Source organism: Cajanus cajan, chromosome 6 (genome assembly GCF_000230855.2).
Source record: "Cajanus cajan strain Asha chromosome 6, NIPB_CcT2T_4, whole genome shotgun sequence".
NCBI classification, from domain to species: Eukaryota; Viridiplantae; Streptophyta; class Magnoliopsida; order Fabales; family Fabaceae; genus Cajanus; species Cajanus cajan.
This window is the reverse complement of record NC_138522.1, coordinates 51,725,014-51,829,571: the sequence shown is the minus strand read 5'-3', so window position 1 is coordinate 51,829,571 and position 104,558 is coordinate 51,725,014. Positions and strand designations below refer to the sequence as shown.

Sequence of the window (104,558 nt, the reverse complement as noted above, 5' to 3'; positions counted from 1 at the left end):
ACTATATGGTATATCTACATGAGTTAGAAAATGACTCAAGTATTAATGAGAATGATCTAGTTTCGTTTTCACAAGCTGTAAGTTGTGATAATTCTGAAAAGTGGTTAAATGCCATGAAAGAAGAATTAAAATCCATGGAACAAAATGATGTTTGGGACCTTGTAGAATTGCCAGAAGGTTGCAAGAGAGTTGGTTGTAAGTGGGTCTTTAAGACTAAACGTGACTCTGATGGAAACCTTGAAAGGTACAAGGCTAGACTTGTTGCTAAGGGTTTTACTCAAAAAGATGGCATTGATTACAAAGAGACTTTTTCACCCGTCTCACGAAAAGATTCTTTTAGAATTATCATGGAATTAGTAGCTCATTATGACTTGGAGCTACATCAAATGGATCTGAAAACTGCCTTTCTAAATGGAAATTTAGAGAAGAATGTTTACATGGACCAACCAATGGGGTTCTCGGTTGAAGGAAAGGAACACATGGTGTGCAAATTAAAGAAATCAATATATGGACTTAAGCAAGCTTCCCGCCAATGGTATTTAAAGTTTAATGATACTATTATTTCCTTTGGATTTATAGAAAACATTGTTGATCGATAAATATATATGAAGGTCAGTGGGAGTAAAGTTATATTTTTAATTCTATATGTTGATAACATCTTGCTTGCAACTAATGATCTTGGTCTTCTTCATGAGACTAAGAAGTTTCCCTCTAGTAACTTTGAAATGAAATATATGGGGAGGCAAGCTATGTGATAGGAATACAAATATTCCGAGATAGATCGCAAGGACTGTTAGGCTTGTCTCAGAAAGCATATATCAATAAAGTACTAGAGAGATTCAGGATGGAAAAGTGCTCAGCATCGCCCGTTCCAATTCAGAAAGGAGACAAGTTTAGTCTTACTCAATGTCCTAAAAATGACTTGGAATGAAAACAAATGGGAGCAATTCTGTATGCATCAGTTGTTAGGAGTATCATGTATGCTCAGATTTGTACTCGACCAGATATAAGTTTTGCAGCTGAAATGTTAGGAAGATACCAAAGTAATCCGGGAATGAAACGTTAGAAAGCTGCAAAGAAAGTTTTGATATACTTATAGGGAACAAAGTGTTACATGCTTACATATAGGAGGTCTAATCACCTTAAGGTGATTGGATATTCAAATTTTGATTTTGCTGGATGTGTGGATTCAAAAAAATCCACTATTGGCTATGTATTTCTTTTAGCTGGAGGAGTAATATCATGGAAAAGTGTAAAACAAACAATTTTTGCTTCATCGATTATGGAAGTTGATTTTGTAGCATATTTTGAGGCTACAATTCAGACTAATTGGTTGCAGAACTTTATTTCAGGGCTTGGAATTGTCGACAGTATTGCCAAGCCGCTGAAAATGTAATTTGATAATTCTGCAGCAGTATTTTTTAAGAATGACAAGTACTCTAAGGGTGCTAAGCATATGAAATTAAAGTACTTTGTCGTGAAGGAAAAAGTTCAGAAACAAAGAATGTCAATAGAACATATTAGCACAAATCTTATGATAGTTGACCCTTTAACAAAGGGATTACTGCCCAAAACATTTATTGAGCATGTTAAAAATATGGGCATTATTGTTACTAATGATTGTTGAGTATTATGATTATTTGATATTAAGTGATTGACATTTTGAGCTCATTAATGATATATTTCTGAGTACCTGTTTTCTATGGTTTTATGCATATTTGTGTTAGAGTAATGTAAACAGGTGTTATCTTGAATAAAGATATAAAGTTGGACCAAGTATGTGCTCCTTATTAATGATCATATTAAGAAGAAGACTTGTTTGTAGTACATGGAAGGGACTATGTCGATTAAACTGATGTACAGCCGCCATGACTCAAATTAGTTCATAGTTTTAAATATGAAATTATGATGAACCCAATGTATAAAATGATTTAGTCATTTTAATGCGCATTATGTTAATTTAATTATTTATTTATTAGTCTGTTGTTAGAAATGTCACATGAGTCAAGTGGGAGAATGTAAGATAATTATGTCTCATGTGGAAAATATGTAATATATAAAGGGACTAATAAATAATTAAATAATTAAAGACTAAATCATAAATGGGTTTAATGGAGCATTTATGAGAATAATTGTTATTTGATGGAAATAACAATCTTTAGGGATTATAAATATTCACTAATGTGAGACAAGGTCCACACCCCTGACAGAAAGTATTCTCTCAAACCCTAGCCATCACGAAAGATAGAGAGAGTAGAAAAGAAAAGTCAAAGGGAGTGAAATCTTGGTTCTCTTCTCGAAGAAGATCAAAGCACTCTAAGGATCAAAGGAGTTTTCTACTATGGAGAAAGATCAAAACACTCTAAGGATCAAATGAGTTTTCTACTATGGAGAAAGGTACACACTTTCTTATTATTATGTGAGCATCATGAATTTCAAAGATCCTTTAATTTTCTATAAAATAATGATGTACTAGAAAATTTATAAAACTTACAGATTCCTCTTAAGTTTAAGGATATACCTCACACCTTGCAATACCTTGCACATTGTTAGTTTTTTTTTTCTTTTGCCAAGAAGCACTACTCCACTTTTTTTGACTTCCAAAGTCCCAAAGAAATCTTTCACAAGACACATGTGGTAGGTACATCCAAAATTCATAGCCCAATTCCTTTGTGTTTTTGATATTGATGCCACCAGCACCTTTGCACTCTCATAATCATATGAAATAAAAGCAACATCCAAAGAATCCATAAAGCTTTTGGATTCTTTGTCTCCTTTCTCAAGACATTCTTTCCTATAATGACTAGTCCTACGATAGTTGTAACATTTAGACTTAAAATTGGTGTTGCTCTTTCATTTTTATGTAACTTCTTTCCGTTTGGTCCTTTCTTCTCACCCTCCCTCTTTGAGATGTTTAAGCCTTCACTATTATCCTTTGTCTTCAACTCTTGTTTCTTTTGAAGTTCCTTAGTCCAAATCAAGGTTTAAACCTTATCCAAGGTAATGACTTGATCTTTGTCATACAGAATAGCATCCTTGAAATGCTTAAAGGATCTCAGTAAAAAGTTGAGTAAAAGCAAAGATTTATCCTCATCTTCAAACATTACCTCAATGTTTTCCAAGTCATCAAGAATCTTGTTAAAATTTTCAAGATGTTCTTGAGTAGATCTTGCTTCTCTCATCTTGAAAGAGTAAAGTTGTTTCAAACATAATCGATTTGTCAAAGACTTTGTCATGTATAAAAATTCCAGTTTGATCCATATGGCAACAACTTTTTTTCTCTTGAAACCTCCCTGAAGGCTATATCACCAAGACACAAGATGATAATACTTAATGCCTTATCAATTATCTCGCTCTTCTCTTTCTATGATAATGATCTATACATTTTTGTCTCACTCTTCAAAGCTTCTGTAACTCCCTGTTGCACCAAGATAATTTCCATCTTTATCTTGCATATTCCAAAGTTATTGTTCCCCTAAAACTTCTCGATATAGTATTTGATTATTCCCATGATTCAACCTTTCTTTTTCTTTCTTTCTTTCTTCGCATAAACAATGTCACTTGTTAGTTTTAGAACAAGAAAGAAAGCAAACAAGAATATACCTCTATGCAAGAACAAATAAAAAATTATAGAAACGAGAATACCAACAAGAACACAAAACATAAACAAAAAAAATGCAATAACAAACAAAAAAGATTAAGTGAAGAGAACATAACAAATTTACGTGGTTCAATCAATTTGGCCTACATCCATAGAAGAGGGCAAATTTTACTATTTAAAAATAAAATCAAGTCTTTACAATAAAATGACCTCTTACTCTTCTTAAAAATCCCTTAATCTTTCTAACAAGTATTTTTTCCTCTTAAAGTATCTTCTTCATAACTTCTATACATACTTTCTCATTCTTTAGTATTTACACTTAGCACTTTACCCTCATGCTCTCTCACACTCACTTACAAAAGACTCAAACAAATATATATTAGGATTCAACACATTAAGATTAGGTCTTATAAAACAAAACATATTAAATTTATCATATTAATGACGATAAATTATATATAGCTTGAACTTATCAAACAAATGAAGCCACACCAAATATATAATATTGTACAAATAAAAAACCATACAAAATATACGAATAATATATTAAATTTTTGAGATATAATCAATATCAATAAATTCATTATATAAAATAAATTTTGATTAGATGAAAATATAGATCGATCGACATATTATTTTCCCTTTATAATTTTTGGAGAAAAAAAAGTTAGAGAAATTTCGTATTTATCATGTTTATAATTTTTTTAATGATAATTCTAACTTATAAATTACCGGTTCAAGTGTGAAATTTTTACGTAAATAATATTTTTTAAAAGAAAAATTACAAAAATGACGCCTATGCAACTTTATTTACAGGAATAGACCTGTTTACTGTTCATGCTCGGAATTCGGTTCCCTGGGAACCGAATTTTGAGCTTCAAACTTTTTTTTTTCTTCTCAGAATTCGGTTCCCGGAGAACCGAATTTCGAGTTATTTTAATTTTTTTTTCTTTTTTTTTTTTTTCGTGTTTCTAGCCCATTTTGGGCAAATGTTGGAAGTGGAACGGCCCGTTCTGAAAGCAGAACGAGCTGTTCTGCTTAAAGACCCAGAGTCTTTTTTTTAAAATTAAAACGGGCCAAGAACGGCCCGTTCCAAAATAGAAATTTTAACATTTTTTTGAATCTGGAACGGCCTTGGAATGGCCCGTTCCGGAAGACATTTTCAGGAAGTAGAACGTGGTTTGGAACGGCCCGTTCTGGGCAAACAGTAAAAATGCTACAATTTAATCCTATAATTACTCTTATTTCTTCCTTTTCAAAACTTTTAGTGTTTTAGTCTTTAATTTTTATTCCAAAGTAATTAATGTTTTATAAATTTCAAATCTCAATAATTTCAAGTCGCAAAATATAATATAAATATTAATTGAGATTATTTTAAACTATGCTTGACGGACGATAAATTTTCCTATCAGAGAGAACATTTGGACGGTGAAGTGTGATAATATGACCCTTAATTTTTTAAATTTAATTTATAACAAAATATATTATTTTAATAAAATTGATTGAATAGTTAAAATTTTATCCGATAATTATATTGTTGGAGAGAATATATTCCCTATAGTTCAGAGATAATTGTACGTTTTAAGCGTAAGATATTATCTTAAGTGGTTGTCTAAATATATTATTTATAACTGATATTAAATGTTTCTTAACTTCTAAGCATTAATATTAAATATTATTTCACTCATCTTAAACTTTTGGCCATTTTAACATTTTTTTATTTATAAAAAAATATCATTAGAATTTTACAGTCTAATTAATATCTTTTTACTCAATTATACTCCTATCTAATAAGCATTTTGTTCATCAACTATTCACGTTTTTTTTACAAAAAAAAGAAGATAATAAAGTTAAAATAATGAGATATTAAGCAATAAATTTTTAGTCCTCACTCACATTCATCGGATATTTCTTGATCCAAGTGAATTAACCTTAAAGGATTAAATTTGGGATGGAGTTATAGTTTTGAATTCTGATAGTAAATTTTAATTTTTAGTGTATTGTTAACATAAAAATTATAATAATATCAATTAATCAGGATTCGTGAAATATACAAGATAATTATTATGAATAGAATTTGTAAAAAAAAGGTAAAATACTTCTTTCACTGTTTGCTGAGAACGGGCCGTTCCAAAACCAGAACGGCCCGTTTCAAACACACGTTCTACTTCCTTAAACGTCTTCCGGAACGGCCGTTCTAAGGCCGTTCTAGATTCAAAAAGATGTCAAAATTTCTATTCTGGAACGGGCCGTTCTTGGCCCGTTTTAATTTTAAAAAAAAGACTTTGTGTCTTTAAGCAGAACGACCCGTTCTGCTTCCGGAACGGGTCGTTCCACTTCCAACATTTGCCCAAAATGGGCCAGAAACACGAAAAAAAGAAAAAAAATTAAAATAACTCGGAATTCGATTCCTCGAGAACCAAATTCTGAGAAGAAAAAAAAAAGTTTGAAGCTCAGAATTCGGTTCCCGGGCAATCGAATTCCGAACATGAACAGTAAACAGGTCTATTCCTGTAAATAAAGTTGTACAGGTGTCATTTTTGTAATTTTTCTTTTAAAAAATATTATTTACGTAAAAATTTCGTCAAGTGTTACTTTTTTTATTGTTTAATTTTTTTAATTATATATATATACAAATAATGATAAAATTATTATAACAAAAAAAAAACTTTATAAATGCTCTGCTCCAGTGTGTTCCCTTCATTTCGTTATCTTCTCCGTTTTGTTATAACCCTAGTTCGGAAGAACTCGCATCTTTCGCCCATTGTCTGAGTCTCACTCATTCTCTTCCTCTCTCACATTCATCCGTCGACACCTTCTCTCTTTTTTCTCCAAACCCTAATCTGGATTCCCCCATCCAGATTCTAATTTTCACGGTCTTCGCACACAGATCTCTAAGCGCTTTCGTTTTCATCGATTAAATATCAAAATTGGCTAATATTATTATTAACAACCTAAGGACAAGCAATCGTTTCCCCCGATTCTGGCGTTCGAGAGAAGTCGGTTTTTGAATTTTGTTTCGATTAAGTTACTTTTTATTCCTATTTTTATTTAAATCAATAAACGGCGAGGTTGAGCGTTAGAGTTGGAAATCATTAAAAAAATTACAGGTAATAGGGAAATCGCGTTGGTGATCTAAAATGGTGGGAGGTGGAAGCAGGAGGGATGAAGGTTCGTTGGTTTTGAACAACACGAACGTGTTTGCGGCGCTGGACACGCTCAAGAAGAAGAAGAAGTCCGATAAGGACCGCAAGACCAAGGGCTCCTCCACCAAATCCCAGGGCCAGTCCACCAAAACCGAGGCCCAAGTCTTTTGGGCCCCCGCCCCGTTGAACGCCAAATCTTGGGCCGACGTAGATGACGACGACGATTACTATGCCACCACGGCACCGCCCCAATCTGTGTGGAGCGTTCCCGAACCTCATCACAGTAAGGATGTCCAACATGGAAACTTTGAGGTTCGGGGATTATTATTATTATTATTATAATCGCTTTTTCACTGTATGGATAGATAACGTGATTCTTTTGAATTTGATTGCTTCCTATTACAGGATATACTGGTGTTTAGTTTGAACATTCTCTATTATTTTTGTGAGTTGATTCCATGTGAATCCCGTTTATACGTGTGTGTGGAATCCCGTTGAGAAGTAAGAAATCATGTATGTGATGTGGAAGTTATGACATTAGTAGTTTTTTTTTTGTTTTTTTTATTTTTTTATTTTTTAAGTAATAGTCTATTTGATACAAGTTTTGAAGTGTTTATTTACTAAAAAAATACTTTTTTATTTTGAGTAGAGAAATTGTACTTTGTATGTAACTCACTCTAAATGTGAAAAATAAAAATAAAAATCTGTAATGTGGAAGCAAACTTGTGGAAAAATCCCATTGAACATGCTTGTGTTTCTTCCATGTAAAGGTTTTGTTATAATTGTGTTTTCCTCGATAGAATACGTATACGAGGTAGGGTTTTGTCTTAGCATTTAGTTTGTCCCACACTCCTAGTGTTGTATATTGGCAAATTAGACATACTTTGAACTTTGGAATTTAATTGTAGCAAGGATTTTTATTTTTATTTTTTGATGTTAATGTCAGCAAGTAAGTATATAATATTCTGTGTATATATATGTTTGGATAGCATTGTTGTTGGTCAATGAGATGGCTAGAATGGTTTTGTGCTGTGGTTTGGTGCTTTGTAGTTGATGAGGTTTCTAATTACAGGATAGTGAGAGTGAGGAGGATATTTTGGATGAAGGGGATGATGAGGTGGAGGAAGAGCATGATCACGAACCAGAAGAATCTGTGAAATCTGAACCTGAGGTTAAGAAGGAAACTGATGTTTCTGTGCCGCCACCAAAGGAGGTAGAACGACAGCTCACCAAAAAAGAAAGGAAGAAGAAGGAACTTGCAGAGCTTGAGGCTCTTCTTGCTGATTTTGGTGTGGCACCGAAACAAAGTAACGATGGTCAAGAGGAGTCGCAAGGTAAATTCGTAGAACTGTGTGCCATGATATTCTAGATTATGGTTTTTCTCTTTTGTGAAGTTAGGTTCTTGTTAGGCCATGGCATGCTTTTCTTTTTCATTGATCTTTCTTGGGATGCAATATTTTCAGCTTTTGCTCGAAGATTTAAAGACTCGTTCCCTTCACTTTCTTCTTCTATGCATCAACAAGTTTTTCTATTTAAATGCAAAAGACAAATCATTTTATTCAAACCCCTTTTCTTTTTGTAATATATGTTTATGCGAGAAAATTTGAATTTTGTGTGCATGTCATGATGCAAGCAATCAAGGAAGGTTATTGTTGTTGAATCTTCTGCTCAAATAAGATATTGTGAAATTGCATTGCAGGTGCTCCTCAGGATAAGAAAGGTGTTGAGACTGATGGAGATGTTGAAAAGAAGGAAAATGCTAATGCAGAGTCCAAAACTTCCAAGAAGAAGAAGAAGAAGGATAAAGCTTCTAAGGAGGTGAAAGAATCTCAAGATCAACCCAACAGTTCAGAAACAAACAACGGGCCTGCTTTGGCCTCAGGCTCTGAAAATGTGGAGGTGGATAAATCTACTGTTGATGTAAAAGAGCGTCTTAAGAAAGTTGCTTCTACAAAGAAGAAGAAATCTAATAAAGAAATGGATGCTGCTGCAAGAGCTGCTGCTCAAGAGGCTGCTGCAAGAAGTGCAAGGCTTGCTGCTGCAAAGAAAAAAGAGAAGAACCATTATAACCAGCAACCTGTGCGGTAAAAGAACCCTGCTCCTTAACATCAATACAGGAATTTGTATTTCTTGTTCATATGATGATGCCGAATAAATAGTGGGCTTTAGGCTCTGGTGAGTGATGATGACTCTAGTCGTATTCCAGGTATGGACCTGGGCAATTTTCATCTAGCTTTTTTGGAAATTAGTGTTGTTCAATTGTTCTGGACTTGCTATATTGGCACAGAAAATTTAGCTTTTAAATATTACCCGAACTACACAGCTGAGTATTGTAGTTCTCATATGTTCGACCTTGTGGCTGATGATCAATTAGTTCTGACTGAGAGAAGTTTATGTTTATCTATAGAAAATGCTGTTCGCATTTAAGGTTATTTTAAACCTTGTGAAATTGATCCAATTTGTTTGACGTCTATTTTAGTATTATTAGAGAATGAGTGCTATATCTATTTTATCAGATGTTTTCTGGTGTTACCATCAATCTACATCTTAATTAAGAATTTGTTTGAATACAAATTTAAAAGGATAGAGTTTTTCTACTAATTTTTTTTTAATAGAGAAATTCTGTATTTATAACTTTATCTAATAATATTATAAATCACATTTGAGATGTCAAAATTAGAATGCAGATATGCAAAAATCAAAAAACGAGATTAGGTCACATTAGATTAGATGGTGAAAATTATATAGATGGGTGATGATGTGTGTAGTGAACTAAGCTTTGGTAGAGTGGATGGATTTTTATCATCTTATGAAACCTAGATACTTAATACAACATTGGTATATAAAATGACACGAATATATGTTTAAGGATAATTTTTTTTTAAAATTAAAGATACGAAGCATTATGGATATGTTTAAAAATAATATAGAAAATTTTATATAAATACGAAATATTAGTAAAAAAAGGAGAGGAAAATATTGATTATTTCACTAATTCATAATTCATAATTGATAATTATGATGATCGTAATTTATAAAAAAGAAATTTTTGATCATAACAAACAAAAATATAGTTTCTATTTGTATTTTAGATAGAACTCAACAAGTTATGGTTTTTATAAATAGTCTACAATTCAAAAGCATCATTGCTAGTTGTTAAATTTAAAGTACTCTCTAGATGTGTGATGATGTGTGTAGTAAACTAAGCTATGGTAGAGTGGATGGATTATTATCATCTTATGAAACCTAGATACTTAATACAACATTGGTATATAATATGACACGAATATATGTTTAAGGATATATTTTTTTTTAAATTAAGGATATGAAGCATTATGGATATGTTTAAAAATAATATAGAAAATTTTATATAAATACGAAATATTAGTAAAAAAAGGAGAGGAAAATATTGATTATTTCACTAATTCATAATTCATAGTTAATAATTATGATGATCGTAATTTATAAAAAAGATATTTTTGATCATAACAAACAAAAATATAGTTTCTATTTGTATTTTAGATAGAACTCAACAAGTTATGGTTTTTATAAATAGTCTACAATTCAAAAGCATCATTGCTAGTTGTTAAATTTAAAGTACTCTCTAGATGGGTGATGATGTGTGTAGTGAATTAAGCTTTGGTAGAGTGGATGGATTTTTATCATCTTATGAAACCTAGATACTTAATACAACATTGGTATATAATATGACACGAATATATGTTTAAAGATATATATTTTTTTAAATTAAGGATACGAAGCATTATGGATATGTTTAAAAATAATATAAAAAATTTTATATAAATACGAAATATTAGTAAAAAAAGGAGAGGAAAATATTGATTATTTCACTAATTCATAATTCATAGTTGATAATTATGATGATCGTAATTTATAAAAAAGATATTTTTGATCATAACAAACAAAAATATAGTTTCTATTTGTATTTTAGATAGAACTCAACAAGTTATGGTTTTTATAAATAATCTACAATTCAAAAGCATCATTGCTAGTTGTTAAATTTAAAGTACTCTCTAGATGGGTGATGATGTGTGTAGTGAACTAAGCTTTGGTAGAGTGGATGGATTATTATCATCTTATGAAACCTAGATACTTAATACATTGGTATATAATATGACACGAATATATGTTTAAGGATATATATTTTTTTTAAATTAAGGATACGAAGCATTATGGATATGTTTAAAAATAATATAGAAAATTTTATATAAATACGAAATATTATTAAAAAAAAGGAGAGGAAAATATTGATTATTTCACTAATTCATAATTCATAGTTAATAATTATGATGATCGTAATTTATAAAAAAGATATTTTTGATCATAACAAACAAAAATATAGTTTCTATTTGTATTTTAGATAGAACTCAACAAGTTATGTTTTTTATAAATAGTCTACAATTCAAAAGCATCATTGCTAGTTGTTAAATTTAAAGTACTCTCTAGATGGGTGATGATGTGTGTAGTGAACTAAGCTTTGGTAGAGTGGATGGATTTTTATCATCTTATGAAACCTAGATACTTAATACAACATTGGTATATAATATGACACAAATATATGTTTAAGGATATATTTTTTTAAAATTAAGGATACGAAGCATTATGGATATGTTTAAAAATAATATAGAAAATTTTATATAAATACGAAATATTAGTAAAAAAAGGAGAGGAAAATATTGATTATTTCACTAATTCATAATTCATAGTTGATAATTATGATGATCGTAATTTATAAAAAAGATATTTTTGATCATAACAAACAAAAATATAGTTTCTATTTGTATTTTAGATAGAACTCAACAAGTTATGGTTTTTATAAATAGTCTACAATTCAAAAGCATCATTGCTAGTTGTTAAATTTAAAGTACTCTCTAGATGGGTGATGATGTGTGTAGTGAACTAAGCTTTGGTAGAGTGGATGAATTTTTATCATCTTATGAAACCTAGATACTTAATACAACATTGGTATATAATATGACACGAATATATGTTTAAGGATATATATATATTTTTTTTAAATTAAGGATACGAAGCATTATGGATATGTTTAAAAATAATATAGAAAATTTTATATAAATATGAAATATTAGTAAAAAAAAGGAAAGGAAAATATTGATTATTTCACTAATTCATAATTCATAGTTAATAATTATGATGATCGTAATTTATAAAAAAGATATTTTTGATCATAACATACAAAAATATAGTTTCTATTTGTATTTTAGATAGAACTCAACAAGTTATGGTTTTTATAAATAGTCTACAATTCAAAAGCATCATTGCTAGTTGTTAAATTTAAAGTACTCTCTAGATGAGTGATGATGTGTGTAGTGAACTAAGCTTTGGTAGAGTGGATGGATTTTTATCATCTTATGAAACCTAGATACTTAATACAACATTGGTATATAATATGACACAAATATATGTTTAAGGATATATTTTTTTTTTAAATTAAGGATACAAAACATTATGGATATGTTTAAAAATAATATAGAAAATTTTATATAAATACGAAATATTAGTAAAAAAAGGAGAGGAAAATATTGATTATTTCACTAATTCATAATTCATAGTTGATAATTATGATGATCGTAATTTATAAAAAAGATATTTTTGATCATAACAAACAAAAATATAGTTTCTATTTGTATTTTAGATAGAACTCAACAAGTTATGGTTTTTATAAATAGTCTACAATTCAAAAGCATCATTGCTAGTTGTTAAATTTAAAGTACTCTCTGGATGGGTGATGATGTGTGTAGTGAACTAAGCTTTGGTAGAGTGGATGAATTTTTATCATTTTATGAAACCTAGATACTTAATACAACATTGGTATATAAAATGACACGAATATATGTTTAAGGATATATATATTTTTTTAAATTAAGGATACGAAGCATTATGGATATGTTTAAAAATAATATAGAAAATTTTATATAAATACGAAATATTAGTAAAAAAAAGGAGAGGAAAATATTGATTATTTCACTAATTCATAATTCATAGTTAATAATTATGATGATCATAATTTATAAAAAAGATATTTTTGATCATAACAAACAAAAATATAGTTTCTATTTGTATTTTAGATAGAACTCAACAAGTTATGGTTTTTATAAATAGTCTAAAATTCAAAAGCATCATTGCTAGTTGTGAAATTTAAAGTACTCTCTAGATTGGTGATGATGTGTGTAGTGAACTAAGCTTTGGTAGAGTGGATGAATTTTTATCATCTTATGAAACCTAGATACTTAATACAACATTGGTATATAATATGACACGAATATATGTTTAAGGATATATTTTTTTTTTAAATTAAGGATACGAAGCATTATGGATATGTTTAAAAATAATATAGAAAATTTTATATAAATACAAAATATTAGTAAAAAAAAGAGAGGAAAATATTGATTATTTCACTAATTCATAATTCGTAGTTGATAATTATGATGATCGTAATTTATAAAAAAGATATTTTTGATCATAACAAACAAAAATATAGTTTCTATTTGTATTTTAGATAGAACTCAACAAGTTATGGTTTTTATAAATAGTCTACAATTCAAAAGCATCATTGCTAGTTGTTAAATTTAAAGTACTCTCTAATGCTAACATTATTAGTTTATTCTCCCCATTACTATCATCCAAAAAAAGCATAGCTTCTAAATTTGACTTATCAAGAGACAGATTTGCTCATTCAAGAATTCCAGCAGTATTATCATCAAGTGAATCATGAACATCCCTATACATATCCCATAGTCTTGTCTTATTTATTTATTTTGTATAAACTTCACTTTTCCTAGACAAAAGTCAAAGGTTTGAGTGCATATAAATCAAAATTTCAATCCTTTTGGATCCATTTTGTTTCTTTTCAAAGAATGAAAGAATGAGTATGTACTTTAATTCCTCTCACAATATGAAGAAAAACATGCTTGCGCAAAAAGTTTTAAGGCAAGCTTTTGGAGTAGAGGGATAAAAGTTCCACACATCACCCACCATGTTTTTGGATCTAATACTCACCTATCCTTAATTGAATCAAAAGAACCAAAGTCAGTCGACAAGAAGAGAATTTGGAGAATTCCTTATAAATGTTTTTTCTCTCCTCAACATGTGTAAAATCTCATTAGACATTTGTTTCTCTCTCTAGAAACTTGATCATCTTGATGTGGAGGAACCCTATTTGGAGTTTCACTAAGCCCACTTCACTATAATACCTAATAATAATAATAATAATAATAATAATAAGTTTAGTCATATTATGATTTTGTTGTCCAAAGAGAAGACAATCATTAATCATTGAATTTGAAAAATTACCTTGGATTTAGAGAATGAGCTAAGTAATGAAGAGGAGTACAACTTTTGCTCCATCTATAATTAAGGATATCATTGACTTGCTTTTCCTCGTGCTTATAAAGGGTTACCTTCACCTTTTCTATCATAGAATCCCACATTTCATACACCAAATGAAAAGTAGAAGCATCAATATCACATATTCTAACATGTTATATATGGGATCCGTAAAAGAAAGAATGTCATCTATTTTATCCCACCATATATCATTCAAAACGATTTCTTTAACATCTGCAGCTTTTCCAATATCATTTTCCCTATAACTATTCCATTGGTCACAAATGACTATGTTTTGCAAGCTACATTTAACAATTCTAATCTTTTTAGCATGACTATCATAGAGGCAAAACGAGTATCAACTATCAAAAGCAATTTTAGAGCAGAAAACTCATTAAAAATAGTTAATCTCATTAAATAATTCATGATAAAAGTCTTGATAAATATTGTATCATCAATTTCTTCAAAAATCCACCTACAATCATTGAAAACATCTTCATTTCTATCAATATTCTTTGTTGTGCATATATTTTTCACTGTAAGATTCAAAGTATGAACCATACAAAGGGTCCGAAATAGATGAGAGGATTCAACTTCAATTAACAATCTAACTGCCTTACAAACAAGAACAATATCAATTATAATTTGGACCACATTTTGTGGTCCTACCTCCTTGGTCACATCTTTTATTAAGTTAGTCATGTAATCCTTGTCCTTATACTCCTTGGACCCATCAATAGCTTTTAAAAATATAGACCTTCTTCACCTATAGCCATGGAATTTATCAGAGGTCTTCTTTTAGCATATGTCTAGCCATCATCAACCAATGTAACTCCTTTGAAAGTCCACAAAGATTTGATAGGTTGAAACAACCTCTCAATACGAGTTATCTTTTGTTGTAAAAAAGTAGTTAATGCATTATAACTAAGAGGAAGAAAGCCACTAAGATTGATGTTAGCAGAAAATGAATAAGAACTAACAAAATGTGGAGTTCTAGAAAGATGGAATGATAGGCCAATGGAATAAAACCTTCTTGCTATCTTTGCTTTAAGTTGATTCCTATCCTTAACACTAAAGGCATTTTCTATATTTCCTGTTTCTTTTCTTTTTTTGTGGTAATGTTAGTGGCATTAAAGTCCTTTTATCGATAGGCAATAAAGCATTTTTAGGCTTTAATCAATTTTTAGCATCTTCTCAAACTTTTTTCAAATTAACCAAATATGCAATATTAACTTAAGGACATAGAAATTCCAACACTTAAAGTTCTTAGCAAATATGCTTTCACCCTAGAGTATGAACTTTTAACTACTTTTTCACAAAAATTGCGACTTCTCAACCTATTTCCACACCCATTTCCTATCTTTTCCTTTATAGTAATAAATGCCCATAATGGAGCATGATCATCTTGAGGTTTTGAGGTAGCAAATCTACTAGTAATAGTAGACATTTTTTTCCGTCAAGAAATAGAGATAATAATTGAATGTTTAGATATTTAGAGTGCACAGACTCACAACTAGAACATAACAAGATTGAACTTACTACACGATTAGGAAGGAGATCCAAAATTCGCCAGAGGACAAACCACAACTATCGAGAGATTCAAAATCCATCAATGAAAAAAAACCCCAAAATCCAGAGCCAGTAAAAGACGACTTGGTACCATTAAAAGAGAAAAGAGACCTAATTGAAGAAAAACAAAACCACGTCAGAAGATGTGCAAAAATAGAGAAAGGTCGTTGCTTGAAGAGAGAGTCAAAAATATCATGCACCACTCGAGAGAAAGTCGTTGGGAAGAAACCCACCAATCCGAATTGTCATCGGAATGTGCAGAGCTGAGAAAAAGAGAGAACACGTATGGAATGAGAAATAGGTATATGGAGTTTTGCATAAAATGTGTCACTAACGTGTAAAGTACACATATTTACTTTTAAAAGGGTTTTTCCTTCTTTGTTTTTAGGGGAGTAAACTTAACTGATATCATTCAAAATAAGAGGTGCAATACATGTTGGGATGAAATAAAAAACGTGAGAGCTAGCATAGTATCTTGACGCCCTAGCTAAGGAGTGAGCGACATGATTTTCTTGTCTCCAGATGAACCTGACCAATAGGTTTGGATGAGAGTTGAGTAGAGAACAACATCTATGTAGAGTGTGACCGTATTCTAAATAATAGATGGAGTTTAGGATGTCCTCCACAACTTGTTTAGAATCTAATTCTAGTATGACATGGGTATAACCTTGATCACACACCCACCAGATGGATTCTAGGAGAGTCGTGGCTTCTGCTTCGTGGGACGGGGATACTCCATAGAACCAGCCTGACTTGGCCTTAATGAGGGACCCAGTTGCATCATGTAAACAGATTCCAAAGCCCACTTTGTTGTCTTCCTTAAATATGGCTGCATCAACATTTCCTTTGATGAAGCCTACTTGTGGGCATGTCCAGCTACCAGGAGATGATGACTGTGTGGGAGGAGGATGTTCCTTTGTTCGTGCATGCTGCCATTCCTCAAACTTCTGCATGGCTTGGGAGATAGCAAGATGAGGAGGAATAGTGGTGTTTGACCAGATCTTGTCATTGCGACGCCGCCAGATACACCATAGGCTGACCACCATTTTGACTATGTTTTCGTGGCTGAGGCTATTTAACAGATGGCTGAGCGTCTCCTTGAAACCATTGCCATTGTTTATAGCGTGAGATATGAGAGTCCAAATTCCAGAAGCATTCCAGATGGCTTGGGCTTCAGCGCAGTCAAAGAATAAGTACCATCCATTTTCCAGACCCGTGTTACAGTGGGCAGAAAGGATAATGCATGGCACACCTCGTTGTTGTAGCTGATAGCGAGAGGGTAAACAATCTCTTAGTATTCTCCAAAGGAAGATCTTCATTGTTTACGGTAGCTTAAGTTTCCATAGTTGCAGCCAGTTACCCGATTCCCTAAGGTGTGAGTTGGAGATAAGTGACTCCATGATATAGTAATACGCTGATTTGATGGTATAACTACCCTTTCTAGAGAGGTTCCAAGTGATGGAGTCCCTTTCATGAAGGTGAGTGAGAGGTATGACAGTTATGGCAGATACATCTTACTGGGAAAACAACAAAGAAAGAAGCTCATGGTTCCATGTACCTGAATCTGTGTTAATGAGATGGGATACCAGTAGGTTCTCATGACCTGGTGGACTAGGTGTGGTCACATATGGATTTGCAGAGATTCGCAACCAAGGATCCCTCCATACATGAATGTCTTGACCGTTACCTATACACCATCTCAAGCCGCCCTTAACCACCACATGTGAAGCGTGGATGCTACGCCAAACATAACTTGGGTTGTGGCCCAACTGAGCCCCCAAAAAGTCCCCTCTTGGGAAGTATTTTGCCTTGAAAATGCGAGTTAAGATAGCATCTTGGTTGGTTAGAAACTTCCAACCTTGCTTCCCTAGCATGGCTAAGTTGAAACTGTGGAGATGATGAAATCCCATTCCACCATGTTCTTTTCGCATAGATACCTTTTCCCAGTTTAACCAATGTATTCCATGACCAACATTTCTGTTTGAACCCCACCAAAAGGAGTTCATCATCCTTTGTATTTCATCACTGAACGTGGTTGGGAGGAGAAAAGTGCTCATGCAATACGAAGGGATTGCTTGAGCGACAAATTTCAAGAGTATTTCCCGCCCTGCTTTGGATAAGTGCTTGCCCGACCAGTGATTAATTTTCCTCCAAATCCTGTCCTTAATGTTGTTAAATATGGCCTTTTTCTTACGACCAATCATGGATGGTAGGATTAGGTATTTGCCCGTACCCATACATTCTGTGACACCCATAATGTTATTGATAGCCTCACCCATACATCCTTTTAAAATTTTAAAACTAAAAAAAATTAAAATATTAATACAACATACATTTGGGTAAAAAAATGTATCCAAGCCACATCACTTGTTATAAAGTCATATCCGACCATCATGAGTTGTGTTATAGTCGTATCCAATAATTTTAAAATAAATAAATAAAAATAATGAAAAGCTCCTTGGATACCTGGTAAATTTTTTTAAAAAAACTTCATAGACCAAAAACGTATTAAATCTTTAATAAAATAATAAAATGTTTTATCACATTAAAAAAAATAACAATGTTAACAAACCTAAAATAGATATACTATATTTTTTTATATTCAATTTAATTTTATACAACAAGTTATTATAAAGTATTATATAAATAACTTTAAGGACTAAAACAAATGCATCTCCAAATTAAAAGGACAAAAATAGGACAAAAAAAATGAGAAACTAGAAACAAACTTGAAATTTTGTAGAAAAATAAAAAATATAACTTACCTTTTTATAAATTTAATACATGAAAAAATTAATAATAAAGATAACAAGATATTATAATTGTATCACTTTATATCTTAAATATAAAAAGAAATATATAATTTTATTTTATTTTTAAAATAATATAAAAATTATAATACAATTGTATAGATTTAAAGAAAAAATGGGTCATTCTTGGTTATGGTCCTATGTGATTGCCCCTACAATCAAGGTTCATTGGTCTTGCTTATTTTACAAGTTAGTTTTAGTAGGCTTGTTTAATTTAATAAATTATGTTTTACATTAAATTTTAATAATTTAATCATTAAATTAAAAATTCTTATTATATAAATCAAATCTATAATTAAAAAAAAATTAAAATCATATGATACTTCATTATATAGATTTAAATCAATATATAAAATATTTTTATAATTAATTGTCAATTTGAATTAATGAAACAAAATATTAAATAGTTTTTAAATTATTTAAAAAAAATTATACTTAATCTATGTATTAGAAATTTTTAAATTAATGATTGAGTCATTAAAATTTGATGTATAACAAAAATTATAAATTAAAATAATTTTATTACTCTTAAAGTAAATTATTACTCACACCTTTTTTTAATTGGAGTACATTTATGATGTACACAAAAATTTTAAGACAAAAAAACACTCATTTTTTTCGCTTCAATTAATTTGTGACAAGGACATTTTAGTAATTTGAAATTAATTTATTAAAATAATTAAAAACTTTTTCTCTATTTTCAACTTTTTTTTTCTTCTATCATTTGCGATTGCGACTCATTCTCTTCATCCACAAAGAGACTTTTGGTCAAGTCTGATCTCAAGAGTGTCAAGTGGCGGTGCTAGCCCCTTGTCGTGGCAGACTCCGACGTGAATGCGCATTGTAGAGCTGTCAAAACGGGCTACCCGGTTCGGCCCACCACGGGTTGACTATTTGGTGGGCCAACCCAACCCGACTCATTTATCAGTGAGATAAAAAAAAATAGAACCCGGCCCGGCCCACCACGGGTTGGTGGGTTAAACGGGTTGGCTCACCTTTAAAAAAAAATTTCATTTTTTTTCTTAATATCAACTAAAGCCCAAAAATTTAAACCTATTTTAAAAATCTGAGATTCTTAATTAAGACATCCATAAATGAATCATTCATCCCAAACATTAAATGATAATTTTAAATACAATCAAGTCAAATCTAAATAATCTCAAATAGATAAATATAATTCAAAATCATCTTAAACTTTAAATATAATCCAAAATCATCTTAAACTTCAAATACAATCCAAAATCATAAAAATTACAAATCACAATCCAACATTAAATCATTATTGTCTCATGTTGGACTGCACTATGGCCCAATAATTGTTGTATTTTTTTTTTTTTTTAAAATTAATCACGGGTTGGTGGGCCAGCCCGGCTCACCACGGGTTCAACCCGGGTGAGCCAGGTTGTTAGTGAGTCGGGTTCAAATTTGACCCGTATTAAAATTTTCAAATTTTTTTTAATCCAACCCGGCTCGAACCCGTGGTGGGCCAGGTTGGCTCACCGGGCCAAACCCATTTTGACAACTCTAGCGCATTGTGAGTGTTTAATCTCTCTCCTATAAACCTATAAAAAAAATCTATAATAGATAATAAGTTAGACTTAGGATTTAATTTTACAGAACATGTTGAGTCTATATATTCAAAGCTTGACTTACCTTAACCTATTCTCATTCCTAATAATGTCTTTTGAATTTTTTTAATGTAATATAGTATTATTTTATTTTATCCATAATTTTTAAAAAAATATTATTAAACAGTGTATAATGACATAATATTTTCTCATCTATAATTTAAACTTAATTTTTCTTAATTGATATTATATATATTATTTGCAAACTATGATTAAAATAATTTTTTATTAATTATATGCAATATCCACATAATGTAATATGCAACTTTTAAAAATCTCTCCTCTAGTCTTAGGTTGGTTATCACAACTGAACAACACCATACCTAAATGCTTAAATCATTCTCAACATTCATCATCTCAACTTTCAACTAGCAACTCACAACGCAATCAACACATCCAACATCATCCATACAACTTATTCATCCTCATTTAGTCATCAAACAACTCAATCAACAAGTATTTAAGAATTCATGTTTTTCATTTAGCAATCAATGCTTGACGCCACACACTTAGTGTCTGACACCGTCTAGGTAGGGAACTCTCAACCTTGTCCACGCTTAACGTTACACAACCCACACCTGATGTGGCTAAGACAAAGGCCTCTAAGGCCTCGCGCTTGACATGTTAAGGTACCACATCTAACCCCATCTTGGGCAAGGAGTCTTTGCTTGACTCATGCCCGACATCACCATGCTGACATTTGACGTCATCCAAACATTGAGTCCTAACTTGGCCAAGCTGGGCGCCAATCAACTTTGGGTCTAATGTCACCAAGTTAGAAACCTCCCATTACTTTCACGTCCAATGCCATTCAAATCATGCTCGACGTCATCTCAATCTGCGATGAGTCTTTCTTCTCGTGTCCAATGCCACTGATCTTACACTAGACGTGATCGAAACAGATAATCTCATGTTGAAATGATGCTTGATGCTATGAAGGTGCACGTGACGTGATATCAAAATTTTACATGTGCAAAATCCAATTTTGACCTAAAACCTGAAATTCAACAAGGACCCAACACATGCAACACCAAACAGTATACACATCATAATCAACACATACATGCACTTAAAATCAAGACGCAACAACACTTCGTTTAAAACCATCACATTCTTGTTATGAATCTTAGACCCCAACCTTTACATGAAATTTCTCTATTTCAATCAACTCCACCATAGTATTTAAAATCCAAACAATATTCAACACCCAAATCATCCAACAAATCCAATAATATCGCATAAAAACCACTAATCCAACCTTTCTTACCCTAAAGCAGCATGAAACCAAGGTAAAAGAGAAGAAAATGAGGTTCTTTGCACTTCACATATTGGATTATGGATTTCCACAACTTGAATCACAACAAACAATCTAAAATCAACTAGGAAAGAGAATAAATTTAGAAACATAATAGATTCATGGGAAAAGAAGTCCATGAACTAGAATCAATCTCTTTAGAGTTTTCTTCCTCTAAAATTTAGAAAACTTGAGTTTATGAGACTCTATTCTAAATAAACATATTATATACTTTTCTTTTAGAGATTAAATTGACCTTTATCATTACTGAAATTTTTAAAGAATTTTTATATTTTATATTCTCTCATTGAAAAAAATAGACAATTAAAATTTATAATGATAAACAATTAGATTTAAAATAATTATAATAATCTAAAACTGATGTTAAAAAATAAACAATTGTAATATCAAAGGAATGAAAATTTTTATAGTGACTCCAATCAAAATATAAAATAACTCATTTTTTATAGAAAAAAAACATATTTAAACAATTTTTTTTCTATCTCTTCGTGTCTATAATTCTATTATTTTTATGCTTTATAAAACTTAAATAATAAATAATAAACATAAATTGAAAATAACAACTAATTTTTTAATTTTTTTTAAAAAAATAATAAAACAGCTCACCATTAATGATAAAATAAAAAATCTCATTAAATCTTGTTCTGGGCTTGTTCCGTTCATTTCATTATCTTCTCCATTTTGTTATATTATATAACCCTAGCTCCGGAGAACTCCCATCTTTCGTTCATTGTCTGTGTTTCACTCATTCCCCTCAACTCTCTTCCTCCAAACCCTAATTCAGATTTCAATCTTCACTCTCTTCGCCTACCACCAGATCTCTAAGCGCGCCTCTGTTTCCACTGATTAAGCATCAAAATTCACTAATTTTATTTTCAACATCCCAAGCACAATCAACCGTTCCTCTTCTCCCGATTCTAGCATTCGAGAGAAGCTACTTTGTTATTTCCGTTTCGATTAAGTTATTTTATCCTATTTATATCGATAAACAGCGAGGTTGGGCGTTAGAGTTGGAAATTATTAAGAGCGTGCGAGAAAAATTACAGGTAATAGGGAAATCGCGTTGGTGATCTAAAATGGTGGGAGGTGGAAGCAGGAGGGATGAAGGTTCGTTGGTTTTGAACAACACGAACGTGTTTGCGGCGCTGGACACGCTCAAGAAGAAGAAGAAGTCCGATAAGGACCGCAAGACCAAGGGCTCCTCCACCAAATCCCAGGGCCAGTCCACCAAAACCGAGGCCCAAGTCTTTTGGGCCCCCGCCCCGTTGAACGCCGTATCTTGGGCCGATGTTGATGACGATGACGATTACTATGCCACCACGGCACCGCCTCAATCTGTGTGGGGCGTTTCCGAACCTCAACACAGTCAGGAGGATAAACATGAAAATTTTGAGGTTCGGGGATTTGTTTTTATTGTTGTTTATTTATCTCTTTTTCACTGTATGGACAGATAAAATGATTCTCCTGAATTCAATTGCTTCCTTTTATAGGATATACTCGTGTTTAGTTTGAATATTCTTTGTTATTATTGTGTGAGTTGATTCCATGTGAATTTTGGTTTAAATAATTAGGTGTGTGTTTAGAATCCCGTTGAGAAGTAAGAAATCGTGGCTGAATTGTGGAAGCTATGACTACTATCTTCTTTGTCACGTTAAGACAGGAATCATGATGCAAAAGCAACTGATTGTTGTTTTCACTGATCCACATCTGGATAAAACTGATGTGAATCCAGACATGCTCTATCTTTCAATTTTTTAGTAAACGTGAAAAATCACATCTAGGATTTGGATCCAAACACACCATATGTAGGTTTGAACATAACTGTGTTTCATGTATGTAATGTTTTGTTATAGTTGTACTCTATCTTTGGAAATAATGCATATATGTTGATTGCTTTTGTTTTTCTGGAATTTAGTTTGTTCTAGATTCGTTGTTTGTATAGTGGCAATTGGCAAAGTAGAGGTTGATATCGGCATAAAAGTATTTAATGATTTTTTGTGTATGTTTGGCTGGTATTGTTTTTTTTTTTTTTTTTTTTTTGCTTAATCAGATGGCTAGAATAGTCCTATGCTGCTACAAATTTGGTGCTTTATAGTTGATAAGGTTTCTGATTACAGGATAGTGAGAGTGAGGAAGATATTTTGGATGAAGGGGACGATGAGGTGGAGGAAGAGCATGATCACGAACCAGAAGAATCTGTGAAACCTGAACATGAGGTTAAGAAGGAAGCTGATGTTTCCGTGCCACCCCAAAAGGAGCCAGAACGGCAGCTCTCTAAAAAAGAAAGGAAGAAGAAGGAACTTGCTGAGCTAGAAGCTCTTCTAGCTGATTTTGGAGTTGCACCGAAGCAAAGTAATGATGGTCAAGAGGAGTCACAAGGTAAATTTGTAGAACTGTGCCACATTATTTTCTAGATTATGGTTTATGTGTTTTGTGAATCTAGGTTACTGATTGGCCATGGCATGCTTGTCTTCTTCTTCATTGGCCTTATTTGGTTTGCAATTAAGGAAAGCTATTGTTGTTGAATCTTGCTCAAATAAGATGTTATGAAATTGCATTTGCAGGTGCTCCTCAGGATAAGAAAGGTGTTGAGACTGATGGTGATGGAGAAAAGAAGGAAAATGTCAATGCAGAGTCCAAAACTTCCAAGAAAAAGAAGAAGAAGGATAAAGCTTCCAAGGAGGTGAAAGAATCTCAGGATCAACCCAATAGTTCAGACACAAACAATGGGCCTGATTTGGCCTCAGGCTCTGAAAATGTGGATACATCTACTGTCGAAAATGTGGAGGAGGATACATCTGCTGTTGATGTGAAAGAGCGTCTTAAGAAAGTTGCTTCTATGAAGAAGAAGAAATCTAGTAAAGAAATGGATGCTGCTGCAAGAGCTGCTGCTCAAGAGGCTGCTGCAAGAAGTGCAAGGCTTGCTGCTGCTAAGAAAAAAGAGAAGAACCACTATAACCAGCAGCCTGTGCGGTAAAAGAACCTTGCTCGTTAACATCAATACAGGAATTTGTATTTCTTGTTCATATGATGATGCCGAATAAACAGTGGGCCTTTTGCTCTGGTGAGTGGTGATGACTCTAGTAGTATCCAGGTGTGGACCTGAGAAATTTTCATCTAGCTTTTTTTGGAAATTAGTGTTGTTCAATTGTTATGGATTTGCTATTTGGGCAAAGAAAAATTTAGCTTTAAATATTACCTGAACTGCATAGTTGTGTATTGATGTTCTTATATGTCTGTCCATGGCTGATCAGTTAGTTCCTACTGAGAGAAGTTTATGTTTATTCTATAGAAAATGTTATTCTATAGAAACTGCTGTGATGCTTTTAAAGTTATTATAAACCTTGCGATATTGATTCGATTTGTTTGTAGTTGAGGTTCATGTCGTTGGTGCAATCGGAATGGTTTTAGAGAATGCTCTAATTATGCTATCTTTAGCTTGGCTTGGGTAAAATTATACACTGATGTCAGTTGTTACAATCAATCTAAACGTATAATGCGCTAGGTGCACACCAATTGAATCACTTTTCATTCTATATGTAAAAAATAGAATGCAAATATGCAAAAAGCGAGAGGTTAGGTCTCATCAGATGGTGAAAACTACGTTGATAAGCGATGTGATTTGATTTTTCCATCTAGGGAGCACGTTTGGATAAGATATTCTTAAAGTAATTGTTTCCCCCCTCATCAAAACAGGCTATTTACAACCGTTCGTAGTAGTAAACCATGTTTTCAACTAATATTTTATAATCTAGTTTACACTTTAGAGTAAGGTCTATCGTAAGATTAAAATATATTATATACATGATGTATAGTTGTATAGACAATAAATTTAGCATTACTAGCAAATGGATTAGCAACTCATGTAATAAATTAAGTACTCATAATTGACTAGTGATAATAAATTCAGATTCCAAAGTTTGAATCATAGCTTTGATCTCATTCATAACATAGGGTTTTCTGATTCATTTTAACATTTTTTTTATTGAATGAAATTGAAGAGAATCTTATTAAATAAAAAATGATACATTTAGACTTTAAATATGATTTTTATGTGATTAAAAAAATGATTTTTTTTGATTTTTTTTTATACAATGTAAAATATTATATTTCATTATACTTTTATAAAAGTGCATTGAAATCATTAGGATGAATTTAGTGATCACGGTTAAAGTTGAATTCTAACATTCTTATTATAATTGTTATGGATTAAAAAAATATTCTCAATAATTTATAATATGACATTTTTCCTTCTCCTTTATGGCATTGGGTCGAGATAAATTTATGAGGAATTTACGCTCATTCTTTAGCATATGCTATTTATTTATTTATTTTTATAACATCTTCACTTATGTACTATTATTGAGTGAATTTTGTGTATTCTACTAAATGATGTGGCTCTCATATCTTATAGATAGATTAGTCTCATTATTATGCATCAGTATTAAATATTAAAAGAAATGATATTCCTCTTTAAAAACATAGTATGCACAGGGAGTGAATCCATGTTATTTAGTATAGAATAATTGCATATATCTTATAACTTTCTTTTCTATAGTCCTACTTATTTAATGGAGAAAGAGTATTAAATATTTTAAATTTTTATCATGCTTTTCTTATATGATATTAAGAGAATTAATAGAAAGATATTGCAATAAAACACATTATTGCTGTATAGTCTAACTCTTATAAGTTTTACTTGCTGTCTAAAAAACTAATAAACTAGTAACTAACCCACTATTCCAACTAACAACATCTCTAACAAAAATTAAAATAAAAATAACAACTAACACATTCATTTGATAGCAATCATGTGATATAGCGGGTCAATGGTGAACGTTGGGTTGTAGCAATTCAGGATCTTCTGGCTTTTATTGAAACATGTTCTAAAGAAAGAAAGAACTAAAATTTCCCCCCTTTTTATATATAAAAATATAGAGAGATGAAACACATCTATCTTCCATAACTTGTGAGAAAAAAACCTATTTTGTGACTCAAATTTATGTCTGTACTTGTCTAAGGGATACTCGTAATCTTCTGGTAACTGGAGGGCCGAACAAGAGCTCCGGGCGGTTGCTTCAGAGGGAGGAGGTACTTACAAAAGGCACTCCGACACTCAAGTCAAGACAGGCACGATTCTCGAAAGTAATAAATGAACAGCGACGTACCTCGTTTTATGTGACCTATTTATACTACTTGTCATGAGCCCTGAACGTGGTGGGCCTTTCAAAGATGTTGGGAAGATCCGGCATAAAGTAGCGTCATCAATTGTGCTGAGAGTGACTTGGGTGAGAAAAATGTCCACATGCTCGTCGGGATCAGACATCCCGTTATACTTGTCCAATGGGAGGGACTTCCAGTGGTCGAGGAGGGAGGTTTGCATGATGTTTGATGTGAATGGGTGTCAGTGTGCCTCGACCGGTGTGGTGTGGATCGGTCGGGCAGGGGTTTGGGCAGCCGAAGCATGATTGCTTGGGGCGATGGCGGAGGTATGAGGGAGAGAGGTGTGGTGTCCGAGTGAGTGGAATGACCCCTGGGTGTACATTCGGGTCGGCTCGGAGGGCTTCCATGTGGGGTCTTGGTTCTTCAAGGCAGCATTATCTTCCATCAGGGTGGCCATTTTCTGCGCATATTTTTCCCTTTGTTGTTTCATGGCAGCCATCTCCTCCTTTAACTGTCGTACCATCTCCGACAGGTTCGTCTCATCAACCACTTCGACGTGGTCCTCATCGGATCTGTGTTCCTTTTCGGATCGGTGGTCTTCAGTGCTGGTCTTCCTTATCTTTGCCATAGTGCTATCGCTCAGTTTGTCTACTTAAGTCTCTCGGTTTGGCCCCACGATGGGCGCCAAAATGTACCTGTCTAAGGACACACTCGTAATCTTCTAGTAACTGGAGGGCCAAACAAGAGCTCCGGGAAGTTGCTTTAGAGGGGGGAGGTACCTACAAAAGGCACTCCGACGCTCAAGTCAGGATAGGCATGATTCTCGAAAGTAATAAATGAACAGTGACGTACCTCGTTTTATGTGACCTATTTATACTACTTGTCATGGGCCCTGAATGTGGTGGGCCTCTTATGACACTTACCAAATTAGGTAATATAGTGCTAATTGACTGATTATGCCTTAATCGTGTGTTTGTCCATGTTAATCATGATCATTGTCCTAACTACTATCTGGGTCTATCGGCCCTTGGCCGAGCCGATAGGAAAAGGTCGGGACAATTCTTCGTTCTCGGCCTTTGGCCGAGCTGATATAAAAAAGGTTGGATTGTCCCTCGTTTTAGGCCCTCTACCGAGCCGAGGCCGTGTTCGAGACCCGTAATGTCTGATAGGACATCACGTGTCGGTCCACGTGGCCGATAGGACCCTTGTGTCGATGCTTGATAGGACATCACATGTCGGTCCACGTGGCCGATAGGATCCTTCCGGTACTATGATCATCGCCCTAATCGTTGCCTGGCCTTCTTGGCCGTTGGCCGAGTCGAGAGGTAAAGGGTTGGAGTTGCCCTTCGTTCTCGACCTTTTGCCAGGCCGAGACGCTGATAAGAAGGTTAACTAATAACAGCCCTAGCTAAGCCATTGATGGTCTTGTAGGTTTGTTATTACGGTCATTGCCGTGTCCGAGAGTCGTCTCGGAGGCTGATAGGCTATCACGTGTCGACCCACGTGGCCGATAGGACCCTTCCGGTACACAAGCCCCCCTGCCTTGATGAGCGAAGCGACGTAGAGGGTAATACTTGTCTGGGAGGTATACTCGTAATCTTCTTATAATCTGAAGGTCGAATAGGTTTAACCTGTCGAGGGTTCCAAACGGGTTTAGGCTACCGAAGGTGCCGAACGGGTTAGGCTGCCGAAGCTGCCGAATGGGTTTAGGCTGCCAAGGCATAACGAACAGGTTTAGGCTGCCAAGGCGTAACGAACAGGTTTAGGCTGTCGAGGCTGCCAACGGGTTCAGGCTGTCGAAGGTGCCGAATGGGTTTAGGCTGCCGAAGGTGTCAAACAGGCTTTGGCTGCCGAGGCTGTCGAACGGGTTTAGGCTACTGAAGGTGCCGAACGGGTTCAGGCTATCGAGGGTGTCGAACGGGTTTAGGCTATCGAAGGTGCCAAAATGGGTTTAGGTTGTCGAAGGTGCCGAATGGGCTTAGGCTGCCGAGGGTGCCGAAATGGGTTCAGGTTGCTGAAGGTGCCAAATGGGTTTAGGCTGCCGAAGGTGACGAACAGGTTTAGGCTGCCGAGGATGACGAACGGGTTTAGGCTACCGAAGCTGGCGAACGAGTTTAGGCTGTCGAGGGTGTCGAACGGGTTCAGGTTGCCGAGGGTTCCGAAACGGGCTCAAGCTGTCGAAGGTGCCGAAGGGGCTTAGGCTATCGAGGGTGCTGAAACGGGTTCAAGCTGCCGAAGGTGCCGAAGGGGTTGAGGCTGCCGAGGTTGAAGGTGTCGAACAGGTTTAGGCAACCGAGGCTGCCAAACGGGTTCAGGGTGCCGAAACGGGTTCCGGCTACCGAAGGTGCCGAACGGGTTCAGGCTGCCGAAGCTGCCGAATGGGTTTAGGCTGCCAAGGCGTAATGAACAGGTTTAGGCTGCCAAGGCCTAACGAACAGGTTTAGGTTGTCGAGGGTGCCAAACGGGTTCAAGCTGCCGAAGGTACCGAATGGGTTTAGGCTGCCGAAGGTGCAAACAAGTTTAGGCTGCCGAATGGGTTTAGGCTATCGAAGGTGCCGAACGGGTTCAGGCTATCGAGTGTGCCAAACGGGTTCAGGCTGCCGAAGGATCCAAAATGGGTTCAGGCTGCCGAAGGTGCCGAATGGGTTTAGGCTGCCGAAGGTGACGAACAGGTTTAGGCTACTGAGACTGCTGAACGGGTTTAGGCTACCGAAGGTGATGAACGGGTGCCGAACGGGTTCAGGCTGTCGAGGGTGCCGATCGGGTTCAGGCTGTGGAGGGTGCCAAAACGGGTTCAGGCTGTCAAAGGTGCCGAAGGGGCTTAGGCTGCCGAGGGTGCCAAAACGGGTTCAGGCTACCGAAGGTGCCGAAGGGGTTTAGGCTGCCGAGGGTGCCGAAACGGGTTTAGGCTATCGAAGGTGCCGAACGAGTTCAGGCTGTCGAAGGTGCCGAATAAGTTTAGGATGTCGAAGGTGTCAAACAGGTTAGGCAGCCGAGGGTACCGAACGAGTTTAGGATACCGAAGGTGCCGAACGGGTTCAAGCTGTCGAGGGTGCCGAACGGGTTCAGGCTGCCAAAGGTGTCGAATGGGTTCAGGGTGCCGAAACGGGTTCAGGCTACCGAAGGTGCCGAACGGGTTTAGGCTGTCGAGGGTGCTGAACGAGTTCAGGCTGTCGAACGTGTCGAATGGGTTCAGGCTGCCGAGAGTGTCGAAACGAGTTCAGGCTGCCGAAGGAGTCTTTCAATGGTAACCAAACGCCGAACTGAGTGACGACTCAGTAGGGGAGCCTTTTCAAGAAAACGAAAGGTACATCCTTGGTCGAGTGACGACTCGGGAGGGAAACCTTTTCAGGAAAATTGAAGGTACATCCTAGGCCGCGTGATGACTCGGGAGGGAAGCCTTTTCAGGAAAGCCGAAGGTACATCCTTGGCCGAGTGACGACTCGGGAGGGAAACCTTATCAGGAAAATCGAAGGTACACCCTTGGCCTAGTGACGACTTGGGAGGGAAACCTTTTCAAGAAAGCCAAAGGTACATCCTTGGCCGAGTGACGACTCGGGAGGGAAACCTTTTGAAGAAAGTCGAAGGTACATCCTTGGCCGAGTGACGACTTGGAAGGGAAACCTTTTCAAGAAAGCCAAAGGTACATCCTTGGCCGAGTGACGACTCGAGAGGGAAACCTTATCAGGAAAATCGAAGGTACATCCTTGGTCGAGTGACGACTCGAGAGGGAAACCTTTTCAAGAAAGCCAAAGGTACATCCTTGGCCGAGCGACGACTCGGGAGGAAAACCTTTTCAAGAAACCAAAGGTACATCCTTGTCCGAGTGACGACTTAGGAAGGAAACCTTTTCAGGAAAACTGAAGGTACATCCTTGGCCGAGTGACAACTTGGGAGGGAAGCCTTTTCAGGAAAGCTGAAGGTACATCCTTAGCCGAGTGACAACTCGGGAGGGAAACCTTTTCAAGAAAGCAAAAGGTACATCCTTGGCCAAGTGATGACTTGGGAGGGAAACCTTTACAAGAAAGCCAAAGGTACATCCTTGGCTGAGTGACGACTCGGGAGGAAAACCTTATCAGGAAAATCGAAGGCACATCCTTGGCCGAGTGATGACTCGGGAGGGAAACCTTTTCAAGAAAGCCGAAGGTACATCCTTGGCCGAGTGACGACTCGAGAGGGAAACCTTTTCAAGAAACCAAGGGTACATCCTTGGTCGAGTGACGACTCGGGAGGGAAACCTTTTCAAGAAGCTAAAGGTATATCCTTGGCCGAGTGACGACTCGAAAGGGAAACCTTTTCAAGAAAGCCAAAGGTACATCCTTGGCCGAGTGACAACTCGGTAGGGAAACCTTATCAGGAAAATCGAAGGTACATCCTTGGCCGAGTGACGACTCGAGAGGGAAACCTTTTCAAGAAAGCCAAAGGTACATCCTTGGCCGAGCGACGACTCAGGAGGGAAACTTTTTCAGGAAACCAAAGATACATCCTTGGCCGAGTGACGACTCGGGAGGGAAACCTTTTCAGGAAACCAAAGGTGCATCCTTGGCCGAGTGACGACTCGGGAGGGAAACCTTTTCAAGAAAGCCGAAGGTACATCCTTGGCCAAGTGACGACTCGGGAGGGAAACCTTTTCCAGAAACTAAAGGTACATCCTTGGCCGAGTGACAACTCGGGAGGGAAAGATCAGGAAAATCGAAGGTACATCATTGGCCGAGTGACGACTCGGGAGGGAAACCTTTTCAAGAAGGCCAAAGGTACATCCTTGGCCGAGTGACGACTTAGGAGGGAAGCCTTGTGAGCGAAATCCGAAGGCACATCCTTGGCCGAGTGGGTCACTCGGGAGGGAAGCCTTGTGAGAGAAATTCGAAGGCACGTCCTTGGCCGAGTGGCGACTCGGGAGGGAAGCCTTCTGAGTTAATATTCGAGCAAACAGTAAAGAGGAAAGTGCTAAATGAGAGTGATTTGTACTTCATTGATTGGTGTCTCGTTAAAAACCTTGTCGGCCAAAACCCCTTTTCACATATTTATAAGGGTAGAAATGACCGATGAAGGAAAAGAGTGCACCTTTGTGTATACATCATTTCAAACATACATCAGCTTCTCTTCTTCCCCATAGTTTCAGCTCGAGCTTGGTTGTGAAAATCAGCTAGCTCTTCTATTTGCATGTACTTGTCGGCTCGTCGTCGTAAGTCGTCTATGTCGGTCGGTGGCTTCTTACAGATATTGTTGGCAAAAGGTCCCAGCTTCAACGCTGTGGTGAGGTGGTGAAGTGCCACCGCCGAGTTCAGGTCTCGGATTTCCAATGCCGCTTTATTGAATCGGCTCATGAAAGTCTGGAGAGATTCCTTCTTCTCTTGTCGAATGCTCACCAATGCCAGGGAGGTCAATTGATGGGGCCGGCTAGTGGCAAATTAAATGGTAAATTAGGAGGCTAACGTGTTGAAAGAGTCAATCGAGTTGGTCGGGAGTCGAGTGAACTAGCTTAGTGCTCGCCCTTTCAAAGATGTTGGGAAGATCCGGCATAAAGTAGCGTCATCAATTGTGCTAAGAGTGACTTGGGTGAGAAAAATGTCCACATGCTCGTCGGGATCAAACATCCCGTCATACTTTTCCAATAAGAGGGACTTCCAGTGATCGAGAAGGGAGGTTTGCATGATGTTTGGTGTGAATGGGTGTCAGTGTGCCTCGACCGGCGTGGTGTGGATCAGTCGGGCACGGGTTTGGGCAGCCGAAGCATGATTGCCTGGGGCGATGGCAGAGGTATGAGGGAGAGAGGTGTGGTGTCTGAGCGAGTGGAATGACCCCTGGGTGTACGTTCGGGTCGGCTCGGAGGGCTTCCATGTGGGGTCTTGGTTCTTCAAGGCAGCATTCTCTTCCATCAGGGTGGCCATTTCCGCGCATCTTTTTCCCTTTGTTGTTTCATGGCGGCCATCTCCTCCTTTAACTGTCGTACCATCTCTGACAGGTTCGTCTCATCAACCACTTCGACGTGGTCCTCATCGGATTGGTGTTCCTCTTCGGATCGGTGGTCTTCAGTGTTGGTCTTCCTTGTCTTTGCCATAGTGTTATCGCTCAGTTTGTCTTCTTAAGTCTCTCGGTTCGGCCCCACGGTGGGCGCCAAAATATACTTGTCTAAGGACACACTTGTAATCTTCTAGTAATTGGAGGGCTGAACAAGAGCTCCGGGCGGTTGCTTTAGAGGGGGGAGGTACCTACAAAAGGCACTTCGACGCTCAAGTCAGGACAGACATGATTCTTGAAAGTAATAAATGAACAGTGACGTACCTCGTTTTATGTGACCTATTTATACTACTTGTCATGGGCCCTGATGATGGAAGCTCTTGGAGGAGATTGATGTTCCTTCAAGGATTCTATGCTTGGACCGTGATGCTTCTTGAGGTTAACTCCTTGAGAACTCTGGATTCACCTTTGAAGAAGCTTCAAAGGAGGTGAAGTCATGAAGAGGTTCGGTCACTTCCTAAAACTTGTGAAGGAAGCTTGAGGAACCAAACAAAGTTTGAAGAACTTTGCTAGAAAACCTAGAGAGAAATGTTCTCACGGTTTTGGAGACTCTTGATTGAAAGAGAAAATTCAGATTTCATTTCTCAAATTTGTCAAAAGTGAATACAAATGAGGTAATTACAAATATATAGGGTAAAGGTAGCTTGTAGGAGAAACTAACCTTAACCATGGTTCACTAGGAACCATGGTAAGGTATACTTAACTCTCACGGTTTAGCTAGCTTGTAGGAGAAGCCAACCTTGACCATGGTTCACTTAAGAACCATGGTAAGGTAAGCTAACCTTACAAAGGTTTAGAAGCTTGCAAGGCAAGCTTCAAACCTTTGAAGTGAGACAAGCAATTTTTGGCCAAGGAAGAAGAACTAGCTAGGCGGCCTTGGATGCATTTTGGCTCCATGATTTAATTTGAAAAACTTTGATTTGGTTTAGTTAGGTTCATCATATGGTGATGAGACCTAGCTAAATCAAATCTATGAAAAATTAGGAGCAAAATGAGTCCAATATGCAAAATTTTGCCTAGGCCCAGTTCTGGCCCAATTACTAATCACACCCCAAGCATTGCTAAATGTCACCCCCTTTTCCCTACTGAAAAAATACAAAATGAATGTAACAACTAGGGAGGTTAAATGGAGTCAAACTCTCCAAGTAACCTACCTTGAAATCAATATACAAATACTAACAAAAGCCAATAAAGTGCCTCTCAAATACAAAGGCAAAAATAACCTATACAAAAGATTATTTGAAAAGTATACAATATATACAAGTAGAACTAGGCCTTCTCTTCATGATAGAGCATTCCAAGTGAAGAATACCTTGGGCTTGGCAAGTCCACTAGTCTTCACAAGGTCCAACTCTTCTTGGATTCTTCTAGCCATAGCTCTAGTGACTGGACCCTTGGTCCATGGTCTATCATCCCCTCCTTCTTGAGAAGGATTTGTCCTCAAATCTGTAGGTTCATCTTCCTCATCATAACCTGCAAAAGGAATAAGATCACTCACATTAAAAGTGTTGCTTACTCCATAATCACTGGGAAGATCTAACATGTAAGCATTATCATTGATTCTTTGGAGGACTTGGAAGGGACCATCTCCTCTTGGGTTGAGTTTAGACTTCCTTTGAGAAGGAAACCTTTCCTTTCTCAAATGAAGCCAAACCCAATCCCCTTCCTAAAAAATAAGGGATTTCTTTCCCTTGCTTCTATCTAAAACAGTTCTCTCATTTTGTAGTTGTATATGAGTTTTAACCTTCTCATGCAATTTCTTAACAAATTCAGCCCTAGATACCCCTTCTTTATGAAAGTAATGAGAAGAATCTGGTAGGGGTATTAGGTCTAAAGGAGTAAGAGGATTAAAACCATACACAACCTCAAAAGGTAAGATTTTGGTAGTCTTATGGACTACCCTGTTGTAAGCAAATTCAATGTGGGGCAAGTACTCATCCCAAGACTTATGGTTACCCTTAAGGACTGCCCTTAACATTGTAGATATGGATCTATTAACTACTTCTGTTTGCCCATCAGTTTGTGGGTGGCAATTAGTAGAGAAAAGCAATTTAGTTCCTAGCCTACTCCAAAGAGTTTTCCAGAAATGGCTAAGGAACTTAGTATCCCAATCTGAGACAATGGTTTTGGGTAGACCATGAAGTCTAACCACTTCCTTGAAGAAGAGTCTTGCTATGTTGCTTGCATCATCTATTTTGTGGCAGGGTATAAAGTGGGCCATTTTACTAAATCTATCCACTACCACAAAAATCGAATCCATGCCTCTCTGGATCTTGGGCAAGCCCAAAATAAAGTCCATACTGATATCAACCCATGGAGAGTTAGCAACAGGCAAGGGTGTATAGATGCCATGAGGCATTACTTTAGACTTTACTTGTAAACAAGCTATACATCTAGAGCAAAACCTTTCAACATCCCTTCTCATATGGGGCCAAAAGAATTTTTCTTTTAGAAAACTTAGAGTCTTTTCAACTCCAAAGTGCCCCATGAGACCACCCTCATGACTTTCTCTAACAAGGAGTTTCCTTATAGATCCTTGGGGTATACAAATTCTTCCTTCTTTATACAAATACCCCTCAAAAATATAGAAACCTCCTTGAGGCTTTGCTAAGCATTGGGTATAATTTTCCTTGAATTCGAGATCATTAGTATACAATTCCTTAATGTGATTAAATCCCAAGATTTGAGATCCAAGGGAGACTAACAAAGTGTGTCTCTTAGAAAGGGCATCAGCCACCACATTATTTTTCCCTTTCTTGTATTTAATCACATATGAGAATTGTTCTAAGAACTCTACCCACTTAGCATGCCTTTTGTTTAGTTTGCCTTGGCCCCTCAAATATTTAAGTGACTCATGGTCACTATGAATGACAAACTCTTTGGGAATAAGGTAGTGTTCCCAAGTTTGAAGGGCCCTAACCAAAGCATAGAGCTCTTTGTCATAGGTAGGATAGTTAAGGGAGGCACCTTTGAGTTTTTCACTGAAATATGCAATAGGGTGCCCACCCTGTAACAAAACCACCCCTATGCCAACTCCAGAGGCATCACATTCTAACTCAAAAGTTTTTGAAAAGTCTGGTAGAGCTAGAAGTGGTGCATGGGTAAGCTTATGCTTCAAGGTTGTGAAGACATTTTCTTGTTTCTCTCCCCATATAAATTCCACATTTTTCTTGACTAAATCATTTAATGGGGAGGCAAGTGTGGAGAAATTAGGAACAAACCTCCTATAGAAGCTTGCCAAACCATGGAAGCTCCTAATATCTCCAACACTTTTAGGAGTGAGCCATTCTTGGATGGCCTTGATTTTCTCGGGATCCACATGAACCCCTTTTTTACTAATGATAAACCCTAAGAAAACAACACTATCTACACAAAAAGTACATTTTTCTAAATTCCCAAAAAGTTAGTTTTTCCTAAGAATATCAAAAACTTGCCTTAAGTGTCCTATGTGATCACTTAGGCACCTACTATAAATGAGAATGTCATCAAAATAAACTACAACAAACTTACCTATACAATCCCTAAGGACATGATTCATGAGACGCATGAAAGTACTAGGAGCATTGGTGAGCCCAAAGGGCATCACTAACCACTCATATAATCCAAACTTGGTCTTGAAAGCGGTTTTCCATTCATCTCCTTCTTTGATTCTAATTTGATTGTATCTGCTTTTAAGATCAACTTTAGAAAATATGATGGCTCCATGAAGCTCATCTAACATGTCATCAAGCCTAGGGATGGGATGTCTATATTTCACAGTGATGTTGTTGATGGCTCTACTATCACAACACATTCTCCATTTGCCATCCTTCTTGGAGACCAACAACACTGGAACAACACAAGGACTTAAGCTCTTTCGAACCCAGCCCTTCTCCAACAAATCTTGGACCTGAGACTCAATTTCTTTTGTTTCTTGAGGGTTGGTCCTATAGGCAGGCCTATTAGGTAGGCTAGCCCCAGGTACCAAATCAATTTGATGTTCTATTCCTCTTGAAGGAGGAAGGCCCATTGGACCCTCGGGAGGAAATAGATCTTCAAATTCTTTTAAAAGTATTTTTACCCCCTTAGGTAAAGTCTCATGTCCACTAGATGTGGCAGTGCAAGAAAGAGTTCCTTTACAGAGAAGGATATAAGAGGGTTGTTGAATCAAGAGGGTTTGTTTGGAAATTACATTCTCTTGAGTAACAACCTCTAGGGAGGGAACTCTTTTCTCCCTAGATTCCTCTCTATCCTTAGTTTTCACGGACTTTTTTTTTCCTCTATTTTCCTCTTTTTTTAAAATCTTTTTTCTCTATCTCTTTTGAGTTTCATTTGTGCTTGATCCTCAACCACCTGTTGAGGAGAAAGAGGATGAAGCACAAATTTCTTTTCCTTATGAGTAAAGGTGATCTCGTTAGTAAGGCCATTGTGCATGATTTTCTTATCAAATTGCCATGACCTTCCTAATAAGATATGACAAGCTTCCATTGGTACTACATCACATAGCACCTCATCTTCATAGTTCCCAATAGAAAGCTTGACCTTTACTTGTTGGTCAACTGCTAGGTCACCATCTTCATTAATCCAATGGAGTTGATAAGGTTTAGGATGGGGACTAGTAGTTAAACCCAACTTCTCAACCAGCCTAGTGCTACAACAACTACACCAAGAACCACTATCAACAATGAGAGAACATGCATTGTTTGAAACTTTGCATCTAGTGTGAAAGATGTTCTCCCTTTTTGATAGAGTATCACTAGGTTGGTTGTTGAGGAGTCTCATAATCATTAAGAGCTCCCCTTCATAAGGAAAAGTAGACTCTACACCTTCTTCTTGCTCACTTGCTTCTTCCTCACTATTACTAGAGGAAGTAGTAGCCTCATCTTGGCTACTATAAATGTCATGCCCCCTCATGATCATGACCTTCTTTGTGGGGCATTGGGAGGCAATGTGACACCTCCCTAAACATTTAAAGCACTTAATGTCACTAGTCCTAGAACTAGTGTGTGTAGTGTCCTTTCCCTTTCCCTTATCTTTTTCTGTAGCTTGATTCTTGGAGGGTTCAAAAGTTTTCTTCTTTTCAAAAGTCTTTCCCTCCTTCTTGGAATCTTTCTTTAGAAATGAAGAGTGGGAGCTATCTTTTTTGTAAGATTTTCTCATTCTTTGTTGTTCTACCCTTACACAAAGTTGGACCAAGTCATTTAGGTCCCTGTAGGGTAGTAGCTCCACTTGGTCTCTTATTTCTAAATTAAGACCACTTAAGAATCTAGCTACAGTTGTAGCTTCCTCTTCCCTAATGCATGCCCTCATCATTAAAAGCTCCATTTGTTGCCTGTACTGTTCTACAGACATGTCTCTTTGTTGGAGCCTTTGGAGCCTATTCATAAGCTCCCTTCCATAATAGGTGGGAATGTGCCTCCTTCTCATTGCACTTTTAAGATCATTTCAATATTGAATTGGAGGATCATTGTGGAGGCGTCTCTCTCTTTCTAGGGCTGTCCACCAATACATGGCATGCCCTTGGAAGCTAAGGGCAGCCAAAGGGACTTTTCTTTCTTCACTTACCCTGTGGCAAGCAAAGAGTTGCTCAACCTTCATTTCCCAATCTAAATATGACTCCACATCATCCTTTCCAAAAAATTGTGAGAGGTCAACTTTGACTTCCCTAGGCTTTGTAGTCCTTCTAGGTGGAGGTTGATAGTGATCCCCTTGATTCATGCTTTCACTAGGGGATGTATAGTAGGAATGTGAGCTCCTACTCTTTTTCCTATGTTTCTTCATATCTTCTCTCAATTTTTCTTCTTCTTGTCTTAAAATTCTCAATTCTTCCTCTAAATAAGCAAGTTGTCCTTCTCTTTCAATCTTTTCCTTCTCTCTTTGAATGGACTCTTGCTTTTTTCATAGTTTAAGTGATTTGAGCTCTTTAGTGATATATGAAAGACTTTTTGGAGAGCCATCACTTTCACTATGGGAGGAATCTTGAGACATTTTAATTCAAGAAAATATTTTTCACACAAAAGTAGTTTTTATGAAAATAATATTTTTTTGAAGTGCTTAGACTTGGCACTTGGAGGTCTAAGAGTACAAATTGAACTTTGGAGGGAGGTGAGCTACTAAAGAGCCACTTAATAACCAAGCCTCTTCAAGTAAAAATCTCTAAACCCCCTTGTACGTTTGCCTTGCACAAATCAATTTTCACAAAGATCTTTTCTTAAAGAAAAATAACAAACAAGTGCCTATGTGTACAATTTATATGATGCTTGAAAACATAAAGAGCAAGAAAACATAAATTGCTTGAAAACTTAAATGACTGAAAACATAAATTGCTTAAAACATATAGTGCTTGAAAACTTAAAGACAAGAAAACATAAACTAGGCGTGGTAAGCAATTTAAACCTAAGTGAGAGCTTGAAAGGCACCAAAGACCTTCGAGGACCACTCTCACAAGTACTACACGACATTTACTTATAAGAACTCTTAAGGAGAGATGGAGATACACCAAAGGCACTCCAAGACACTCCTTAATAAAGGCCTTGTACAAAAATTTAGAAAGCAAAAATTACAAGGAAAATGAAATTCAAATTTGCTTCAAATGAAATGTAAATTCACACTCCAAATGAAATGTAAATTTACTTTCAAATGAAATTAGTGGCTGCACTTAATTTCAAGGAAAACAAATTAGCCACTAATTAGAAACAAATTTTAGTGTCGGATTTTGTAAGGAAAAATAAGTTTTAGTAACCAAAAATTCCGTCAATAAAATTAGTCACTAATTTTCACAAAAATTTTCACAATTAGCTTTGTTCCTTCTTGCTCCAATTCAGCCACCAAACTGCAACCTCACAAGGTGTTTTCACTCCTCTTTAGAAGCAACTTTGATTTTAGTCACTTCTAGGTGTTTTCAAGAGCCTAGCCACCAAGAGAGAACAAACTCCCTAAGCAACCACCAAAGCCTTCAAGTGGATGTCCTTTGCCTTGGCCTCCTACACCTTTTAAGAAGCACTCAACCACCTTCAAGACTAGAATATTAGTGTAAAACTGAAAAGGAACAATTTAGAATAGCTACACCAATTGGTAGAAAATAATGAGACAAGACTAGAAAGAGTTCCACAAAATTTGACAAGCAACAATTAAGGATAATTTGGAAAGCTAGCACACACAAAGATAACCTATGAATGGCACTAGAATGGATCACAAAATCAAAAGCTAAGATTATAAACAAAAATAAGACACAAATGATGTGGCTGGACCAACAAAGAATGTAAGCAATTATACACCAAAACCGAGAGCTATGTTTGATAGATTTTCACTCCTTTGGCTTTTTCTTATGCTTTTTTCTTTCTTTTTATTTTGTAAAATATTTGTCACTTGTTTTTCTTTTAATGTGATGGGGTTATGTTATGGTATTTGTCTGAGAGGATATTTTATGAAATATTTTTATAAGGTTATTACACAAACATACTCTACAATGATGAGATATTGTCCGCTTTGGGCCTTAGCCCTCACGGTTTTGCTTTTGGTCATCACCCAAAAGGCCTCTCAATCATTGAAGTATGTTTGTATTATATAAGTTGTTATTTGTTGTATTATTTTATCGATGTGGGACTTGTTTGAATCTCAACAATCCTCCTCTCAAACAAGGGACCTAACCTTTCATGCAGCAGAATCTGTCTTTATATGACACATTATATTTTATGAGTTATGAGGGGTTATAGGGTTATTGGTTGTCACCGAATCCAACCTGCGGCTCTGATACCACTGATGGGGTTATTTTTATGGTATTTGTCTAAGAGGATATTTTATGAGTTATTTTTATAAGGTTATTACACAAACATACTCCACAATGATGAGATATTGTCCGCTTTGGGCCTTAGCCCTCACGGTTTTGCTTTTGCCGATTTGAGAGTCATGATCCTTGTGAAAACATTTTGTGAAACACAGGCAAAGAGACAACTTTTTGCCTTTGCCTTCTTGATTTTCTTTTCCTTGTGAATTTTTATTTGAGCTACGGTAGGATTGTCTGGCAACGCGGAAACATCATAATCTTCTTCTACGGCTTCCCAGAGATCTAAACCTTCTAGGTATGCCTCCATTCTCACCGCCCAAAGATCGTAACTTTCTCCATCAAAAATAGGTGGAGAAATTTGTGAAAAGTTTGTTTCTGGTTTCATCTCCAAGATCGTAACCTTAGCTCTGATACCACTGATGGGGTTATGTTATGGTATTTGTCTGAGAGGATATTTTATGAAATATTTTTATAAGGTTATTACACAAACATACTCCACAATGATGAGATATTGTCCGCTTTGGGCCTTAGCCCTCACGGTTTTGCTTTTGGTCATCACCCAAAAGGCCTCTCAATCATTGAAGTATGTTTGTATTATATAAGTTATTATTTGTTGTATTATTTTATCGATGTGGGACTTGTTTGAATCCCAACATAATGTTCAGGAGTTTTAATGCCTTTTGAGCAATGATATGTCTCGGATTTAATGTAAAAATACTGCAGCAAAATTTTCACACAAAACAAGAGGTGTTCACAAGCATGTTTTCACTAGTGCTTCACAATTTTGTAGTATTTTTAGGTCAAATTTTTAAGCACTTTTTTTCTTTGTTTTTCTCATGCAATTAGGACACTCACACCTCTGTTTTGTCTCTGTTTTAATGCTTATAAAATTGTATTAGGTTTCAGCCACCACAAGACTCAAGGAAAAACCTAATAGGAAAGTGTTTAACAATTTTATTTGACAAAACTTTTAACAAGACATAATAGAAACCTAACTCTAGGAAATTTGCTAGAACTAATAGCAAATTAAGAACTCAATGATGTAAAACAAAAGCACATATAGTAAGGTACAGATTTAATAAGAAAAGACACCAAAGTTTTCAGATACAAAAACACAAAACAAAAAATTAGGTCAAACAAGCTAGTCTAGGAAGTTTCAACATACAAAAGACTACACATGACTTTCTAAGACAAAACAATTGATTCAAAAGCAAAAACTATACTCAATGTATGTTGTCCAATCACGGACACATGTGAATGAATGGAGAAGACTCAAGCAAAAATTAAAAAAAACGCACAAGTACAAGATATCCTAGGCGCACAACAACAATTGATTCAAGAAGAATAGGAACAAGCAAACATGAATCAATCACTTCATATTAGACATATAGGATCCATCAAAAATCATATTAGAACTAGATCCTTGCAGCAAACACAAACTTAGACATAGACAAGGAAGATACAACACGGATTCAAGTAGAAAAAGTTAGAAACAAAAACCTCAAGAGCACTAGGCTCTGGATACCAAAAATGATGGAAGCTCTTGGAGGAGATTGATGTTCCTTCAAGGATTCCATGCTTGGACCGTGATGCTTCTTGAGGTTAACTCCTTGAGAACTCTGGATTCACCTTTGAAGAAGCTTCAAAGGAGGTGAAGTCATGAAGAGGTTCGGTCACTTCCTAAAACTTGTGAAGGAAGCTTGAGGAACCAAGCAAAGTTTGAAGAACTTTGCTAGAAAACCTAGAGAGAAATGTTCTCACGGTTTTGGAGACTCTTGATTGAGAGAGAAAATTCAGATTTCATTTCTCAAATTTGTCAAAAGTGAATACAAATGAGGTAATTACAAATATATAGGGTAAAGGTAGCTTCTAGGAGAAGCTAACCTTAACCATGGTTCACTAGGAACCATGGTAAGGTATACTTAACTCCCACGATTTAGCTAGCTTGTAGGAGAAGCCAACCTTGACCATGGTTCACTTAAGAACCATGGTAAGGTAAGCTAACCTTACAAAGGTTTAGAAGCTTGCAAGGCAAGCTTCAAACCTTTGAAGTGAGACAAGCAATTTTCGGCCAAGGAAGAAGAATTAGCTAGGCGGCCTTGGATGCATTTTGGCTCCATGATTTAATTTGAAAACTTTGATTTGGTTTAGTTAGGTTCATCATATGATGATGATACCTAGCTAAATCAAATCTATGAAAAATTAGGAGCAAAATGAGTCCAATATGCAAAATTTTGCCTAGGCCCAGTTCTGGCCCAATTACTAATCACACCCCAAGCATTGCTAAATGTCACCCCCTTTTCCCTACTGAAAAAATACAAAATGAATGTAACAACTAGGGAGGTTAAATGGAGTCAAACTCTCCAAGTAACCTACCTTGAAATCAATATAAATACTAACAAAAGCCAATAAAGTGTCTCTCAAATACAAAGGCAAAAATAACTTATACAAAAGACTATTTGAAAACTATACAATATATACAAGTAGAACTAGGCCTTCTCTTCATGATAGAGCATTCCAAGTGAAGAATACCTTGGGCTTGGCAAGTCCACTAGTCTTCACAAGGTCCAACTCTTCTTGGATTCTTCTAGCCATAGCTCTAGTGACTGGACCCTTGATCCATGGTCTATCACCTGAACATGGTGGGCCTCTTCTGACACTTACCAAATTAGGTAATATGGTGCTAATCGGCTGATTATGCCTTAATCGTGCGTTTTTCCTTGTTAATTATGATCATCGTCCTAACTACTATCTGGGTCTATCAGCCCTTGGCCGAGCCGATAGGAAAAGGTTGGGACAATCCTTCGTTCTCGGCCTTTGGCCGAGCCAATAGAAAAAGGGTTGGATTGTCCCTCGTTTTTGGCCCTCTGCCGAGCCGAGGCCGTGTCCGAGACCCATGTCAATGTCTGATAGGACATCACGTGTCGGTCCACGTGGCCGATAGGATCCTTCCGGTACTATGATCATCGCCCTAATCGTTGCTTGGCCTTCTTGGCCATTGGCCGAGTCGAGAGGTAAAGGGTTGGAGTTGCCCTTCGTTCTCGGCCTTTTGCTGGGTCGAGACGCTGATAAGAAGGTTAACTAATAATAGCCCTGGCTAAGCCATTGATAGTCTTGTAGGTTTGTTATTACGGTCATTGCCGTGTCCGAGAGCCGTCTCGGAGGCTGATAGGCTATCACGTGTAGACCCACGTGGCCGATAGGACCCTTCTAGTACAATGTCTAAATAAAATGATAAGAATAATACATCATCTAATACTCTCTTAACATTTTATTACTCTCTGAACATAATATGTATAAAATACACTTTTGATACCTAACAATTTCCCCGATTCATAATGATTTTAGACATATGATTAGCTCTTAATAAATATCTCACACGTATCGCATTTCGTCAATTATGACATAGAACATATTTTAATAAATATCGTATGTAAAAACTAGAAAATATCATGAAGTTTTGGAAGAATTATGATCATTTTAATGTAAAAATAGCTAAATTACTACTCATACCTATAACTTCATGTTGGTCAAGAACAAAACACATACGACGAATATATTAAGAAAAAAAAAGAAGATAAAAGAATGATGACCCCGTGACAAATTTTATAGAAGACTCCCCCTCCTTCCTTAACCACTTGTTGATAAATCTTAAGTTATTGAATTTCAACGGATAAATTTATATAATTTATGTAAAATAATAATAATAATTATTATTATTATATACTTAATTTATCTTCTATTTATTTCCATCTCATTTTTTAAAACAATCTATTTTGTAGAAAACTTGAATTACGACACCAAGAGCTCGTTCACCTTCAGACCAAGAACTCAGAGCGAGCCACGCAATCCATGTTGTATTCTTGCTTTTACAAAAATCTTTCAAGTTAGTTGCATTTATATTATCACAAATAAAATTAGTTTTTAGTTTAATGAGTTGGGATACATATGACATGACTAAAAAATATAATATAAATATTTAATTTGTTAATCAGAATATTAATATCGTAAATAAAATTAGTTTCTATATATATATATATAATTTAAAGATTTAAACAAAATCTTTTTTTTTCTTTCTCATTAGTTGTATGTTGTACACATAATTTATTTGGATATAAATTTAAAAATGTTTTTGAAATTTTTTTTACTAAAAATTATTCTTTAATTTTAATAAAGGTAAAAATATTCTTAACTTATATCCAAATTTCCTTTAAATGAATCATGTTGTCATGTAAATAAAAAATATATCATACTATATTTTTAGAAAACGACGGCGTTAAAGGTAGTTTTTGATTCGATTTCATTTCCCTCAAGACAAGCAACGTAATATTCCTCGTGTCTGTCCCAAAGCATACACACTCACACACTCACACTCGAGCTTCATCTTCTTCACTCCGCAATCCAGAATCACGATCCCACACTCACTCGATACACCAAACGGAACCACATTGATTACTACCTTCCTCACTTGCCAATCTTTATGTTCCAATGCGCTTCTGAATCGTTAAGGAACCGAGAATAACAGCTTCTCGGTTCCTGGTCCCTCCTCTGTCGCAGGTTCATGAGAGAAGGAGACGATGGATGCTTCGTTTTTCGGTATTAAGCTCCGTGCTTCTTTGGAAGGTAACAACACTATCAAAACGGTTTTCCCGAGAAGCAGAAGTTGCACTGTTTCTGCAAAACATGGTTGTTACCCATTAAGGCAAGCTTTTAGATTTTATGGAAAAAATGTAGACTTGTTGAGGAAACACAATATTGGTGCAAGTGGGTCGAGGTTGAAGTGTTTCAAGGAAAAGGAACCACAACCACCCTTTTCTCTCAGTGTGAGTTATTTCATCAAAATGTGGAAAGAGGGGCTTCTTTTGATGAGGGCCTCTGTGTACTCTGTTGTTATCTCTGGTGTGTGTCTGTTGGTTTGGTTTGGAAGGAACAAAGCCAAGGGTTTTGTTGAAACTAATCTTCTGCCTTCAGTTTGTTCAGCGATCAGTGAGTATGTTCAGCGTGATGTTCGCTTTGGCAAGGTTGTAAGAATCTCGCCCTTGAGTGTAACGTTGGAGTCATGTTCATTTGGGCCACATGAAGAGGAATTTTCTTGTGGTGAGGCTCCCACTGTGAAGGTTCGTTTTCGCCCTCTTGCGAGTCTGTGGAGGGGGAAGTTTGTGTTTGATGCAGTTTTGTCGCATCCGTGTGTATTGGTAGTTCAGAAGAAGGACTATAGTTGGTTAGGGATACCGTCGTCTCAAGGGTGCAATCAGAGGTGCATGTCAAGTGAAGAAAGACTTGATCATCGCACTAGAGTGAGGAGGGTTGCGCGAGAGGCGGCGGCGGCTAAACATGTGAGAGAAAGGGATGATGCAGCTAGGGAAGCTGCAGAGATTGGTTACTTTGTTTCTGAGAAGAATTGTGGTCCATCCAAGGGTGATGATGGTTCAAAGGAAATTGCAAGTCATTCTTTGAGAGGAACAAATTCTAACTCATTTTTCTGCACGAATGAGGGGAAACATGGTCACCGTTGTGTGGAAACAGGTGTTGATTATGATATGAAACATGCTGATTTGGAGAAGTCATTTGGAGGGAAGTTCCCTGCAAAAGGACTTAAGTTCTGGTCCAGAGTCATAAAAGGGCATAGAAAACAAAGATTTAAGAGGAAGGCTAAAAGGAGCGACATCAGTGCATCTGGTGTTGCTCTCAGAAAAAGAATTCTTGAACGCAGTGGATTTGCAGCAAATGCATACTTTCGCAGTCAATCACATGGGAAGTTTGAGCAGCCTTCGTCATCTTCTGGATGTTTTCATTCTAGAGATCAAGATATTCATTCGGTAAAAAGTGATGTTGACAAAAATGATGTACCTGTTGCCAGTGGTGATGATAATGGGAATGATGATAACCAAAATGAAACAGAATTAGATCTGGGAATCAGGTCTCCTACGCTAAATGAAAATATTAATGGTCATTCAAATGCTTTAAAAATTTTCAGTGATCTGCCTTCACAGACAAGGGAGAATAAAAATGAAAATTTACAATCTAGTGAGGATGTTGTAGAACATGCCAATGCTAATAGTAGTACAGAGAAAAAGGAGGAATTGGGACTTCATGTTGCACAAAGTCCAGCTGATGTTAGTGCAACTGGGGACCAAAGAGATTTGGTTTCTGTGAAGCCTAGGCATCAATTGGTAACATATTTTCAAGTTCAGTTTGAGGCCTTGATTACAAAATTTACCTTAACCTCGTTTTTTAGAAACATTGAGGGGTTGACATCTTTCTTCCTTTCTGGCCCCGTTGAAAAGTTGAAGTCTGAAATGGGTCTGAAAGTTAAAGATATTGTTGCAGAAAATGTAGATGGGGTGGATGTTCTGCAGTCTGAAGGCCCAACTAAGATTCTTCCAGTTACATTGGATTCTGTTCATTTTAGAGGTGCAACTGTGATGTTACTTGCATATGGTGACAGGGAAGTTAGGTGAGAGCTATCATAATTTATTAAGAAAGTGAAATGATCAACACACCTGTTTACAAGCTTATAATTTTAATATGATACAGGTGTTTGGAGAAGTTCTGTTAGTGCATGACAGTCAACTGGCAAATACTATTTGCTCTGTTATTTAACAATATGAATGTATGATAGTTGATTGATCTTCTAAAAGTGTGGCTTTATTTGGTGATCCATATTTATAGGAAGTTAACCTAGGTATTAGAAGAAAGCTAGGATTATGAATAACTGGTTATATTTGTCTGGTTGAAACCATCTGAATCCCTGGCATAGGATGCTCAAAACCCCTTAATCAATCTACTGTTGGGCTTTACATCTGGTTGCTTCTACATGCCTCTTTCTGGAATTAATTTAGATTTGCCTTTCCCTGTTTCTGTTATTCTCTGTGTGTGCATTTTGTGTACGGGGGTTATGCTTGTGCTTCTAGAAATGCAACTGAATATAACATAATTCAACTTTTTCTTATCTGATTGTCTCAAATACTCAAGATGTCATTGAACAATAATACACTATTCTAAATTTAATATTTAACATTTGTCAAGTAATGAAGTCCCAAGCTTGTTCTCACTTCTCACTACAACTTTTTGTGGGTGAATTTTATCTCATGTTGCTTCTTCAGCTTTGGCATATGTTCAAAGGAAGTATCTTATGGATTTCAGAAACTTTTTCAGTTCTAATTTCTAAAGTCTTGAAATAGTAACTGTAGCTGGGGTTTCTGTTTATTTAACTGCAAATTATCTTACTTAGATTGGACATAGGTTTTGCAGTATTAGAAACATTGTCATGTTATACCAGTTATGTTGGTATAACAAATTGTCTGACTGTTTTATCTTGTTATGTCACTTGTATCTTGATTGGATACATTAAAATGATGATGAATTTTTAATTTGTTAGAATTTTAGTTAATTAATCTTCATATTGTAGGATAAAAGGTGAGATGTGAACTTTTTTTAGTAGAATATTTTTTGTTATTGATTCTAAACTTGTGGCTGGTAAGTTTAGTGAAGTCATAGTGGTTGTAAATATCGAAGAGATGGTTCTATATTGGAAATAGAAGTCCTATTGTTAAAACTATGATCTGCATCAATTTTAGTGTTCTCTATGTTTTGCATGTTTTACTTTCAGGGTAGTGGAGAATGCCAATGGCCATGTGAAGTTTCATAATCACTACAACCGTATAAATGTAAAAATGAGTGGAAATTGTAAGACTTGGAGGTCAGATGATATATATGAAGGTGATGGCTGGTTGTCTGTGAATGTTTTTGTTGACACTGTTGAGCAGAAATGGCATGCTAATTTGAAAATTGACCATCTTTTTGTCCCGGTATGATATATAGTAACTTGGAGTTTCAATATTTTGTCATCTTCCTATTTTTCCATTTATGTTTTATGGATGATTATGTAGTTTATGTCTGAGTTATGATCTATGCAGCTGTTTGAAAGGATCCTAGACATTCCAATTACATGGTCTAAAGGGAGGGCCAGTGGTGAGGTGCTTCTCTAACTGAAGTTTAGTTACATTCAAATTCCATTTGGAAGTGTTAAGTTGTTCTTAGTTTCAGTTGTGGTGAAGTTTTATTTAGTGTTTGCTAAGTAATACTTGTCACTGATTTTGAGTGGTGCTATAAACCTAAAATCTGCCTCCTAAACCAGAACAATTAGTTTGAGTAATAACCTGAATAATGGCACTGTCAGTTGTTGTTCTTTCCCTAACAGATTTTTTCTGTTTTTCTTCTCTCAACAACAGCAAAACTTGCTGGTTTAAATGGCATATTTTGATTTGCTTAGATCCTAGAAGATAGATTCCTTGTCATTAGATTGGAATTACAATTTACCACTGGTGAGGCCAACTAAAGCTTCAGTCCCTCATTGGATTGGAATTCCTTCCCTCATTTGTTTCTCAGATGCAACTACATTGTATATTATTCAATGTTGAACTCATGTTGTTTCATAAACACAAAACTGCTATATCTTTCGGCTTAGGTTGTGGAACTTTATGGATCTGATGTCACATCAAGTTCTTTCCACTTTTATAATTATCTTGGCAGTGGCATGCTGCTGCTTTCTAGTTATTCATGAGAATTGATATAACTTCACCTGTTTGATATATTGTTTCCTATATTTAGGTCCATTTGTGCATGTTAAATGGTGAATCTTTTCCTAATCTTCATGGACAGCTTGACGTAACAGGGTTGAACTTCCAACTGTCAGATGCTCCATCGTGTTTTTCTGTATGTATTATTTTCATCTGTATTAGGATGCCTTGTGCAATTCCTTTTTGGCACTTGAATTTTAGTTTGCAATATATCATTTATCCTTTTCAGAGGAAACTGAGCCATTACATATGCATTGTATTTTATACTTCTCAACAAAAATATGCTTCATATTCAAGGTAACGCATGACTAATGAGCTTTATATTCATTAGGTTCTTTATGAAATATTAGAAGCTCTGTTTATTAGTTAGATTCGTGAAATTGTTGTACCAAAAATAATACTGTATCGCTTTATTTTCTGACAAATAAGGATATCATTGTGATGTTTGGGAAGAAAATAACAATATTTGTATGGGCAATTGCCCTTTCTTGTTTGATGTGGTGCATTGAGTGGGAGTCTAAAATATGATTTATTTGGGAGAAGGGATCATGTTACTCTAAGAGTAATTCTTGGAAAAGTCACTTCCCTCAATAAAATTTTGTATATATTAAAGTATATTATTCCAACTGTTGAATATTTTAACATCGACTCATTGATCATCCACACCAAACTTTAGATAAATTGAACATTTGTAGTTATGTAATCAAATAGTCAACATTTACTTGTATTTTTAAAAAGAATATTATACTTTGAATTGAATTTATTTAATGAAGTATTAAGTAGTTTTAAAATTTTATAAAAGTTTGTAAACTTGATCTACTCTATAAAAACTTTTACTTCAACATTTAATAAAATTTAACACATTCAAAGAGTTATTGAAGGGAGTAATTTTACCAAGCATTATTCCTCTTTATTTGGAGGCAAAATATATTTAAAGGAATATTGAGCAGTCCATCTTTAAACAAGCCACTAAACAGAGAGAGTAGATTTAGTTTATATAGACCCAAGGAGTGTAGCAACAGCTTCTAACAGAAGGTACTGACATCTCTAACAAACTTAGACATTTTAATTACAACAGCTAGCAAGCAGAAAATAACAAGAAACGAGAAATATAAACTCATATACTACTGCTGTACACTTAATAAAAATAAGGAGTTAGACTATACTCCGATACACAGAAATTTGGAGACTATACTCCAATACACAGATATCTTTCATGGTTGAAATTGTGCATTTACTCTTTTTCTAAAATTGACTTGTGGAGGAGATTTCTGCAATGAATTTGTATTGCTAGGCCAGGCTTTAGTTTTTCAACCAATGTTAGATTTTTTGGTTTACATGAAAGTAGCCTCTGATTTCATGTTTTCTTTTTCTTTCATCTAAATTTTATGCTCAATCAATATACATAATTCACTCTTCCTTGGTACTTTGATAGGTTATGTCTTTGTTGACTTGTAGGTTGTTCTTAGAATGTGGGTTTAAGGGCCTAATTCAACCTTTTAAAAATGGCTTATAAAATGAGGATTATTTTCCATTTGTATACACTATTACAACTATCTCACTAGTCGATGTGGAATCTCTAATGCACTCCCCTCACACCAAAAGCTGGGCATCTCGAGCATGAAATTTACAAGACTGGATATTTGCAGGTGGTTTGAGAAGGTCTCAATAGTGGTTGGCCTGATAGGCCCAACAAAAATCGCAAGAATAGGCTTTGATACTATATTAGAATGTGAGTTTGAACCTAACTCAATCCTACAAATCCAACTTGTAAGGTGAAGGTTGCCCCCCCACTTATATACTCTATGCTACCTTATCTCTAGTCAATTTGAAACTTAGATTTTTTCCAATACGCTTCTCACGCTCAACACTTTTGGGCTTGATGCTTGAATAAACAGCGGATGACCCTTTTTTAAATGATATAGGATAGTTGGGGCTTAGATTTTTCCCAATATACTCTCACGTCTAACATTATTGTGCTTGGTGCGTTTATCAGTGGTGAGTGACATTTTTTTAATGGACTTATGATAACTTTGATACTATAAAATGTGAGTTTAATGGCTGTGCTCAACCTTATAAAATCAACTTTTAAAGTGAGGATTACTATCTATTTATATACACTATTATGGTCATCTTAATAGTTGATGTGGGAACTCCAACTATTGTATTATCCATGCTTGGGCAGAGTACTTGTTTTGGTATCAATCTTCTGTTTCAGGTTTACACCAATCATATTTTCAAGACCTGAGAGTTTGGCACAACCCCTTCTTTGTAGTTTTTATTTTAGTTGTTTCTGCTAATGAGTAATGAGTATTGAGTAACAACTGCATACTAGTAACTGTTGATGACTACTGAATATTGGGTCTCACATCAAGTGCTTAGGCTTATTGATCAGCAACCATACTAAATATTTCTGTTGTTGGCGCACTTGAAATTAAAAGATGTCCTCCTCTCTTATTTTTGTACTTTGTGTGCTTAATCGTGCAGAACATATCTGGAAATTTATGTTTTCGTGGTCAAACAATAGTTTTACACAATGCAAGTGGCTGGTTTGGCAGCATTCCTCTAGAAGCATCAGGAGATTTTGGCATTAATCCTGAGGAAGGAGAATTTCATCTTCTGTGTCAGGTAATTATTTAATTATTTATGTGTGTGCTGGTGTACGAAATTATTTATTTATTTTGATAGAAGTTAGCAGGGTTACTTGTAGTGGGCTTGGGTTTGTACAAGGGCTTGACCTGATTAGTAGTATAAATAGTTGCATTAGGTTATGGTACAGGTGTTAGTAACATTTCTAATACATTGTTGTCCATCATTTTTTAAGGAAAGATCGTTATAATTTTTTTCACCTGCCCTAATACTTTGTTGACCAATTTTCCAGGTTCCGAGTGTTGAAGTGAATGCTTTGATGAGAACTTTCAATATGAGATCTCTCTTGTTTCCAGTATGTTTTCCTGAGTTCAATGCATTAACTTTTTACAGTTTTTGAGTAAACTGATCATTTCCATCTTTATATATCTTTTTTCTTTCTGTATCTTGCAATTTTAAAATTTGCAAATATCAGCATTAAAGTTTTATGCAAGTTTAGCTAATGGTCATTTATAAAGTTTTTTCATTTTGCTTCATTCTTTCCTTGTTATCTTTAAATTGTGGTACCACTGTACCATCATTTCTTGATTCTTTTTATACTTGATAGCTAGTAAGTGAGATTTAGATAAAATTTTGGTTAGATTTTCCAAAATTTTGAGAAGCTATATATGACTTATCATAAAATTTATGTAGATTTTCAAAATTAGAGACATGACAAATGCCCGAGGTCAATTTCAACCTTGTTTCCTAAAAAAGTAATATGTTAAATTACAATTTTGGTCCCTACAACTATCTTGTTTTTTGTTATAGTCCTTTTGAATTTAGACGGGACCTAACTCAATCCTAAGAGCTAGCCCACGAGGTGAGAATTGCCTTAACCTTTATATGTTCTACTTTAGTCATATTTATAGTCGATGTGAGATCTCAATAAGTCCCTTCATGAAAAACCCTACATTTTGATCCCTATTTGAAAAAAGAAAAAAATTACGAAGTTGATCCCCACCATTCTTTAAAGTTATAATGGCATTAGAGTATTCTTCAGTGTAAGGACCCAAATGAACAATGGGATGTCAATTGTAGGGACCAAAACAGAGAGTTTCTTACATGCCGGGACCAAAATGGAGTGCGGTTTTTTATTTTATTTTACTTTTTCTATATAGGGATTAACATTAAAATTTGTGTCAAGTATAGGCCCCAAATTAGCACTTCTATAATTTCAATGAACAACAGGGATTGGTTCATAAATGTTTTTCCTTATAGGAGCCAAAATGCAAGTTTTTTTAAGCAGGGTCTAGAACAAAAAACAAAATGTTAAGTGTAAAGATCAAATTTATAATGTAACCAAAGTAACATTAACTTACCCGATATCAAGTCCTTGTATTTTTTTTTTCATAACTAAAGTTTATTAATTGCAGCTAGCAGGATCAATAACTTCCCTGTTTAATTGTCAAGGCCCACTGCATACTCCTATATTTGTGGGAACTGGAATGGTTTCTAGGTCATTCTCTTCTTTGAAAGCTGATTCTCCTACAACTGTAGCATCTGAAGCACTTGCTAAAAGTAAGGAGGCTGGAGCATTGGCAGCATTTGACCGCGTACCTTTATCGCACGTATCTGCCAATTTCACTTTCAACACTGATAACTGTGTAAGTTGAAAGTGGTAATAATTTTGAACACAGTGGTTCAGGGTAGTGACTAAATCGTTTATATTTGGTAACACTTCCACTGCATAGCACAGATTGCTGATTTGTATGGAATTAGGGCGAGCCTTGTGGATGGTGGTGAAATTCGAGGGTCTGGGACTGTATGGATATGCTCAGAGGTATAATGCTACTTAGAAAGAATGGATTTTTTCTTCTTCTTGGGCGTGAGATAGCATGGTTTTAAATAGTTAGCACTTTTTTTCCTGGTTTTCTAAAATACATAGAAGTGTTACCATTGTCATGCAATGTTGGATATCATTTTTGTGCACTTTACGATGTGTTATTTATTTATTTATGAGGGATTGGGGGTGGGGGGGACATCTTGGAAGCTTTGACAGAGTCATGTAATGTTGCCACCATTATACGCACTCATTTTATGACTGTTTTTCAGGTAGGGAAGGGATTTTATTAATAAAGTATTTGCATTTTCTGTCTCCTGTTTGCTAAGGGTACTAATTTATTCTTTCTCATTCACTTAAAATATCTTCTGTAATCCATATGAAACAGTCAATCAGAATGTGAATATCTTTTCCCATGGGTATGCCTTTGCACCATTTTTCTCTACAGTTTGTCCCTCACTCATGCTAATGTATTATATTTTGTTCTCAGGCTGAGGATGATGAGACAGCAATAGATGCAAGCTTCTCTGGAAGTTTGGCCTTTGAAAAAATTATGTGTCACTATATTCCCAGTTATCATCGTTTGATGCCACTCAAATTTGGAGTTTTAAATAAAAACACAAAACTTTCCGGATCTCTTTTTAGACCGTAAGATTATGCCTTTTTCAGTTTTGATTAGTTTTATTGATTAAGATTCAGTAATATTGTTTCTTATTATACATTTATATTACCAAACATTTCTCTACTTCCTGACCATGGATATCTCTTGTAAAGTTGGCTTGTGCTAACTTGTTATACTTCTTTCCTGTTTAAATGTGAGTAGTTTTATCATTCTTCTTATCACAGGAGGTTTGATATAAAATGGACTGCACGGACAGAAGAAGGGTCTTTTACTGATGCTAGAGGAGATATCATAATCTCACATGATTTCATTACGGTTAATTGCGCTTCAGCTGAATTTGATTTGTATACGAAAGTTCAAACATCTTATTCTGATGATTTTTCTCTTAAAAGAGTAGAGTTTTATGCACCGAGAGCCATTACATTTACTGTTGATGGAGTTGAGTTTGATTTGCACATGCATGGATTTGAATTCTTTAGTTTGGTTACTACTTATACATTCGATTTTCCAAGACCTTTGGTTTTGAAAGCAACTGGAAGAATCAAGTTTCAGGGAAAGGTTTTAAAACCTAGTACCACTACTATTGAGCAAAATTTTGACAAGAACAAGCAGCATGTTCAAATGTTGGAGAAAGGAGGTGTAGATAGTCTTGTTGGCAAGGTTTCAATCTCTGGTCTCAAACTGAATCAATTGATGCTCGCTCCTCAATTGTCTGGGTTGTTGAGCGTTTCTCCTGAGTGTATCAAGGTGATGACTAAAATTTCTCTTCCTAAAAAATGTTTCATGTTGAGATATGAATATAACTAACTGCTTGGGAGTATCACATTGTAGTAGTAGTATAATCATGGACAGATTTTTTTTTTGTTGGGTGGGAGGATTTTTTTTTTGTTGGGTGGGAGGGGGGGGGGGGGCGACAAAATCATGGCCTAGGATTCTACTAAAGAGATTTGCTTTAGAATTACATAATTATGGGTGGGATGGGAGGAAGAAGTTCCCAGTAAAACTATTTTAAATGCATGAGCAGTTAATTGGCTAATGGCTTATATGTTGAAAGTACAGTTAATGAGTAACTTGTTGTAGTTGTGGGATTAATTCACTAATTGAATGGTTAATTGTTCCTTACTAGCAACATTTTTGCCGAGAATTCCTTTTCCTTTTCAAAATATCCGTTGAATATCATATTTGATATTTTAATGGTTGAAATCTCTAGATGTATTCCCATATAGTGAATATATGATTCACGTACTCCTTCCAACTAAAATCATTTTCAGGATGTTTCCTAAAGTTGATTTATGTGCAAAGTGTTAAAGTTCATACATAGATAGCATTTTATTGAATCAGATTTTTCTTTCAAAAATAAAAATTGAAAAGGTTGGATCTGGTCTTCATGATGAAACTCTTCTTGAGTATGAATGGGCTCTTCAGTCGTAGAACCTTGTGAACTGTTTATGCTGCTTCTGCTTTCCAATTTATGTAGACCTTGCTTTGCTTATGATTTTTGTCCCTTGGTAAAGAAAAGTGATTGATATCAACAGAGTTTTAAGTCAAGGTCAACTCATCCGCATGTGAATTGTCTTACGTGTTCATATTTCTCCTTTGTACAATATATTATTAATATTTTGTTCCAAAAGGAATTCCCCCCTAGTTTCCATATTTCAAATATTGTCATTTTATGAAAGGTAGATATCTTTATGTCCTGCATGTTTTGGACATCCTTTATGAGAAACAATTTCAGATTGTTTGGCTTTGTTCTATATATATTGATTTTTCTAACTCCCATTCTTTATTGGAGTGTAGTTGAATGCCTCTGGTAGGTCTGATGAAAGTCTTGTGATGAATTTTGTGGGGCCACTACAGCTTAGTGGTGAAACTGGTATGAAAAGTGGACAAGTGTTGTCCATTTCCCTTCAGAAGGGGAAGTTGAGGGCTAATGTGAATTTTCAACCAGGTCATTCAACAACTAGCTTGGAGGTACTTATATTTAAATATTAGGTCCAATGTTTGAATCCAGATCTGTTTGTTTCTCTGCTGGCATATTTTTCAGCACTCTATATCCACCAAAGGTTAATGTTGAAAGTCATTGTTTTCCTTTTTCTTGCTTTTGTGGGTTGTACTTGTAGGTATGGCATTTTCCAATTGATGAACTGGAGCTTGCTTCCCTCAGGGGAACTATACAGAGAGTAAGCCATAATATTATTTATTTGACTTCATGATTCTTTATCATTCTTGTCGTTTGCAGTACCCTCCTATGTATGTTTTGATATAATGAATTTGACCCAATTTTTTCAGGGAGATTAGACATTTTCAATATTTTTTCTGCTTGAGTAAGTCATCTTGAGGTTTGACCCTAGTTTGTTGTTTAGAGAGTAAATGTAAGAGGGCTTTGTGGACAAGAAATAATTATCAGTTCTTGATAACCATATCTAAATCTTAAACTGCTAGGAGAAGATCAAGCAATGTTATTTGTAGCTAATATCTCCATCATACCTGCTTGTGTAAAAGCCCTTTGAGTTTAAAGGATGTACACAAAACAGTAGGTTCTAATCAGTGTTAAGGACCAGCATTCCTAAAGCTCAAGTTATTTGGGGAAAGTCCAGAATATTTTTATTAATATGAGAGGATGTACCTGTGATGGTGGTGAAAAAGGATATTCTTTTATTTAATAATATAAGAACACGACAGATTTTCTTTTTTATATTAGAAAGATGACATATAAAGCATAATTATAAAAATAGTTTTAAAATAAAATTCCTTAAAAATTAGGGAGTGTATCTAAGATGGGCTTGGTGGTTACTTTAAAATGGTGACTTTATCCTGTTTTTAATTACAATAAAAATCATACTCTGGATTTTTTGGGAAAAGAAAAGTGGACACCAAATGAAGAATCCCTTTCTTTAGTAGTATAGATACTTGTTAAATAAGACATAGCAAAGATGCACATAAATGATAGATGGTCAGCCTATAGCATAAAACTTAGAGGACAATAATTCTAATATGCAAATTTTGACGTTTCTATAAGATTTGTTGCTTTCTACCTCTTCATTTCTCCCTTTTTCTTTTCAGTCCTACCTGAATGATGACTTTGTCTGGGTATTATTTAACAGCTATGTAATGAAAATAATATATGATATTTTTCAGCTGATTTTTTTTTGTTCCAGGCAGAAATCCAGCATAATCTTCAAAAAAGAAGAGGACATGGAATCTTATCTGTACTTCGGCCAAAGTTCAGTGGAGTGCTTGGTGAAGTCCTTGATGTGGCTGCTAGGTGGAGTGGAGATGTTGTGAGTGCCTAAGTTCATTCTTTTATGTATAGAAGAGAAAGCAAGAGACATGACTGAATCTGTGTGTCAATGACTCAATGTTCACAAGTGTATTATTTTATTATATAGCATGCATCATAATTATAGAGAAAATAATTACCTAATTACTATAATTATGTAAATCCTAGAATTTCCTAATTACAATAATTAAGGATATCTAACAATATCCAACATTTCCATAGCTACGATAATTAAATATATCTACAATATCTAACACTCTTCTTCAAGTTGGAACATATAAATCATATGCACCAAGCATATTATATTGTAATGCAAATAACACTGTTTGATGAATCCTCGTTTTGTCATAGTAATAAGTAATGACATTATGTTGTGATTATGTTGCACTGATAAAAACTGCTTTGGAACTGCACATGATGTTATGCATGTTACTGATTGTCTGTTGATGTTCTATTGTTCAGATCACTATTGAGAAAACTGTTTTGGAACAAAGCCACAGTTATTATGAAATTCAAGGTGAATATGTACTACCTGGCACCCGAGATCATAACCCTATTGGCATGAAAGGGGATGAATTTTTAAAAAGATTCTTGTCGGGGCATCTTGGTAGTGTTATATCCTCAATGGGCAGGTGGAGAATGAAACTTGAAGTTCGCAGAGCTGAGGTTGCTGAGATGCTTCCTCTTGCAAGGCTTCTTTCTCGAAGTATGGATCCTGCTGTCCTTTCAAGATCGAAGGTTGTATTATGCTTTATATGTCATTAATCGTTAGATTTTAAATCGGTTGATTTAGATGCCTTGATAAGGATTCTATCTTTGTAACATGTGAGTTGGTTCAGGAGTCTAGTCTAGTCACATGATTTATCTGGTGTTATTGAAAACCATAGAATATCATCTCTTTTCCTTTTAAGGTTTCACGTTTATTTGAATGTACTTTGGCTTCCCTGGCCGAACCCACACCAAAAGAATTTTTTTGCCCTAAAAAAGGTAGATATAAGATACCGGAAGTTAAGTTCAATTTTAGGTTCTTCATGCTTGTGACTTGTTTGCTTTTCTTCTGGATTGAGTTCAAATCAAGTACAAATTTGGCAGTTGTTGAAAGTTTTAAATCCTACCATTGAACTTTTTGCTCGATCTAATAATAAAAATATCACTCTTGATTAAAAAATGAATATACAATTATACATAACAAATCATATTCTATCTGACTTTTGTACCAAATTGAAGTTTTATAACCGGTTAAATAACTTCTTTGTAATATAAAAAGAATATTTGTACCCTACGAAGCTTAAATTAGACTGATTTCACCTTGATTTTCTATCAATTTTAAGCATTAAATCTTAAAAATTTAGTGTCAAACTCTAGCTTCTAAAAGGCTTTAGGACAGTGAAACTGAGCTGTATTAGGGGGGTTAGTTCATTTCAATTCATATTTAGGAAGTTGTATGATATGATAATTTTTTTAAATAAGATGTAAGAAAAGTTTAGGGGAAACTATTACAAAAAAAAGAAAAAGAAACTTGCTCTAAATAGTTATGCTGAAAATTTAGTTTTTGATAGAGCCCACTAGCATTAAGTGTTGCCATGTAGACAACCTTATTGAATGGTATGAGGCGTGGTTATTATTGTTGTTACTGATGCATTAATGTTGCCAATACTTTTTAGTTAATGTTGTCTGCCAGTAGCTTACCCCATCCAGTTGGGATAAGGCTTCATTGTTGTTGCATTACGTGAAGTATAAGGACTAAAAATGTCTATTTTAAACTATAAGAATTAAAAGATAAGTGAAATTCTATAGGGGCTAAAAATGTTTTTTAACCTTAAATTTATTAACCTTACTGGACTTGCTGAAATTAAACTTGTAATTAAGAAAATACATTATACCTAATTCAACTTGGGCAACAATAATATATTATAGGGTTGATGAATATGAATATTTAAACATTATATCACTGTGATTCTATTTCAAATCAGCTCTGTTTTGTGTGAGTTATAATTGTAAATTAGTAGAACATTCAAGTTTCAATTACATATTTGACATAATTTTTTCCTGTAATTGTCTGATATATGTTTGCACTTTGCAGTTATGTATCTGCTGGATATTTTAATGATTTTCAGTTGTTTATTATCATATATAAACCTTGAGAAAAAGATAATACTGTAATTTTGTTACCTTAAAACCTATGGGTCATCCTGTATATTTATTTTTTTTAAGAAATGAGTACTAATTATTCATGTCATCATGTCACCTGTAGGATTTTTTTATTCAAAGTTTGCAGTCAAAGGGATTATATTCTTCGAGCACCCAACAACTGCTTGAGGTATCATCAAGCAATCGTTATATTTTACTTTCCTTTCAATAAGGCACAATACTTGATATGTTTGAGTTTGTGCTCACGGCATGAAGTGGGCATGTAATGTTTATTTATTAAGGAAAAAACTCATATGCAGTTCTTTAGGTGCTTTTGATGGTGTTCTCTAATTAAAATTGGAATTTCATCTCAATAATCTGCGTAATGAATGTTTGCATTAAATTTCAACATATATTACCAAGATTAAACCCTAATTTTAATTGAAGAATAACACTAAAAACACTTATGAAATTGTATCAGTTTTGTCCATTTATTAATTCATAATATTCATGATCCAAGTGATATTCACTGCAAAAATTGAAGTTTCTTTGTTTGTCATTAATGATATGATATTCAACTTGCAGTTAATAAGGGGGCATCATGTTCCGTCAAATGATGTTCTTGAAGATTTGAGCCTTCCTGGTTTACTTGAACTTAAAGGTCACTGGCATGGCTCTCTCAATGCCAGTGGTGGAGGGAATGGAGACACCCTGGTAAAATTTTATTGTTGTTTGCATTATTGGGAGTTAGCTTATGTCATCTACTTTTTTAAGATTGGCTTTCTATTTGATTCCATTTCAGGCAGAATTTGACTTACATGGGGAGGATTGGGAGTTGGGGGAACACAAAACTCAGCGTATCTTGGCACTTGGTACTTGTAGTAATGATGATGGTCTGCACCTGAAGAAGTTTTTTATCCAGAAGGATAATGCCACAATTCATGCTGATGGAACTTTGTTAGGACCTAAAACCAACCTTCATTTTTCTGTCCTAAATTTTCCTGTTGGTCTGATCCCAACAGTAGTTCAGATCATCAACTCTACAGCAACGGATGTTGTTCATTATATGCGGCAATTGTTAGCACCCATTAGGGGGATCTTGCATATGGAAGGAGATCTTAGAGGAAGTTTAGAAAAACCAGAATGTAATGCTCAAATAAGGCTCCTTGATTGTGCCATTGGTGGAATTGTTCTTGAACGAGCAGAAGTTGCTGCCTCTCTAACCTCAACTAGTCGTTTTCTATTCAATGCGAAATTCGAACCTTTTATCCAGCATGGTCATGTACTAATTCAAGGAGCTATTCCAGTTACTTCTTTTCGAAGTAACATGTTACAGCGAGATGTAGAATTAGATGAGAGTTGGGCTACTTGGGTTCCTGAATGGGTGAAAAAGAACAAAGGGACCACCAATGATTCTAGAGACAAAAAAGTTTATAGACACAGAAATAAAGAAGGTTGGAATACTCAATTAGCGGAGAGCCTTAAAGGTTTAAATTGGCAAATTTTAGATGTTAGAGAAGTCAGGGTTGATGTTGACATAAAAGATGGGGGAATGATGCTGGTAACAGCTTTATTTCCTTATGCCAAGTGGCTTCATGGCAATGCTGATATCATGCTCGAGGTGAGTGAGGTCAATAAAATTTTATCAAATGATTATTTTTTACTCTTCTAAAGTATTGTCATATGGATTGACTTAACAGGTCCGAGGTACAGTTGATCAACCACTTCTTAATGGATATGCATCATTCCATAGAGCCTCTATATCCTCACCTGTGTTCCGAAATCCACTGACCAACTTTGGTGGAACTGTGCACATGAAATCAAACAGGTTATCCATTGCTTCACTGGAAAGTAGGCTAGGCAGAAAAGGAAAGCTGCTTGTTAAAGGGAACCTTCCTCTCAGAACTAAGGAAGTAGACCTCAGTGACAAGATTGAATTTAAGTGTGAAGTTCTAGAAGTGCAGGCAAAAAATATTTTAAGGTTGCTTTTTTAACTTCTGGCACGAGGGTTCTATGTTATGTCTTGACTTATTGAAGGATGTATGTAGTTGATGTGATCATTAAATCTCAAATATGATTGACTTTTGACTATGTAACTTTTATTTGCCTTACATAATTCTTATTTAAAAATATCCTACTTTTGTCAGTGGCCAAGTCAACTCCCAGGTGCAAATAACTAGTTCCGTATTGCAACCTAACATTTCCGGAAATATTAAACTTAGTCATGGAGAAGTATATTTGCCGCATAATAAGGGTGGTGCTTCTTCTAATAGATTCCCATCATATCAGTCTGCACTTCCTGATGAATCATTTGCTTCAAGATATATTTCACAGTATTTTGGCTCAGAATCGGCATCTCTGATGACCAAAATTTCTCAATCCTCTGGCTCTGGTAATACTTTTCATGTTCATTGGTTTAGCATGTGGTCTCCCATTTCCTTATAATAATGCTCTATAATCCGAATGACTAGCTTATTTTTGTAAATGTATCACTCTCACGTCCCTTATTATAACTATTAATTGACTCTGTCACATTATCAAATAATTGCTAATAACTCGTGACAATTTGAATGCTTCATCTATACATGTGCTAATGTTTATTTGAAGAATTAGATGAGTTCAGTGTGTTATATTTTTAAGAATGGTTATTTTTGTTTGGTATATGATGATATTTTCCTTTAAAAAAAACACACATGGCAGTCAATGAGTCAATTCAAGTGGAAAAGGATATGGAGGAAGTGCAGATAAAACCAAATATTGGAATCTGCCTTAGTGATTTGAAGCTTGTGCTTGGACCAGAGTTGAAGATAGTTTATCCTTGGATTCTTAATTTTGCTGTTAGTGGAGAGCTTGAGTTGAATGGTCTTGCCCATCCCAAATGTATAAAACCTAGAGGCATACTAGCATTTGAGAATGGCGAAGTTGATCTAGTTGCAACCCAGGTTTGTGTGATGTTCTATTTTGCAACACATGTGAACAGTAACCTGCAGTTTATTCTCAGCTAGATTTGGTTTGGTTTGGTCCCTAAATTTATGACACCATAGTTTTTGTTGATAAAATTCATTTTAAATGCAGGTGAGGTTAAAGCGGGAGCATCTCAATATTGCAAGGTTTGAGCCTGACTATGGACTGGATCCAATGCTTGATTTAACCTTGGTTGGATTTGAGAGGCAATATCGAATTCAACGTCGAGCTAGCAATTGGCAGGACTTCGTAGAACAGGATACATTGTCACCAATTGAGGTAAATGACACTGCTCATCATTATCTTGCTTGATCAATCTGGAGCTCTAAACTTTAGTGCTGTGATCAACTTGTAATGTATTGTCATTGTCAAACACAACACAAATAAGGAGCATAAAATATGCTCATCTTTTTTAGATATTACACTGACCCTGCAAATTTCAGTGTCATTTTGATTTACCAAAGAGAAAACATGCAGCTTACACTTACCCTGCAAGTTTCAGTGTCATTTTGATCTACCAAAAGAAAACATGCAAGGGAAAAATATAAACTTCGAGTAACTTTTCCGTCCAATGGCCTTTATTTTCACTTTGTTATGTGTCAGACATCTAGCTCTGTGTTTAGGTGACTCCCGCCTGCTGACGTCCAAACTTTGATTAATGATTCTTTTTTATTTTTGGCTTCGTAAATTTTGGTCTGTATTAACACATGAAATAAATCAAACACAAGCATTCTCAATGGCAAGACAACAACGTCACTCATCTCACAGCAATTATTAAAAAGAATGGTATTTCATAATTGTATGAGCCAATTTAGTTATTTTTGTGATCTTTTTACTAAGAAGCATTATCACGAGAGTTGTAATCATATTTGAAACATGAGGTCCCATATCCTCCTTAGTGGGTTTAAAGGTTTAGAATTAACTGGCCAAGTTCTTGTTAGTGTTGGAACTTGGAACAGATCCTTGAGCTGATTAAGCTCTAAAAATCCCCTGATGAAGCCAAACAAGTAACTTTTGTGGGTGGACATTAACATTCTGTGTGTTCACAGAAAATCTCCAAGTGCTGCTGGATCCAAAATTTGCTTTTATTAAGTTTTGAAGTCAGTCAATAGTTTCATCTGTGAAACATCAATGCCCTCATGAATTTTCATTCTATCATTATGGTCTTGTGAATTTTTTCAACCCTGCAGGTTGCCAGAAGACTTGATAGTCAGTTAGCAGAATCCATTTTGGAAAGCAATGGTCAACTTGCATTTGAAAAGCTTGCAACTGCTACTCTTGAAAAACTAATGCCACGAATAGAAGGGAAGGGAGAGTTTGGCCAGGCTAGGTGGAAGGTGGTGTACGCTCCTCAGATTCCTAGTTTGGTTTCAGCTGGTGCTATAGTAGATCCTTTCACGTTACTTGCTGCCAATTTGTCATTTGGTACAGACGTCGAAGTCCAGCTTGGGAAACGTCTTCAGGTAATTATAATAAATTCTGTTTCATCTTTCAAAGCTTTGCTTTCCAAGAATTGGATTTCTATTAATTTCAGCCAACTATCAGTAGAGGGAAATTATTGGTTGTAATATTTCTTTGTAAATATAGCAACAAACGACAAAAGCTCTATTTTGATCATGATAGTTAAAATATACTGGAGAAGAACATAGAAAGAATTATTGTATATAGTTTAGGAATAATAAATGGTTACTCATTAATGATTCTTTGGAGTGTGGACATCATTAATTGGTCGAATAATTTAGAACATGTTTGGATTAACAACAATTTTGGTTGGATGTAGATTAATGGAAATAATAATTAGTTACTTTTGTATCAATATCAATTTGATTCTTACTTAAACGGGAATCATGGATGTGGAGTTAAACATGCACCAACTATTCCTAAAATGGGGAAAAAAATCTTTTCTTTTCTTTTCCTTTTACATCACATGCAGAAGCATCCATTGGTTGCCAAATCCTTTTTTAATGTTGGAACTGTTTCTCTTGCAGGCAAGAATTGTTAGGCAAATGAAGGAGTCACAGATGGCAATGGAATGGGCCTTGACCTATCAACTTACAAATCGTTTGCATCTGTGCCTAAAGTATGGCTCATCCAAATGCATACTTTTTGAATATTCTGCTACATCCCAGGATTAACTAACATCTTCACCTTCCTTAGGAAAACTAATTTTACCTTGGTAAATGCAGCTTAAACACATTCCCATTATCTTACCTCATGTTTTTTTATCAAAGGGAGGGAATTTTGGGTGTACTTCTTGTATATGTAGAAATAGTGAAGATGCATATTATTCTTTTGCACAGATTGAGCTTGTTAATAGGGTATATGCTAAACTCATTAATGCCCCCTCCTTTGTATTGTATACAACTTCAACATCAATGAGAAAAAAAAAAGTATAGCACAATTAGAGTGGAGGATTCAATGTAAGAGGGGTTTGTTTCACCCGGCCTCTGAAGTCAGAACCATCGAACCCTCTTGTTAGAGATGCAATAATACAAGTATAAGTTTCTTCATGTATCATTTCGATTCTTGTCAGAGGTGGTACAAGCATGATTTCTTAATTTTAGGAAGAAAATGATTAAAAGAAATCATTCTTTGACTATCTTTAAAGAATTATAATAAGATGAATATTTTATAAGCATTAATAAAAGTTGTATTAATAAAGAAAGAAAAAATCAACCATCCACGAAATCTTAATGGTAAAATTCAATTATTTTCCATGTACAAAATTCATCTCCTTCAGATTCGTGACATCTTTTGTTATGTCCCTGGCTTCTAGACATTTTGATTTGAACATTAATTGTTATAATTTCTTAAATACTTGTGAAGAAAATTATCCAAAAGAACTTAAAAACAATGAGAACTGCTGATCAAAAAACTACGAGAACTTTTTTCTTTACTTTCGTACATGTACCAAAAAAAAGAACTACATGAGAACTAAGTAAAGCATAATAAAACAATTGCAGTTTGTCCCATCAAGTCAACTAGCTAAACTACGAGACAAATAAATGAGTGAATTGGATTCCCACAATGTGTTTCCCACCCTTTGTTAAGATACATTTAGCAAAACAGAATTACAAGGCGTCAAGTTCTGCTCTCATCTCTTTGCAAGATAACCCAAAGAATATGGGATGCTATTTTAATTTGCCTTCTTCGAAGAAAAATGAAATGATTGCATAAATAATAGTAAATTTCACGCCCCCAAAAATTATCACAATTAAAAACAATTCGAGTTTTCACCAAAATCTCCAGGGATCTTTGTACGGAGGAACATAATTCTCTGTTGGACTAAGAAGACGAAACGAACTCACCGCTTTTTCGAGGAAAGGCCCCACCTGCATCAGATCAAATATATTCTACTGTTAGAACCTAACCAAAAATAATTTCTATTTAGAATTACAGTTTAATACTTCCACTCATTTTAAATTAACTTCTCAATAAAGAATTTTGTTTGCTAACTATGCTTTTATGCTGCTTCTAAAGGTTCTTATATAATCATTTTAACAAGCGAGACAGCATGAGAGAGAGAGCGTGTACTTTTTCCCACCGCGGGCTGACAGTTGAAGCACTGATAGAGTATAAATAACCTGCAAGCAAGTTCACAGTAATAGCAGATGAGGATTTCTAAAATGCAACACCAAAAATTAAAATATAACTTGAAAACCTCATAAGTAGCATGAAGAGAAACAATGGCAAGTGAAATTAGATTATTGGAGATCTCATATAAATATAACAAAGAGAAATATAAGTTTGTCTTGTTTTGTTTTTTCTTCCCATTGTTCCTCGTATGAGTGAAACAAATGTGGCTTCTGTTGAATGAGAAATGGAGAAGAGAACAAAATCATTTCCAACAGGAGCTTTCAAGCACTTTGTATGAATATGCATAAGACAGTCTCATATTAGATGCACAAAGGAAGGCATAATCTATAGTTCTATACCAATGAAATAAAATGAGAAAATATACCATCTCTTTCAGCCGTTGAAGCAAGATAATGCCGGTAAATATTTGATTTGTCGGTCTGTACAATCATGGTTTACAAATCAAAAGTAATCATTACATATACCACATTTTCCATGAAAAATATATGTATAGAAAGGAAGTACTTACAAGTTTCATAGGTGCTTTACGAACAAGGTATTCATAATACCAGTACATCTCACCATCAATCTGTGAGGAGACACAGATAAGCTCCAGTAAGCATACACTTCAACTTAAATATGTAATATGTAAATGTAGTATCCATTTTTAATCTCTGGGGTATTCATTATCATTAACAAACACATGCATATTTGGAGATCTTCATGTTCTTATTTGAAGATGTCTAGTTATATCATATCCATTTAATTGGCAGATATTTGTATATGATCTAACATGTTTATATATGTGCATTTACTTGCTTTTAAAAAAAAATTATATTTTAAAAAGCTACACCTTGAGTGTATTTAATTAAGTAGATGTTGTGACTTGCTATAATACTCAAGAAACAAGTGGGTGTACCAAACCAAATTAGCAGGTCTTCTAATGTGCACCCACCTGTTTTTTAGAAATAGAATTTTAACAAGCTACACATTGGATTTATTTTAAGAAAATTGAAATTATAACTTTATAAAATACTCCTTCTAAAAACTTAGTGAATGTACGTTAACAAATCTCTATATATATGAAGCATATCAGGTGAGGGATGACAGTGTGACAGAAGCTAATCTCAACTCCAGTCACACTTTCATTAGATATGCTCCACAGACACACATAGAGAAAGAGATAAAGATCCATCAAATATTGGAAACCAAGAAATAAAGATCATTTTATGATGCTTACTTCACTAGAATGAGTATTAAGAACTGAACTCTCTTCTAAGCGCTGACTTGAGGTAACCCGCTGCAAAATGACAAAACGTTGTTATCAGAAATAAAAGTAAAGGATTTTCAATGCAGGTCACACAATCAATGCAACTTTGTCATGTACACAGTTGGGTGTTACTTCTGTCTGTCTAAACAATAAAATTCAAAAGATCATGATACTTTGCAAACATAAGTGCTTAAATAATATCCATTAGAAATAGAATCCATATTGCAATCAACAACATGAGACATTTTAATATGACAATTCAAAACCTATTAGCTTAGATGGCTGACTAATATTGGTTATAGGACATCATAAACCAACTGGGATCCAAGAAAGATCAATAATGGGTACTTGCATGTGGATTTCGCAACATTATGTAAACAGTTATAAGTTATAATTTCAAAGCTTAAATTATGCAACAGAGGTCAAATATATTTTAACCTCTTGGAGCTTCAATGATTGCTCTGGCCTGTGAAAATCCTCAAAACAGAGAGGATTAATTTGAAATGTTATCTTCCCATCCATAATAAAAAGTTTTACCCACCCATCCAACATTTGTGACCATACTATCACTCCTTGGTTTTCACTTTTCAGGTAGAAATAATCTCTAGTAAGTGATGATGAATGCTAAATCTCTGAATTATAACTAATACTCAGAGAAACAGTAGCAGTTTCTTGTGGTTTGAAATTATCCAAAGAGTACAAAATTTTTCCAATAAGAATAGAAAGAACAAAAAAATCCATGAGTAATAAGGGAGTGACCAGTTACCAGTGAAGATCTGTCAGCTAAAACTGAATCAGCAACATCTTTTGCTTTCCATTTACTCTTATCCTTTGATTTTATATAGCTTAAATTTGGTGGACCTACCTGAATTTAGTACAAAAAACTTCAATAGATAACAAACTAAATCAAATAAGTATGATGTTGACTTGTTGAGAAAATACCGTGACAGAAATGATGACATTGTCACTAAAGTCAACACGCTCGGACACAATGCGCAGGCGTGCATCAGCTGCATGGAATTTAAAGAGCAAATTTTATCCAGAAAGGAAAAATTACCAAGCAACCGTCCAGTATCTTCAACCAAAAGATCAGTACTGGCTATTGAAACTCTCTATCTTTCATATATTTTAACTAGAGCGATATTAAATTCACATGGCAGTTGTAACAAGTACACAATGAAACATAACATAACCTCTATTCTGAAATAATTTGATTAGATTTTTGCCTGGCAAAGGAAAACAACAAAACTTACGAGAAAGTGGTGCAGCTGATGAATATCGCTCAGGCTTTCGGGATTCTACCCTTTAAATATAAGGAAAGAGTTAGCTTCCTAGAATAATCAAGAAGACAACATGTGGAGTTCCAAAGCTGAATATAGATATGTTAAACGCACTAGCACTAAATCCCATCAGATCAAGAAGCTCAGTGGACAAATTACTGACACAATTGAATGGATTCAAAAACATTAAATAAAGTTGGAAGTTGAATCTGCCCTAATCATTTTACATGAATAAAGAATTCAATAAAATGCACTGTATGTAATTGCCATACCATTTGAAGGAAAAATCATTGGAAGGCAACTCAACAGGGTACAGATAAGAATAGGCATTTATTTCATCCAAAAATGAAGCCATTTTGGGCTCTTCTTCAGCAAGAGTGACTGCAAGACAGAAAGATAATGATAAAGCAAATGTGTCTCAATTATAAACATAATAAAACACATAGGGTCAGAATAGGTAAACTTCTCCAAAAACACTTTAAGGAGAGAAAAATAGGAAGTAAAAATGAAATGAGGTTCTGCATAAGTTAAAATTAGCTTAACATATGCTAATTTGTATACGTTTTCTCCAATTAGAAAAGTTTATCCAAACATACCCATAGTATACGAAATAAGGTCCATTTCCACTTGGCCCATGAAAACCCAATATCAACATAAGCTCTTACAATCACATTCTTTCTTAGCAAGCAACAAAATGAGAGGCAGAATGCAAGAGAGATACCTGAAAGTGGGCATGTTAGAGATAGCGAGGTGAGGCCTAACAGCATCAAATCCCTTCTAAAAATCCTGTTTTGTGAAGTGGGCTTTAGAGCACAACATGAAAAGCGTGGTCTTTCATCGGATGAAGGGCATTTAAGGATTGCCCTGGTATTGTTTCTGATGAACATGGGTAAATGGTTTTAGAAAGAAAAAGAAGAGCAAATAAAATGAATTGAGAAAGTTGAGAAGCATACCTGAAGATAAGGTTATTGGGAAGCAGAGTGGGAGTGGGAAAGAAGAAGGAAAGGGAGAGGGAGGAAGAGGAAGAGGGTAAAACCATTGTTAGCTCTCAGTTGTGTCATCCACTACCTCACTCTCACTGTAACATTATCTCACTTTCAAAAAACACTTAACATGTTCTAAACAACATAGGATGATGGAAAAGGTTCAGAGTAATATTTATCGCTTATTATTATTATTATTATTATTATTAAAATAACATCACATTGGATGTTGTTGTGTTTCGTTTTATTTATTTTTCAATTTTGGCTAAAATCTGAATAACTTATTTAAGGAGTGTGAATGTGAAACAATTCTATTATATTTTCTTTCACTAATTATTAAATATACAAGGTTTGGAATATTTTATTATTTTATAAATTAGTTTTTATAAAATGATTTAAACAATACTATTACGGTAAAAGGTGTGAAAATATAATTCTCAAATTGTTGAAGGTTAATTGGGTGGATTATGTTGAAATTTTAATTCCCAACAATCCTTTTTTTTTTTTTTTTTTTTATCTTCATAGTATAACAACTCAAAGATTAAGGGGACGATCCATACACGGTAAAATAAAAAAATAAAAAAAAATCTTGTAAATTATAAATTTAAAGAGTTATAAGTTTTATTAAATTGATTATAAATGTTTTTGGGTGTTTATAAATGCAATCAAATATTTTTACTACAATAAATAAATAAAAATAAAATAAAATATTTATTGCATTAAAACTTTATTTTAATCTTAAAAAATTAATTTTCACCTTTTCATGAAAATAATTCTGTAAAAAACTTATGAAAAATCATTCTTAGAAAAAAAATTCTAGAAATATTATTTTTTAAATAACAAATCAAACACTAGAAATTAAAATTATTCACGTCAGATTTCTAAAAAAAAAAATTTAAAAAAAATTGTATATCAAACTTTGTAAGTGTCTATGTGGTTTTGGAACTGCATGGTGTCACCTAAATTTCATTTTCAAAATTTATATCAATGATTTTTCAGATTGGATTCACATTTTATGCTTTTCACACGAAATCAAATAGTCTAAGTTTACTGTATACAAAAATTTATGTTATTAAGATATTTTAATGTGTTTTTAATTTATTTAAATTTTGTAAAAATATAGGTTAATGAATTTGTGTATAAATATTTATAAATATGTAAATAATTGTGAATATTGATATATATTTAAATAAGTTTATAGTTACAATGTTCAATATCATTCTGATTTATATGAATATGTCTTTTAAAAAAATAATTTTTATAAATATATTTGTGTTTGTATATAACATAAACGTATACTATGACTTAATAATAATGAAAATTATTTTGAATTATATTTTGTAATCATTGATTTTTTTCATTTGAAAAATGCTTTTATCATAAAAAAAAAGTTGAATAACATTAATTAAATATTAAAAATTAAATATTTGTGGGTGTTTGAATTTATATGTTAGAAGAAAAATAATGGTTAATAAAAAAAATGAGATGCTGCTTGCATAATAATTTTGTTAAATTGTGTTTTTTTTTTATAACGATTAAAAGATTCCTTCCTTTTACTCAGAAAAAGAAAAAAAAATTATTTTACTTTTTTATTTTTAATAGCATATTTGGTAAGTCACTCTAGAATGGAAATTTTTTTTTTCTACACCGATATCTTAAAGTTTCACTTTAAACTAATTTGATTTAGTTGAAAAAATTAGCTCTTATATATTGTACTATCCGTACTCCGAAGCCGAGCTCCGAGCTCGGTACCACAGCACGAGTTGACCTCGGACACGCGCCACGCGGCGTCAGCTCGGCACTTAAATAGATCGTAACCGATCTCGGGAAATCTCGGTCTAGGCGAGATCCTCTACCTAATCAAATCACAACTAATCTCAGGCCCAAGGCCCAACAAAATCCTAATACACATCAAGGTACGTGCATTATATATACGAGATTCATACTCATACAAACCCTAACTTTAGCATCGGAGTCTCTTTTGCAGGTACCACCCCCATCTTGGAACACAAGCGTACCAGTGAAGGAGGCTCACCGATCTTACCTGGTGGATCAGCTCTACAGCAGATTTCCGGTAAGAACATTTGGCGCCCACCGTGGGGCCGATCAAGACAGCTCTTATCGGCCACTCTTATAGTTTCTACCAGAAGCCATAGCAGACGCGCAACAGACGACCTAGATCACGCAACTACCATGGACAACGAAGTAGCATTGAGAAGGCTGATCGAGCAAGTCGAGCAGATGCGGCAGCAACACACCGCCGATCTGCAAAACATGCGTGCCAAGCACGAAACTGACCTAGCCGCGATGCGAACCGCCAATGAAGCAGACCTAGCGGCGCTGTGCGCCGAGAATGAGCGTATCCGCGCTCAGCTACCACGGCGCACCTCTGATCAACCCCCTCAACCGAGTCACCTAAACGAGGAAGAGGGGCGCTCAGTTTCTCAACCGCCAATAGCGCATAGGACACCAACTCCAAAGCCTGCCACGCATCGATCTCATGCACCGACACACAAATCGGCCCATGAGGTCAGCAATGCTCCTACTCATGTCGCGGGGGATCAACCAACCTTCTGCCGTCATCCTTTTGTGGATGGCATTATGGAGACGCCACTCCCTCTCGGATGGAAGCCTCTCCACCGCGACCGCTATGACGGCACGACAGACCCAGACGAGCACATCAACCTGTACACCACACAGGTAAACCTCTACACCAATAATGATGTTATTCTGTGTAGGGTTTTTCCGACCTCGCTCAAAGGGGCCGCGCTCAACTGGTACACCCAGCTACCTACCGAGTCAATTGACAGCTTCGGCACCCTGGTCAGACGGTTCACGGCGCAATACGCAACGAGCCGACCTCATCACATCACATCCGCCGCCTTGGCCATCCTCAGACAGGGCGACGACAAACCATTAAGGACATTCATGGAGCGCTTCGCTGGCATCTCCGTCAAAATCCGCAACTTAAACCCCGAGGTCGCACTGCACTCCATGCTCATGACGTTGCAACCAGGACCTTTCGTCGACAGCCTTTGCCGACGACCTCCTCCCGACATGGACGAGCTCCGAGCTTGCGCTGCTGGGTACATCCAGATGGAAGAGCATGCTGAGTTCTGCAAGGCAATTCGCGACAAACCACAAGGAAAGCAAGACCAAGGTCAGGCCACGAACATTTAAAGTTGGCGACCTTATTTGGCGATTACGGGGAGAAGCAAGAACAGACCCCTCCAAAGGAAAATTTGGAACTTGAAATTCCACCCACCTCAAATTTTATTTCTCTTAACTTGTAAATTCAGGGGATGTACTCTTTTTCCTCCTCAGCCTTTTTTCCCACTAAAGAAAAGGGTTTTTGGCCAAGGAAGGTTTTAACAAGGCACCCCTCAAAAATAAATCAACAAAGCAACTCCATTCCCAAACATTTTCGGTATTGGCACATTAACCATGACGACTAACCAAGGTCAAGTCTGAACCTTGATATGCCAAGGTCGAGTCCGAACCTTGAAATCACATTTTCTTAACCAAGGTCGAGTTCGAACCTTGATATGCCAAGGTCAAGTCCGAACCTTGAGATCACATTTTCTTAACCAAGGTCGAGTTCGAACCTTGATATGTCAAGGTCGAATCCGAACCTTGATATGTCAAGGTCGAATCCGAACCTTGATGCCAAGGTCGAGTTTGAACCTTGAGATCACATTTTCTTAACCAAGGTCGAGTTCGAACCTTGATATGCCAAGGTCGAGTCCGAACCTTGATATGCCAAGGTCGAGTCCGAACCTTGAAATCACATTTTCTTAACCAAGGTCGAGTTCGAACCTTGATATGCCAAGGTCGAGTCCGAACCTTGAGATCACATTTTCTTAACCAAGGTCGAGTTCGAACCTTGATATGCCAAGGTCGAGTCCGAACCTTGAGATCACATTTTCTTAACCAAGGTCGAGTTCCAACCTTGATATGCCAAGGTCGAGTTCGAACCTTGATGCCAAGGTCGAGTTCGAACCTTGAGATCACATTTTCTTAACCAAGGTCGAGTTCGAACCTTGATATGCCAAGGTCGAGTCCGAACCTTGAAATCACATTTTCTTAACCAAGGTCGAGTTCGAACCTTTATATACCAAGGTCGAGTCGAACCATGATATGCCAAGGTCGAGTCCGAACCTTGAAATCACATTTTCTTAACCAAGGTCGAGTTCGAACCTTGATATGCCAAGGTCGAGTCCGAACCTTGAGATCACATTTTCTTAACCAAGGTCAAGTTCGAACCTTGATATGCCAAGGTCGAATCCGAATCTTGAGATCACATTTTCTTAACCAAGGTCGAGTTCGAACCTTAATATGCCAAGGTCGAATCCGAACCTTGATGCCAAGGTCGAGTTTGAACCTTGAGATCACATTTTCTTAACCAAGGTCGAGTTCGAACTTTGATATGCCAAGGTCGAGTCCGAACCTTGATATGCCAAGGTCGAGTCCGAACCTTGAAATCACATTTTCTTAACCAAGGTCGAGTTCGAACCTTGATATGCCAAGGTCGAGTCCGAACCTTGAGATCACATTTTCTTAACCAAGGTCGAGTTCAAACCTTGATATGCCAAGGTCGAGTCTGAACCTTGATATCACATTTTCTTAACCAAGGTCAAGTTCGAACCTTGATATGCCAAGGTCGAGTCTGAACCTTGAGATCACATTTTCTTAACCAAGGTCGAGTCCGAACCTTGAGATGCCAAGGTCGAGTTCGAACCTTGAGATCAAATTTTCTTAACCAAGGTTGAGTTCGAACCTTGATATGCCAAGGTCGAGTCCGAACCTTGATATGTCAAGGTCGAGTCCGAACCTTGAAATCACATTTTCTTAACCAAGGTCGAGTTCGAACCTTGATATGCCAAGGTCGAGTCCGAACCTTGAGATCACATTTTCTTAACCAAGGTCGAGTTCGAACCTTGATATGCCAAGTTCGAGTTCGAACCTTGATATGCCAAGGTCGAATCCGAACCTTGATGCCAAGGTCGAGTTTGAACCTTGAGATCACATTTTCTTAACAAGGTCGAGTTCGAACCTTGATATGCCAAGGTCGAGTCCAAACCTTGATATGCCAAGGTCGAGTCCGAACCTTGAAATCACATTTTCTTAACCAAGGTCGAGTTCGAACCTTGATATGCCAAGGTCGAGTCTGAACCTTGAGATCACATTTTCTTAACCAAGGTCGAGTTCAAAACCTTGATATGCCAAGGTCGAGTTCGAACCTTGATATGCCAAGGTCAAGTCCGAACCTTGAGATCACATTTTCTTAACCAAGGTCGAGTTCGAACCTTGATATGCCAAGGTCGAGTCCGAACCTTGAGATCACATTTTCTTAACCAAGGTCGAGTTCGAACCTTGATATGCCAAGGTCGAGTCCGAACCTTGAGATCACATATACTTAACAAGGTCGAATTTGAACCTTCAAACAAAAAATTTGGGAACTCCTCAGAAGCCCCTTTGCTCTTACATCACTCGGTGCTTGGGGGGCTGGTGTACTGGCCAGCCGAGTTACCGACTTGTCCCTCACCAATCTGCTGACTCGGTCAAAAGTTTACCAGCCTAACCAAGTAGTAAGCTCATTATTGCCGAGCTCCTCAGCCCGATCATGAAACATGGACATCGGAACACCACATCGGCCCAAAGAGGCCACGTCATCAAACAAATAAAAATACAATCTTGTCACCGCGCTGCCCACGCGTTATGGGAACGAGGTGACGGTTATGACACATGGCATCATGACAAATAGGCGTACGCGAAAAGTCACGACCCCTTGTCAAGCTCGGTCTTAACTCCTCGACCTACGGTCTTCGGAACTCGGGGGGTTAGTGTACTATCCGTACTCCGAAGCCAAGCTCCGAGCTCGGTACCACATCACGAGCTGACCTCGGACACGCGCCACGCAGCGTCAGCTCGGCACTTAAATAGATCGTAACCGATCTCGGGGAATCTCGGTCTAGGCGAGATCCTCTGCCTAATCAAATCACAACTAATCTCAGGCCCAAGGCCCAACAAAATCCTAATACACATCAAGGTACGTGCATTATATATACGAGATTCATACTCATACAAACTCTAACTTTAGCATCGGAGTCTCTTTTGCAGGTACCACCCCCATCTTGGAACACAAGTGTACCAGTGAAGGAGGCTCACCGATCTTACCTGGTGGATCAGCTCTACAACAGATTTTCGGTAAGAACATATATAAAATGCAAAAAATAAAATCTTTCACGATAACATTTTAAGAACAATTATTTCATGAAAGTATTTGTAACTTTTTTAATTTATTATATAATTTAGTTATATATTAAACATAAATTATTTTCTTGTGTAAAATATTTTTAAAAATTTTATTCAAGGAAAATGTCTTTAGAAATTATTTTTATTTTTTTATTTAATTCAATTTTTTATCATGTTTATTTATCAAATTAACTTTTAATATTTTCAAAATAAATTATCCATAATTAAAAATAATCTTATATTGTTATATAAATTATTTATCTTCTATATTAAAAAATAATTTATACATTTAAAAATATTTATTTATATAAAATTTAAATATAAATTATATATTTAAATATAATGTTTATTTGCATATATAATTTATAAATTTAATTATTTAATAAAAATTTAACTTGTGAAATGTAGATGTTAAAATGCTAGTTATTTATATTTTAGATTAATCAAAACAAACTTATTTGATAACATAATTATTTTACTAGGTTCAAAACAAGGTGATTTAGTTATAAAATTACAATTAAGATATATAATATTAAAAAGTATAATTTATTATTTATTTTTATTTATAATATTATATTTTTAATTTAATATCAACAACTATATATGACCCTTTTTTCTCATATGAAAATTGTAACGACCCGACTGGTCACTACACACAGCACAGCACACCGAAATATCACACAGAAGGAACAAGTGTATACATATAGGGTCTAGAATATATACATATACAAGGTCCAAGTCTGGATAGAGTTAAAGTGTACAAAAATACATCAAACGCTACTACACCAAGTAGCTAAAACAACAAAATATCTTAAAGGATTAGTTCCGTCTGCCAGCTGCAGACTTACCACCAGCCACCAACCTATCCCTGCTCTGCTCCCATACAACGTATGATCATCGCAGTCCAAACACCAAGGAAACAACAAAGGGTAAGCTAGTGAAAAGAAATCAACATACATATATAATAATATGAATGTAAACAACTACAACTATCAACATATCAACCAGCTTATACTACACCACAGCATTCGGCAATATCAGCACCCCAAAGTGGCAATATCAGCACTGCATAGCAGCAACAACAACACCACTCTAGTGGCTATAACAGCACTGCGTAGCGGCAATAACAGCACCACAATAGTGACTATAACAGCACCGACATAGCGGCTATAACAGCATACAGCACAGCACAGCACAGCACAGTACAACAATATCAACATACAGCATTAACAGCTTACATCACAGCTAATAATATTCATCACAGCTTAAACAGCTTACAGCATAACACAGCACAACAAATTAGCTTATAGCACAGCTAAGTAGTATTCAGCACAGCTAACTACTCACATCTCGGCTCAATGGTCTATAGTACCGTAATATTATAATTCAATATTTAATAATCATCAATAACAACTCATCTCAGCGAGGCAACCTACATCTATTACAGCTTTAACATCATTATTCAGCATTATCACCTAGTCAGCACAGCATATTCATCAATTACAACTTAGTTCAGCATCAAACAACATCTATCAACAATTTTAGCAAAATTTAACAGTTATCAGCATATAAGTCATCATCATCATACGCGCCCGGCGCACTCATGGTTGCGCCCAGCGTGGCACAACCAGAGAGCACCAGGGGTCATCGCGCCCGGCGCAAGAATTCTCGCTCCCGACGTGACCCAGCCAGAGAGCCCAAGGCTCTCCCACGCCTGGCGCAATATCAATTGCGCCCAGCGCAAGCCCAGGCAGAGACTCTAAGGAGTCTCACGCGCCCGGCGTGGCCCAACCCGCGCCCAGCACAGGGAAGGCAGAGACCTCCCAAGGTCTCGCGCCTAGCGCAAATTGAATTGCGCCCGGCGCCCCCATGGCAGAGACTCCCAAGGAGCCTCCGCGCCCAGCGAGACCGAAATCGCGCCCAGCGCAGAACTAGAAAACCCAAAAATATGCCACAACTGGTATCGTGCCTGGCGCGGTCCCCATCACGCCCGGTGTGGGCCATCTAGAGGCTCTCCTTCTCAAGCTCGCCCGGCGCACACACCTTTGCGCCCGGCGGGCTTTCCTAAAAGGAGCCTCCAGGTGGTCTCGCGCCCAGCGCGAAGCTCAGCAGCAACTCACCAAGTTCAAAAATCTTGTCCAAATCCTGCAAAAATTCTCATTTCCAGCACATGCAATCCATCCAAAAGTTCTCATTTTCATCAAAGAGTTCAAAAGTGCTAGCTTTTTCAACATGCAACCATAATCAAAGAAAAACTCAAATTTCACCCAAAACCCCAAAACTCCATTTTTAACAAACAACCTTCAAATCCGCAAAGAGTCCATCAACAAGTGAGTCTTAAGCTCACTCTCAAACAATCAACAAGATAATCTAGCTTCCCTTACCTCGGTGCGAGAATCCGAGCTCCGGGAAGAAGAAGACGAACAACGAACGGAGAGAAAAGGAGAAGAAGAAACTTGGCACGGCTCAGCTAGAATTCCCAACACCTACTCTTGACCAGCACCTTGAATTTGAGAAAAGAGAGTGAATGAGAGTGTTTGAGTAAGAGTTGAGGGGATGAAAGAAAAGTGAAGTGAGTAGGGGAAAAGGAAATAAGGACGGGGGTTTCACAAAAATATTTTTCATATAAATATACTAAATAAGATATAAAAAAAATTGTGTATATAAGATAAGTGATTTAATGACTCTTATGTAAACACTGAGATTAGTCTAGTGGCTGGATGGGGAAGAAATATGGTGCTTAGAAGCATGAGGACTTAGTCATAAATAACTTTTTTTTTATAATACCATATAGTATATTAAATAATAAATTAAATTGAAAATTATAAATTAATTTAATTTAATTTAAATAAAAGAATTACATAACTGTATTGAAAAATTTAAAAAAAATTATGAGAGATATACTAATAAATGAATATAAATTATATGAATATTACTCATAGCAAACACACATATATATATAGAGGAGGGTTCGAACGACACCGGTGTAACTTTTACTAAGTGTTACACTGCTCAAGAACTTTATATTAATTATGAGTTTTGTAAATCCAACCGTTAGATTGAAAGTTCATATCAATTAAATCATATATACAAAATTTTATATTAATCTAAGATAATTTGATACTTCTTTCTTATAAAATAAAGTTAACGTAATATATTCATTTTAAAATATACTAAAATATGAACATTTTGATCACCTTTAAATTGTTGTTCAATTTTAACAAAATTTGATATACATATAAAGTAATATGAATTTTCAATCTAACGGTTAAATTTACAAAATTCGCAATTAATATAAAATTATTGAATAGTGTAACATTTAATAAAAATTACACTAGTAACTATCGTTTGAACCATATATATATATATATATATATATATATATATATATATATATATATAATTTACTCTATATATCGCAATAGTACAGTGAGAAATGAAGAGCATTGAATAAGTGTGTGTTTGGTTTGAATTTATAAACATAAATTTATACTCTCTCTCCACGTCCATATATACATTTACGGAAAAGTTGAAATTTTTTCCTTCTGATGAAACGTGATTTTTCACGTTCGAACGCCAACTCAAACACAGGTAAAGGATTTTGAATCAAACACTTGGCCTTCCACATTTCGATTCTCTATTTTAATATTTTTTGCCGAAAAATATTTATCACGCATATCGAAATACGGTACTTTATAGTGAAAGAGATGGTGTGGACTCTATTCATCTTAATAAATAGATGAAGCAGGATTGCAGGAAGTCATGGATTTAAATCGAATACGGATACAGACTCCGAAATTTTTTCCAATTCATCCTCCGAATAATTAAAATAATATTATTTTTTAATAAATTTATTATAAAATAATTATTTTATAATAAATTTATTAAAAATATTATTATTTTAATTGTTCGAACAAAAATTCGGAGTAACAATTCAGAGGCTGAATCATTAGTTATTTAAATCTCGTCCTAAACGCTGATTCTAACAACATTCTAATTTTTATTAGTTAATTTTTTTTATTGGTGAATCTTATCACTTAATAAATTTAAATTCATTATGATCATGATTTTTAATAAATTTCATTCAATATTTTAAAAAATTAAAAAGAGGTTTCTATGATAATTTTGTAGAAATAAATATTGCACAAATTTTATTACAACCAAAATATATAAGTTTGAAAATAAAATAAATAAATGATGAGATAAAGAAAACTACACAAAAAATGATATTATATAAATTATTAAATAAATTTTTTCTATATATATATTATCACTCTTTTATATATATATATATATATATATATATATATATATATATATATATTGTTATTTTGTACATCGCAATCTGAATCTAATCTAATTTGAGTGTCAGATACTGTAACACACTTTTTTTTAAACTTATTATTAAACTAAAAAAAATATGAGAAGAATTCAATAAATAAAAACTGTGACTCACAATATGTAATTTCTAATAACGTTTGACTATATTACAAAAAAGTATATTTCTAAGATTTGTCCTAAATAAAATACATACTTATATAGCAGGGTGAGTATTCAAATAAATCTACTTAGCTTGGTTATTAGATTTTTTATTGTTTTTGAGAAAGCATGGTTATCTTATTTTTATAAATTTGTAATGGTGACTTGGTGAGAGATACGAAGCGTTTATTTATTTATTATTTATTTAATAAAAAATGAAAGGGAGACGTCGAGTCGCCGCATGGCATGGCAGTAACAAGTCACTAAATGGACATTCCATTGGACAAAACAAAGTCTTCATCTTACATTTAATTTTAATTAATAATTATTTTTATATTTTTATAGTAAGATTCATTGGTGGATCTGCCACTTACATCAATTCAATTCCTATAAAGCCATTTCCTTTTCCAAATTTCTTCTCAATTCAATTCAATCATCATTCCTCATTCGTCAATCAGGGTTTCTCCTTCAACTGGTTTGTTCCCTTTCTCATTTCCCATCTCTGCATTCACGTTATCCTTTTTCATCAAATCATTTTTTTTTCTTTTCATAATTGGGACCTAAGGTTTTAGCACTGGCTCTGTCAAATAATCATCAAATTTTCAAACTTTTTATCTTGTTGGGAGAACGAGAATATGGGGTCAAACAATCATCAAATTTTCAAACTTGTTACCTTGTTGGAAGGACATTGGGTGGAAATTGAATCAATGTTCATTCAAGATCCCATTGGTGACTATTGAATTTGAATTTACTAACTTTGTTGTCTGATTCTTTGTTTTGTGCACGTGGGGTTCCAAGAATCAAGTCCAAAATGGCGGGACGGTCTTCTTTGAATCCACATGCAGCATCGTTTGTTCCACGCTCTGGAAATGGTTTCAAGAATCATGATGAGGCGCCTTATGATGATCATCATGAGCACCTTCTTGAATCCAACACTGAAAGCATCCCCGAGTCTTTGCAAGAGAACACCAACCCTGCTGCACCATGCACTTCATCATCGCATAATGTGACTGAGGATGATGAGAACGTGGATATTGGTATTCTAAAGATGACATTTCCTGACATTCATGTACAGTCCCTTAGAGATTTATACATGATAAACCATTCTGATCTGGATGATACTTTGGACATGCTCTGGCAGCTTGAGGTGATGTTTTATATTTCAATATTTTATTTAGGCCTTGTCTTGTCCTTTATATGTTTTGTGCCTTTATGTAGTATTTTTTGTTTAGGCTATGTAGATGTTGAATGAATCTGTGTAGATGTTAAAGAATCCCTTTCCCCTTTCTATTTTAATGTTTTGTTTCCCGTTTAAGATTGACATCTTCAGGATGCTTTGCGTAGAAGAAAAAACTTATTCTTATGGTTTTTAAACCCTATCAAGTGTTTTGATATTGCCAAAGGCAGAATTTGAATTATGGAATTCTTTTTTGCATCTAATTTGTGATTGACCATATTCTACATATTTCATGTCTTTCCGGGTCCATCGTTTTACTAGTCTCCTTTTAGTGTAGATGCTTTTTCTGTTCTAATGCATAATTATGTCCATTTTCGTGTGATCTTTGGTGTTTTTATACACTGTTGTGTGTGTTTTAGCTTTTGTTTTGATCTGTGGTGTTTGCATACACTCTTTAAGGGGTGGAAATACATGTCATAAGATTTGTTATGTTTTCTACTAAATATGTTAATGACGATGAAAGTTAAAATATTAATAATACTCATGTAGGGGCAGTCTGTTTCCTGTACATTGAATTGATAGAATTATCTTATATTGGTTAATTTATCAAACACCAGCTTATTCGCGAATAATTTTTCAAACCATAGTATTTCACAACAGCATGAAGTAATTATTCAATTTATATGCAATGTGCAAGATACTTCTTTATACTATAATTTTTGACCCTTATTTATTTTTTACTTTACAGAGTGATGACCTTGAGGCTTTTGACACACTGGAACATCTTTCAATTAATGATCATACAACTCCTTCAGAATCTGCACCAGCATCTGATTCTGCTTCAGCTGATGTTAGTACCGAGTCAAAGCCCGCGACATCAGCTAACGAGTGAATAATTGTGTGACTCAAATTGGTGCAAAAGTGTAAAAATAGGGATAATTACTCTGAACAGCAAACATACATGGTTTGATTTTGTGTTTTGTATAGTTCTAAGCTAGCTGCGCCTTATTTGCTTCTGGTCTCAAGTGTTTCGTTTTGATGGGTTTCTTGTGCTGTGGACCATTTGTTGTGCAGCTTTCACTTGTAAGAAATTGAAATGAAAGACCAAAAGTGATAAAAGGAAAAAAAAGAAACAAAATGAAGGTGGTTTTTGCTTGGGATTTTTAATTGCAAGTATCTTATTGCCTTACCTGCACTTTTGTGAAGATATCATACGAGTCAATAGTTGAGAATTATATTCACCTTAATTTCTTTTATGTGCAATAACTATAATTATATATCTCTTTCTTTTATCGTTTCTAACTGCACTGTTTTTTTTGGAAGTACTATGAAGGTTTTACAATGGAGATAAATACAAGTAAACTATATTCACTATTATATTCACCTTTTTAAATTTCTTTTACGTGCAATAACAATAATTATTTATATCTCTTTCTTTTTTATCATTTTATTTGTACGCATCTAAAAGGTATTCTTAAAGTCAAATGTTTAATCCAAGGTTTTTAACACACGAAAGTATACAAAATGTAGGTGATTTTTTTTTTATATTTATTTTACAAAATGTATGATTTCTACGAACTTAACTTTGATTATACTTGTAGGGTTGTACTCATACTTGTTGGGTTATTTATTTGAGGTTAACATTATTCAAGTATATAAATAAATACTTTGAATTATTAAATGTATGAAAACTATGTTTAATTATATCGTTTGACTGATTCATGAAATTGCAAATGTATACTTTTGTTTTTGGATGGCCTATTATGAAATTGCAAATAAACTATTTTTGGATGGTCTATCATATATAGAGTCACTCATTTTACAATCATTGTCATAGGATGGTCTATAAAAATTGGTATCCATCACAATTTTATTATTTTGGGAAAACTCTAGGAGCAAAAAGAGGATAGATGTTGTTTCATTGTTACTTACTATATTGATTTTCAAGTATCCTTCTCGGTTAACAGGTACACAATTTTATTCCTTATTTTCTCTATAACTTGTGATAGAGCCTATTATAATATTTGCTTATATAATTATTTCAAAATGTTTTAAATTTCCTTTAATAACGATTTTTTCTTTGGAAGTGGTTAAAGTTGACAAGTTGGGTTAGACCCATGATTATTCCCTTAATATTCTGTCTAAAAATGGGTTTATAATGAATTTATATTTTTAAAGAAAGTAATTTTGATATAATTATATAATGTTGTTTATAATTATTTCCAGAAGTATAGAAGTATAATTACCTAGAATAATATATATATATATATATATATATATATATATATATATATATTGTGTTTGTGTGTGTGTAATTTTGATCTAATTATAAAATGTTAAGGATTGGTGAATTGTAAAGGAATTTAAGATTAGTTTTGATTTATTAATTATGATATTCGATCACGTATTATAAGTGAAATTGATGACTAATCTTTAATGGAACTTTTAATAAAATTTATCTTCTCAATTATATTATTTTTGTACTTAAGACTTAAATTCGAGATTTTATTTAAAGAAACAAATTTCACACTATTTATACCAACAACTTGTTGGTTAAATGTTAAGATTATAGATTAATTGTTAAATAACTAACTAAAAAATATTTTTTAATCAACCCTACCTAGAATATCTCAATATAATAAATTTGTCTCATCTCAATAAAATAAAGCATAATTTAGTTTGCTCAAATTTAAAATTATTTTGTAACATTCAATTTAAAAAATAAATAAATTTAATTTGTTTAATTTTAAAAATGCATGTTCTCACTACATTTAACAATGACTCTTTCATTGTTATCATCATACTAACATTCACTTTGACATCATTATCATAGTTATCATTATCACTACTCTATCATCATTATTATCATTGTTACAACCACAATCACTATATCATATTATTACTACAACTATCGTCATTATTATTATTGTTGTTACTATCATTATAACAACTATTACTACAAAAATATATTTTTAGCTATTTTTTAAAACTAAAAATAGAATAATTAATTTTAAAAAATAAATTTTAGTTGTAGTTTTTAGTTTTTTGAAATTTACAACTTAAAATCACTTTGAACAATAATATTTGATCTTTCATACTCATCTAATTGATAGTAATATCCCGATTCCCACTTCGTCATTCCTAATTTTGGAAGGTATTAATTAGTTTATTACAATAATTAATATAAGTTTGCATAAGGATATTAATATTCTTTAACCTAATTCAGTGGACTTAAAAGATTTAGTAGTTCTACCAACTATAATTTCCTGTTTACAATAGATGTCATCCCATTTTTATTAATAAAAAATTAATAATTTGTATAATATTTTAGATTAAAATTTCATTGTCATTTTGGCAAAGAAAATGAAATATTTTTCTTCAACTGACAACTAAATAATTGGATTTTTTACATATGAACTATAAACATTACTAAAATATCTTTTCCATATATAATTTAAAATAGTTATATTGAATAGAATTATTTTTATATGATAGGAAATTTAGAATTTTAACTTTTACGAGAGTATTTTTAAGAATTTTATTTATTTTTAAATAAATTATTAATAATTAAAAATAATTTTATATTACAATATAAATCATATATTGCAAATCTAAAATATTATCTCTCCATATAGACTAGAATAACTTATTTTGAAAATAAACATTTAAAAAAAATAACCTCTTATTTCTTTCAATTTATCCTTTACATGTTCATTTAAGAATTAAATTTCACTATTTTTTTAACAAAAATATAAATAGCTAAAAATAAATTGGTATCACAATATAATTTTTATCATAAATTTAAAATATGATTTATATATTTAAAATTATTTATTTACAGATTTCAATCATAATATATTTATCCATTAAAAAACAATTATTTATCATTAATATAATTTTATAAACATTTATCTTTTCCTAATGCATAATTCGCAATATACTAGCACGACTAAAATTTATATTCAACCAAAGAGAATTAATAATTATATGTAACTGGACCGAATTTTTTATTTTATTTTTAACAATTAGGGGTAAAACTCCTTCTTGTCGGGTCAATGCATATTAATGATAAAGTGATATCTTTAATTATAATTTTATGTTCAAAATAATAATTAAATTTTAGTCTTTAATTAAAAAATATAAATGTAAAATCATTTATATCAGTAATTTTTGTAACGACCCAGATGGTCACTACACACTGCACAACACACTAGAAACACTACACAGAAAGGAACAAGTGTATACATATAGGGTCTAGAATATATACATATACAAGGTCCAAGTCTGGATAGAGTTAAAGTGTACAAAATACATCAAATGCTACTACACCAAGCAGCTAAAACAACAAAACATCCTAATATATCAGCTCCGTCTGCCAGCTGCAGACTCACCACCAGCCACCAACCTATCCCTGCTCTGCTCCCATACATAGTATGATCATCGCAGTCCAAACACCACGGAAACAACAAAGGGTAAGCTAGTGAAAACAAATCAACATACATATATAACAATATGAACGATAAATAGCTACAGCTATCAGCGCAACAGCCAGCTTATACTACACCACAACATTCAGTAATATCAGCACCGCAAAGCGACAATATCAGTACTGCATAGCAACAATAACAGCACCACTCTAATGGTTATAACAGCACCGCATAGCAACAATAACAGCACCGTCTTAGCGGCTATAACAGCACCACAATAGTGGCTATAATGACACCGACATAGCAGTTATAACCAACATACAGCTCAACAATATACAGCACAGCCAAACAACTCACAGCCCAGCTAACACAGCTCACAACACAACACGACAATTCAGCATACAGCACAGCTAAGTAGTATTCAACACAACTTACTACTCACAACTCAGCTCAACATTCTATAGTACAACAATATCATAATTCAGCATTAAAATCATCAATAACAACTCAGCTCAGCACGGCAATATTAACAATTTCAGCAAAATTTAATAACTATCAGCATATGAATCATCATCATCCTATGCGCCCAGTGCACTCATAGTCGCGCCCGGCGTGGCGCAACCAGGGAGTATTAGTGGTCAATGCGCTCGGCACAAGAGTGCCCGCCCCGGCGTGACCCAGCCAGAGAGCCCAAGGCTCTTACGCGCCTGGCGCAATACAAAATTGCGCCCAGCGCATGCCCAGGCAGAGACTCTAAGGAGTCTCGCGCGCCCGGCGTGCCCTAACCCGCGTCCTGCGCGGGGAAGGCAGAGACCTCCCAGGGTCTCGCGCCCAGCGCAATTCAAATTGCGCCCAGCGCCCCCATGGCAGAGACTCCCAAGGAGTCCCCACGCTCAGCGCGAAGAGGGTCGCGCTCAGCGTGGAATCATAACCCCAAAACATGTCACATACTGCCAGCGCGCTCGGCGCGATCCATGTCACGCTCGGCATGGGCCATCCAGAGGCTCACCATCTCAAGCTCGCCCGGCGCACACATCTTTACGCCCGGCGGGCTTGCTTAAAAGGAGCCTCTAGGTGGTCTCGCGCACGGCGCGAAAAACGGTGCTCAGCGCGAGGCTCAGCAGCAACCCACCAAGTTCAAAAAAATTTCCCAAAACCTGCAAAAATCTACTCATCCAGCACATGCAAACCAGCCAAAAGTTCACATTTTCATCTAAGAGTTCAAAAATATAATCTTTTCACACATGCAATCATCAAACAAGAAAAACCCAAATTTTTCCTCCAACATCCCGAAAACCCCGAAAACTTATTTTCACCAAAACAGCCATCAATCTCAGCCAAAATCATTCAACATCAAACTATCCATGAGTTGCTACACTCATTTGCATCCAGCCATCAAGAAAACTAGTTTCTCTTACCTCGGTGCAAGGATCTGAGCTTCGGGACAGCGGAGGAGAAGAGAAATGGAGAAGAAGAACGAGCGGAGAATTTAGAACGGAGAAGGAGACTTCCTCTAGCTTCCCACACCACAATCAGCACTTACAGCCACCAAGATCACCACAAAGAAGATGAGAGAAAATGAGAAGTGAGAAAGAGAGTGTTTTGAGTGAGTGAGGAAGAGAAAAGAGAGGGAGAATTTACAGGAAAAAAAATAAAAAGGAAAAAGGGGTCTCACAACTTTTGTTTACAGAAATTTTTATAAAAATAAATTATTTTAATAGTAATCAACATCTATATTAATATATAAAAAAAATCTTTTAATAATCATATTGATCTCTATATTTTTATTGATTATTATATTTTTTATTTTAAAAAATTTTAAAAAAATAATTTTTATTAAAATCAAGATCTTAAAAATAACATTAAATTAATATTTATTTTTATTTATTTTATTTTTAATAAAGGTACGAAGTTATTCCACATAATTATAATTATAATATTTTAGAGTAATGCATTTTCCGCAATTAATAGTATATTTTGGGGGCAAATTTTAGAGTTTAATTACTAACGTATAATATTTCCCGTGAGTCTCGGTTACGGTTATAATCATCGTTTTCTATCATCCAAGATTTTCTGTTTAATTTCAACGAGTTCTTGGTCTGTTGAAAAGAAAAGACAAGAAAAGAATATTCATAATCATTTGATTTGATTGAGCAATTCTTGTTCTCTTTTCTTGTCAACTTTCATGTGATCACCTCATCATATTCAACAGACCGTCCAACCAAGTTTTAAACTTTGGTGGAAGAAAGGTTGTATTTTGTAATTGGGTGTCCATGAAAATTGTCTAAATTTGAAGATTTTGTGTTTTGTTACAACAATTGCATGATTCAAGTGTTTGTTAGAAAAGAAAAAATGGGTCTGGATTACTACAATGTGTTGAAGGTTAACAGAAATGCTACGGAAGATGATCTGAAGAAAGCATATAGAAAATTAGCCATGAAATGGCACCCTGACAAGAACCGCGAGAACAGCAATGAAGCTGAAGCCAGATTCAAACAGATCTCTGAGGCTTACGAGGCAAAAAACCTTTCCTATCGTTTTTTTCTTTCTTTCTTTTTTCAATGTCTGTTTTGCTATTAGAATTTGATGAAACCTGAAATAGTTTGGTTGGTGGGAATAGAGAAGAGAAAAGAAAGAACAATTAACATTTTATAAAGAGTTAGGTTCAGGAATGTGGATATATGATGATAGTGTATGGAGAATCGGTGATTCTATTCTTATGACTAACTTTGAGGGTCAATGAGGGTTGTTCTGTGTGGATTCTGCATCAAAGTTTGGTCATAAATTGCGTGATTTTATGTGAACTTTTTCAAAAGAAAAGGGAACTTTATGGCACTCGGTAGTCAGTTTTTTCATCAACATTGAGATTGACTTCGTTTACCTACATCATGCTAAAAGAAAAACAAATTCATATTGTTTTGTATAATGCTAGAATATAATCCAGAAGTATTACTTGTCGGCTTGATGCAAGCAATTATGGGCACCTACGATTGTAATAAAGAAAATGCTACCAACACTGTCATACTATTTTTTAATTGAAATTAAAATTACAATTTTTATGTGGGTTTCATTTTTATTTTCAAGAGCTCCACATCTGAAGTTTCTTTATACAATAATAAAGTAGAGAGTGTGTTAGAAAGTATATCAGTTAAAGTGTGAGAAGTTTTGAGAAATTTTGGTGAATTCAGGTACTGAGTGATCCCCATAGAAGGGCGTTTTATGATCAGCATGGAGAGGAAGGGCTGAAAAATAAGCCACCAGCAGGTAATGGAACATCACCAAGTGGGTTCAATCCCAGAAATGCAGAGGATATTTTTGCAGAATTCTTTGGAAGTAGCCCTTTTGGATTTGGATCATCTGGGCCTGGGAGGTCCAGTAGATTCCCTTCAGATACAACATTTGGTGGATTTGACAATAATTTTCGATCATATAGTACAGGAAGGACTCATATGCCAAAGGCACCATCTGTGGAGACCAAACTCTCTTGCACTTTGGAGGAGCTATACTCTGGATCCACAAGGAAAATGAAGATCTCAAGGATTGTCATGGATGCTCATGGGTAAGTATAGTTAATCATCTTAGCCTTTGCTTTTGCTTCTTAATGTTTATTGGCTTTTGTAATTATAATTAGAGACTTAACTGCACCTTTTTTTACTCAGATTTCATGATTTCATAAATTTTTTCACCAAACTTTAAAATTATATATTTTATTGTCTTATTATTCCATTGTTTAATTGTCATTCTGTTATTTGATTGTTGAAGTAGCACGTGACGTGACATAATATATCGTATGAGATGATCAACTAACGAAATAATAAAATATGTAAAACGTTAAAAGTGTGGTAGCAAAACGTGCAATTTCAAACATTGGGTGACCATAGTCGTGATTGTTATCTTAGAATGATGAATGCATGTTTTCCATGGTCATGAGATGCATTTTAGAGGTATTATGTAATCATTGTGAAATGGGGAAAATTGCAGACGGCCAATTCAGGAATCAGAGATATTAAGCATTGATGTGAAGCCGGGTTGGAAGAAAGGGACAAAGATAACATTCCCAGAGAAAGGGAATCAGAAACCGAATGAAGTGGCAGCAGACCTGATATTTGTGATTGATGAAAAGCCTCATGATTTGTTCAAGAGAGATGGGAATGACCTGATTGTGAGCAAAAGGGTATCTCTGGCAGAGGCCATTGGAGGGACCACAGTAGATATCACTGCGCTTGATGGACGTAGTTTGAATATTCAAGTCACTAAAATTGTGAGCCCTGGCTATGAGATGACTGTTGAAAATGAAGGGATGCCAATAACAAAGGAGCCAGGTCAGAGGGGTGATTTGAGGATCAAGTTTGATGTAAAGTTTCCTACAATGTTGACCCCAGAGCAACGAGCAGAACTCAAGCGAGTACTGCCACCTTGACACTCTTTTCAATGTCTCGTGTGTTTTTCAGAAGCCATTTGTACTAATTCTTCACTGCTTTTTATATGGGTCCTCCTTTGCATTCTTTGCTATAGACGTAAATACAATAGGTCCTAAACTGCACATAACAATCGAAAGGAAATGTGTTCATACATGTTGTACCAAAGCTTTTTGGGTTGTAAAAATACAATGTTGTAGTTTCCTTTGTCTTTTCTTTAGCGTTATTGCAAATTTAAAATTCGGGCATCTCCAAAATCGCAGCAAGGGTACATATGGATTCGTTCAGATACATGGAATCTCTGGCGATACTAATTTTCTAGAACGTCGTTAAGTTTTTCTTGTTTATTGAGGGTAGTACCGATTCGTACCCCAAAAAATAAGCCGAAAGGATATACTAACCATTTTCCGTTATTTCCGGTAACCACGAGTTTTTAAAAACGTGCACATGTATTCGTGCGATTATTTTTTCAGAATAGCATAACTCTTTAGAAAACGCTTTATATAACGAACGGGTTACATGTTAGACACGATGAGTATTACATAGACTCCTTACTTTACTAGCTAAAGCTGACTGGGAGCAATCAGCTTGCACGTTGCGTCATATAAAACAGCCTAAGTTACGGAAACGGCATAAAAATTTAAAACTATAGCATGCAAAATTGTTTTGCCCCCTCGCATTTATTCGGCGAAACACCTACAGTTGACAAACTAAAACAGGAGAAAAATGGTCATTCGTTTGATCTACTACGAGGTATTGATGCTGATACAGGAGAGGAAAAAAAAACAGCTGGGACACCTTACAATAATCTTACATGCTACAAATAAAAAAATTGAATAAAGGGAGAACTAAACTAGTATCCCCTACTTCTAGACGAATGTTGAGGCCAGGTAGTGCCTTGCGCAGGCGCTCCATATGGTGGTCCACCTCTTGGCTGTAGGTTGCTACCCTGGGGAGAGGGAACCCACTGTGGGTCAAAACTTCGTTGGCCTTGTGTCACATTCATAGGGGGTTGCAGATATTGTGTTGGCATAATTGGATGTTGTGGTGAACCCGGAAATGATTGATTCAAAATGTGAGGTCGAAGATGAAAGTTGTGCATTGTCTGTTGGGGAGGAAACTGATTCTGGGGGGTTTGGGTTTGGTTTTGGGGCTGCCATTCAGGTATGTCATCATCATCGTCATTCCAGGGTTGAATTGTTCCCCCAAATTTATCCTGCCAGTTTGCTGAAGGTACACTTGGTTTGGTTTGCCCATATTTGTGTACAAGTTCTCTCATTTGCTCAACAGGGCGTGGTGGGGCCTGGTTAACCGAGTGCAATGGGACCATACCAGGTGACCCCATTGGTTTTTGAACCAAGTGTGACGGTTTCGAACCACCAGAGAAATTAAACTCTGGGAGATCATCCTCGACTCGGGCTGCTGGCGGCCCAAATCCAGGAGGAACATCATCATCATCATCATTCTCGGTGGTCTTAACTGCTATGTGGGTGGAATTGGAATTGGTATTCACATTTATATCTAGCGGTCTCCTACTGAAGTATTGTCTTTTAGAGCTATGTTTGTGGTGTGATGCAGTGGTGGGTGATATAGACGAAGTTAAATTAGTTTTTCTCCATACAATAATACCAATTAGGCCATTATCAATAGAATTAACTGCCTCAATTTGTTCCTTTGGAAGTATGTTGCTGAGCATTTCAACTGTTTTCTTATGAGGTGGGCAAAAGTAAAGTTCAACTCCATGCACAGGCTCAGCGAATCCTACTCTGTCGTCCATAATGTACGAGTCAGCCACCTGCATGCAAAATTATATATTATGTATAAAAAATACAATCCGCCAACAAAGAGTAGAGATGAGAACCAAACTAACATCATCATCATTACCTCACGAAGAGTTGATTGCTCGTCCGGCTCTTTAGGAACGAAATGTGAAACCTGCAATACAAAGAAACTTTTTTAATTTTACGTGACCCCAAAAGAAAGTGGCCAGAGTCATGCAGCGTATTCAAATCAGTTAGCCACGCTCATCTATATTCCATTCCATGTTACAACATCCTTATGGTAAAAGCAGTGCATCTCATCGAAAGAGTCAGTTTGGTATCCCACTTAAAAAATAAAAAAAAAAATAAAAAAAAGGGAGATTTTTCACATTTTTTTTAATATATAGAACGCATTCTTGAGTTCTTTACCCCCCCCCCCCCCCCTTTTTCATTGTGTTGAAATATTATATATATTGAAATTTTTGTAGCATGGAGACAATCGCCCAAAGGATGGGAAACTTAGTCACCGATATAATGATATATTTTTACCAAAATCAACTCAATCTCGTAATATATTCTAAACGGCGACAAATTTTTACAAGTTACACAATCCAAACATTCAATTTCTATCACCATAATAATACATTTTCATGTTTCATAACTTGTCACAGCAAAAAATACCTCATCCTGTCAGATACGGACCCTCTGGGATTCAAAATGAGCTGCACCTTGTGCAGTTTAGTTCCAGCGGATCTCACTAACGGCACACATTTATTTATAATTTATTATAAAACAAATATATTATTTCAAGGGCTAAGATGAATTTAGTTTGAGAAGTAACCAGAGGATCTTAATCTCATCCTGACAGTCTTAAAAACTATGCACCATTTCTCATGCACAACCCCCAACCACTTCACTGCCTCCTTTTATCTTATCAGAAAGGGAAAAGAAGCAAACAAATTGTGTAACTTACTTTAAATATGTGGTAAGAGAATGAAATAACATCAAACTGCAACATTTCCCCCTTTATTAATCATTGTTTTCTGTATGGATCGTGAGAATTAACAGACAAGATTTGAATCTAGCTATAGGACAACAAAAGGAAACTTGAGATACCATGATTGCACGACTTCTGGACTGTCGAAGGTCTTGCAGAAATTTCTCAAATGCATCAAGTCGAACCCTTCCCTTGATCTCAAGAAACCCAGGCCAGTCTTTAGCAGCAGTTTTCTCACCACTTTAAAAAGAACATAATGTAAAATCAGAAAAAAAACACTGAAAAGAAGTACTAATTATCTGAGCAGTACATATCATAAGTTAAAACTACATTTTACAATAAAAATAATGGCAACCAAACCCATCCAGCTCTAAAGATAATATTGTTCAGAGTGATCATGAGGGGTGTCAATAAACAGAACTAATACAAGCCAAAACCAAACCAAAAATGATTAATCCAAAAACCATTTATGAAATTACTATTTCAATTATTTTTTTTTCATAATTTAATTATCCCAATTACTTCTTATTAGGATGTGTTTTAGTTTTATTTTGATATTTGCTTTTTTAACAAAAACATACAGCTTTTTGACTAAATTCCGATGTGATGGTTGATACTTGAATTAATTTTTATAATGATTAGTGTACTTTTAGATTTGTTTAAAATATTAACCACATGTTTAAGTTTAACAACAAAGATTAAAAATAGAATCATTCAATCCAATCCAATATAAACCACTTTTAATTGGATTGGTTGGGTCGGATTTAATATTGTATTGAAGCTGACTTAAACAAAATGGCAATTCATATTCAGGATCAAATTGGATGCTATTTACGGAAAAACCAAACTGCAAAGACCCCTCCAAGACAATCAGAAAGAAATATTTAAGCATGTTTTCAAACTGTTTGTATAGAATCAAAATCCACCAAAAACAGAATAGCAATATTTACTCCAAAATTAACATGTCTACTTACCATAGCAACAATTAGGAAAGGAGTTGGCAGCAATAACAATACCATAATTTTCTAGAAGTGAATGGTTAAAAAAATAACTGAAACTAGTTACATAAAAGAAACTAATATATATACTATATACTAGACAAATGCTTAACAACCTGACCAAAACCACATCCACAGACAGCAATTGTCATTTCAAAATCACATTAACAAAAAAACAACAAACAAAAATGCAACTTACTTTTATCATAACACAGAATGCAGCAGTACATGAAGTATAAATCATAGTACTTATAACAGAGGAGCAATTACAACTGAGATTCCAGACTTGAGAAATCACAAGACTTGTTTTCATAAATATACACATGACTAAATTATACAGCACAAGTGACCTCAAGTTCAATTTGAAAGTAAAGTTTTGATCAAGTGAATACAACAGACCACATTATATTAAGGTACAAAATACTTAATGCAAGATTACATGCATGCTTAAACAAAATCATAATAAGTCAATGCTAAGCAAAATTGAAATCAGTGGAAACAAGAACAAATGAGGAAGGCATAGATAGTTTCAAATTCCAATATCAATTGAGAAGCAGGATATACATGACAGAGGAAGTGGCATGCTTGGTCAAATAATCACATCCGAAGTTAAAACTCACAAAATTGTGCTGCTCCCCATTACAGCCATCATCATATAAGGGCAGATTAACATCTTTTCCATAATATTTGGCCTTTGTTTAAGCTTACAAAAAGTAATTTAATGATACAACTAAAAATAGCAGAAGATATTAACATTAACTTCTGAGAAAAGCACCAATACAACTTTTTTAGATTTTTGCTTTATTCATAAAAAAATTATTCTAAATTTTATTAAAAAAGCTTTTAATTAAAAAATAACTTTCCTTTTAAAAACAATCACAAATGACCTCAATACCAATCTTTCACCTCTTCACTACACATTCTAAGAATATTTACTTCAGATGCTACATGAAAGAATTTGACACTATCCACTTCATGATTCTCACCATAACATATTATAGATAAAAAAAAAATTGGAGAAATGGAACAGTCATAAACCATATTAATCCATGCACAGAAGTTCACAGCTAAGTAGCAACTTATCATAAAGATGAACTCAAACAATTAGTACACTACCTCTTAAAGATGCTTATGACTGATTGAGTGGTGGAGATATTCGGTTGAAGCATTCCCTCCCAGAGGCATTCACCCTTAGCAGGGACTGCAACCTTCAAATGCCTATTATTATTACCATATCTCTCTTCTGCATGAAACTGATTGCCTCTCAACTCAGCATCGCTGGAAGCAGACTTCACATCATCACTTGTCCTTTCCTTGTTACGACCATCAGTTGACTTCCTGTCAGCCTGACTCTCACTGTATCTCGTATCAGAAGAAATGGCCCCAGGTTCAGCATTAAACTTTTTATCTTCTTCAGCATCTGAATTTACACGTGGGCTTTGAAACTTCTCAGGATTATCAGGAGTAACATCCGCTTGCTCATTTGGAGTTAAATCGGAAGATTTTGATTTAGATCCAATCCCAGAATCAACCTTATCTGAGGTAGGTGTCACTTTCCCAGATGCTACCGGTAAATTTTCAAATGGTGGCTCCGAATGAAGAGATTCCATAAATTCATCAAGAGAGACAATTGGTGGAAGAAAGTCAGGGTCCTTCAATGCATCATCTGTCATTAGCCCTTGCATGGGATCAGTCCCATCGTTGGAAGAAATGGTAATGGAAAATGTATTATCCTTCTGTAAATTGCCCTTCTCAGCATCAGTGTTCACATCAGTTTTGGAAGGAGAAGTGCCTTCCACATCATTTTTTATTGTTTGGCTTCGAGCAGCTGAAACCTCCTCTATTGAGACATTGTCTTCATGTTCAACTTCCACTTGAAATTCACCTTTGTGTGTCTTCCTGACCAAACGTCTAATATCAACATCTGAATCAGGTAAAACCACCATTTGAGCAAACTCCTCCGCTTTGGCTATTCGCCACTGAGAGAGCTCCTTTGAAGCAAGTTCCTCTGCAGTCATGGAACATAATTGTTCTGGAGGAATTTCACCAAACATAACCCTTTCTCTAAGTTCAGGATTATTGCGATCTTTTAAATTGAATAAAAGAGACCTCCCTTTCTCTTTGTACTTCTTATTCACACCTCCAAACAGTTTAAAGAGTTCTTCTTCAATTCGTGAAGCTAAAATTTCAGGCAAAGGGGGCTCCTCCCTACAAGCTCCACCTGTTTCGTTAGGTTCTGATCTCTGCTCTACATTAGTTTGACTTTCCCTTTGATTTCCCATGTCCACCATATCAGATAATACCCAGGAAAGACCATTTCCCTGCAAAAGATCATCTTTCATAAAGAAACTGTCACTGAAAGGAACATCATCAGTAGTCAAAGTGTAACTTGACTGAAAATCTTGCATAGAACTCAGAATGTTTTCATTGTTTGATGCATTTGTGGTTCCTGCTTCATAGTCCTTATGTTTTTCTGAAAAATGTTCGTTAAATGTTGAACTCTGACTGTGCTCTCCTACCACGTAGCCAACAGAATCAGCCTCAGCAAAAGAGGAATTAACTGATTGAGAAATGTCCTGCCTTTGCTCCAGTGAAGTATCCATAGATGCAGGTACTGATCCAGCACATTGAGAGCTGTTCCCTGATTTACCCTGAGTATTGGCAGCATCATTTGGTGTATTATTGTTTGGAATTTGAGGTTTACCTTGCTTGGAAACCAAGGCCAGAGCAGCAGCTAAAGACTCTCTCATCTTGGACCGAACACTTTCAGATGATTCAGTTTGAACCTTGGAGGATTGTTTCATCTGCGTATTCTGACTTTTAGAATTCATGGACCGAGGAGTCCCAGATTTACTGGAAGTGTTATCCATCTGTGTTTTTCTCTTATTAGAAGCTGCTGAATGCTGTGCCCTGGAGGCATTTGATGGGGATTGAATCTGCGGAGAACCTTTATTTGATGCATTAGGTACTTGCTGCAACCAAGGTCTATTTCCCATTTGTGCAACCCGCTTATTAAACATCATGGAGCTATTGGACGATAGTTCTATCGGTGCCTTGCGCTTAGTAGCTGTCAGCTGCTGCTGCTGCGGCCCTGAGCTATTCGGAAACATCCCCATGTGCATGGATTGTTTATTGGGGGGAAGAACTTGATGCATTCCCGGATTACTTGCTTGTGCTTCTACTTGCCCACTCTGCATGCTCGAAAGGGGTAAGCCCTGGGACCTAGGTTCACCAGGCAGAGCTCTCGATAGTCCAACATGTTCATTCGAGGTCGCCTGCGGCTGTGACACAATATCACTGGATACAGGACCCAAGAGCCCCATTTCCATCTGTCTCCCTGACGAATCAACCTTGTTCATAAGGGGCTCCAACTGAGCCATCTGCATGCTCGGTATTGGCTCTGAGACCAGATTGTTGGACATTCCAAACCAGTATCATTAACCATAAATTAAACAAACACCTGAAACTGAAAACGTTCATAGCATGTTACCAGCCCATCACCCTGAGCCACTCAAACAAGTCACCTAACAAATAAACAACAGATACCTAATCTCATAGCAACCACTACAACAGTATCGTTCAACATAAAACAAAATCTTATCCCCGAGTGTTCAATCCAACAATTACGCAGTGCAACCCAGCCCTAGAGCACCGATGGAATTAAATTTCACCACCAATTAATTAATTAATTGAATAAAAGCTAAAAAGAAGAAGAACATGCGCCAATTCCTCCACGAATGAATTCGCGTAATTGAATTCAATGTGGGAGAAGCATTATCGATGGCATGAACAAGTTTTGCTTCTTCTTATAAAAGAGAAAAGTAGAAACGAATCGATAGAAGGAAATGAATGAGGAATTGTGAGGTACCTTGATGAAGAAATGTTGTGAGGAAGTGAAGGGGAGCTGGTATGTATGAGCGGCGCTGAAAGCAGAGTGAATCAGTGCAAACCCTAAGAGGATGTTGGACGGAGCAACGAAGAAGACGATAACGATAGCGAAAGAAATAAACAACTCACACAATATTAACCGCATCTCAACTTCTTGATTCTTCTAAAGTTTATATCCTTAAACGCATCGTTCCACCACGATCTTTTCATTTTTTTCTATATTTCAAAAGTAAAAATAAAAATATAAAAAAAATTCCCTAATAATAATCCATGTCTAATGTTAAAATCTTTATGTGTTAATTAATAACGCGAAAGCCCCGTTTTTAGGAGCTATTTTTTGAAAAAGGAATTTTTAAAAATTTTTAATGAATAAACTTTTTTAATAACTCTTTAAAAAATATTTAATGTTAGTATATTAAATATAAAGTACTCTTATTTAATATCTTATAATATGTATAGAAAAAAAGTAATTATAATTATAAATTAGGAATATTAATTATCAAATAAGGATATATGTGAAAAAAATAATTAATATTACTTAAAATGTGTATAAAATATTTGTAATGAATGGAAAAGTCAAAAACATAATATATATATATATAATTAAAAAAAATACTATTTATTATATTTATTTATGAATTATATTTTAATATTATCTTCACCCTCTCGGAACGTCTTTATTATCTAGAAATTAGTCGAATGATGATAATTGAATGTGATTTTTTTGCAAATTAAATTTATGCAATAATCTTTTAAAATAGTCTTTGTTATCGACCATAAGTTTGATAATATTAGAAGTGTCTTCTCGATCTACCAATTATTTTCACACAAAAAAAAACTATTATTAACTCCTCAATATTTTATTTAAAAATTCTTTTTAACTTTATATCTAATTCTATTTTTATTTAATATAATTATTTTATAAATTAAAACTTTGTTCTATAATATTAATTATTTATCATAAATTTAAATTATAGTTTATATATTTAAAATATCTATTTATTAAAAAAAATATGTTTAAATATAATATTTATTTATATACATAATTTATTTTAAATTTTAGTTATATGTAATAAAAAATTTGATATGTACATTGCGTGTGAAACCCGGGAGCCTTTCCCTCCCCCCCCCCCCCCACACTCTCATTTTCCTTTTCTTTCTTTATTTCCCTTTTTACTCACTCTTTTCAGATGTGGATTTTCAAATTCAAGGATTCACATAGGTGTTGGATAGTAAAAAGGTAGAAAAGCTTGAAGCCCTGAGTTGGTTCGCACCATAATTTCTCTTCTTCTTCTTCTTCAACCTCGGAGTAGCTCGGAGTTCATCGTTCACTCCGTTTCGAGGTAAGGGAAGCTAGAACTCAAATTTGTTATACATTTTGGGTTGCATGTAGTTGGATCTTCATCTATGATGTGATTTGGGGGTTGATTAATTAAGCTGGGTTGGTTTCATGTTGAAAAGCTGAAACCTTATGGTTGTTCTTGATGATCTCTTGAATCTTGGTGTATGCATGTGGTGTTTCTTGGGATTTCTGAGTTGTATAAACAAAATGAGTGAAGATTATCAAGGTAGATCATGTTTAGGGGTAAAGACTGATGGATTTTGAGTGAAAATCGAAGGTGAAACCATGAATTTCTAAAAATTTTGAGACCCACAACCATGGCCATGGATTCATAGCCATGGTCGTGAAAGAAAAATAAACTTGTAAAAACTCACAGCCATGGTCGTGGATTCACAGCCAAGGCCGTGGGAGGGAAAAACGTCATGACAAAGACTTGCAGCCATGATTGTGGGGGAAAAAGGAGTGGCAGAGACTTGCAGTCATGGCCGTGGATTTGAAGTCATGGCTATGGGAAAAAATGGAGTGGCAAAAACTTGCAGTCATGGTCGTGGATTCATAGCCATGACCGTGGAAAGGAAACTGGGGTGGCAGAAATCTCGTGCTAAAGCGCTGATTTGAGCGCTGCAACGGTGAGAGTAGATGATCGAATTTAGTCTTGAGGTCTCATTAATGTTGTAGCCTTGGATGTTAGCTTTTTAATGGCGTTGAAATCACCCAAAAAGGAGGTCTAGAGCTCTAGTTATGACCTTTTTAATGAGCAAAGGTCAATCTGTCAGCGTTTATGAGAATGGTTGCGATTTTTACAATTTTTAACAAGGTAGATGGTGGAATTAAGATTGGGTGTCTTCATGAGAGTTGTAGGAAATTTTCTTATCTTTAATATGAGATAAGGATGAGAATGATTGTAGTAGTATAACTCCCTATGGGTTGTTTTAGCCTTTTAGGTGAAAGTTGTTAGTGTAGAAATATGTAATTTTGGTAAATTGTATGTGGTACAGGTTGTATGATTGGTGAAATTGGTGAACATTAATAGAATGATTGTGTCTATTGCATGTATTGTGTTATAGGATGATGATAATGAGCATTGATATGCTATCTTTGTGTGCTTGAAATGATAATAGGCATTGGAATGCTATCTTTATGTACTTGAAAAGATAATACGCATTGGAATGCTATCCTTGTGTACTTGAAATGGTGAGAGCATTGGTATGTTTTATATTATTGATATACTATTATTGTATAAATTGTCAAACATTGGTATGCTGTTCTTGGTCGGGATGTTAAGCATTGATATGCTATTATTGTATAAATTGTTGAGCATTAGTATGTTGTTCTTTGTTGAGATGTTAAGCATTGATATGTTATTAATGTATAAATTGTTAAGCATTGGTATGTTGTACATGATTAAGGTTGTTGATCTCTATATGCATTAACTGAATGTAATGTATATAGTAGATGTTCGATGAGGTGTGGATGCTAAGAATGCAGTGTGACATTATAATATGATAGCTAACTTAGGATTTGAGAAGAGAAAACTATTTTGAAAACTGAAGATCCCGCATAGGGTATCTTGGAGTGGTGCTCAAGTAGGCCATTGTTTGGAAAACCCTCCTTGAGTAGGTGTATCTCTTGGAGTAGGTTTTGAGGTGTGTTGAGTCTCCTTCAAATCCTTATTTAGTGGTTGAGTAAGGTAGGCGGTCGAGGGCTACAACCCTTAACCAAGTACCTGGAAAGGTTGTGTGGTTCCTTGAGGACAATCAGTGGATGAATTTCACATGTGACTTGGTAATGCATGTCAAGGTTATGGTAAGCATATACCCAGTTGTACTACTCCTGACGGTGGAATCAAATTTTCCTAGTGTAAGTGATGAGACCCGAGAAACCAAATGAGGGATTGGTATCCCATTTTGCTGTGATCGAGTTGGTGCTTTAGGCGTGGAAACGATTGGGTTGGTTCGGTAGGGTGGAAATCACTTAGACTACTCATGTTGTTAGGAGATCTCCGAGTTGAAATGCGTGACAACGCATATGTGTTGATGAATTGATATTGTGATGATATGTGTAACATTGTAAAAAAAAAAAAAAAAAAAGAGGCTGATTCAGTAGCCCAGAACGGGCCGTTCCCAAACTGGAACGGGCCGTTCCACACTACTGAATTGAACTACATATTGTAGTTGAGAACGGGCCGTTCCGGCAAGGAGAACGGGCCGTTCCGGCAAGGAGAACGGGCCGTTCTAGGAAGGAGAACGGGCCGTTCCGGAGGGAGAACGGGCTGTTCCTGAGGGAGAACGGGCCGTTCTGGATGAGTCCCGGAACGGGCCGTTCTGTTTTCAGAACGGGCCGTTCTGGGCGTGGATTTTGTGCGTGATCTGGGAGTTCAGAACGGGCCGTTCCGGTATCGGTACGGGCCGTTCTGGCCACTCCGGATTGCCTATAAATAGGGGTGAAGGGGGGGCCGTGAGGAGTTATGGTTCTAGAGAGAAGTTTTAGAGAGAAGGTCTTTGGGTCAGTGAGCTCCTTTCTCTCCCAAATTTCTCTGTTTAACTCCTTTTCTCCTCTAGATCAATAACTCCTTCTGTCTTTTCTTGAATTTCAGATTAGAAAGCTTGTTTTGGGAGGACTGAAGTTTCGAGTTGAGCCTCGAGGGGAAATTATACTTTTGATTTAGTCTTTGGCTATCTGAGCCAATCTTCAGGTAAGGGAAGCTAGATTGTTTGCATGTGGCTGAATTTGTTAGTTTGGATGAGAGTTTTGAACTCTCTGAATAGTTTTAGGCCGGGCGCAGGTTGAGCGTGTCAGGCGTGGAAGAGCTTAGAGCTCTTGGGTTGGTGTTAGGCCAGGCGCGAGTTGACGGCACTATGCTTGAATATATTTATGAATGAATTGATGCTTATGCATGTTTAAAGTTGAAGTTTTAGATCATGTATGTATGATATATGATGTATGGTGAGGTGTGATTCATATGTATGCTTTGTGATGATATATATGAATGTTTGAATATGATACGTTCATATGGTATGTATTGATCATAATGGTAGGTAGACCATTTATGATGTATGATGCATTATTGCATGTGATGTCTTATGACATGTGTATGGTTGTTGATCATGATGGTGGGCAGACCATTATGATGTATGATGCATGATTGCATGTGATGTCTTATGACATGTGTATGGTTGTTGATCATGATGGTGGGCAGACCATTATGATGTATGATGCATGATTGCATGTGATGCCTATGGCATGAGTCTAGCCTAGGACTTGAGGAGAGGAAAAATATTTCGAACTAGAAGAGCTCACATAGAGTCTCTTGAGAGTGGTGCTTGGATAGGCCACTGATATATGAGAGTGGTGCTCTGGGAGGCCACTGGATTTGGGAGAGTGGTGCTCAGATAGGCCACTGGGTTGGGTGAGTCTCCTCTAAGTCCTTAGCTAGTGTTGGAGCGGGGTATGAGGTTGAGGGTTATTCCCTTAACCAAGTACTCGGGAAGGTGCGTGGATCCTTGCGGATAGTCGGTGGGCGAACTCCACAATTGACTTGGTTAATGCATGCCAAGGTCGTGGTAAGCCCGTACCCAGCTGTGCTATACCTGACGGTGGATCTGGACTTCCAAGTGTGTAAGTGACATCATCCGAGTAAACCTGAGTGAGGATTATATATCCTGTTTAGCTGTGACCGAGCGGGCGCATTGGGCGTGAAAACGGTTGGGGTGGTTTCGGTAGGATGGAATGTCACTTATACAGCTCTATTGTTATGGAGATCTCCTAGGTGTATGCGTGACGACGCATTAGATGATTGATATGTATGCCTATCTGTCATGAGTTGCATTCATTGCATGATTATTAATATGATGAAGTGTGGTGTTTGACTTCATGTTTGGTGAATGAATGATTGATTGAGATGAAAGGTTCCTTAGGGACAGGATTTGGGATGCATGTGTAGTATAGAATTTTTATTCTGTACTTGTATTATTGATCTTTGAATTCTAGCTTACCCTTTTGTTTTCCATGTGGTGGAACTGCGATGATCATACTTGGTATGGGAGCAGGTCAGGGATAGCTTGGGAGTAGAGATGATCGTTGTGAGACGAGGAGCTGAGTCTCGTGTTTTGAGTTACCATTCTGGGTAACATTTTTTTTTTTGTCAGTGCTTGACCGGCACTAAGGAATATTTTGGGATGACTGTACATATATGGTGCTATATTTTATATACAGAAACTTAATTATTTCGATCTTTATATTTATTCCTGTATGTATGTGTTATCCAGTTTAATATTCTCTTAGTTAACTAGTTGTAGTGCGATTCCACTAAGTGTAGAGACCGTGGCGGGTCGTTACACTTTTATGGTATCAGAGCCGGTCGAGTCTTTTAGGATACTATGTGGGGAGTGATCCTTCTAGGTTTCTGTTGTGTCATATCTCTGATATGTGTTAGCCTTTGGTGAATTGTGGGGGTATTATGTTACTAATAGGATGTTTGAATTCTTGTAGTATGGTGAGACCCCAGTATGACCAGATTGCTAGGGCCATGGAGATGATAGCCATGGCGATGCAGCAACAGAGTGCTCACTTTGCTCATATGGAGGCAGGTAGAGCTGCGGCTGAGGCAACTAGAGCTGCGGCTGATGCAGCTAGACCGGTGGTCTCTCAGGAGGGGAGAGATTTAGCAGAGTTCAGGGGATGTCAGCCTCCTCAGTTCAGAGGGGATTCAGATCCTGATGTGGCGGATCAGTGGTTGAGGGATATGGAGAAGATTTTTAGTGTTTTAGGATCTTCTGATGAGAGAAAGTTGGCTTATGCAGTTTACATGCTGGGGGGCGAGGCTGAGTACTGGTGGAGAGGCACCAGGCAGATGTTAGAGAGCAGGGGTGTGCCTGTTGACTGGGATTGCTTCAGGAGGGTCTTTTTGGAGAAATATTTCCCGGATAGCGTTAGATACGCTAAGGAGGCAGAGTTCATGAGATTACATCAGGGGAGCTTGTCTGTTTCTGAGTATGCTATGAGGTTTGAGCATCTAGCTCGTTTCTACTCTCAGGCCATATCTGAGGCTTGGAGATGTAGAAAGTTTGCGGAGGGATTGAGGCACGAGCTGAAGAGGGTTATAGTCCCCATGTCCATAGTAGAGTTTCCTGCCTTGGTTGAGAAGGCAAAGACTGTTGAGAGTTTGGAGAGTGGTGGTAGCAGCGGTAAGGCTGCTAGAGTTCAGGAGGGATCATCTGGGTCCAGGAGGGGAGGCCAGCAGAGGGGACCTTATGACAGACCTGTACAGTCTCAGAGAGGAGCTGTTAGTAGGGGACCTCGACCTGTTACTCCTCAGGGCGGAGCACAGTCGA

The 104,558-nt window shown here is 35.6% G+C and overlaps 9 protein-coding genes across 10 annotated transcripts; 5 read left to right on the top strand and 4 right to left on the bottom strand.

Moving 5' to 3' along the window:
* The first annotated feature begins 6,291 nt into the window (after nt 1–6,291).
* Nucleotides 6,292–9,179, top strand: LOC109807716 (uncharacterized). Its single transcript, XM_020370305.3, has 4 exons — nt 6,292–6,600; nt 6,712–7,059; nt 7,820–8,081; nt 8,447–9,179. The coding sequence occupies exons 2-4, from the start codon at nt 6,742–6,744 to the stop codon at nt 8,833–8,835; spliced, it is 969 nt and encodes a 322-aa protein (XP_020225894.1). The 5' UTR covers nt 6,292–6,600; nt 6,712–6,741; the 3' UTR covers nt 8,836–9,179.
* Nucleotides 9,180–14,203: 5,024 nt separating this feature from the next.
* LOC145958750 (uncharacterized) lies at nt 14,204–17,003 on the bottom strand. Its single transcript, XM_083076281.1, has 2 exons — nt 16,369–17,003; nt 14,204–14,417 (listed from the first exon to the last, which is right to left on the bottom strand). The coding sequence occupies exons 1-2, from the start codon at nt 17,001–17,003 to the stop codon at nt 14,204–14,206; spliced, it is 849 nt and encodes a 282-aa protein (XP_082932407.1).
* A 195-nt stretch (nt 17,004–17,198) lies between these two features.
* On the bottom strand, nt 17,199–17,963 carry LOC109807290 (putative mitochondrial protein AtMg00310). The gene has a single exon (XM_020369805.2). The coding sequence runs from the start codon at nt 17,961–17,963 to the stop codon at nt 17,199–17,201; it is 765 nt and encodes a 254-aa protein (XP_020225394.2).
* A 4,137-nt stretch (nt 17,964–22,100) lies between these two features.
* Nucleotides 22,101–24,798, top strand: LOC109807715 (uncharacterized). The gene is made up of 3 exons (XM_020370304.3): nt 22,101–22,831; nt 23,555–23,816; nt 24,002–24,798. The coding sequence occupies exons 1-3, from the start codon at nt 22,514–22,516 to the stop codon at nt 24,412–24,414; spliced, it is 993 nt and encodes a 330-aa protein (XP_020225893.1). The 5' UTR covers nt 22,101–22,513; the 3' UTR covers nt 24,415–24,798.
* Nucleotides 24,799–44,705: 19,907 nt separating this feature from the next.
* Nucleotides 44,706–64,814, top strand: LOC109792326 (protein TIC236, chloroplastic). 2 transcript variants are annotated; one of them, XM_020351729.3, is made up of 23 exons: nt 44,710–46,843; nt 47,999–48,197; nt 48,306–48,365; nt 49,000–49,104; nt 51,456–51,596; nt 51,850–51,912; nt 52,973–53,203; nt 53,296–53,379; nt 53,870–54,027; nt 54,226–54,748; nt 55,799–55,972; nt 56,122–56,181; nt 57,160–57,282; nt 57,744–58,019; nt 59,536–59,601; nt 59,997–60,125; nt 60,214–61,032; nt 61,112–61,392; nt 61,559–61,803; nt 62,112–62,353; nt 62,487–62,654; nt 63,566–63,838; nt 64,364–64,814. In XM_020351729.3, the coding sequence occupies exons 1-23, from the start codon at nt 44,964–44,966 to the stop codon at nt 64,508–64,510; spliced, it is 6,447 nt and encodes a 2,148-aa protein (XP_020207318.2). In that variant the 5' UTR covers nt 44,710–44,963; the 3' UTR covers nt 64,511–64,814. The 2 variants fall into 2 exon arrangements, with proteins under 2 accessions (XP_082933696.1, XP_020207318.2); XM_083077570.1 differs by lacking the exons at nt 62,112–62,353; nt 62,487–62,654; nt 63,566–63,838; nt 64,364–64,814 and having other exon boundaries at nt 44,706–46,843; nt 61,112–61,451; nt 61,559–61,691.
* Nucleotides 64,815–65,239: 425 nt separating this feature from the next.
* PPD5 (PsbP domain protein (Mog1/PsbP/DUF1795-like photosystem II reaction center PsbP family protein)) lies at nt 65,240–69,636 on the bottom strand. Its single transcript, XM_020351731.3, has 11 exons — nt 69,455–69,636; nt 69,223–69,377; nt 68,774–68,882; nt 68,475–68,524; nt 68,164–68,231; nt 67,988–68,086; nt 67,192–67,251; nt 66,481–66,540; nt 66,337–66,391; nt 65,910–65,959; nt 65,240–65,707 (listed from the first exon to the last, which is right to left on the bottom strand). Exons 1-11 carry the CDS (start codon nt 69,538–69,540, stop codon nt 65,609–65,611), a joined length of 891 nt encoding a protein of 296 aa, XP_020207320.1. The 5' UTR covers nt 69,541–69,636; the 3' UTR covers nt 65,240–65,608.
* Nucleotides 69,637–80,543: 10,907 nt separating this feature from the next.
* On the top strand, nt 80,544–82,562 carry LOC109792324 (uncharacterized). Its single transcript, XM_020351726.3, has 3 exons — nt 80,544–80,693; nt 81,017–81,365; nt 82,144–82,562. Exons 2-3 carry the CDS (start codon nt 81,030–81,032, stop codon nt 82,285–82,287), a joined length of 480 nt encoding a protein of 159 aa, XP_020207315.1. The 5' UTR covers nt 80,544–80,693; nt 81,017–81,029; the 3' UTR covers nt 82,288–82,562.
* Nucleotides 82,563–87,854: 5,292 nt separating this feature from the next.
* LOC109792328 (DNAJ heat shock family protein) lies at nt 87,855–90,452 on the top strand. Its single transcript, XM_020351732.3, has 3 exons — nt 87,855–88,339; nt 89,011–89,381; nt 89,804–90,452. The coding sequence occupies exons 1-3, from the start codon at nt 88,145–88,147 to the stop codon at nt 90,240–90,242; spliced, it is 1,005 nt and encodes a 334-aa protein (XP_020207321.1). The 5' UTR covers nt 87,855–88,144; the 3' UTR covers nt 90,243–90,452.
* A 442-nt stretch (nt 90,453–90,894) lies between these two features.
* Nucleotides 90,895–98,037, bottom strand: LOC109792325 (SPOC domain / Transcription elongation factor S-II protein). Its single transcript, XM_020351727.3, has 5 exons — nt 97,864–98,037; nt 95,112–97,461; nt 93,117–93,237; nt 92,125–92,175; nt 90,895–92,035 (listed from the first exon to the last, which is right to left on the bottom strand). The coding sequence occupies exons 2-5, from the start codon at nt 97,415–97,417 to the stop codon at nt 91,094–91,096; spliced, it is 3,420 nt and encodes a 1,139-aa protein (XP_020207316.2). The 5' UTR covers nt 97,418–97,461; nt 97,864–98,037; the 3' UTR covers nt 90,895–91,093.
* Nucleotides 98,038–104,558: the final 6,521 nt, after the last annotated feature.

Coding starts and splice junctions, on each gene's coding strand:
- LOC109807716 (XM_020370305.3), top strand. CDS start 6,742: ATGGTGGGAGGTGGAAGCAGGAGGGATGAAGGTTCGTTGGTTTTGAAC. Junction 7,060..7,819: donor TCCAACATGGAAACTTTGAG/GTTCGGGGATTA, acceptor TTCTAATTACAG/GATAGTGAGAGTGAGGAGGA. Junction 8,082..8,446: donor TGGTCAAGAGGAGTCGCAAG/GTAAATTCGTAG, acceptor ATTGCATTGCAG/GTGCTCCTCAGGATAAGAAA.
- LOC145958750 (XM_083076281.1), bottom strand. CDS start 17,003: ATGAAGATCTTCCTTTGGAGAATACTAAGAGATTGTTTACCCTCTCGC. Junction 14,418..16,368: donor ACTCTCCTAGAATCCATCTG/GTGGGTGTGTGA, acceptor TGTTAAATGTAG/CTTGCAAAACATAGTCATTT.
- LOC109807290 (XM_020369805.2), bottom strand. CDS start 17,963: ATGGGTGAGGCTATCAATAACATTATGGGTGTCACAGAATGTATGGGT.
- LOC109807715 (XM_020370304.3), top strand. CDS start 22,514: ATGGTGGGAGGTGGAAGCAGGAGGGATGAAGGTTCGTTGGTTTTGAAC. Junction 22,832..23,554: donor ATAAACATGAAAATTTTGAG/GTTCGGGGATTT, acceptor TTCTGATTACAG/GATAGTGAGAGTGAGGAAGA. Junction 23,817..24,001: donor TGGTCAAGAGGAGTCACAAG/GTAAATTTGTAG, acceptor TTGCATTTGCAG/GTGCTCCTCAGGATAAGAAA.
- LOC109792326 (XM_020351729.3), top strand. CDS start 44,964: ATGGATGCTTCGTTTTTCGGTATTAAGCTCCGTGCTTCTTTGGAAGGT. Junction 53,204..53,295: donor CTTTCAACACTGATAACTGT/GTAAGTTGAAAG, acceptor TGCATAGCACAG/ATTGCTGATTTGTATGGAAT. Junction 60,126..60,213: donor GAGGGAATGGAGACACCCTG/GTAAAATTTTAT, acceptor ATTCCATTTCAG/GCAGAATTTGACTTACATGG.
- PPD5 (XM_020351731.3), bottom strand. CDS start 69,540: ATGGTTTTACCCTCTTCCTCTTCCTCCCTCTCCCTTTCCTTCTTCTTT. Junction 68,087..68,163: donor ATGTCATCATTTCTGTCACG/GTATTTTCTCAA, acceptor TACTAAATTCAG/GTAGGTCCACCAAATTTAAG. Junction 66,392..66,480: donor GTAAAGCACCTATGAAACTT/GTAAGTACTTCC, acceptor ATGATTGTACAG/ACCGACAAATCAAATATTTA.
- LOC109792324 (XM_020351726.3), top strand. CDS start 81,030: ATGGCGGGACGGTCTTCTTTGAATCCACATGCAGCATCGTTTGTTCCA. Junction 81,366..82,143: donor ACATGCTCTGGCAGCTTGAG/GTGATGTTTTAT, acceptor TTTACTTTACAG/AGTGATGACCTTGAGGCTTT.
- LOC109792328 (XM_020351732.3), top strand. CDS start 88,145: ATGATTCAAGTGTTTGTTAGAAAAGAAAAAATGGGTCTGGATTACTAC. Junction 88,340..89,010: donor AGATCTCTGAGGCTTACGAG/GCAAAAAACCTT, acceptor TGGTGAATTCAG/GTACTGAGTGATCCCCATAG. Junction 89,382..89,803: donor ATTGTCATGGATGCTCATGG/GTAAGTATAGTT, acceptor GGAAAATTGCAG/ACGGCCAATTCAGGAATCAG.
- LOC109792325 (XM_020351727.3), bottom strand. CDS start 97,417: ATGTCCAACAATCTGGTCTCAGAGCCAATACCGAGCATGCAGATGGCT. Junction 92,176..93,116: donor CCAGAAGTCGTGCAATCATG/GTATCTCAAGTT, acceptor TTTGTATTGCAG/GTTTCACATTTCGTTCCTAA. Junction 92,036..92,124: donor AGCAATCAACTCTTCGTGAG/GTAATGATGATG, acceptor TTTTGCATGCAG/GTGGCTGACTCGTACATTAT.